This window comes from Corylus avellana, chromosome 9 (genome assembly GCF_965113065.1).
Source record: "Corylus avellana chromosome 9, dhCorAvel1.hap1.2, whole genome shotgun sequence".
Lineage (NCBI taxonomy): Eukaryota > Viridiplantae > Streptophyta > Magnoliopsida > Fagales > Betulaceae > Corylus > Corylus avellana.
Genome location: NC_142498.1, coordinates 12,836,509 through 12,980,687, shown reverse-complemented (window position 1 = coordinate 12,980,687; position 144,179 = coordinate 12,836,509). Strand labels below are relative to the sequence as shown.

Genomic DNA, 144,179 nt, shown 5'->3' with positions numbered 1-144,179 from the left:
TCAATGCTCGCCCAATAGTACACGAGCGCTTGCTGACATTTTTGAAAAGCATTTTTAACCCAATCTTCACTTTTTCATACCAAAGTACACCCCAAACCCCTACATAAGCTATGCCCTTCGACTTCAACCCCTTCTTACACCAATAAACCTTAACCCTAGAGTGAGGAGTGACCTTTGAGAGAGAAGGGGGAAGCCTTGGTGGAGTCTTGCCATCCTCAAGGTAATTTCTAATTTATTTCTTATTCTTCATGTTTGCTATTATTGCTTATACATTTTTCAAGTATACCTTGGCCAACTCTTGCACCCATTTTCTTACGAAACTAAGAATGATTTTGAAAAGCTTTCAACCCGCCTTTGTTTTCTTTAAAGTTGTATGATAGTATGTTTTGTACTTGGATGTGTCTATTTAGAGCCTGGGAAGAGATGTACCAACCCATGGTTCTAGATAGAAGCCCAAAATATATCTTTGGAGTTTTTGGCCGAGTCTTAACTCTTTGGCCGAACGCTCACCCTCGGGAGCGCACACTCGCCCAGAGAGCAAGGCAAACACCCCTTAGCTCAAATATGTGATACTAGGGCTTTAGCATCCCTTTTTTTTCATTAGATGAAGACCCCTAGAGTTCTCTAGAATTTCTTATAAGGATGAGTTGTATTTTGTTATAGTAGGGATTCATGATGTTGGAGGACTCAACAGAGCGCATGAGGTAAGCAAACACTTATAAACACTTTCCTAAAAAACGTGTAATATATCAGCTGACTGAGCGCACGTATGTTATGAGCATGTCTACATTTTTGTACAATTTGGTAACTGCTTGAATAACTCATTGATAAGACGCATTCTATGAAATGGTACACCGGTATGTGCGGTATAATGGCTATGGGCTTACTTTATAGACTTAATTCTATCGTCAATTGTGTATGGGTTTGTTATATAGGCCTTGGATGCAATGGTTATTTTGTGGCCAGCGCAGCCTTAACAGGCGGGTTACTATAGGGCATACATCATTAGTAGTGTAGGCCACCTAAGGTCGGACTCGGTCGGGCTAAGAGTGTTACGGACAGTAACGTACAATGGTCGGGGCACTAGCATTGTATTACAAGTCCTTCGGGATAGCTCCACCCCTACTGAGAAGGGGTAATATATCAGGTAGACCATATATGATAGTTATGACCTATAAAGCATTAGTTTTCTGCATTAAACGCCTAGGCGATTGTCGCCGAGAGTACACCACCTTTTACTAACCAAACAATACTTTTACAGTGTATTAACGGAGACAACACTATTTTCAAATTTATTTCAGCTTATTAGGTTTGCTTAAGTTATTGTTAGTTCCTTCGTGTCTTTGTATTAACGATTATACTTTTCCTTGTAACTATTAATAGGCTTCTCATATTTATTTTACCTTCCTATGCGTTAACTTTGATAATGCTTAGAGGGGTGGTTTCCCATTTAGCCATAAGTTGGTAAACTGGGGTAATTGCCAGTAACCCTACCAGATTGGTCAAGGCCAATTTTGGGGGAGTTACATATAGTATCAGAGCATACGGTCTTAACGACCGTAGTGAACAATCTGAGACTAGGCCGCAATACCCTAGGTATAAATCTTAAAAGACAGAAGTATAGGATAGACCTAGGTTCTTTGATTTGTTGTTTGACGAAGGTGCAGGCTAGAGTGACAACCTTTTTGATTGCTTAGTATTAGGTTGAACAAGGTCACTTGCTCTGCGTTGTAGGCACTTGATCTTGCTTCACACTCAGATGTGCGACAGATGAGTGACAAATGCCGACATCGGGCAACTATTTGAGAATGGCTAGTAGAGTATGAAACTTACGCACTTGGATACAAGCCTCACTCCATCAGACGCTAGATTTCAACCGCGCCCTTTTAGAGTCTGAAGTCCCTACCACATGATCAAATCAAAGGAGGGAAAGTACAATCAGACTCCAAGAGTGGCCAGACAGTGGCAAAATGGAAGCGTTGCAGCGTATTAGTGGTACTGAATTTTCCACCCATCCACAGAAGATACAATCCTACCTTAGCTCGGAAAGGAAGCGGGAGATGCACATAAACCTCACTCAGATCGCGGACGAATACGCCAAGATGGAGCAGGAAGATATCCAACTATTGAAGGCAAGAGCCCTACCAGTTGGGTCGGAGCGACAGAAGAAGAAGAGGAAGAAGACCTGTGGCGTTGGTCAAGGACTATGTGGCGTTGGTCAAAGAGGAAGAAGACCTGTCAGAGGAGTCGACTGAGGAGTGTTAGACTTAGAGGTTGGGTAGCTTTTGGATAGGTGGTTACGAGGTAACTAGACTACTCACTGTACTTAGCAGTACATTTTGTATTAGATGCTCATGTGTTTCAAAATGAATTTGGAAAAGAAAATGAATTTCACTCGAATTTCACAAAGTCGATTTTTGTGTCAATTCCAACTAACCTTGTTTTGATACTCCCACTTGCTTTAAGAAAATTACCTTGCTTTTGAATGGCCATTTCAATGAAAAATGAGAGAAGCTTCAGCCTCTGGTCGAGCGCTCGTATGCTGAGGAAGAATGCTCGTAGTTCTGTGAGCGAGCGCTCGCGCCAATGGTAGAGCGCGCGCCCAGAGTCCTAAGCATCATTTCCAACCCTATTCACTTTTATTTTCTCTCGAACCAAACACTTCCACGGTGATTTTCGGCCATGTCTCCCCAAGAATCAAAGTTCATTTCATCATTTTAACAAATGTATGTGATGTGGTCTTTTGTGTGCAAAAATATCAATAATAAAGATAACAACTCACAATAGAATGAATCCTTATGGATAGGGCTCTATTGAGGGTGTCGAACCTCAATGCTTGCATAGGTGTTGTTATCAAGCTTTTGTAAAGATCAAATATAACTCAATTCAAAAGAAGATTGATTTGTTTTGTTTTTAAAATAAATGCATCAAAGTAAAAGTAAAGATAAATAGTATGAGAGATAGAATAGCGGGTTGATTTCACCACTAACTGCATAACAATGGTCAATCATAAATTAATAAGGAAAATTCATATTATGCATGATATAGGACTCATCTCACTCGAGTAGTCAAGAAATTACCATCATTAAGAAATAAGTATAATCCATCTTCGGTTGGCACAGACCGTCCACCTAACTACTAAGATGTGGTAAGATCCGTCTTCCCTAAGTATGGATTATCTAATTCCTTAATAGACTGCAGACAATCATTGAATAAGCATAACCCATCTTTGGTTGACACGAACTGTCTACTTAAATTACAAAAAACTAGTGTGTAGTACAATCCGTCTTCCCTAGGCATGGCCTATCAAATCCTATTGATCATGTGTTAGTGAAAACCGTTGTATAACAATCATCAATATAATCACAAAAAATATGAAGGATTGAGTTCAATCAAGATAGAAGATGTTCTAAGACAAGAGAAGAAATTCATAATGATTGAATATAAACATTAAGATCAATTCTCACAGTTATACAACCATCATGCATATCGAAAAACTCAAATTAAAATACAATGAAACCACTGTTACTTAGAAAGGGTGATGTTGGTAGCGGGAGGTAACCACAAATTGTGACTGATTGCAAAGAAAGAACAAAAAGAACCTAGCGTCTCACTAGGGAATTGGTGTCACACCAGAAATTTAGAGAATCTCACTCAAAGAAACAATCTCAGAAAATATATCTTTATTCAAGTCTACCTGAATTGTAGAGTACAAGACCCTTTTATATAATACCTACTTATTCGATGGAAATAGAACTACTAGAGCTGATTGTAAAGGAAATAAAACTCCTAGTGCTAATTGTAAAGGAAAACAAACTAAAAGGAAATAGAACTCCTAGTGCTAAAAGACTAAGACACTAAACCCTAATTCTAATGTGACTGACTTTTGGGCCAAACCCATTATTAAATACGGACTCTAAAAACATAAATTAAATATTAAAAACTATTACAAAATAATACTAACTCTAAACTAATATTCTTTCTTCATTCTGCATCATTCTCCCCTTCTTCAAAAAATCTCGTCCTCGAGTTTAGAAAGTAAAACACGAGCAGAAGACTTTCAAACCGAAGAAGACTCACAAACATAGTAAATAAATTGAATCCCAAAATCTTTCTATAGTGACCACAACAAAATCTCTCCATTGCAGGCTATCATGCTTTGGATCTACTTCTCTTTATACTCTGGGTTGATGATGAGTAGCTGCTAAACTAAGATGGCGACAGACTTTCAAACCAAAGAAAAGCACAATAGACAAATTGAATCTCTCAATTTTCCTACTGTGACTACAACAAAGTCTCTCCATTGCAGGCTATCATGCTTTGGATCTACTTCTCTTTATGCTCTGGGTTGATGATGAGTAGCTGCTGGCCTGAGATGGTGACAGACTTTCAAACCAAATAAAACTCACGAACACAATAGACAAATTGAATCTCCCAATTTTTCACTGTGACCACAACAGATTCTCACCATTGCGGGTGGGTTGTTCGGTGGCCTGCTCCTTATACTCGGCCACTATGCTTATTCATCGGGGCCAATTTGAAGACACAAAATTAAAAATTAGCAAAACACAGACTTTTTTTTTTCTCCTTCTCTTTTCCTTTAACCATACGACGAAAGGGCTCTTATCTAAAACTACCCTTGAAAACTTAATCACATGCCTAGAAAAAAAAACAAAAAAACCTCTTCATATGGTGCGGTTGGGAAGACGTGGGTTTTTCTTCTTTTTTTTTTTTCTTCTTCTTCTTTTGTCTTGAATGCGTGGGTTGGTCTTGGTGCTGGTCAGTTGAAGCCATTGTTTTTCTATTGGCTGCAGTGTTGCGGTGAGTGGGTGGAGCAGATCCGTTGATTGGATTGTGAGTTTGGGTGTCAATGGAGGCTGCTTGACTGGCTGTTGGGTTGTCATTAATTTTGCTGTTGTTGGGGTATGATGTGTACTGTCTACTGGAGCCGGTGGATCGTCGATTGTTTGAGAAAACAATCGAAACCTGTCTCTGATACCAAAATTGATGTAGGCAGCGGGAGGTAACCACAAATTGTGACTGATTACAAAGAAATAACGAAAAGAACCTAGCATCTCACTAGGGATTTGGCATCACACCAGAAATTTAGAGAATCTCACTCAAAGAAACAATCGCAAAAAATATATCTTTATTCAAGTCTGCCTGAATTGTAGAGTACAAGGCCCTTTATATAATACCTACTTATTCGATGGAAATAGAACTACTAGTGCTAATTGTAAAGGAAATAAAACTCCTAGTGCTAATTGTAAAGGAAAACAAACTAAAAGGAAATAGAACTCCTAGTGCTAAAAGACTAAAACACTAAACCCTAATTCTAATGTGATTGACTTTTAGGCCAAACCCATTATTAAATACGGACTCTAAAAACATAAATTAAATATTAAAAACTATAACAAAATAATACTAACTCTAAACTAATATTCCTTTTTCATTTTGCATCAAAGGGTTACATCAACACCCTATTACAAGTTTCGCTACTCGTGGTGGTGCTAGAATAGACTCTTGCCATGTTCATCTTCTCTTCAAGTCTTCAAGCCTCCAAAAAGATATTTTCTGTCTAAAACTAAGCACAACTCTCTTCAAGGCTTAGAGGCATATTTATAGGGTTTAAAACAAACCCTATAAGTCTTAGGAATCCCAGAAAAATCATACTTCAATCTCCTAGTCAAATTAGGAAGCAATCATCGTACAAATCGGAATAGGATTCATCTAGATTTGTGTTCTTATATTGCGAGACGATTTTGGCATAGCAAACGTCCGAATAAAGAAAATATTATTTCACAATGATTTGTATTATTTTGAGTTAGCTTTACAATTCTGGTCTAGATTTGTGTTCTTATATTGCTAGATGATTTTGGCATAGCAAACATCCGAATAAAGAAAATATTATTTCATAATGATTTGTACTATTTTTAATTAGCTTTACAATTCCGCTAGTTTTACCTTAATCCGATACTTGAGCTGAAAGTTATGGGCAAAATACTGAGACATGTGAAGAATCTGAAATTTAATCCAATTCGATTTTAATGTGGTATTTTTGTGATCAAAAATATCAATTAAAAATAACCACTCGCAATAGGACGAATGTTTATAGGATACAGCTATATTGAGGGTGTGGAACCTCAAGGACTGCAGGGGTTTAATTATCAAAATTTAAAAGATTAAAATATACTTAATTTAAAAGAGAATGATTTGTTGTGTAATTTCAAAGCGCATGAAAATAAAAAGAGTAAATATATGAGAGAGAATGATTTGTTGTGTAATTTCAAAGCGCATGAAAATAAAAAGAGTAAATATATGAGAGAGAGAGAGAGAGAGAGAGAGAAAGTAGGGTATTGATTTCACCACGATCCGTACATCAATGGTTAACCATATTTAATTCTAGCAATTCATTCTATGCATGTTATAATTTAAACAAGAAAACATATGAAAATAATTTCACACAAACAACGGAATAGCATAACCCATCTTCGGTTGGCACAGATCGTCTACCTAAATTACATTAAACTAGGGTGTAGTACGATCCGTCTTTCCTCGGTATGGTCTATCTATCCCTATTGATTGCATGCCAATTAAGAACCATTGTATAACTATCATTCTTATAATCACCAAAAATAAGAATGATTTGAGTTCAATAATAGTAAAATAATTTCTAAGACAAGATAAAGATTTTACTAATATTGAATTGGAATTAAAGAACAATTGCATTTAATATGAAGAACAGAAATCAATTATAGCAATCCTCAGAGTTATACAATCAACATGCATAAATTGAAAACTAGAAATTAAATACAATCAAACCATTGTGCTTGGAAAGGGTTACATCAATACCCCACAATTGGGTTTAGCCGCTCATGATCTTCACAGACAATTTACTGAAATTTAAACTCTAGAAGGCGGTGTTTCTGTTTACAATGTTTAGAGCCCTATTTATAGGGATTAGGAAAACTCTAAAAACCCTCAAAAAACCGGAGGTCAGTCTCCCAGTCCAATTGGGAGACTGAAAACCAAATCCACACTTGAAAAGCATTGCTGCCGTGCAATACACGCCCGAGTGCGCTCGATCCGAAGTTTTGTGCGCTCGAGCGAAGTGCGCTAGAGCCTAGTTGTTATGCGCACGAGCGCAAGCATGCGCTCGATCCCTGGCTGCATACACTCGAGCGCAGGTGCGCTCGAGCTTAGGAGTAACTGGGCTCGATCCTAGATCCAGAATGCCCTTCTTTTTGCCCTTTTCAACCCAGTTTTTCAATGGTTTGTCAAATAAGACCTGAAACACAAAAACAAAACAAAATCAAACAAATAACAATGCTAAGGAATTAACATATGTAAATTAAGGGGCTTGAATGTGCAACATTCAGCGCTTATTAGATTTTAACTCCAATTAGAGAAATTCTAATTTAATGATTAAACTTAACCAATAACCACATCATATAGGTCCTCTATTATGATTGGTTAAGCTTAACCACATCTTCGAGGTCTTCTCAAAGTGTGCTTTAAACCCAAAATCAATAGAATTTCTTGCATCTTTATTAAAAACCAGAAAACAATAAAACAACACAAAGTCAAACAAATAACAATTCTAATGAATTAAAATATGTGAGTTAAGGGGCTTGAATGTGCAACATTCGGCGCTTATTAGTATGATTTCAACTGTTTTTTGTTTGAAATTTCCATTTGTAGGGTTTGAGAGTTTGATTTGGGATTTCATCTTTCCTTTGATTTTGGGTTAGGATTGAGCATCTAGATGCTTTCTTATTGCATTAGGATAGATGCGGTTGTGTTAGAAATCATTTCCCTACCCTAATCACTACATATTCGAATTTGGGGATTTTTCCCTTAAATCCCAAATCCTTGTGTTTCCTTGACCCCCAACATGCAATTGATGCATGGGTTGTGACCCAAATGCCTCTATGATGGCTGGGAACTAAACCCGCTAGCCCCTTTGGTCAATTTCGAGATACCCAAAACCTTAACTTTTGAATTTAGGCGTTTTACCCTAAAATTTGAAATTCTTGGTTTTGGTTGTCTCACTTGGGCCCCATAACCAATTGAGGCCCAAACACCTTAATTTAAGGCCCGATCTACCCTTTTGACTAATCGGATTTTGAAATTTTTGTCCAAATCCAAAAATGACCAAAATACCCCTAAGCCTTAAATTGGGATTTTTGCCCTAATTTGAGGATTACCTAAATTTCTGTTGATGGGTCGGTTGATTACCAAACCGGACCTTAAAACCCATAACTGGAAGCCTCACCTATGTATCAAGCCATTCGGGTTTTGGTGTTTTTTTCCAAGCCTGGAAACAACCAAAATGCCCCTAGCCCTACAAACCCTAGTTTGGATACTTTGGTAACCTCGCACCTTGGGGTCACCACTTTAGAATTGCCTTGGGGCAACACCAATCATCTTGAGCTATCAACCTCAATACAAACGGATTCCGGTATTTTGTCCAAATTCGAAAATCACCAAAATACCTCTAAGACCTAAACCTAATTTCTCTAACTACCCACTCACCCAAGTATCCTCAGATCATGAGGTCACCACTGTGTTAGACTACCAATGAGGTGGCACCATTCATTTCGCTCTATCTCTTTAAATGTAAAATTACCAAAATACCCTTGAAACTCAAAGACCCGAATTCTTATGACTTTTGATTTCCTTGGTGCCCTCATATATTGGGGTCGCCACTAAATTGAATCGCTTTATGACAGCACCAAATGCCTAAAACCTTCAACCTTACCCAACTGGATTTGGCATCTATATATATATATATATTTACCCTTGATAGCCCGATATTGTCTACCTTTCCTCTTCAAGGGTGTTCTCGTTGACCCCTTTGAATAACCTTTTGATTGAAGCCAACCCCGACATCTGGAGCCCCCCAATTCTTACCCAGTCGGACTTAGGTATTTTGCCTAAAGTCCAAAATGACTTAATTATCCTTGTAACCCGAAACCCACCTGCTATGTTATTGAGCATTTGATCGAATTTCTAAACTACGGACCAACCTTCTTACAACTCCACTCAAATCAAGCTTTCAGGCATCCCCATGTTTCCCAATAACTCCTTGCATTTTTCCTGACACTTGAGGGGGGGAATTTTAGTCTCTAGGACTAGGCCACCACTTTGGTAGTTCGATGAGTTATTGCTAAGATTGCACATGGAATTAGTAGTTATGGTGTTTTGATCCAATGCAGGATGATGGCATGGACGAAGTCAAGCCAACAACTTCATCATCCGCCTACCCGGCTAGGTTCCAAAGGGCCCGTGCCCTGATCCATGAGGCCCAGGATCCCGACTCCGACTTTGAGATGGAGGATTCGGAGGAGGAGGTACCCTTCTGATGTATAACGACCCTAATGGAAAAATCAATTAACTGATAATTGACCCCATGGTTCGTCTTTCAGCCCTATCCCTCACGGGACAAGACTCAAGGATCATAACCTCTCCTAAATGAGAGAATTCAGTGGAAGACTTCTAAATAATAGGAAAGGAGAATAATGATAAAATAACACACATTCATACACCAGAGTAAACATAATCCCTCATATCATAAAGATAAGTCATCAAATGTATCGGTCATCAGACCATCATCAGAACAAAATATTACATTCCCAAATGATAATTGTCTTACAAAAGATTAACAGGTCAAATTCTAAGCTTAAGTAAGGCTAGAGAAATAATAATGTCCACCCTATCTAGCTGGGTAGTTCCTCCATCATTCCACATGGACTTCAACCAGGCTGCGTCTATGTCCTCAAAAATGACTGGGATTGGGTCCTGTGCAATCGCCCATGTCAGATCCAAAGGCATCCTCGTCTAGGTTAGCTAAACCGCGCAATTATTCATAATGATGGGGGAAAACATAAAAACGAAGGGGGTAAGTCTAAAGACTTAGTGAACGCCCTTGCTAGTTTAGTGATAAACCCTTTTTGACAAAGTATGCAGTAGTTTAATCATGACGGTTTTCCTTAGGTACGATATAGATATATGATACATGCTTATAATCATGAGTAATAGTGATAGTTCAATAGTATGGTCTACTCAAGATATTACCCCTCTTAGTAGGGTTGACATTGTCCCGAGAGACCTGTAATACAACACCGGTGCCTCGGATATTGTACACTACAATCCATAACACTAGTGACACGACCAAGTCCGACCTCAGGTGGCCCACAACACTAATGATGTACGTCCTGTAGTGACTGCCCACTAAGGCTGCGTACGAAACAACCATTTGATCCAAGGCCCATATAACAACACACACATTTGACCATAAAGTTAACATTATAACAAGCCCATGGCCGTTATCCCTTACGTATCAGTGTACCATGCCATCCGATGCAGTCTATCTTGCCTGTATTTTATATGCATGTTTTTACAAGTCTCATTTTTATTATCATATTAATTACAACGTTTTTCAAAAATACTAGAGCTCAAGTGCAGCAGAACATATATAATTCGTGAGAGTTGCAAATATGCATGTTTTAGTACACAAAATAGACGTACGTATGTGGGAAAATGAATGGCGGGCATTGTGTGAGTTAAAACTCACCTAGGTCGATTAAAGTCTCTAAGTGATACTCCAACAAGTTCGAGTTCTCCAAATCTTTGAAAAATCTTTCCATTAGTCCTAAGTTTGCTAAAAACAAACCCTAGCTTGAAAACAGGGGGCGCTGGGTGCTTTGGCCAAAAAGGCCATCTCTGAACGTCCTTAGGCAAGAGCTCAACCTAGGGACAAGCATTCATCCAGTGATGTTCAAGTGAAAACCTCATTTGACTCATTTATTTCCCGAGCTTTCTAACAGTCTCTTATGCTATCAAAAGGCCTTCTAACACTATTCTAAGCATAACAATGTTTCTTAAATAGTAAGGTTAAATCTTAGCAAGAGGAAACACTAACCAACAATAAAGCTTACAACAACTAAGCTATTAGAACGAAACTTAAAGAAAATGGTAAGGATCACCTCAATCGAGCATGTCGTCCAAGTAACTCCCCCAAACACTCATAAAATCTCGCTCCTCTAACAAAACCAAAATGACAGAGTATCTCTAGGCTTCTGGGGTTGGAAAATTGAATGGGGTTGAGTGGTATTTAAAGGGGATGAGTATGAGGGCAAAATGGTAAATAAAAGGATAGGGGTGAGCGCTCGTGGTACTACAGGGAGTGAGCGCTCATGTACTGTTACTCAAAGGGGTTAGGTGGCAGGTGACACACATGGATAAAAATTAGTGGTCAACAAAAGGTCAACGATCACTCGACTTGGTCCCCACACAAGCGTTCGTGTACGGTTGCCAGGTGAGCACTTGTCTGTGGTCCCCCACACGAGCGTTTGTCTATTGTAGCTCTGAGATCCAAAATTCCAAAAATGCCCCTTCCAGGTGATCGTAATGACCCAAAGTTTAATTAACCTTCTAATTAAGCCATCCTAAGCTTAATTGATTATTTTGGTCACTACATTCTCCTCTCCTTATAAAAATCTCGTCCTTGAAATTTCTAGATAAAATACCAAAAGAACAACAATCAAATGGGTAGAATGCTACCTTCGTCCATAGTGTTATCTCTACCATGCTTAGTAAGGTCTTGGGCTATCTCTTCCCATCCATTAACTAACACTACTTCGTCCTCTAATAACTGTGGAAAGTCACCTCGTAAGTCGCCTAAGGCATCAAACTCAATGTTACCTATGCTATACCAATCATCATCGATCTCAACCCCTAAATCCATCAGCTCGTAAAAAGAGTAGTTCCACATGCAATTCGGGTTGACTGGTATAGGTGCCACGATCCTGTGGAGAAAAACAAACTCTTTCTTAGTCAACTATTCCATTACACAAAACGAAAATAGGTATACTGTCCAAACTTTTTAAAGAAAAGAGTCGTACACAATCCATTCTCAAAAAAATGTGGATAATGACTCTGCATGTCCTGCTCCACCTCCCATGATGCTTCTTCAACATCATGGTTACGCCCCAATACCTTAACGATAGGAATCGTTTTGGTACGTAGCACTTGCTCCTTCCAATCCATGATTCTTATTGGCTCCTCAACGTATGTCAGTCCCTCCTGGATTCCGAACGGCTCATACTCCACAACTACATCGGGGTTAGTGATGTACTTCCTCAACATTGAGACATGGAAAACATCATGCATCCTGACCAAGTTTGGGGGTAAGACGATTCTGTATGCCAATCTCCCCACTCTCTAGGTGATTTCGAACGGTCCAATAAATTGGGGGCTAAGCCTCCCCTTTTTCCCAAACCGCATCACTCCCCTCATGGGTGATATCTTGAGGAATACATGATCCCTACTTCAAACTCTAACGGCTGCCTCCGATTATCAGCATAACTCTTCTACCGACTCTAGGTTGCACTCATCCTATGTATAATGATAAGCACCTTGTCTCGCGTATCCTATATTAGTGCCGGCCCCAACGTCTGCCTTCCACCAACGACATCCCAATACAAGGGTGACTGACACTTACGTCCATAAAGCGCTTCATAAGGTGGCATTCCAATAGTCGCTTAATAACTATTGTTGTAGGCAAACTCTATCAAAGGCAAATACTAAATCCAACTATGCTCAAAGTCCAATATGCATGCCCGTAACATATCCTTCAGGATTTGGTTAGTCCTCTCTGACTGACCATCCGTCTACGGGTGAAAAGCGGTGCTAAACTTCAACTCCGTCCCCATCTCCTTCTACAAGCTCCACCAAAATCTTGAAGTAAATCGAGAGTCTTTGTGTGAAACGATTGCCGATGGTATTCCATGTAATCTGACTATATTCTGAACATATAGTCTGGCCAACTTGTCCATCGGATGCTTGACCTTTACGGGAATGAAGTGAGCACTCTTCGTGAGACGATCGACTACTACCCAAATGGAGTCTTCTCTAGTGGGCGCCTTGGGTAACCCCAAAATAAAATCCATGGCGATCTCGTCCCACTTCCACTTTGGTATAAGCAAAGGCTTGAGCCTTCCTGCTGGTCTCTGATGCTCCGCCTTCACGTGTTGGCAGGTTGGGCACTGCTCCATAAACCTTGCGATGTCCTGCTTTATATTGTTCCACCAATATGACTCTTTCACATCCTTGTACATCTTTGTACTACCAGGATGTACTGTATACAGAGAACGATGAGCCTCGCTCATTATCTCCTTCCTTAACCCTCCTCCTTCCGATACACACACTTGTTTAAAATGGGTGAGCAACCTATCCTCCTTAAGGCAAAATTCTTGTGCCCTTCTTCCAGCAATTGCTTGATCTTAGCACACTCAGGGTCCTCCAACTGAGCGGTCTGAATCCTTGCAAGCAAATCAGACTAAATCACCAGGTTAGACAAGTGTGCAGGGGCACCCTCATCTACTAGTTCCAGTCCTATTCTGGGAAATTCCCTAATCAACTGAGGTTGGGAAATTCAAAGAGCGGCATGTTCCACTATTGATTTTCTACTCAACACGTCTGCTACAATGTTAGCCTTGTCAGGATGATAATTGATCTCGCAATCATAATCCCTAATTAGCTCCAACCACCTCCTCTGCCTTATGTTAAGCTCCTTTTGAGTAAAGAAGTACTTCAAACTCTTGTGGTCTATATAGATCTTGCACATCTCACCATACATGTAGTGTCTCCAGATCTTCAAGGCAAATACGACTGCTACCAGCTCTAAATCATGCATAGGATAGTTTTGCTCATACACCTTCAGTTCGCATGAAGCGTAGGCAACAACATTTCCATTATGCATAAACACTCATCCTAATCCATTCTTAGAGGCATCGTTATACACTATAAAATTGCTAGATCCTGTAGGTGATGGCAACACAGGAGCTGTTATCAAGACTTCTTTAGCTCTTGAAAACTCTTCTCGCACTCGTCCGTCCAAAGATAGTGGGCGTTCTTCCTAGTCAATACAGTCAGTGGTCCCGATAGCTTAAAAAAACCCTCGATGAAGCATCGGTAATAACCAGCGAGTCCTGAGAAACTCCAAATCTCAAACATGCTGGTTGGCTTAGTCCATTCCACCACTGCCTTGACCTTTTCTAGGTCAACCACTACACCTTTTCCAAAAATCACTCGTTTGAGGAAAGACATGTTGTCCAGCCAAAAACTCACACTTCTCGAGTTTGGCATAGAGCTGCTATCTTCAAAGCCTCCCTGTGCTTTCCGTAAATGTTCATTGTGCTCCTTTGTCGTCTTTGAGTAGATTAGGATGTCGTCAATCAAAACTATGGTGAACTAATCCAGATAGTCATGAAAGACTTTGTTCATCATGTCCATCAAGACAGCTGGCGCGTTAGTTAGTCTAGAGGACAAAACTAAAAACTCGTAATGTCCATAACAAGTTCTGAAGGCTGTCTTAGGAATATCCTATTCCTCCACCCGCACCTAGTGATAGCCTGAGCGCAAGTCAATCTTAAAGAACACGTGCACTTCTTGCAGCTGATCCAATAAGTCGTCAATCCTTGGTAAAGGATACTTCTTCTTGATCGTAACCTTTATCAGCTCGTAGTAATTGATGCACATCCTCATTAACCCATCATTCTTCTTCACAAACAGCACTAGTGCTCCCACGGTGATGATCTAGGGGTGGATAAACCCCTTATCCAATAGCTTTGGGAGCTATTCCTTTAGCTCCTTCAACTTCGACGGTGCCATCCTATATGGTGCCTTCGATATAGGATTAGTACATGGCACCCACTTCATTCCAAACTCCACCTCGCCTTTTGGTGGTAATCCAGTGTAGTCTGTTCAAAAGACATCTAGATAATCCCGCACCGAAGGGATATCTTACAGGTCCTTCTTCACCTCCTTCACTAGGGCGATGACAAACTCCATGGGACCACACGAGCACACGTTGGCCAGTCTTCAAAACTATTGGGCAAAACCCAAATGTATGCCTGAACCTTTTTACCTACTATATAATAGTACGCGAACGCTCGCCTAACATTTTCCCCTGATATGTATATGGGAAAAATATAAAAAAGCCTCCCAAACTATTAGCCATTTTCGATTTATCCCCCTGATGTTCAAAAAGTGATAAAGTAGCCCTCCAAACTACCAAAATTTTGCATTTTTACCACTCCGTTAGTCAAAACCGTTAGTCTGGACGGAAACCACAAAACGACGCCGTTTTATTAGGATTAAGTTACGAAAATGCCCTTGTATGAATTTTTTTTTTTTAAAAAAAAAAAAAAGCAGGAGCAAAACGGCGCCATTTTTGCTTAGGGTAATAGTTGTATATATTCTGCCCAGCAGGAGCAAAATGGCGCCGTCGAAGTTGCCCAGCGGGAATAGCCTCGACTCCCACTCCCAATCCGTCACTCCACGCCGCACAGTGGTGTCTTCATGTGCCACCACGTTGCGGTGGAGTAGATCAGCGCACCAGCGTAGATCCCGAGACAAGACCTCGTCGACCGTCGCAATGGTCGGGATGCTCTGGATCACGTTGCCAAAGTAGTAAGGGTCCATCCGCGGCTCCAGCCGGTGGCGGCAGTTCACCGCCATCCGAAACGTCGTCGCTTTGCTCGCCTCCAACCTCCTCGCACGTGTCACCGCGCGCCACAGCTGAGCGTTGAGCGACTGGAACGACGAAATTTTTGCCATCCCTTTGGTCACGTTTTTCTTCAGTATATGAATATCCTCCAAGACGGACGTTATCTTACCGTTGGAAACTCTGTTACCGTTGTTAACGGTTTTCCAACTGTCATTACACTGTTTTCCAAGTATCTCCACTGCTGACTGGTCAGCTAGAACATTGTTCATTACTTTCCGCAGCTGATTACAGTTATTGGCTCTGAGTTTCAGCTTCAAAATCGCTTCCTTAGAGAAGTGAAAGATTCGCTTGCCCAGCGGCTTGTTGCCGGTAAAAGTCACCTTGGGACCGCCGGGGGGAATCGGAGCACTGCCGTTTTGCTCCCGCTGGGTAGAATATATACAACTATTACCCTAAGCAAAAACGGCGCCGTTTTGCTCCTGCTTTTAAAAAAACAAAAAAACAAAAAAATCATATAGGGGCATTTTCGTAACTTAACCCTAATAAAACGGCGTCGTTTTGTGGTTTCCGTCTAGACTAACGGTTTTGACTAACGGAGTGGCCATAATGCAAAAGTTTGGTAGTTTGGGGGGCTACTTTATCACTTTTAGAACATCAGGGGGCTAAATCGAAAACGGCTGGTAGTTTGGGGGGATTTTTTATATTTTTTCCTATGTATATTTGTGCTGTTATAGATAGTTTAGCTGAAGATAGGTATTGTGAAGCATCCTATTATTGTGGAGGATTCAATCAGGAGATGCTTAAGGACTTATTGCGAGCTTAGAAGGGTGTTCATGGTCACTAGTACTTTTGGATTATGCTATAGACTTAAGAGTTTTCATGCATGCTTCTATATTAAGGAATATCATTGATCCCCTATAACAATGATATATATAGTATAGTATTTTCAGCTACTGTGATGATGTAGTGACCAAAATAATTAATTAAGCTTAGGTAGCTTAGTTAGGGGGTTAATTTGGACTTTGGGTCACTAAGGACACTAGAAGGGTAATTTAGACTTTTGGACCGGACGTATGCTAGGGTTAGTGGACGTACGCTTCTGTTTGTAGTGCGGACGTACGCGGGGGGGACCACCATATGTATGCTCTGCAAATAGTACACAGATGTACGCAGGACCACACGGACGTACGCTACTTTTTGGAATACCCTTTGAATAATACTTGGAAGTACGAGGTAGCCTTTGGACTGCTGTGTAAATAGAAACGAACGTACGCTTGGGTTGACGGACGTCCACTGCTTTTTTGGAGAGTTGGTAGAGCCCCTCAGCTATAAATACCCCCTACCCCCTTCAGTTTTTCACACCTCTCTCTCGCCCCCAAGCTGCCAGAAACCTTTATGAGTGTGTTTTGTGAGATTGTGAGTATTTGATGCTAACAGAAGGGAAGTTCTTGAAGTTTCGCTTCAAGGAGGTAACGCTCTTAAGCCTAGCTCGTTTTTAAGTCGTTATGCTGCTTAAATGTTGTCTTAGTTGTTGTTTGAGTTGTTAGTTTAGCTTTAGCTTTAGTTAAGCTTTAAATCTTGTTTAGAATAGCGTTGTTTTGACTTAGCATGATCGCGTTTGCATGGAGGTTTCATTTTGAGTTAGGAGACCTTAAAAAGCCCTTTGATAGCCTTAGAATTTGGTTTGGGAGAATAGGAGGACGAGCGGACAAAATGAGGTTCTACCTGAAACCCTCGAAGTAGACGTACAGTCTTGCGACCGGATGTACAGTCCCCAGCCCGGACGTACGATTGGGAGTGTGACAGGGGACTTTATTTTAACTAGCCATCCAATAGCTCTTATTTTCTTGTTTTAGAGTTGTTTTGATAGAAATAGGACTACTAGAAGGTTTTCCCCAAATTTGGGGAACTCGGATCATTTGGAATACTTGGAGACGTTATACGACCCAAGTGAGTTTTAACTCACATAATGCTCGCTGTTATTTTCCATGCACTGCATGACTATTTTGTGTACCAAAAATATGCATATTTGCAACTCTCATGATTTATACTTGCTGCACATGAACTCTAGCATTTTTTAGAAAAACATTGTGCTGTATATGTTAAGAAAGTGAGACTCGTAAAAGCATGCATGTAAAATACGGACAAGATAATTTGCATCGTATGACATGTTACACCGGTACATGCGGTATAATGACCATGGGCTTACTATACATGTGAGCTTTATAGTCAAATGTGTGAGTGTTATGCGGGCTTTGGGTCCAATGGTTTTGTGACCTAGTGCAGCCATTCCCAAATGGCTAGGTTACTATAGGACGGACATCATTAGCGGTGTGGGCCACCCAAGATCGGACTAGGTCGTGCCGCTAGTGTTATGTACGGTAGCGTTCAATAGCTGGGGTACTGGCATTGTATTACAGGTCCTTCGGGACAGCACCAACCCTGCTAGGAAGGGGTAATATCTCGGGTAGACTATACTGTTGGACTATGACTGTCACTCTATATCATATGCATGTATTATATATCTATATCACACGCATGTAAAACTGTCATGATGGAACTATTGCTTTACTAAAAATTAGAGTTCATCACTAAACTGGTATGGGCATTATTTGCGTTAATATTCACTAAGTCTTAGACTTACCCCCTTTTTTATTTATATTTTCCCCTATCATTACGAATATCTGCACAGTTTAGCTATCCAAGAAGAGGATGACATCGGAGCAGACTTGGGTGATTACGCAGGATTTGATTCGGGTCATTTTTTAGGACATGGACCGATTTGGTTGAAGTCTATGTGGAAGGATGGAGGAACTGCCTGTGATAATATGATCGAGATTTTAATCTCATTAGCCCTACTTAAGCTTAGATCTAGGATTTGATCTGTTTATCTTTTGTTGGGACAATGATGTTATGTTGGGTTGTAATTCCTATTTTTATGACAATTTGATAACCGGTACATTTGATGATTATCTATATATTATGAGGTTTAAATTTACTCTGGTGCATGTTGTGTGGATGTTAAATTTACTGCTCTCTATTTCCTATAGTTTTTAAAAGTCTTCTGCTGAGATTTTCTCGTTTCGACAAGAAATGTTGAAATCTCTGAGTCTTGTCCCGCGAGGGATAGGGTTGGGAGACGAACCATGAGGTCAATTACTAGTAAATTGATTTGCACATCGGGGTCGTTACAATTGGTATTAGAGCCTTGTGCTTTGAAAAAACTATAGGATAAGGGAAAAGAGAACTTAGGCCATAACCACACCACAGTTTATGTGAGATAGGTTGTTAGGACTTAGCCTCTAGATTTGGTCGCTCAGTTCTAGACCAGTTCGTTCTAACTTTGCCTTTCGTTGCAGAGAATGCCATCCTAAAGCAACCCTGCAACTGGACCTAATGCACTAGAACTTGGAAGCCCTTAAAGGAATATTCACCCCAAGCCTGTGGACATCCTAGTCTACGAAGTAGCACCCCCGGGTAATCAAGTGATGGACGCGATTGGCCAGCTAATGTCAACCTTAGATCGCGACAGGGTTGCAAGGCAGCCAGTTGAAGGGACTAGATGCTCTTTGAAGGACTTGTGTAGTCATCACTTGGAGAGTTTCGATGGAAGAGGCGATCACATCAGCACTAAGAATTGGCTGAATGGTGTGGAGGAGTTGTTAGCTACGACTGGGTGTACTAAGGAGCAGAAGGTGGCTTATACTACTTATAAGCTAACGCGGGAGGCCAAGTGCTGGTGGCAAGACAAGAAGGCAATGCTTGCCGCCGATTTGGGATCAGATATTGCCATCCACACAACATGCACCATAGTAAATAAGAACGAGTTCAATCGGCACTTCTTTCCCCGAGTCGTGCAGGCGGTGAAGGCACAAGAGTTTCTAACATTGATGATATTTTTACCAATATTTTGACTAAAACTACAATATATTGATTCATATATTGTTGAATGATATTTTAGCACATCAATATTTGTTAATAATAATGTAATGAGATATTGTTCGATGAAATTTTAATTATAATCTCATGAGGTCTATTATTTTAAGATATGTAATTTTCCTATGCAAGGAACTTTTCCTAATTTTCCTAGGAATAGAAGAAGGTAGAATGAAATAGCTATTTTTATTCTTTAGTTTGATGAAAAAAAATTAAGGCTCCATTTTTTTAAGAAGGTAAAACTCCAGCAATCGGTGGTGGATTCCAGGGAACTCCGCGTGACTGGATGTTGATTTTAGATAATTCTGCAGAGAGCATGGTTGATACAAGCAAATTCTGAGGGCGACCGACAATCGATTTCAATTAACTTCGGCGGATTCAAAAAAAAAAAAAAAAATTGTGTTTTTTTTTTTTTTTTTTTTTTTTTGAAGATATAGTCTATTTCTAAAGGAGTAGCTATTCCTCTCATTTTTTAGAAAAATGATTATACCTTAATTTAAGGAATAACCATTCCCATAGAAATAGTTATTCCAAGGTTAAAAATCTTACCACATTATGGAATAGCTATTCCATTCCATTACTTTAGTCCTTGTGCTAAACATATCGTTAAGAGATTAAGGTAAAAATAAAGACTAATGTGAAGTCACACTATAAACGAAGTGATAGACTAAGGCTCTGTTTCTTTCGATGTAAAATTTTTTCCGCAAAAACATTTTACGGCGTTTACCGCGCACCCGGAAAATCAAATTTTTTTAAATATTTTTTCATTAAATCATATTAAACTCTAAATTATGAAAATGTCCCAACCAAGTCTTACAGGTGTTCGAATCGAGTCCTGCAAGCACCCCACTGGGACTCACTCGGGACCCACTCAAACCCAACCTAGACCATATCAGGACCCCGTTGAGATCAGCCCGAGACCCTGGCAAGACCCAACAGCGACATTTTCGAAATTTAGTGATTAATATGATTTTGCGTACACACCAAATACTAGTTCTAGGAAAATGTTTTTTAGGAAAAAGTTGTATGCTGAAAACATTTTTCCACTTCAGCAATCCGAGTGGGACCCACCTAATTTTCAGTACATGCCAAATACTAGAAAATATTTTCTAAGAAATCATTTGCAAGACACCAAAAATATTTTTCGACGAGTCATGGGCGGGTCCTGAGCGAGTCCCAGTCAAGTCTCAGCGGGATCCCGGGCGGGTCCTAATCAAGTCTTGGGGCAAGTCCGGGTAGGTCCTGAGCAGGTCCAGTCAGGTCCCGAGCAAGTCCAGTTGGGTCATAGTGAAGTCTCGGCTGGTTCATAAGTGAGTCCCGGTCAAGTCTTGGGGTGTCTCGGGTAGGTCCCGCACGAGGTCCCGGGCGGGTCTCGGTCAAGTCTCGGGCAAGTCCCGGGTGGGTCCTGGTCAAGTCTTGGGCGGGTCCTAGGCTAGTCCAGGTGCGTCCCAGTCAAGTTCTGGCGGGGTCTCGGGCGGGTCCTGGTCAAGTCCCGATAGGGTCTTGGATGGGTACAAGTCCAAGGTGAGTCTCAGTCAGGTCCTGATCAGGCCCAGTTGGGTCTCAATCAAATCTCGGGCGGGTCCCAGGCAATTCCCGATCAAGACCCAGGTGGGTCTCGGGAGGGTTTCAGACAAGTCTTGGGCGGGTCTTGGTCAAGTCCTGGGCAAGTCTTGTTCAAATCCGGTCGGGTCCTTGACAATTTTCGGCGGGGTCCCGAGCAGGTCTTGGGCGAGTCTCGGGCGGGTCTCGGGCAAGTTCGGTGGGGTCCCGGTCAAGTCTCGGGAGGGTGCCAGCAATGTCCATGGTAAGTCCCGGCCAGGTCCAGGTAGGTCCCATTTACGTCCGGTTGGGTCCTGGGCAGGTTCTGGCGAGGTCCCGAGTGGGTCTTGGGCGAGTCCCGGGCAAGTCCCATCGTGGTCCCAAGCGGATCTTGGTCAAGTCCCGGGCAAGTCCTAAGTAGGTTCGGACGTGTCTCGTTCAGGTCCGGTCGAGTCCCAAGTAGGTCCTGGCAGGGTCCTGAGCGGATCCTAGGCGAGTCCCAAGAGAGTCCTGGGCATGTCCTAGGCGGGTCCCGTTCAAGTCTCGCTGGGTCCTGAGTAGGTCTAGGCGGGTCTTGTTCAGGTTTGGTGGGATCCTAGGTAGGTCCCGGGTAGGTCTCGGGCAGGTCCTGATCAAGTCCTGGGCGGGTCTTGGCAAGGTCTGTTTATTTGAGAATGAGATGTTCAAAGTCAGAAAATACCATTTTCTGAAAATTAAAGAAGAATTTTCGGTCAAAAAGAAAATATTTTCCGTTGACCATTATTTTACGTGGCAATAAATGCCATAAAATGCGGAAATCATTTTTTGGAAACCATTGTACGTCGAAAAAAACGGAGCTAATTCTAAATGTTTAAATTGAGCCTTGTTATTTCCATATGAACATGACCATACTTTTCAATAATTTTAACATGTGTCAAAAGAAAATGATATTTGTAAAAGGTTGAGTTTTGGAAGAAAATTAACCCAAGTTTGAGAAATAGCATTTTATTGCATATTATTATTCAAGGAAAATGATATTATTATCAGAGTTAAAAAAGAAAGAAGAGTTAATGAGTAACATATGTTACGTCGAATAGGATCCTCTACATTTCAAATGATATGGAGAATATTCATATAGTGTAAAATTATGGGTAATATTGTAAATTTTAGGGGTAACTTTAGTGAAGCCCCTGAACTTCTACCCGATTTGACAAATTTCCACAAACTTCAAAATCTCTCAATTTAGTCCCTTGAACTTTTAATTGCAATCAATTTGAACCCTTCCGTCAGATTTTAAACATTAAATGACGCTTATACCCCTAATTTTTTTATAAAATTCCAACTTTAACCTTAATTCCAAAATGTTTTTTTATTTAATAAAAAAATGAAAATCAGGGATATTTTTGTCTTTTTAAGTATTTCTAATGGCTAAATTTGACAAAATGGTTCAAATTGAGAGCAATTAAAAGTTGAGAGGGCTAAATTGAAAGATTTTGAAGTTTATGAGGGTTTGTCAAATCAAGTGGAAGTTTAGAAGTCTTCAATGAATTTACCCCTAAATTTTATCCTTGAACTTTGATATTAAGACTATCATCCTTCATTTTACACTAAATGAAAACTCTCTATTTAAAACGAAATGAAGAAGATCCTATTCCATGTTACGTGGGTAAAGAACCGTACAACCTGCATCATGGGGGAAAGAACCTTAAATATCATGGGTTAAAGTTCAAAGAATAATAAAAATAGACAGACAAATAAAACAATAGAGTTAATGCATTGCATATTTAACGATAGCATGAGATTTGTTATGTTGTTTTATGTATCTTATCAATTGTTTTATTGCTCCATATTGTGGGGTGTGGAATTATACATTATAAAGAAAATGCCAAAACAGATATAAGAGTATTTTCTATATCTTATAAACCTACTGTGCTTATTCTATCAGTTATGATTTTGAGTGGTAAAACTCTCTTTTGGGAAACTTTATATCAGCTGTTATTATAATCACCTGTTAGGGATATTTTCTAGAAAATGAGGCTCATATTACCAAGGCTAGTTTTTGTTGTACTTATTAGGACTGTAGACTCATATATCCCCTATAAAATTAGAGTAATGTTATTTAGTAGACTCTTATACAACTGTGATACAACTATCATGATATAATAATGAAAATTAACCCGTAGATCAACAAGGGTTTGTAAAAATAAAAATCAATAGTTGATATTCACTGTCACATCATTATATAATTATATGACAGTCATGTAAGAGTCTATTAAATATTATTTATTATAAAATTATGATAATTCTACTTTTTCACAGTTAATGATGCAGATGATGAGGTAGGAGACGATGATCCATATGTCTTCCTTGATTACTATAGATGAGGCTAGTAGTCGCCTTAATTTTTGTCATAGACTAGCCTAACTATACTCCATCTTAGATGTATCATTTATTTAAATTAGAGGTTTGTGCAACATCTCTGATTTGTTGTTTTGATGAGACGATGATATGGTCAAAGAAAAATAAAAATTATTCTGCCGAAAGATTTTTGATGTAATGAAAATGAGATGTGGCGATGGACCAAACACAGAATATTCCATCTAAAAGAAGGGCATCAGAAGAGGGTGTGCTGGAAAATGGTCAAGTTTCTCAAATTCTTTTGGTGTATGTAAGATAGAGAAGAAGAAAAAGCGAAGATGGTGGGGGTCCTCAAACTCTCAACTCTATACTTTTTGGGCTTTATGGCAAATGCATGAATGATGGGGGCGGTGACCGACCTTTCCTCACAGCATACCTCTCTGTCTCTATCTCTCTCTCTCTCTCCTTCTCCCAAATCCAAACCTCACAAACCGGAAGTCAGCCCTCACCCTTACCAACCATATACTCTTTCTCGGGCCATCCCTTTCTTCTCTCTCTTTCACTAATTTTTACAGTGGTGTTGTTTTTTTTTTTTTAAATAAATAAATAAAAATCTCACACAAAATACAACAAAGAATTTCTACCTGTAAAGGCACGCCCAAGCTTTTAATTGCATTTTTTTTCCACCCTTTTACCGTTTTTCTCATTTTTCAAATTTGGAACAAGAAGAAGAAGGACCAACACATTTCACCTGAGAGAGAGGCAGCTGCTTGCTTGGGATTTTTCCATGGAAATAATTTGTAAACTGCAAACAAAAAGCAGAGGCCAAAAATGGTGCAAAAATGAACAAGAAAAACCCATAAATAATATGGATTAAAGAGGGCCAAAAAAAGAAAAGAACAGTTAATGAGTTTGAGGTGGTGAGCTGGGAACTTTAGCTGTTGTTATTGCCGTTAGTGATAAGCACGCCTGGCACTCCCATCATCATCATCATTCCCTCCAACCCCTTTCATTTCTCTCTCCCCTTTTTTCTTTCTCTCTCTCTCCAATTCTTCATCTTCTCCCAGCCCCACTTTCCTTTCTTTTCTTTTTCTCTGTCTCACTTTCTTTTTCCCTTCTCCTCCCACAGCCTTTTTTCTCTGCTCCAACCCTCCAAAATTTTCTTTTTCATTCTTTCTTTTGTTCTCCTTCGTTAGACTGGATCTGGGTGCTGCTTCTTTCCCATTTTCCTCTTCATTTCCAGGTACTCTCATCTCAACATTCAGAGTTTTCATTTTTTTTTGAAAAAAGATTATTGGGTTTGTGAATGTTATCTTTTTGTTTTCCTAAATCCAATGAATAAAACCCGTTCGTATGCTACAACGTGTGAATTTATTTACTTTTTCTTGCGAATTATTATCGAAACTAGCGAAAATTGATGTCTTTTGCATTGTTTCATTTGTTATTAGTGATGGGTTTGATCTGATTCTTGGATTTGTCTGCTATGGTTGAACTTCACTGATCTGGATCGGTTTAGCGGGTTCTGTTGCCTGATTTGCGCAAAGCACACCGCAGTTGGGTACATGATTAAGCTGTAGGTGTTTGAATTTCTGTGAAACTTAGTGCTTTGTAAACCACACGGTGTCCAAGTTCAGATTTTTGGTATTCGAAACATGTTATGAGAATTTTGGGATTTCAAGATCAGTTTAGTTTTGGAAACCGTGACATGTTATTATAATTTGGTGTTTTCTGGAAACCTTAATATCTGTGACATGTTGTTAGAATGTTATTGGATGCCGTGATACGTGTTTGCTTGGTAAGAATGTGGTCTTCGCTGCCTTATATTTGATTTTGTTTCCAATGGGATATCTGTTAGTAATGTGGATGTTGTGTAGTGGGTGCGCGCGCGCTGTGAATTTCCTTATGTGGATTTGGTTTCTGTTCGTGTCTCTTATTATGTGAACTTTTCTCTTAAATAACTCTGCGTCCACCTCCTCTGCTGCAATTCCTTGTTTCTGTTGTTATAAATAGATGAACTTTCTATGTTACTTCATTTTTATATCTTTTCGTTGTCACAGTTATCCTTGATTTTTTTGGATGGTCATATATCTTTAAAGAACTACGGCACTATATGCATTTATTCCCAATGTGTATAAGTACCCTGGCTTACATATTTCACCTTTTGATTTGGATGGCCAGCTGAGTAAATATTTGTGTCAACGGTTGATGGGTGGTGGTTGGTATTGCTTTTGAATCTATGTTGGGATAGTGCTTTTCCATGTTATGCCTAATTACCAAAGGTGCAGTTCTAATAGTTGAACTGTAGCCTTTTAAGTTGGTTGCTTAATGTGTTCAGCTGACCGGAACGCTTTCTCATAGCTTTTGAAACTAAGCACTTTAGAAGAAACCAAAGGCTGAAATGAAAAATAAGGCATTTGATGTCACTTGAAAACATGTTGGGTTACGATTTTCCAATCTCTTGGTAGCTGCAAGGTTTGAATGGTAATTTGTCGATTAGTTTTCTAGAGGCACCTTACCAAATTTCTTTTAGCTAGCCTTTTATGCCATCTTTGCAAACACACGATAATAAGTTGGTTAAGTATCAAAGGGTATGAACTGAATTAAAATTCCAACCAAAACATAGTTCTTAGTTTTTGAAGCAGGTATTGGAGAGATCTGGGGAAATATAAGTTCAAACTGCAGCAAACAAACAGTTACATGAGATGAGAAATTGGTCTTGAGACAACTTTGTAGCTTCTGGTGAATTGAATCATGATGTGAAACTTTTATTGGTGATTATGATGGACACTGTCAAAAAAATTGTGAATTAATGAGAAAGTATATAAAAGCCTAGATGCAATGGCTTTCTACTTAAATCTGATGAAAACATTAGAGTAAATCTGATGAAAACACTTCCCATGTAGCATATGACATTATTGGAGCTATCCGATGTAAGACCACAGTCTATCTTAATACTTCAGTTGCAGTGTTTCATTCGGTGTGGGTTGAAGATTTACTGTGAGCATCTGCATTGGTTCTTTGTAATTATGCTTATATGTTGGAAAATTATATGGCGGTAAGCTTGTGTATTCGTGTGCACTGTTAGAAACTGTCTACTTGAAAAAAAGTCAAGTGCTATTCAATTTTGTCTGCCATAAATAAGTTCATGACACATGCACCATGACCAAACCCATGGTGGGATTTTTGTGTTCCCCATTTAGTTTATTTTGGAAGTTCATTTTTTCCTTGTTTAAAGTATTGATAAATTTCAACAAGTTTGTTCACCTCTTCATGTTGATAGTATTAGCAAGAAATTTCTGCTGCCATGCTATATCTCCTGTGCAAGAGTAGTTACACGAAATATTTGGTTGTTTCTGTTTATTTTAGAAAGTTGTCAATTTTGTTTGCCCTTCCCTACTCATTGCAAGTTGTGAAACTGGTTTCAGGTTATTTCTGTTTCTATCTTCAAGTCAAAAGAGTGAAACCAAATATTTAAAGCTGCAAAAACAGTATGTCTGTTTCCATGAGAGATCTGGATCCAGCTTTTCAGGGAGCTGGACAAAAGGCGTATCCTTTATCGTATGAATATTACATCTTTACAGTTTTAAGATTTATAACCTGCAATTTCCAATTCTATATTAAACTTAGGTTGCAAGTTAGGATAAACATATGAAAATTTAAAAAAGACAACAACTATTATGGCTGGTGCTGTGGCTTCTGCTTCTGCTGTTCTTTTTATCTTGGATATGGGTGTTGAATTTGATCTCTTCCTCGAAGGTTTGCATGCTATTCTCCTTGACAGTATAAGTGGACTTGAAATATGGCGCATTGAAAACTTTCGTCCTGTTCCCGTGGCAAAGTCTGCTCATGGTAAATTTTTTACTGGGGATTCCTATGTGATCTTTAAGGTAAGTGATTGGATTCTGATCCAAATTCAGAACTCATGCATTATATTATTTACCTAGCACAATATGACCTATAATACGTATTAGTCAGTTATGTTTGTTTTTCTGATGGGTGGAATCTTTCTTCTGTTATCATTGTGGTACACCTAATCCTTTTACTGAACAACCTTACTTGTGACCAGCTGAAACAAATTATGCAATGTGGGCACATTATGGGATATGTGCTCAATCTCAATGATCTTTACTATTTTGGGTGACGGTAGATTTTGTATGTAGTCAGATCCTCATGCCCAATATCAATGGGGTTTTCTCAAATGGTTAGAATTGATATTTCCTTGCATATCTTTATAGTGCTAGTTAAATTACTTAATGCTGTTATTGCTTTAGATAACAGTTGCATCATGTTGTTGGTTATCATTTGTGGAATGCATATCTAGATGGCTTCAACTTGTGAGCCTAAGTTATTAAATCCAAATTTGACCTTGACGTGGTGAAGGTTTTGGGTTGTCAGGTTGGTAGTTCAACTAGTGGATGACAGATTGAACTAGAATGTCATTTAAATATTAATTAAAAATAATCATATTTATAAAAATTGAAAAAGAAAATGAAAAATAAACTTAACAATTATAAAACAATTTTATATAACATATATGAAATAAAAATATATATACACATAATACTTCGTACAGTATTAATTATTAAGCCAGCTATATGCAAGATACACATAAAAAGGAGCTCAATTAAATACTCAATCATCAAATCTTTAAATCATTGTTGAGTATGTGGGAGTGTAAAATTATTAAGTCACACTTTGAAACAATGCCACAAGTATGAATGATTAATATAGCCTAGTTGGGTCTAAACTTGTAGGCTTAAGCTTTTGGTTTTAGTGGTATCATAGCATGCTCTATTATGGTCTCACTAGATGACTTCCCAATAAGTGGTATCAAAGTCGATGGTAGTATATGATATGTCAATATGACACGGACCCTCATCTCTGGAGTAGGGGAAAAGGTGCATGACGCAGGGAAGCCCGCATAGCATACAAGTGATCGTCCAGACAACCTATAAGATTGATAAAGGTTCTGTTTAAGCTAGAGTGTAGTGATGTGGCAATAGATTTAGACGTGAGGTGAAGATTGTTGAGTATACACGTATGAGTGTAAAATGGTTAAGTCATGCATAGGAAAGATGTCACAAGTGTGAATATAGTATAGTTTGAGGCTTTTCGGTTCAATGGTGTGCTAACACACGATATTATAGTCTTACTGGAAGACTTCCCAATGTATCAATCTCCCTAACAATTATAACATAAAAAAAGTTTGAAGTCTGTGTCCAAATATACATATAAGTGGGGAGTCAAAAAGGAAATTGGGTTTAGCTTATTATAGAAATATATCAAAAGGTACAATCATGAAATGAAATATGAAGCATATATCAAGAAAGTCAAAGCAATAAAAAAAGTAGAGAGATTCATTTTAAAAAGTGAAAATTTTGAAATGGTAGTCATTCAAAATTTCAAACTATTTTCCAATTTTTATGATTTTTCTTTGTAATTATTTTAAATAAACCTAGAACTACGATAATTGGAAGAATTACTAATAAATCATGAAAGATGATGTGTTTCTTGATTTTTTTCTTTATTATAGCCTTTTACTTTTATTATCAAATGACCAAAATGGCAAACTTATTATAAAAACATATTTAAAGAATTAAATAGCTCAAGACAGTTCTACAATACTGGCCAGGTTGCAAGGGTCACGAAAATCCCAGTGGGTTTGGTCAAGTTATACGCTTAATTAAATGATCTAATTAAAGACCCAAATCAGTCTAGTCACTTGTTCCCAACTATACAGAGGATTATTCCTGATTGTTTGTACTTTGAATGGCTGCATAATAATTCAATCGTTGACTGCAGTTTTCATTTTTCGTTTTCATGGAGTATATCGTATGTAATTGAAACATTTTTGTTAATGGCTGCTTGAAAGTTCATTTTTCTATGCTGTAACTTACTAGCTGTCTAAGAATCAAGCTAAGTTAACTAGCTGTCTAAAAATCAAGCTATTTAGTGTTATCTTTTTCTTTCATACTTGCCTGCAGACAAACACCTTAAAAAGTGGTGTCTCGCATCATGATGTCAATAAATCCATATGCTAATTTATTAACTTTTGAAACCAATACACTTTTCTCTGCAGACAACTGCCTTAAAAAGTGGAGCCTTGCGTCATGATATCCATTATTGGCTTGGTAAAGATACCTCTCAGGTAAGGTATTGATTGTCACATAGTTCTGTTTCATGCCCATCCTCTATTCCCAGGATAAAATTTTTTATTTGGTGTCCACAACATTGTTAAAAAAGGACGAAGCTGGTACGGCAGCCATCAAGACAGTTGAACTTGATGCAGCTCTTGGAGGACGTGCTGTTCAGTATCGTGAAGTACAGGGCCATGAAACTGAAAGGTTCCTATCCTATTTTAAGCCATGTATTATACCTCAAGAAGGTGGAGTTTCATCAGGATTCAAACATGCTGAGCCTGAAGAGCACAAGACACGGTTGTATGTCTGCAAAGGAAAACATGTTGTCCATGTAAAAGAGGTAAGTCTAAGGAAAAATTCTCTGTTGATGAGGGATTAATCTTAGCATCTGATTGGTGTATCTATACACATGCATGTTTGTGTGTATTTATACAATTTAATGTAATATGATGCATCTTTTCTCCATGTTGATTTGTTTTTGTCGGTAATAGATTCCCTTTGCTCGAGCTTCACTCAACCATGATGACATTTTTATTCTGGATACAAAGTCTAAGATCTTCCAATTTAATGGTTCCAACTCATCCATTCAAGAGAGGGCTAAGGCATTAGAAGTTGTTCAGTACATTAAAGATTCTTATCATGATGGGAAATGTGAGGTAGCTGCCATTGGTAAGTGGAGTATTACATTCAGAAGTTCAAGGATGATGGTTGACTATTATCACTTGTTTGAGTCAATGTACTTATCTTTCCATGCAGAGGATGGAAAATTGATGGCTGATGCTGAAACTGGAGAATTTTGGGGTTTCTTTGGTGGCTTTGCTCCACTTCCTAGGAAACCAGCTAGCGACGAGGATAAGACTGTTGGTTCTCATCCTACTAAGCTACTCTGGTAATATAATTTTCTGGTTTGACCTCTTTTTTTTTGTGACAGTATTACTAGGATCTCTACCAATTATTTCTATATCGACCAACATGTTACTCTTTTTTCTGTGATAGTATTTCTAGGATCTCTACCACAAATGCATCCCATTATTTCTATATTGACCAACATGTTTTATTTTAGAAACTCCTACAAGTACAGTGTGCATGTATTGCTTTAATTTTTTACTTTTTTCGATAGGTAAGTATACAACTCATGCCCCCACAGAAAATTGAGCCCTTTAATTCACTAGAGCCTCTTACTTTTGGTGGAGTAGATGCCATTTGGTCTAAGAACCTGGCATATGTGTGTGAATTCTTTTTTTTTCTTCCTTTACATTTTTTTTAAAACAACGTTTCATACTTTTTTGAAATTTTCCAAATTAAAATGATGATAACAGAACTAGTTCAATTTTTTTTAAGTGAAAATTAATCTCTGATCATAATAATTTCATACAATAAGATGAAGTTCCATTTTTTTGAAAAAAAAGTATCGGATCCAATTGTATTGTAGTTCTGACAGATGCATATTTATCTTTTAAGCATTGAGAAGGGCAAGGCAGAACCTGTTGAGGCTGATGCTTTGACGAGGGACTTGCTAGACACAAATAAATGCTATCTACTAGATTGTGGGATAGAAGTGTTTGTATGGATGGGGAGAAACACCTCTCTTGATGAAAGAAAGAGTGCAAGCGGAGCTGCAGAAGTAATGCTTAATACTTTTTTTTATCCAATATAAGGTCTGCACTTTAATGTAGGATTTCAATGACACTCATACGTTTATTGACCTCACCAAACAGGAGCTAGTCCATGGCTCTGATCGACCAAAGTCTCACATTATTCGTGTAATTGAGGGATTTGAGACGGTGATGTTCCGGTCCAAGTTTGATTCATGGCCTCAGACAACTGATGTAGCTGTGTCAGAGGATGGTAGAGGCAAAGTTGCAGGTCAGTTATTAAAATGTTTTCTCGATAAATTTGCTCTTTCCATACTTTTTCCTTCCCTAAGATCATCATATTATCATGATTACAGCAGCAGCTTCAGCATTATAATCATCACCTTGTAAAACTCTTATTTTTGCTCTTTCTTGATGATTTTGTAGCACTCCTAAAACGCCAAGGGGTTAACGTGAAGGGTTTGTTGAAAGCTGATCCAGTCAAAGAAGAACCCCAACCATACATCGACTGCACTGGGAATCTACAGGTTCTGTATCAATATCTACACCTATATCTATAATAGTCAATCAGAATGGTTGTTTGAGTCAGTATCTTGAAATTGAAAGTGGTTTTTTTTTTTTTTTCTCCTTTTCATTGCCAAGTAAACATACTGTTTCTTTTGCAAAACTGTTTCCGGACAAGAGTTTTGCTAGCCATACGACTTATCTTGAAACTCCAAAAAGCTGCCTGCGGAATCTTCGTATTGACCTGGAGGGAAGCAGATGCCCAAAAAAAGGCAATGGAAATGGATGCTGCAAATATGGTTCAAAACATATATGGATAGCTGAAACAGGAACTTGAAATTTTAGGAAATACAAGCAAAATGACTGGAAGAATTTGTAAAATGTATTGGCTACTAAGCAGGAATTTACTTACCAAAAAAAAAACTTAAGGGTTGAAAGGTTCTGCAAGAAATATTCTCTTACTTACCATAGAAAGGGCTCTGGAACATCTAAGAACCCGAGATAACTATTGATTCTTTTAGTTTCTTGAATGACTGCAGTTGTTATTTTAGCCAATCTTTCTGCAATGTTCCCTAGGAATTTGTGGAATGCATCATATGATAGGTTAACTACCTACTCCATGGGGAAATACTTGTAAAAAAACAATACTGTGACATATGTTTGCAAGCCATTAGTCAATATGTACCTGCTTTATGCTTTTGTTGCTAATGGTAGCTCAATCCTGGTTGCAGGTTTGGCGTGTGAGTGGCGAGGAAAAGATTCTCCTTCCAGCTTCTGATCAGTCAAAATTTTACAGTGGAGACTGCTATATCTTTCAGTATTCATATCCAGGAGAAGACAGAGAGGAATACCTTATAGGAACATGGTTTGGAAAGCAGAGTGTTGAGGTGAAATTTTATTAAGCATTGATTCCTTTTTCTAATTTTATTTTATCACCATGTTGAGAAGATTATTGAGCATTAAAAGCTTACAAACATTTCTGTAAGAATGGCAAGGGGACCTTGAAGAGTATAAGATTAACAGTGGGAACCTTCAATGTTAATCTTATGCAAGAGTACATAGCAGCTAACATATGTTATTTAACTGCCAACTGTTTTGGTTCTACTCTCTTTTTTTTCTTGCATATGTTTTATCATTGTGCAGGTTGTGCAATTCTGATCTGATTGATGAGTTTAACTTTAGTTTCTTTACTAATTTTTAATTATAATATTACTGAAATGTAGCAGCAATCTCAATACCAAAATGTTGTTAGCTTCATATACCATAGTTGTTTTGTTCTTTTTATATATAAAATATTTATTTTATAATGATTCCATATAATAGGTTCATGTTCACACTTGGGATATTGAACGGAATAATTGGCTTCATGTATCTTTTGATGTTGTTCATCTTTGCCTTGTTATATAAATGCATTTAGAGGCCTTCTAAGGCTTCTATGGCTTGCATATATTATTTATTTATCTTTTAGGCTCTATATGGTTCATTGTAAAATAAATATAGGAGAGCTTTTAAAATTTTGTACAGAATGGTATATACAACTCAACTCAATCCTACAATAATACTATGATCCAACTATCTGGGTTTGGCTATATTTCCTGTTTTGCTTTCTGCTGTATGTAGAGCCAATATATCCATCAAAATTTGTGCCAATTATATTTTTCTTCACCTTTACCATAAATGTCCTTTTGGCCCTCCTTTTATACCATTATGCTCTATGTTGATCCAAGTTATCTATCAAATTTTTGGCAATTTTCTCTCTACCATCGCTATACATTCCCTTTCGGGCCGCCTTCTTGTTAACAGAGGGAAATGGGAGCTTATGGAAACATTGAGTGCCACCTTTTTCAGGCTAAAATCGTCTTCTGTTTTGTACCTATAACCATTGGTCAGGGCAATAGCTAGTGTTGATCCTTTTAACACCTTGTTAACATTATTAACTTAAATTACTGTGCAAATATGCTTCAAAGAGTAATAATGGATCTACTTGTAGTTCCAATATGGAATTATTTACTCATTGTAGAGAGACAATTGTTTAGTAATGCATATATGCCTCATTACAACTATCCTCTCTAGATGGAAGAAGGCTTACTGAATTTATTTTTAGGGTTAATAACTTTTTTGGTACTTGGGTTTTAATGTTTTTATTTTTTCCCCCCCTAGTTTTTAAAATATGACAAATCTAATACCTCACATATGGGAAAAGACGGAATCACTACCTCCATTAGTTTCTGTCCATCCCAATTAACGGCAGTCCACGTCATCTACTCTTATATTGCGACACGTGTCCTAAAAATAAATAATAATAATAAAATAATAAACCTAAAAAAAAAAAAAATTGAAAATTCTATGGGGGTGGCCGAACCACCCCCAAGGGCCAAAAAGGGGGTGGCCGAAACCACCCCCAGAGGCCATGGGGGTGACTTTGGCCACCCCCTGCGGCCCTCTTGGGGTGGCCACCCCCTTGGGTGGTTCGGCCATTCCCAAGGGCCTTGGGGTGGCTCTTCCACCCCTAGAGGCCATAGGAGCCACCCCCATTTTGGCCCTTGGGGATGGCCGAGCCACCCCCAAGGCCAAAGGGGGTGGTAGAGGTGCCGTAGGGGGTAGCCAAAACCACCCCCATGGCAAGGGGTGGCCGAGCGGGTGGTTCAACCACCTTCAGACCGTCCTTGGGGATGGCTGAGGGCCAAACTGGGGGTGGCTTTTAATTTATTTATTTATTTTCTATTTTAGATTTATTTTTTATTATTTATTTTTAGGACATGTGTCGCGATATGAGCAGATGACGTGGACTGCCTTTAATTGGGATGGATGAAAACTAACAGAGGTAGTGATTCCGTCTTTTCCCATATGTACGGTACTAGATTTGTCATGTTTTAAAACCTAGGAGGGAAAAAATAAAACATTAAAACCCAGGTACCAAAAAAAATTATTAACCCTTATTTTTATGATGTCAATCTTGTAATTGATCTATCTAAGTTTCTTTAATCCTCTATCATGTGTCTGATTATTTTTATTCATCTATTGTGTTTGAGATGATAAAAGGTTTGATTTGATTTTGGCTTAGATGCATTGGGATGATTAAATTTTACCTTAAAATTGATAAATTTTTTTTCTCGAGTTAATTAATTACGTGAGTTGATAGGAAATGATTAAATTCACTATTTCCTATCAATTTAAGCTTTTGGGACAATTTGTAATTTAACGTGACATCGAAGCAATGGCCTTGAGTTTGAAATCTAACTCCATAATTTACCTACTACTTTCCGTTAAATATTTCAAATGTTTGGTCTCACTTGTTGAGGGAAAATGTGAACCCACACGTGAAGAGTAGTTTTAAAGTATTAATTAAATAATGAAATTCACCACTGTGTTATATCAACTTAAATTTTGAGATAATTGGTGATTAACGTGATATCAAAGCAGAGGTCGTGAGTTTGAACCTTGACTCTCCTAGTATACTCCCATTCCAATTAAAATATTTCATGTGTTTTTTAGTCTCACACTTGAGGGAGAGTGTAAAAATATTCATTAAATAATTAAATTCACTATTTATTATCAATTTAAGCTTTTGAAACAAATGATGATTTAACATAGTCCGACTTATTCCTACGGACAGCATAAGCTTTTTTGCTTGTTCTCTGGACTTTAGAGACCAGAAGTTATTGCTTTCTATTTTGCTCTATACCTAATTTGTGTTTTAGCAGCTATCTTTTTGGATAATCACACATACTTGAAGTTATGATTATGTAGAGCCTGCTATAAATATAACATAATGTTGCTATTATCTGTCCATTAGTTGGTTACTTATAATGCATTTACTACTGAAAATAGGGTGAAAGGGCTTCAGCTATTTCACTGGCAAGCAAGATGGTAGAGTCATTGAAGTTTCTGCCTGCTCAGGTAGTTTTCTTCGTTTGTGAGTTGTGACTACTGTTGTATTGTTGATGAGATTATTTTTCTCTATTCCTTTCATTTGCCTCACCTGATGATGTTTGTTACTTATTGCTAGGCCCGCATCTATGAGGGAAATGAACCAATTCAGTTTTATTCAATCTTCCAGAGCTTCATAGTTTTTAAGGTTTGTAGAATCCTGAGAAACCATGGAAGGAACTTGAATTAACTGATGTTTCTTTATTAATATTACTAAGTAGTTTCTTATTTTTATTGTTAAATTTTTATTTCAAATGACTGCAATAACAAATTATAAAATTATCAGGGCGGTCTTAGTGACGGATACAAAAATTACATTGCGGAGAGGGGAATTCCAGATGAGACATATAAAGAGGACGGCATTGCATTATTTCGAGTCCAGGGCACTGGGCCTGATAATATGCAAGCAATACAAGTTGAAGCAGTATGTCTTTTTTCTGATTTGTTTTTTTCTCTCTTTTGCTTAATCCAATTGTAACTGCTAGATATTTGTGGGTATCCCCCTACTTTTTGGTGGTCATACACCAGCTCTGTATATTAAAATAATTTCACATCTTTTTCATTTATTTTTCTCTCTATTTTTGAATCAGGTTGCATCATCTTTGAATTCTTCCTACTGTTATATTTTACATAGCGACTCCACCATCTTTACATGGTGTGGAAGCCTCACAAGCTCGGATAACCAGGAGCTGCTTGAGAGGCAACTTGATCTGATAAAGGTCTGACGTGTGTATGTTTTATGTTTCTCCTAAATAAAAGAAGAATGATTCATCATATATAGATTCTTTGCATGTTACATATTCAGCAACATATCCATAGCAGGTATTACATATGGTGTTATATATATATATATTGGTATATTAATGCATATATTTTAATCTAGTCAACCAAGTCGCTGGTGTAGTACTTTAGAGCCGATGTGGCTGATCAATTCATCTGAATATCAGTTTTATTTGAAGGAGTATCTTTACATTTGCTTTTACTACTTTTTGTTATGTGCATCGGGATTTCCTTGCTGAATACGATGGTAATTTCTATTTGTCTATCTACCTCTCATATGTGTATTAATTGTCTGCAGCCAAACTTACAGTCCAAAACACAAAAGGAAGGTGCTGAATCTGACCAGTTTTGGGCTTTGTTAGGAGAAAAATCTGAATACCCCAGCCAAAAGATTGTCAGGGATGCTGAAAGTGATTCTCATCTATTTTCTTGCAATTTCTCAAAAGGTATGGATAATTAAACACTTTGGATGGTACAACTTATTCCTTTTCTCTACTTTTGTTTCTTTCACATGGTTTAAATTTTAATGGACTTTTTTTTTTCCATGGTTTTAATTGCATCCAAATTGCAAACCGATCTGCAGGAAATTTGAAGGTGTGTATATCTTTTGGTCTATCATTTCTTATCTTATGATTGACTGCGTATGTTATCCTGAAATTTATTTTCAGTTATCCTTGCTAACAAAAATGCAGGCATTTTTTACTTATCAAAAAAAAAAACAAAAGAAATGCAGGCATTTTTATGAATTCCTTTTCTTTTTGCTTATGTTCCATGTGTTTCTATAGTTTGTCTTAGTGTAACTTAATGATGAGGAATGATATTATTATTCACCTTGCTTGATGTATTAAATCCTACTTCTATGAAAATAATATCATAAAGGCCATTACCCAGTGCTAGTCCCACTTAAGTGGGGTCATGGGTCATGAGAGAGGCGGCTATGTTGTGGTTCTACCCTTAAGAATTTTTGTATGAAAGTCATGCTATTTGGTTTTAATTTATTTTGCACCATGAGTTTAATTGGATTTGTTCTTTCAGGTGACAGAGATATATAACTTCACCCAGGATGATTTGATGACTGAAGATATATTCATCCTTGATTGTCACTCAGAGATCTTTGTCTGGGTTGGCCAAAATGTTGATTCCAAGAGCAGAGTGCATGCTTTAACTATAGGGGAGGTAAGACTAATTTGGCTGTTGTTCGAAGAAATTCTTCTTTCTTAACCAGTTGGGTATTAAAAATACTTATATTACCTGCCTTTGGCCTGATAGGCACCTTTTGTAAGCTGGATGCCAGTAAACTTAAGTCTGCTCATTTAAATCTCTCTTTTTTAGTGACGGAGATAGTCCACTCCCTTTTCTTAAACCCACACTCTGCTGGTTTATATGGGATTCAATCCTAGGTTCCTCTTACAACAATAAGAGACTTAACCACCTGAGCTAGCTGCAACCCACCTGCTCATTTAAGCTGTCAGTTAAATGCAGCACGACTTTTTTCCTGCACCATAGGTAGATTTGACTTGCATGTTCAGAATATTGTACAGCATATATCAGTATTCTCTTAAGGTTTCTAATTCCCAGAAACTTTGATTGCATGTTCCTAACTTTTGCTTCTCACTTTGAACAGAATTTTCTTGAGCATGATTTTCTTCTAGAAAAGTTATCTCGTGAAGCTCCTATATATATTGTCATGGAAGGGAGTGAGCCACCTTTCTTCACGCGCTTCTTCAATTGGGACTCTGCAAAATCTTCTGTAAGTGGTTTTGTAACTATAGTGAAATCATCAACATGACTTAAAATATTTGGATAAAAATATTTTCATTTGGGTGCAGATGCTTGGGAACTCATTCCAAAGGAAACTTACCTTGGTGAAAACTGGGGGTACTCCAACTGTTGATGTAAGACCTGCTTAATCCTTTCCAATTGCTTAAACGTTTCTTTGATCTTGATCTTGAGTTACTGCTATCTGAGGACTTCATTTATATTGTTGTGCAACTGGGATTCTCTATCTGCCTGTGTTGATTTCAGCTGTGAATTGATTCACATCTTTCTGTCTGTCTATCTTCGATAAGTGTTGCCTAATAATGTGTGATATAAGGAATTCTCATTTACAGTAGAATGATGAATTCACAATATTACCACATAAAAATGTATTTACCATACTTTTCTTTCAGTAATATCATTATTCATATATATATACTAGATTGAAAATGGGTTGCAATTCTTAAAAAATCAGAAAAACTATTGGTTCCCTTTCTGTAATAAATCTGTGATCATTCCAGAATTAGTGATTGAGTAGGAAGGTCTAAACGTCAGCATACAAGGTCATCAAACCTTAAACGTATCTTGTTTCTTGTTAAAAGTAAACACACTAAACAGTTGCCTCATAGCAGATAAATATGTCAGGTTAACATACTACTTATCAGGTAACTAAGACATTCAGCTCAATCTTCATATTATGTTGGAACACCTTGATATTACTCGTAGGGCAACATAGCAACTGCTACATTTCACACGTCTCATGCATTTTCTGGGTTCTTGTTTCCACTATTCTGTTTAGCATTTTCTGATGAGATATCTGATGCATGATTAGAAACCCAAACGGAGAACACCTGTATCTTATGGAGGAAGGTCTAGTGTCCCCGAAAAATCACAACGTTCCAGAAGCATGTCTTTCAGTCCTGACCGAGTTCGTGTGAGGGGCAGGTCTCCAGCTTTCAATGCACTAGCAGCTACTTTTGAGAACCCTAATGCCAGAAACCTTTCAACTCCACCCCCAGTTGTGAGAAAGCTCTACCCAAGATCTGTGACCCCGGATTCAGCTTCCAAATCTGCAGCTATAGCAGCACTAACTGCCACTTTTGAACAGCCGCCACCAGCACGAGAAGCTATTATACCTCGATCTGTCAAGGGTATGTATTGTCGAGTTTCTTTAATGCAAAATTTATTAATATTGCACTTTAGTCTATAAATTTCTTAAATTTGATGTACTTTCTTTTGTCATCGGTGAAGTGAGCCCGCCTGCCCAGAAACAAAAACCAGACACAAATGATAAGGAGAATTCAATGAGCAGCAGAATAGGATCCCTTACTATTCAGGAAGATGTGAAAGAGGGTGAAGCTGAAGATGAGGAAGGTCTCCCTATATTCCCATATGAACGCCTGAAAATAATATCAACAGATCCTGTTTCAGAAATTGACGTGACCAAGCGAGAGGTAAAAGATTGATATGGCATTATGTCATCATATTTGCATTCTCTGTCATTCTCATCTCAGTTCTGAATTCTTTTAATTCAATGCATGCAGACTTATCTGTCATCAGAGGAATTCAGGGAGAAATTTGGTATGAAGAAGGAAGCCTTTTACAAGTTGCCCAAATGGAAACAGAACAAGCTCAAAATGGCCCTTCAATTATTCTGAGTCTCCTTTGTTCACTGCCTTTTCTTCAGCTCCCTGCAGTTTTGGTTGCAGGTGGATGAAAGCTTGCGTGCGAATCTGCATATACTCTTTCGTTGTTACAATTTCTCTTTTACTATCCTTATTACAACTCAGTAAGCATTCTAACTGCAGTGCTTTTTTCTGCAGTGGGGGAACTCAATTCTCAGGAGTGAAAGGGACAGCATCAGTGCATTTTTAGCTGCTTCTGCTCCCAAGAGGCTTGTTTCAATGATTGATGGACACTATCAGAGATTCACCACCCGCCCCCCCCACCCCCCTCCCCTCGCCTCCCCTTTTCTGGTGGTTTGAACATCTAGCTTTGTTTCTTTCTTGAGTTAGATGCTTGGTATCCTTTTTGGTCACAGGTTTGTTGTGAGCTTGCATTTTTGTTTTTCATCTTCGTTTTCATTTTTTCAATTTCAAAATTTATTCTGGTAGAGCAATTAGGGGCTTGCAAATTGAGTCTACTTAGGTTGTATTGGTAAATGAGGATGGAAGTGTGTACAGCAGAGTATAAGAACCAGTCCACTTGTTCATTTGTTTTGACAATAAAAGGTGTGATTTTTTTTTTTTTTTTCTCCCCCCTAACCCAAAAAAAAAAAAAAAAAACACAAAAACACAAAAACACAAAAATATATATGTTCCTTTCACTTGAATCTTATTTTGGCAGCTCGGAGCTTTTGTGTCACTGTATAACAAAACGTACCAGTTCCCTCCATCAGAAGATAGGGATTTACTCGTGAAATGATACATCTCGGCATTTGATTTTTGTACAAATTCTTGTGCGTTTAATTTAATTTGATTTGTTGTTATTATTATTACATTTATTAGTGTGGTTCTTTAAGTAGCCATCATAACTCTATATGATCTGACACATAAAGAATCCAAGTTAAAGCTTTGATGATATTTGTTCAAGTTAATGAATCTGGATTTTGTTTTTAATTATATGATTAGCCATTTTTGGCTGACAGATTTTTCCGGGATGGGTTGTTATAGTTTGGCCCAATCAAGATAAGAGATATTCATGTTCTCTCTAATAATCCCATGAAACACTCGTTTTGAGATCTCCTCCAATTACCCAAAATTGGAGATTTTCATGTTACGAAATCGTGGCTCTTTATTTTAAATTTAATGATCTATAAAATCATTTAAACCTCGGTAAAACAAAAATTAGCTTAAAATCAAAATTTAATGCATCGGTTATACAAAAGTAACTGACATTTTATACACTATTGGATTTAAAATGAATGGCCACAATTTTCTTAACCTGAGATTCTACAATTTTGAGTAATTGGAGGGAATCTTAATCCGAAACACTCTAGTAGAGCATCTCATGTGTCTAGCGTTTTAATGGGATAATTGTGGCGGAAGTTGTCATAAATGGGATTATTATTATTATTTAAAAGATGAGTTGAAGCAAGAACTACAACATCAAGCAGAAACTAGATTAAAAAAAAAAAAAAAAAAAAAAAAAAAAAAATTACAGAAACAAAAACAACATACTAAAAAAGAACTCCATCCTTCGCAACTCCAAAGCAGGTCCTTTATGAAATACCTGAAATAACGAGGGTTGTAAAAGTAGTCTATAACGGAAAAACCAACAATAACTAATGGTAGTCTATAACATAAGAAAATTCATAGTTTTTAGGTTGGCTAATTCGATATCTAAAAGTGTAATTTATTCTTGGTTGAAGCTTCCTTTGCAAGAGCGTTCGCTGGTGTCCGAACAACAGCATTATATAGTGAAACCCGAGAGCTTTGTTTGTTGTATGTTTGCAAGTCTGTTCGAACGGGTGAAGCCACATTCGAACGGATGTCAATTCCGTTCAAATGGAAGTATGTTGTTGCCGCATTAGGGTTTTTCAACTTCAGCTTGGACTTCTATAAAATCCTAGCTTCGTTCGAACACTGGCTGTCGGCCGTCTGAATGCTGCAATGGATTTTCCATAATAATGTTTTCTATTTCTGCAAGGAAACCTAATTCTCAGTTGTCTATATATAAGACTCTATAAAGCACAATTTTTCTAAGCAACTGAGATGTTAAATTCTATATTGTGCTAAGAGATGATTATCAATATTCAGAGCTTCAAAACTATTTTATCTTAGAGTGTTGCTATGTTTAAGAAGCCATGTTGTTCATCAACTATAAGAAGTCTATCAAAGGATCCGATAAATGAGAATCACTTCAAGAAGATTGTCGAGCAAGGAGACAAGTGGGAAGCTTGTTGATTTTACAGAGCCTAGGAGTTGCAAAGGGTTGTAAGTGTAATTGTGCCGGTAATTTGAATTTTCTTATAGGGATTTATTGGGTTTGGCTACCCCAGAGAGGTTTTACTTTTAAAGAGTTTTCTAAAAAATTTCCTCTTCGTCACCAAAATATGTGTCTCTGTTCCTAGGTTGGGGCACAGAAAACTCATAAGTCTGAACAGAGCCAACTCGTTCTTCTATTCTCATAGTTTCAAGGTCTTTACTCTCTTTCAATATCAGTAGCTTTGATTATAAATCTTTCAAGGAGAGATCTCATGATTTGCTTAATCAATGTAGTGTCAGAAACTTTCTTTCAGGTTGATCATGGAATTACAAATGACACTAAGTTTGTTATAAAAATCATTAAATGTCTCATCCTCTAGCATCTTGATTCCTTCAAATTGTGAAACTAACATTTGAAATTTTAAAGATTTAACAAGTTGTGTTCCGTCATATGTAATTGCTAGGACATCCCATGCTGCTTTGGCACAATCACATTGTGATATTCTGGAGAATTGCTCTTGTGAAATTGCCAGGCATATGGCACTCATAGCTTTGTCATTTCTAGAATGAGTTTGTTTTTCAAGAGTAGACCATTCAGCTATCGGCTTATCTGGTGCTTTCCATCCAGATTCTACAACAGACCAAACGTCAATGGATTTTAGGAAAAATCTCATATTGGATTTCCAATAGCCATAATTAGATCCATCAAAAGTAGGAACATAATTAAGAGTTTGACAAATCTTATGAGGAGTCTAAGATCACACTCAAGAAATTAATCATTCACACAGTGAACTTCCTCTGATACGAATTGAAAATATAAACTAGACTCCAAAATATACCTAGAGAGGGTGAATAGTTGTTTAACAAAAAAAATGTGGAATTAAAATTAATAAGCATGAAACAATCTATCACCAAAATATGTAAAACAGTAAAAGACCCTTGCCCTTGGAACTGAGAAAAAATTATGATGAGGAATTAGCAGATGATGAGGAACTTGCCTTGGTTGCCAAAAACTACCTCAAATATAAAAATAGATATGCCAAGCTGACTGGGAAAAAGAAAGGGGGCTTCAGAGGTGGTAAGGATGATCCTGAGTGGGAAAAAAAAGAGATCCTTAGGGTCAAAAGTGTTATGAGTGCTCTCGCTATGGTCATGTTCACAAGAACTATGGTAATCTTAAGGGCAACAACGGAAAAGCCTTCAATGTTACTCTGAGTGATTCTAACTAGGATGACCTTGAAGAAAATGCCAATTATCTGGCTCTTCGTATTTCTTATGATAGTGCTAATGATTCTAATGATTCTAAATTTTCTGATAAGTAGTATCCTTTTCATAATGAATATAAAATGGAGATTGATCTTCAAAACTCTTTTAATAATCTAATGAATAAATTTTTTGAGTTGAGAAATCGAAACTTAGAGATTCTAAAGGATGTTAAGAAGCTTGAGCTTGGAAAGAACAAATTGCGTGAAACTTTGAGTGATTCACATGCTGTTTGCAATACTCTGAAATCTAAAAATCATGTGTTAATTGCTAAAGTTAAATCCTTAGAGAATGATCTGAATGAATTTATAAATCACTTGACAAAGTTCTCTAGTGATAAGCTTCATAAACTATAGCATGATCAGAAACATTCTTGTGATTGATCTGGGTTATGATTTGATCAATTTGTTGATGTGTCTTCTAACCTTGCCTTTACTTCCAAGTTAGTTTTTGTTAAATTAGGAAAAAGGAAGAAACCTTGGCAGAAAGGAAGATAACTGCTGCTCCAACTTCAAGAGAAATAGGGAAATCATGGATGAAAGGAATAAAGCAGCTGCTTCGACTTCTCAAGGTAAGAAAGGTAAGAAAATTCTCATTAATCTTATTTACCTTATATTTTTTGTCGTAAAATATTTTCAGGTAAGTTATTTTACAGGAAAATGTTTTACAATGAAAACATTTTCCGGTGTTTGGCATGTGCACGGAAAATCACAAAAAAAAAAAAAAAAAAAGTTATATTTTCATTTAATCATATTAACCAATAAAATGTAATTTTTAATCATATTATAAAAATACTAATATACAATAATTTAACAAATAAAACTAAAAATTATGTTTAACTAAAATATACAAATTAACTAACAATAATCATATAATTTGAATTTAAGAGAGTCATAAATAACATTCAACAATACATTTAAACTACCAATGAAAGTTCAATCATAAATAATACCATTAATTCAAATTCAACCTCAAAATATTACAATATTTTTGATAGTGCATTACCATCCAGGTTAACTTAATTAGTGGGAGAAAATGCAGTTTACCCCCTTTAAGATTCAGGGTTTTTCAATTTTAACCCCAAAGTTCAAAAATTGGCCATCTACTCCCCTGGAGTTTAAAAAATTGGCAATTTAAACCTTCCGTTTAATTTTTCCGTTAAATTGAACAAAAATTTTTTAAAAAAGCCTCAGAGTAATGATGTAATTTCATAGATTTCCGTCCATTTTGACGAAAAAATTAAACGGAGGGTTTAAATTGCCAATTTTTGAAACTTCAAGGGGGTAGATTGCCATTTTTTGAACTTTGAGGTTAAAATTGAAAAACCCCTGAAACTTCAGGGGGGTAAACTACATTTTCTCCTAATTAGTATCTTACTATATAGATAACACACAAATTCTAACTTCCATGGCTTTTGAAAAAATTGTACAACCAAAACTTTCTAAGCTTAGCATTCCTTGCCAAAAATCCTCCAGCAACTTTCTCATCTCCCATCAAATGATCAAATGTAGATAGCATAAACTCATCATATCCTTCCACCTTCATCACTTCCTCACAAAGTTGATTTGCATCGACTCCCTTATTAAGAGCTTTAAGTGCTGATGCAGCATCTTTCAACTGTTTAGATATCGCACTATAACTATCTTCAACATAAAAATTATGTGACCTTTTGGTTTTTTCCAAGTGAGAGAAACAACAAGCAAAAATGCAATCAATAAACACAAATGAAAGCAACAAGCAATAAGCACTGCATATAAAGCCAAATTCAACAACAAAATATTACAATATTTTCACTAGTGCATTACCGTCCAAGTTAAGTTAACTAGTATCTTACTACACAAATAATACACAAATTCTAACTTCTATTGCTTTCGAAAAAGTTGTACAACCCAAACTTTCTAAGCTTAGCATTCTTTGCCAAAAATCTTCTAGCAACTTTCTCATCTCCCATCAAATGATCAAATGCAGATAGCATAAACTCGTCATATCCTTCCACCTTCATCACTTGCTCAAAAAGTTGATTTGCATCGGCTCCCTTATTAAGAGCTTTAAGTATTGATGCAACATCTTTCAACTGTTCAGATATCGCACTATAACTATTTTCAACATAAAAATTATGTGACCTTTTGGCTTTTTCCAAGTGAGAGAAGCAACAAGCAAAAATGCAATCAATAAGCAAAAATGAAAGCAATAAGCATTGCATATAAAGCCAAATTCAACCACAAAATATTTCAATATTTTCGCTAGAGCATTACCATCCAAGTTAAGTTAAATAGTATCTTACTACATAGATAATATACAAATTCAAACTTCCATTGCTTTCGAAAAAGTTGTATAACCAAAACTTTCGAAGCTTAGCATTTTTTGCCAAAAATCATCTAACAACTTTCTCATCTCCCATCAAATAATCAAATGCAAATATCATACTCGTCATATCTTCCACCTTCATCACTTCCTCATAAAGTTGATTTGCATCGACTCTCTTATTAAGAGCTTTAAATGCTGAAGCAACCTCTTTCAACTATTTAGATATCGCACTATAACTATCTGCAACATAAAAATTATGTGACCTTTTGGTTTTTTTCCAAATGAGAGAAGCAATAAGTAAAAATGCAATCAATAAGCAAAAATAAATACAGTAAGCAATAAGCACTGCATATAAAGCCAAATTCAACTACAAATATTACAATATTTTTGCTAGTGCATTACCGTCTAAGTTAAGTTAATTAGTATCTTACTATATAGATAATACATAAATTCTAACTTCCACGGCTTTTAAAAAAGTTGTACAATCAAAACTTTCTAAGCTTAGCATTCTTTGCCAAAAATCCTCTAGCAACTTTCTCATCTCCCATCAAATGATCAAATTTAGATAGCATAAACTCGTCATATCCTTCCACCTTCATCACTTCCTCATAAAGTTAATTTGCATCGACTCACTTATTAAGAGACTTAAGTGCTGACGCAACCTCTTTCAATTGTTCAGATACCACAATATAACTATCTTCAACATAAAAATTATGTGACTTTTGGTTTTTTCCAAGTGAAAAAAGCAATAAGCAAAAATGTAATCAAAAAGCAAAATTGAAAGCAATAAGCAATAAACACTACATATAAAGCCAAATTCTACCACAAAATATTACAACATTTTTGCTAGTGCATTACCATCTAAGTTAAGTGAATTAGTATCTTACTAAAAAGATAATAAACAAATTCTAACTTCCATGGCTTCTGAAAAAGTTGTACAACTAAAACTTTCTAAGCTTAGCTTTCTTTACCAAAAATCCTCTAGCAACTTTCTCATCTCCCATCAAATGATCAAATGTATATAGCATAAACTCCTCATATCCTTCCACTTTCATCATTTCCTCATAAAGTTGATTTGCATCGACTACCTTATTAAGAGCTTTAACTGTTGATGCAACCTCTTTCAACTGTTTAGATATCGTACTATAATTATTTTCAACATAAAAATTATGTGACCTTTTGGTTTTTTCCAAGTGAAAGAAGCAATAAGCAAAAATGCAATCAATAAGCAAAAATGAAAGCAATAAGTAATAAGCACTGCATATAAAGCCAAATTCAACTACAAAATATTACAATATTTTTGCTAGTTCATTACCATCCAAGTTAAGTTAATTAATATCTTACTACATAGATAATACACAAATTTTAAGTTCCATAGCTTTTGAAAAAGTTGTACAACCAAAACTTTATAAGATTAACATTTTTTGCCAAAAATCCTCTACCAACTTTCTCATCTCCCATCAACTAATCAAATGCAGATAGTATAAACTCGTCATATACTTAAACCTTCATCACTTCCTCATAAAGTTGATTTGCATCGACTCCCTTATTAAGAGCTTTAAGTGCTGATGCAACGTCTTTCAACTGTTTAGATATCGCACTATAACTATCTTCATCATAAAAATTATGTGACCTTTTGGTTTTTTTGAAGTGAGAGAAGCAATAAGCAAAAATGCAATCAATAGGCAAAAATGAAAGCAATAAGCAATTAGCATTGCATATAAAGCCAAATTCAACCGCAAAATATTACAATATTTTCGCCAGTGTATTACCATCAAAGTTAAGTTAATTAATATCTTACTATATAGATAATATACAAATTCTAACTTCAATGGCTTTTGAAAAAGTTGTACAACCAAAACTTTCTAAGCTTAGCATTCTTTACCAAAAATCCTCTAGCAACTTTGCCATCTCTCATCAAATGATCCATGCAAATAGCATAAACTCGTCATATTCTTCCACCTTCATCACTTCCTCATAAAGTTGATTTGTATCGACTCCCTTAATAAGAACTTTAAGTGCTGATGCAACCTCTTTCAACTGTTCAGATATCGCACTATAACTATCTTTAACATAAAAATTATATGACTTTTGGTTTTTTTCATGTGATAGAAGTAATAAGCAAAAATGCAATTAATAGAATGAAAGCAATAACCAATAAGCACTGCGTATAAAGCCAAATTCAACCACAAAATATTACAATATATTTGCTAGTGCATTACCATCCTAGTTAAGTTAATTAGTATCTTATTACATAGATAATACACAAATTTTAACTTTCATGGCTTTTGAAAAAATTGTACAACCAAAACTTTCTAAGCTTAGCATTCTTTGCCAAAAATCATTTAGCAACTTTCTCATCTCCCATCAAATGATAACATGCAGATAGCATAAACTCGTCATATCCTTCCACCTTCGTCACTTCCTCATAAAGTTTATTTGCATCGACTTCCTTATAAGAGCTTTAAGTGCTAATACAACCTCTTTCAACTGTTTAGATATCGCACTATAACTATCTTCAACATAAAAATTATGTGACCTTTTGGTTTTTTCCAAGTGAGAGACGCAATAAGCAAAAATGAAATCAATAAGCAAAAATGAAAGCAGTAAGTAATAACTAATAAGCACTGCATATAAAGCCAAACTTAACCACAAAATATTACAATATTTTGGCTAGTGCATTACCATCCAAGTTAACTTAATTAGTATTTTACTACATAGATAATACACAAATTCGAACTTCCATGGCTTTTGAAAACGTTGTACAATCAAAACTTTCTAAGCTTAGCGTTTTTTGCCAAAAATTCTCCAACAACTTTCTCATCTCCCATCAAATGATCAAATGCAAATAGAGTAAACTCGTCATATCTTTCCACCTTCATCACTTCCTCATAAAGTTGATTTGCATCGACTCCCTTATTAAGAGCTTTAAGTGCTAATGCAACTTCTTTCAACTGTTTAGATATTGCACTATAACTATTTTCAACATAAAAATTATGTGACCTTTTTGGTTTTTTCCAAGTGAGAGAAGCAATATTTTCCGTGACTTCTTACTATGCATCCCAATAGAAAATTAAGATCTCCTTTGCAATATGCAATACCTAAAATCTTGACTGTTCAATTAAAATAAACGGCGAAGAATCTACACTATCATTGAATTTTATGAAAATCTAAGAACAATGTTTAAAAAAACCAAAAGAAACCCTAATGTTGTCACCCCTCTCCATCGTTTTCTTTCTCCCTACCTGCCTATGGCATGCTACACTCTTATCTTCTATGGAATATTTGTTGAGGTTTTATATTTATATTATAATCCTGATGCCCGAGTTTTGTGCCCTCTTAATTTTCCTATGTTGAAGCAGTTTTTTGTATGATCTAATCAGCAATGAGTTACTTTCAGAGACCGGGAGACTTTGATGCTTCAGTTAGCACTCTTATGTGAAGTCAAAATATAGCATGACCTAATTAGCTAAGGGTTATTGAGAAGGATTTCCGTCCCCTTTTACCTGATGCGTTGTGTCCTTTTATAGGGTTTTCAGTAGTTGGTACCTTGTAGAACTCTGTGTCGTAAGGGAGATCGAATATTGATTGAATATTGGAGTCCCCAATCTCTTGAAATTTGTATCCCTCATTTAAGGAGATTATGTAGTTATGATCCCTATGGTCTTTGCAGCTGAGTGGGACCCGTGAGGGGATTTATTCCCAACACCTTAAATTGGGAGTGTGATAGAAGAAGGGAGAAGGTTCAAGCCTTGAGGTGCTCATAACTAGGGTCCAAAATGACTGTTGGGCCTATTAACTTGGAGGGCATCAGGTTAGAAGTCATCATGAACAAGAACAACCTTATTTCTAGCATGTCTGGTGATATCAAGGGTATTGGAGGCAATTAAGGCTGAAAATGGTGGAAGGAGTTGGCATTGATTTTTAAGAAAGGATGAAGGTCGGATGATCATATTCTTGATCAAGCCAACAATGCTCAAACCCTCAAGTTTCAGAGTGTCTAAAGGCTAGGAAGAGAGCCATTGATGTAGATTACGTAGCCATCAGTTTGTTTTATTTTCTAAACCGACTTTATGTTATTATTTTATTAGGGTTAGGGTTTTAAGAGTCTTTACTTTGTTATTTTATTAAGTTTAGGGTTTGGGGGGTATTTATGTCATATTTTATTAGGTTTAGGGTTTTTGGTTATAAATATATGCTTATAGCCTCAAGAGAAAGACAATTGTTGATTATTATTGATTTTGTTGAATAAGAATTACTCATAATTGAGTTTTCTTCATATTTTTCCTTGAAATCATAGATAGACTCTATATTTTAAGAAGAATTCTTAGATCATTGATAGCCTCAAGATCTAGAATTAGTTATCCTTTACTTTATTGTTGTTCTTCGTTGTAGCCCACTAAGTCACGCTGCATCAGTTGGTATCAGAGCTCAGTTACTTTTCATGAATGGGGAGGAGCAACTACTTTGCAGACATGAACGAGGTGTACGTGCGCACGGAGACAGCACGTAAGGAGGAACCGGCAATTCGTTTGAGGCACATGAGTGGTGGGCCGAACAATTGTTGTCGCCAACCAAGACCGCGATTCACAGAGGCGGAAAGCAAATCTATCGCTGAACATTGGAAACACACGGAGGATCAATTCAGGGCTATGAGGGATCAAATTGAAGACCTCACTACCCAATTATCCAACTCGTGTGGTCAACATGGGAACAGATCTAGAAACCCATTTGCGGAGCGCCGAACGCACGGACGTCAGCACCTTACTCAAAGGAAAGTCAATAAAAAGCTCTCCCTTCTTCAGTCTTGACTTTATTGTTGCTTTCTTTCATATTAATTTTGTCATTTTCTTTTCAAGCTGTTGGCCATGAAGAAGTATTATTCCATTTGGACATTTGAAACGTTTCTTCGATTTGTGTTTGTGGGCTTGTTTGTTTTGTGCAAGGGGCAGCAGGAGGAAGACACTTCAGTAGCTGCAATGAAGAAAGAACAGCAAGAAGCTCTGTATTATGCTAATCAGGGCTTTGTGGGGAGCTCCTGGAGTGGCTCTGATCTCTATCCAGACCCTTGTGGGTGGACCCCAATACAGGTGCTAATTAAACTCCTAATTAACAAATTAATTAAAAACAATTGTTTTTTTTTTTTTTTCCTTCCTTTTTAGTTGTTGATTTTGTTTTCACTTATTCATGAGGAATAAATTCAACTGCCTAAAATATATCCTTCTATACTGAGCTAGTAATTAGTATATATATGCTGCTACTACTGAAAAATTTTACTTTTATGGGATAATTGGTCCAACCACCTGTATTTTTACTCCATTTAGCAAAATTTCAATTTCATTTTAGTACTCGGTATACTTGAAATGATTACCACCGTTTATATATATATATATATATATATATATATATATATAAGCAACGCATTTGATTGTTCACATATATAATCTCTATATATAAACAGAGATGGAGGGAGAGGATGGCGGTATTGGCCATGAACCTTTTTTCTCTTTTGAAAATTTTATTTATTATAGTATATAAATAGTTAAATTTATATATTTAAGCCAAAATAAGAAAGCTTGCCATTGCCTAGAAAAAAATATACAAGGCTTGATCCTTAGCTCTATTATAACAAAACTAATTTTATATCCAAACTTTAAACATATTTTATATCATAAGCAACAACCCAAATCTGTCATTAAAAAAATTAGGTATGAGCAATAGCCTCCAAAAGCAATGTAAAAGAGTTTTTAACACAGTAAGGGCAACAACGTAGAAGTTGAAATGGTATGGCTACGATAGAACATTAGATTCTATTTTGATAAGTGTTTATGAGTAGAAAATCGAAATATATTAAGAAATAATTATTTTATTTATCTTTGTTAATATTGAATGGATACTAATTTTATTTTTATATATTAATTTAATTTTCAATCTTAATATATTCTTTATGGATTGCATGCGCATGTGTGCAACATGTTCTATTTTTGTGGTTCGAACAATTCTTTTTATGAAACTTTGTTTTTGACCACCTTGTATAGGGTGTCTTGTGATCTTTACGATGGATTTTAGTATGTCACTGCAATAAGCATCGGACCCGTTTACGACAACTCTCCGGTGTACCGGAAGAGCAGAATTCACACCTCACATATTCATGCAGTCATGCTTAGGCACCTGAGAACACTCTCATTCTTCAATTGCTTCTTCACCCCACCAAAACCCAGCAAGAATCCCTACCTCAAACTGGGAAAACTTCACAAATAGCTTAGAATCCTTGGAGTTTCGATCAAACCCAAGTCTCATTGGAACAATTCCAAACACTATTAGCTACCTTCAAAACCTACAATCTTTAGTGATGTTGAAAAATGGATTGACAGGTAATCTGCCACCAGAAATAGGCAATTTAGTAAAACTGAGCTGGCTAGTTCTTGCCGGAAACGGGTTGGATTCCAGAAACTTTGGGAGACTTGATCGAGCTTTTAATACTTGATTTAAGCAGGAATAAGCTGTCTGGGTCATTGCGTCTGTTTTTTGGGAAACTTGTCTTCACTTCTGAAGCTTGATTTGGGTTAAAATATGTTGAAAGGAGATCTCCCAATTGAGATAGGGAGCCTAAGGAATCTCACACTTTTGGATCTGGGGAGCAACAAATTTTCTGGTGGTTTGGCTCAGTCGATTGAAGAAATGATTTCCTTGAAAGAGATGGTGATTTCCAACAACCCAATAGGAGGTAATCTCAATGGAATCCAGTGGAAAAAACTGGAGTAGGTGAAATTTTTGGATCTTTCTAATATGGGCTTGACAGGGAGGATTCCGGAGTCCATGACAGAGTTGAAAAGGCTGAGATTTTTGGGGCTTAACAACAACAATCTCTTGAGAAAACTGTCTCCAAGGCTGGCATCTTTGCCTTGTATTACTTCTCTTTACGCTTACGGAAACAATTTGACAGGGAACTTGAATTCTCAGAATGGTTTTATAGGAAAATGGGAAATCGTTTTGGAGCTTGGGACAATCCGAATATGTGACACCAGGCTGCATTAATGTCGGGAAAAGGGAATTCTGTATTGGGTAAAACCATGTATGCAAGAAACTAGTATTTCTGATGGGGTTCCAAATGCCAAGATGAGTGAGGGAAATTGGAATCAGAACTCCCCTTTGGTGGCGTCTTTGGGAGGCTCAAGCTGTGGGTTTGATGGGTTCTGGTGGGGGCTTTTATTGTCCGTACGCGAGATTGTGTTTTAGGCTTCTATGATATAGGACTAATTGTCTACTGTCTTGAGTAAGAAAAAATGTTCTTTAAATGTCAATTCTAGTCCCAAAGATCTAAAAGATGTAACAATTCCATATGGATACCTTTAAATGTCAATAACTCACTAATACTAAAAAAGCATAAATATTATAGACCAGCTGAATCAGTCAGGCCACACATCAAAATATATTACCACCACAAAAACGGAATGAAATGAAAAGAATACACTAAAACCTAAAAGCCAAAACCTAGTTTACTCACTGAATCTTTTTTGCATCCTTATGTATAAATGGCGTCGAATTTCTGCTGGACGCATATGGAATGTTCAGTTCAACTGCTGCTGCTCCCGGAATTTATAGCCTATGGGTCGCTTCACTTGCTCCACATTTGAAGAGCCACAGTGTAAACCCTACTCTACTAATGCCTCACAAATTGTCCCCGCCTTCCATAAGGGCTGCTCTCACTGAAACCGTTTTGCCTTCCTTTAACTTTCTGCTTATTATTTCTGCTCTTTGAGGCACAACTATGTATGTTCACATTCACCTTTGGTGGGTTCAGAAAACAGAAAGAACCAGCAACAGCCTATCCAAATCCAAAATACAAGCATTATAATCGGAATTACATATTATACCACAACCTAATGAAATCCATCAATTTGGCAAATAATTTCAGGGTCATTTAACTTATGTCAAGTTTATTGAAATTCAGCTTCATAGGGTACACCTCCAGCCTGAACTATATATATATATAGGTACACATCACACGACAAAAAATAAATAAAAAAAAGATTTGATGAGATGTTATTGTAACCCTTGGATGAGGTATTGACCAGTGTTGTTGATATAGGGTCATTATTTATTTATTTGAACAATTAGATATTTTCTCATTCATCTGTTTTGATGCATTTTTCAAGAAAGGCCCTTAAAACTAGGACTTCCTTCCCATTACCGCTAAAATTGTTGTCGTTACTACTTTTGGAATCAAAACATTAAGGAAAAAAAAAAAAAAAAAACAACAACAACAGCATGACTGCAAGGGTATTTAAAAATATGGTAAATGACTTTCACCAAGGAAAAAAGGTTTGTACCTGCAAATCAAGGCGGTGAACGTCAAAGATTTCTTTCATAGAGTGAGAGTTATATGCTAATATGTAGGATCTGTATGCATCTTTAGCTGACCCATTCAAGAAATAGTTATTGGCTACCAACTTTTCCTGCAATTATCAAAATAGTCCAATTTAAATCCAGCAGTTTAATATAGAAAAGATATTGATCATATAAATGTAGAAGCAGAAAAGTACCAGATGAGACTGCACATTAGCCAGCTTCTTTTGATCAAATTCATACTCTTTAACAGGGACTTTTGCTGCCTGAAAGTGGATACGACATCTTAATTTCAATGTTGAACAAGCAACCACTATAGCAACAATTTACCATGGAGAAAAAGAAAACCTATAAGCCACCAATTTGACATAATGCTCTAGACTATACAGGGACAGGAAATTGGCTTATTAATGTCCTATTAAAGAAGTTGTTGTCCAATTTATCATTGGGATCAATGGCCTCTAGTTTGTTTTGCTGGATATTTGTCATTTTCTTATACAGTGAATAAACTAGACCTTCAGATAGCGAATAAATTGCAACTCTTCAGGAATCACGAAAAGCAGAGCATTTCCTTTTGCACCTTCCCCACGAGCTGTTCGACCAACCCTATGAATGTATTCCTGAAAGCGGTAACCCCAACCAATAAACATTACACTCGACATAGAATGCAAAACGACAATTATCTTAAATATGTCAGATTGAGGGGGGAGTTAATCACCTTGGGATTATCCGGAGGATCATACTGCACAATCCAGTCCTGCAGAAGAACAATAACAGTAGGAAAAAACAACAAATAACGCCAAATAATTGAAAAAAACAAAACAGAAGCACTGCCATCAATAATTTCAACATCACTTGGTAGACAAAAGAAATATACCACGTCAGGAATATCAAGCCCACGAGCAGCAACATCAGTACATAGCAAGATTCCCTTCTCTGCTTTGCAGAAGTTAAAAAACGTAGTTGTCCTTTGCAGCTGCTTTTTATCTCCATGGATATCAAGGCAATCCACCCGAATATATCTCAGCAGTTCAGAATGGAATTTGACTGATTTACATGAAGAGAAGAAGACCATCACTTTCTTTGACAGGTTCCTCTTCAAGAAGGAATACAGAAGAATAAATCTCTTGGCACTGGGGACAACACAATAGCCTTGCAGCAGCCCTTCATTGGTGACCTATAACACCCAGAACCTTGTCAGATTTTAACAGAGAGGTTGAAAAGCAAGCAAACTAAAGTAATTTAGAGCATATATATAAGGACTCTATTGTACAGCAGAACATGGTGGACTTTGGGTGCACTAAGTGCATCTCCATCTCCATATTAAGAGGGTCTCACTCTATAAAAAAAGATATTGCCGTTAAAAAGTTTTTAAAAGATGTGGCAACAGTAATGTCGTCAATAACAATTATTCTTTCGTTATACACCTCTTTCCTATTTGATAGAAGAGATCTCTCTGTCACAATAGCTATTTCTGTACATAATGCAGCTCAATACAGTTATATATATTAAACTTATACCACATTTCTACCTTATTTCTTCCATCATCCACATCAAGATAGATAGCATTTTTCAATGATAAGCGTGCAAGATCCTCAACCTACAAATTTAAGGGAAAAAACATTAGAATCCCAGTCAAAATCAAACTATTGGTACATAAACACAAACAGAAGAAGAGTGACTTATGTTAATACTGAATTTTCTACACACAAGGAAATTTGAAATGTAACAATGATAAACAACATAAAATTTTTGTAATATGTAAAAGTGGAAACGAAAAAAGATTAACTAGTATTAAGTTTCTATACGACGCACTAACCTTCTGAGTTTGGGTGGCTGAAAACAAGGCCGTTTGCCTATTCTGCACATTGAGTAGCCACTCATAATCAGTTAACAAACCTTAGATACTCCCACCCACAATACAATATGAAATTTAAATAACTATCAGAAAGAATTAATTTTAAGGAGTATATTTCCATATCTAATCAATACATTGCAAACCAAAGCCAGAGATTTTGCTGGTGAAAGTACCAGGAAAATAAATTCCACAATACATGTAGAGATTGACTATTAGACAATGCTATGTACTTAGTAGCAATATCGTTTTTTTTTTTTTTTTTTTTGACTTTTTATAAGTAATGTTGTATATATCAAAAAGCGCAAAGCGTCACAAGTACACAAAAAGTATACATGGGGCAACCCGTGGAAAACCCACAAAAAGACCCAAAATAAAACCCTATGCTCACGAGGAGCTCCCACGAAAAGACCCCAAAGAAACAGGAGCAAACCCATTAAAAGAACACCCTCTCACACGAGCAAACAAAAGTGCCCCCAAAAAAAGAAGAGCGAACAATACCCCACCTGGAGCGCTCCTACACAATAGGCTTCCCCTTCCTTCCCCGAGAATGCCCGTTAGTTATACTGTAGTTAATGGAGCTTTCTAAATTTAAGAGCTCTCTCTTGCCCTTGGTCCTAGGCTGCCCAACCTTTAAATCCAGTAACACCTGCATCAATGCCAACTCCTCATCGCAATCCAGGGGGCGTGCAACCTTATTTGCCCTACGAGTATTCTCTTCCATGTCCTTCAAGAACATCATATGTTTCTCATTGTGCTTTGCACCTTCCCTCGACCACTCAATCAGCCACTTATGGGCTTTGGTCAGACCAATATCCACAGCAATGGCGTCAGAGTTGCAGACCCCAAAAGACAACCCAAAAGCCACTGCAGGACTCGCCGGAGAAAATCTCTGACCAGGGTCCGCAGTCACCATACTCAGGGTTGAGACCAGAACAGCATCGATATTCAGCTCCAGAACCAGATCCAGAACCGGATCTAGAACCAGAACCGTATCCAGGTCCAGAACCGGATCCAGATCCAGATCCATAACCAGATTGCATCTGACCAACCATACACAGCCAACCATTCAGTTGAAGTGATGGAATCTATAATGGGCAGGATACGTTTGAAGCCACTAGTTGAGACAGTTCTTTCAATCATATGCAGCTATGATGAAGAAGCTAAGTTCTCATCTTATATTGTCATATATATTCATACCAAAAAAAAAAAAAAGTTCTCATCTTATATAACCAAGACACAGGTTCAACGACCTTGTTAATGCAACAACGCTGGTAATAATTAGGACATTTGATCAACATACTTTGGCACAACAGCTAACATTGCTCTAAAGACCATGTCTGCTCATCCAATTAATGCAACCTTCTTTCAGAACACATTTATATATAATGTTACTTTTCCTCCACTAGGATCTTGGAAAGAAGCCAACAGAGGAAAAGAAAAATAATCTAAATTGGATTCAATGTACTCGCAGAAAAGGTAATTTTTTCTTCATTAACATTTCCTTTCTATTTTCTATCTGAGAACCAAGTACAGCCAGGCCCTAGTGTTAGATCTAGGTAAACTTGATGCAACACTAAACTTTCATTCCCTCTTTACTTCCATATAATAACTGCCTTAAGTCTCTCTATGACCAAAAACAAATATGATAACCATATAGTTTACCTCTGGTAGAAGCTTAAGAATCTGCTTCATTTCTTCCTCAAAGTTTGCTTCCAGTATCCTGTCAGCTTCATCGATTATTAGGCACTGCAAGTTTGAGTTTAACAAGAAAAGAACATGCATAAGAAAAACATATATAGCTTAGTATGCATTGAATAACTAGCTTTAATGAGGCCCCTTAATGAAGACTACAATCAGCATCGCGTAAATGACATGAATACCTAAAAAAAAGATATAGTGTTAAGAATTGTTTGTGTAAATTACCTTCAAGTTTTTATAAATGAACCCCTTGGTATTTTGCAGATGGTCAAGAAGTCGGCCAGGGGTTGCTACTAATAAATTCACTCCTTTCACAATACGCTCTGCTTCTCCTCTTCTAGCCGAACCACCAATAACCAAACCAAGAGTCTGAGAGTGGTACTTGAGAAGGTCTTTTGCCACAGCATGGGTCTAAATTATTTGAATGGTGAATTTGTTAGCATCACCCAGCAAAGATTAATGAAAATGAAATGTAGAAGCCTAGAAGGCAACAACATAGATAAGTGTGAATTCCATGGCAGTTTCCTAATCTTTATTTGCATTTTGCACATCAAAAATATAATGTCAAACATAATGGTCAGTAAGAGATGCAAACAAAATGTGACTCCATATTTTCATTAGTATCATATGCAAACTGTATAAGAACCGAGTTTTTTTTTAGATCCAAATTTCCATTTTCTTCCACACACGTATATGTAGAATATAATTAAATGATTAAATTCATATGTTTCGATAAATATAAGCTTTTAAGACAATTGATAATTTAACATAGTTTGGGTAGTGATCAGAGTTGATCAAACCTTGCTTCAATAATTTAACTTCCATTTCAGTTAAATATTCCACATGTTCGACCTCACTTACCGAGGAGTGTTTGAACCCACAACTATGAGAGAGTAATAGAAAATAATTAAATTCACCATTTTCTATCAACGTAACCTTTTAGGAAAACTGTTGATTTAACAACATCAATATGACTTTTTCACATCTTTACAATCTTTTAATACATTGATTATTCAAATCATATATATTACCATGTCCAAATCGAATTAGGCCCACAACTTCCATGACCAATACTACGAAAGCAAAATATCAACATGCAATAATGATTCCAGTCAAATAAACCAATTAAGCCATTTCTTTCTGCAAAGTAATTAAATTTCAGTACATAAATTGGTGCCGTCTGTGGCTCATAGGTATTACAAGAGAGTTAGTTGACTATATCAATAGCAAATTACATGAGTGAATCCTATGTTTCTGTGACAAAACCATCAAACTCTTAGTATATTCACTTTGATAATAAAAAAGATATGATTGGTACAACCAAAATGAGAATTGTCAAGCAACTACAATAAATAAGCCCTCCCTTTCCCTTTTTTTCAGAATGTGGATTGAGATTGTGGCTTATTGTTCAAAACAGTGTTGGCTAAAAAGGAAGCACTTTTTAGAATTTGAAAGGAACGAAACCACCTTCACTTAGAAAATGCAGTAGGGCGTCTTAGCTGAGAAAGTAAGATTGCCTATTAATCAAGAGAAAATTCTTCTAACTATCAGTAGTGACCTAGTACTTTTACCTGTATTGCAAGCTCCCTAGTTGGGCAAATTACGACCACTCCCACTCCATTACGAGGAGTAAAACGGGTGTGATATAACAATTCCACAGCTGGTATTAGAAAAGCAAGAGTTTTCCCAGAACCTGTCCTTGCAGCTCCAAGAACATCTTTGCCAAGCAAAAGTGGTGGAATTGCCCTGGCTTGAATCTGCATTTTTAAATAGAGATGAAATTCATCAAGCATCTTCAACTAATTTTGGAACCCAATTACCCAAACCTCTATACTCATGAAATCAAATTGAAATTACCAAACAAGTAAAAATAAAAAAAAATAAAAAGAAGTCAAAATAAACCTAAAAAGGAACAAAAGTTTAAAAACATATCCTTAGAGAAAACAAGAGCTATACCTGAGTCATATGCTGAAATCGCATATCCTTAATAGCATTGAAAGTGGGTTCAGATAATCCCAAAGATTCAAAGGACTCCGTGGTCATAATTCCAGACCCTCCAACACCACTCTTCACTTTCTTCAATTCGTCACTGCGACCACCACCACCATCCTCTCGCACTCCCTCCTCCTTCTTCTTCTTCTTCTTCTTCTTCTCCTCCTTACCTTCTTCAACTGCTGCTTCTTCTTCTTCTTCTTGCTTCTGAGGATCCGCTTGCTCTGCGGCAATTGTTTTCTTGTTATGCTCATTTCTCTTGCGCTTCCTCTTCTTTTCGTCCTCTAGCAAAGTGTAGTTTTGCACTGCCTGTTTGATCATGGCGGCTGATTCTGGGTCCAGCCTGTGGTTCGAAAGAAGAAGATTTCTAGGGTTTTTTCAGCAGCTATTAAACACTAACCACTTATAATTTTGCCCATTTATATATTGGGTTAAATGCCTTTTATATTTTGCACCCACAGTTTTGTATCACAACTGGTACCTTGACCAAAAAAAAAAAAAAAATGCAAGACTAGAAGCCCTAAACCCTAAAATCTAATAATTCGACCACAAATCTCCAAAATCTTAATTATCAACTCTCAACTACCATGCCGTCTTTAATTAGTGATAATCATTATTTACCATCATTTATCTTCCCTTCTCCAACTTTTTTAACAAAATTATCGACATAGTAATTCACTATTTTTCTTCCCTTGTAGCCAAGGTCAATAATATAAGATATCGTTATTACCACTAAAACGAACTGAAATGAAATGAAAAGAATATAGTAAAACCTACAATTAATGTTGAAGAATTAGAACTAGTAAACGAGCCGAGCTTGGGCAAGCTTTGGTTATCCGGGCTCGGCTCGTTTATTTTGGCTCAGGCTCGAACTCGACTCGAGCCTAAACATGTTGCTTGAGCTCGACTCGATAGGGTTCGAGTTCGAGCCTAAACATGTTGCTTGAGCTCAACTCGATAGGGTTGGAACCCTGTTCAAGCTCGAGCTCAACTACCGAGCTCGACAACAACAACAACAACAACAACAAGTCACAAATCCAAAATCCTATCATGGCATGTAAAATCCAAACATTAATTTCTGGATTGCTGTAAAATTAAACTAAAAAAATCCAACCGGCAAGGAGAGACGGAGACCGGCCACAGAGACAGAGAGACAAATACCGGCGATGATCCAGACAGTGACAATCCAAACGGCGACAAAGACGGTGACAATCCAGAGATGACGAGCGCGAGCACAGTGACATAGACATTAAACAAAGACAAAGACATTGAGCGCGAGGAAAGACAGTGAAGGAGACCGGCGACCGGTGAGGAAGGTGGCAGAGACAGACGGGTGACTTGTGAGGAATCGAAGGCAGCAGAGACAGTGAGACACAAGCGTTTGTGTTAGGTTTAGGGTTATATGAAAATGAAAATGAAATGAAAGTGATGAATTTATACCTTTAAGGCCTTAACAAAACTATGTCGTTTTTGTTGTTTGTGTAAATAAAAATTGGTAAAAACAAATAGTTTTAAAAATGACTAAGAAATTAGAGAAAAAGTTTTTTTTAAAAAAAAAAGAATTAAAAAATTGTATTATATATGTATAATTATAATTTATATGAAGTTATAATTTTATAACATAAATTTGTATTATTAATCCAATGTCAATTATTTAATTTGATATTACATGAATCCCATTATCATTATACATGAATAATATTATTAAGTATTTGAATTGCCATTGAATCACATGATTAAGTATTGCTCTCATACATTTATATTATTTAATCTGCATATATGTATAATTATAATTTATAACATATATAGACTTATAAGTTATAAGTGTTTAACATACATTGGAACTAACTCTCTATGTACTTAATTATTGTATCAGCATGAACTTGTATACTTATGACTTATATCATATTATACACATATAATTTGTTATTATATAATCATGTTAAATTCTTCTTCTTCTTTTTTCTTTTCAAAACAAAAATATTAGCAAATAAAAATTTTTTTTTTAACGGGCAAATAATTTAAACACAAAGCAATCTCAAACAGTTTTCACTTTGATGTTATATCAAAATGTTTTTTTAAATTTAAAAATGTTTAAAAAATAAAAAATACAATAATACCCATCAAAACATTTTTTTCTTAATATCTAGTTCTAATTCTTCAACATTAATTGTAGGTTTTACGGTATTCTTTTCATTTCAGTTCAGTTCGTTTTAGTTGTAATAACAATATCTTATATTATTGACGCTGGCTACAAGGAGCTCAAAGTACCTGAAAACATATTGAAATATATTCAATTTTGATGTGTGGCCGCATGTCTAATATTTATGTCTTAGTATTAGTGAGCTATTGACATTTATAGGCATCCATATGGATTCCGATATAATTCAAACTATATTATTTACAAAGAGTTGTTGCATCTATTGACATTTAAAGGCATCCATATGGATTCCGATATAATTCAAACTATATTATTTACAAAGAGTTGTTGCATCTAGGGGTGTAAACGAGCCGAGCTTGGGCTGTCCAAGCTCGGCTTGTTTATTTTTGAGTCAGGCTCGAGCTCGAGCTCGAGCTCGAGTTGAGCCTGACTTCGCTGCTAGAGCTCGGCTCAATAGGGTCTGAACCCTGCTCCTGCTCGTCTATTTCAAAGCATAGAAATCAACGAAACAAGAAAAAGATTGAAAAGGAAAATGAAAAGCTCACCTTAACCCATCTCTTATAACATCTTTTTTTTGTTTAATCAATCTCTTATAACATCATCAGCATCCATTAATGTTGTTTGCTTGTTTGATAAGATTTGAACATTAAATATTACACCTTTCTTAATCCATCGTTTTCACTTCAACGGTTACGGCTATGGACAAAGTTATTTAAAATTAAATATTTCTTCATTTCAAAAATATTTACACATTTTCCTGGGCAACCAAACAAACACATCAAACGGCAAAACCCCAAATCACCCACCACCCAAGAAGAAACGGAGAAAAAAATAACCCAAAAAGAAAAGAAAAACTCACAAATCTTATCACCTCCTCCGCCTTCGATCCGCGGCGTACTGCGAGAGTGAAACGACCTCCAAGAGCGGCGTGGACAGCGGGGTTGGCAGCGGCAAGTTCCTGGAAACCGGGCACGAGCCGTTCAGCTTCAGCCAGGCGTCGAGGTGTGTGGTTGCTGCGGTGGTGGTGGTGGTTGCTGTTGGGGGCACTGGGGGAGTGGTAGGAGCCGAGGAGAGTCGTGAGAATGGAGGCGAGGAGGATGGTGGTGGAGACCGTGAGAGGCGAGTCGTGAGAATGGAGAGATCAGAGATTGATAGATTTAGGTTAAATTTGGGTTCTCTAATTTGCGTTGGATTTGGAAAAATAATTAAATTTTAAATTTTTTTTTTTTTTTTTTTTTGTAAGAATTAAATTTTAAATATTAACAGTTTAATTCGCTTTACCAAAAGCTTATTCCATGTGGCTGTCTCTACTTAGATCTAGTATGCTTGTTTAATATGATCTATTGACTATATATACGTTTTTAACATTGAATATTACTCGTCAGATTAGATCAAACAAGGCAAGCTTACGGTGTCTCTGTTACACCATATACATACTTCTTAGTAAATGCTTTATAGCTATCGTCCATTAATATCATTCAATAGCTATTAGATCATCAAAACATTTTGGACAGTTACGATTACACTTATATACCATAGATCAAATTCAAATTCAATTAAATTATTAAATTCAATAAAAAATTCAAAATTTAGGAATTATGAATAAAAATTGTCTTATGTAGTATTATTTAGGGTCAGTTTGTTATTTTAATTTCAATAATTACGACTTTAAAATTTGTGTTTTTTCAATCGCGTATTTTTTTTTTCTTCTTATTTTAGATTAAGTATTTTTTAAATCACAACGTAAAACGTTTTATGTCACATACTCACACACACTAATCACTATAATCATATTACATATAGTATTATTTAGTTAATATGTTAAAATGTTAATGCTTAACACGGGTCAAGTATATAATGTCAATATTAATATATATTGTATCTTATATGTAAACATTTATATACTTATATGGTTATATAATTATATCATTATCTAATTTATATGGGTAATGGGTCAATGTTAATTGTTATAACTTATATACTTATATTATATGTTCTCATTATCACGATTCATGATATATGATTTAAATTCAAATTGTTAAGTTTTTACTTAAAGTAAATTGTGATTATAATGTATAAATTATAAGAAACACATTAGTTACTTAATTATTAATCATTTAATCTAATAGTAATACTCAAACTCTAAGTAATAAATTCATATGATCTAATGGTTGTAATCTTATACTTAAATTTTATGATCATATTATCTCACAATTAATATTAATATTATCTTAGATCTAAGATCATGTGATACATCATATATGTTTTATAAGAATAAAGTATATAATTATAATGTACTGATTAAATAACACAATAACTTATGCAGATATACCATGTGATTATATAATAATTAATGATTATGTGATATACTGTATACGATTCCAATTTCCAAAGTATAAACTATCTAATCATAATATTTGTATTAAATGACACAATAACTTGTACGGTTGTACTGTATGATCATATCATATGATAAAATGATTAATGATAATATCATATATTTCTTATTTTATATATATATTCCTTATATGTTTTTATATTAATATATACATATATATAATATATATATACACACATATGCATAAATAACAAAAAACAAAAAAAAACAAAGACATATAATATATTTGTTATTATTGAGTAAATGAGTAATGTTGATTATATATTGTTATTTGTTACTTAATAAAAAATATACGAGTTGAGCCTAATAAGCGAGACGAGCCTTATACGAGCTTAGCCGAGTCGAGCCGAGCTTGCTTCATTTAATATTTGAGCTAGGATTTGTGTTCATGAAGCGCTTCATTTAATATTCGAGTCGAGCACAAGCCAAACTTATGCGAGCCGAGCCCAAGCTTGCTCGTGAGACGTTTCGCTCACTTAACAGTCCGTCTTGCATCTTTGATTTTTGGGACGAGAATTGACATTTAAAGAACCTTTTTTCTTACTCAAGATAGTAGATAATTAATCTTATATCTAAGAAGCATAAGAAACATCCCGTGTAAAATAAAAGCCCACCATAACCCATCAAACCCACGTCTTGAGCCTCTCAAAGACGCCACTTGATAGGTCCCAGTCAGAGTCAATATAAATAAATTGATAATCTCCACTTAGGATTGAGTAACCACAATACAAATCTCTACTTAGGGCTAGAAGAATACCATAATACAAACACTTTCTTCCCCCCTTTTCTATTCTAATGACACAAATATATATAAAGGAAAAATCCACTTTACCCCCTGAAGTTTCAAAAGTTTTTCAATTTGAACCTCAAAGTTTAAAAAGTGGCAATGTACCTCCCAATATTTCAAAAATTTTCAATTTAAACCTTCCGTTAATAATTTCCGTTAAATTGGATGAAAATCTCTAAAATTACATAATTACCCTCAGACTTTTTTTAAAAAAATTTCCGTCCAATTTAACGGAAATTGTAACGGAAGGTTTAAATTGAAAATTTTTGAAACATTGGAGGGGTACATTGCCACTTTTTAAACTTTGGGGTTCAAATTGAAAAACTCCTGAAATTTCATGGGGTAAAGTGGATTTTCCCCTATATATAAACTTAATACAATAGCGGTTACTACTTTTACTAAAGAAAACTATCTACATAATTAAAGATAACTACCAACAACCTAAGTAAACTACCCACTTAATTAACTAAAAATAACTACACACAATCTAAGTAAACTACCCACGACCCATGTTAACAAATATTGATATTAAAAGATAAAGTTAACAATTAAAGCTAAGAGCTATCACCCATGTCTTAACCCGTGATGATGAGGTGGATGTTGAGTCCTACTCAAAATATAAGAGTTTTCATTTTACTACTCAAAATACAACTTTTTTTTCATTTTAGCTACTAGTTTTTCACTATATACTCCAACAAGAACATCTATTTAACTATCTACTCTAATTAAATATTATTTTTCAGTATTATTTTATTAGTTTTTTATCATTTCTTTGTCTTTCCCATAAAAAGAGATAAAGAGGGAACGAGAGAGAAAATATTAAAAAAATATATAGAAAGATAAAATATAGTAAAATATTACTTACAAGTTGCTACAGTAACTTGTAATATATGAAAGTTCACTATAGCAGTAGTAGGAAAACCTTATATTTTATAGTATCTGTTGGAGCAAGAAAAGTTAACAAAATAGCTAAATTTAACTAAAAAGCTAGTTTAAAAATACTACTGAAGATGCTATGCCTATCATCACCAAAGGGGAATTCTGATTCCAATTCCCCTCACTCATCTTGGCATTTGGAACCTCATCATAAATACAAGTTTCTTGGCTTACATGGTTTTATGCTATACATAAAATTCCTTTTTCCCCCCGACATTAATGCAGCCTGGCGATACATATTCGGATTGTCCAAAGCTCCAAAACGTTTTCCCATTTTCCTATAAAACCATTATGAGAATTCAAGTTCCCCTATCAAATTGTTTCCATAAACGTAAAGAGAAGCAATACAAGACAAGCATGCCAACCTTGGAGACAGCTTTCCCGAGAGATTGTTGTTATTAAGCCCCAAAAATCTCAGCCCTTTCAACTCTGTCAAACAATAAATATATTAAGACTAAGATTAAATTTGTTGGTACAATTTTCAGTCGTATGCGAAAAAGGACCCGAATCAATTTCCGTATGGTGGGTCATTGCACGCTTTCTTGTGGATTTGGGCTTTTGTAATGGGCCTTATTTGACCTTTCAATTAATGGCGTTATGGAGTGCAAATGATGATAGGAACAATAAATAAGAAAACATCATAATTAGAGTGGTTCGGCCCCAAATGAGCCTACGTCCACTATGAGAAATGTTATGTTCTTATTCAAATATTGGTAGGATTACAACATAAACTCTCCCAATTTCTCTCCTTTATCTTCTCTATTTATTGACTTCCCTTTTTCTGGTCGTCCCTCCTCAATTCTTCTTTCTCCTCTTTATAGCTTTCTTTCATGTGCCTGAATGTGGCCTTTCCAGCTCCTTACTCATTAACCTCATTTATTTAATAGGCAACACAACTAAGTATAGGGTTAATAAAATAAGCCTAGGGGGTAAATGCAATAAAGGTGGTGCCGCGGGGGGGGGGGGGGGGGGGGGGGGGGGGCTCAATAACGCGTGCTGCCTAGGCTGGTGTGATTTATAATTCCCTAATGATGACTTTTATTCCTTTGTCAGATTCATATCCAGCTGTCGGTTTTGTCTCAGGTACCCATAATCTAGTTGAATACTCTCGAGTGTTAATGATCTCGATTTTCAGGCGAATTGATTCCTGGGCATTCGTATCCTGGATGAACTGACCATCCTGACATCCGATCCTTGGATCCATGACCCATATAGCCTATCATAGTTATTTGGGATAATCTACGGCCCAAGTTTGTCTATTCTTCTGTCTGCCCAAGGACGAGAAATATCCCTAACAAAATTAACATATAAAAAACTAAAATTAGTACCCATTTAATATTAACAATTAACAAAAAATAAACAAAATGATTATGAAATTTTACTAAATGGAGTAAAAATCCCGGTGGTTGTACCAATCCCATAAAAAAAATTTTCAATAGTAGCAGCATATGTACTTACTTATTATAGTAGGATATATTTTAGGTAGTTGCATTAAATCTTGAATAAGTGAAAACAAAATCACCAACTAAAAAGGAAGAAAAAATAAAAACAAAGAATCGAACTTATTTGTTTTTAATTAATTTGTTAATTAGGAGTTTAATTAGCACATGTATTGGGTCCACCCACAAGGGTCTAAACAGAGATAATAGAGAGCTTCTTGCTCTTTTTTCTTCATTGCAGCTACTAAAGCTGCTGCCCTTTACACAAAACAAAGAAGCCCGCAAACACAAATCGCATAAAAGTTTCAAAGTTAAATAAAAAAAAAAACATTTTCAAAGTTAAATTTAGATAAATTTTAAGAACTTAATGAGAATGTTTTTATTTATTTTTTATTTTTTTGACATCTTCACGCAAGGGAATAGGAATGGGAGATTCGAACTAGTGACATCCGCTTCATGAAGCGTATTCCAACGCCGATTGAGCTACCCTTAGAGGACGATGAAAATGCTCCTATTCCCGCGTCAATCTCCAACATATTTAGTATTTGGCTTCCTAAAACGACGTGGTCTATCAGCGTAATATTTTGAATTTGCCAAGCTTAACGGTTCACACATTAGCTCTTTAGAATAGACTCAGCACCGTTTAAACAGAATCCGTTAGTACCTTTTAAAATTTCTTAGATTTAATCTGAACCGTCCATTTTTTTTAAAGTCGCTGTAGAAACTCTTTCTGTCTTCTGTCCCCACCATCCAAACTCACCGTAATAGGCCTCCCCTTCTTCAATCTCGTTCTGTAGCCCTAAAACCCGAAAAACCCTAACACTGAATCTCCCATGGCGGACCAAGAGCTCGATCCCTCCCCGCTCCTCCATGTCTTTGCCTGCTCTCAACTTTTCTTGCCATGGAACCCACCGACTCCTTGGTCACCTTGGCCAGTACTCCTCGACTCACTTTAGCACACTCATATAGGGTGCATGTTAGCACACAACCGCGATAATATTCCCCTTCCTTGTCCTCAAGTAAATTGAAATAACCGCTTAGGCCCAAATTGCACGCACCAACACATTTTAGCGTGACATGGTGCATTTTAGCAAATTTTGGCACACGCAGCTAAAGTGCATTGGATTCATGTTCATTTTCTTAGTTTTAATGGCTTAGAGTTGTATGAATGTGTTGGTTTGTTGAATTGTAGGGTATGCGGTGGAGGGTCGGTTACTGAGGGAGTGCAGAGGTTCATTTGGGACCATTTCCTAAGCAGAGGTGTAAGAATTATCTACTCTCTATTTCATGCATTTAAATAAGAAAGTGTAGTTTGTCTATGGGTTGTGGGATTTGTTGGCGTACTTGTTAGTATGGGAATGATACTTTAAGTGTTAAGCTTTGTTTGGTTGGTGAGAAAGTGGGGGAAAAGAAAAGAAAATAATTAGGCAAAAGAATTATATGTTTTTTTTCCTTTCTCTTTTGAATTTGTACTTAAGTTTCAAAGCACTGGAGTTTCCTGAAGTCCTCATATTGGTTTCTTACTGATTTTTCGTAATTGATATTTTGGCCTGACTAGGACTAGCTAACAGGGGAGATAGTTTTTGAAGTTTGAAGAAAATGGTTTTTTCTTTTCTTTCTATCTTATTCTAACCCTTATTTCAAATATTAAGGTATCCTTAAGGTCATTTTGGTTTCTGTATATCAGGAACCTAAAATGATGAGTCTTGATATGCAGAAAGAACAACTGGAGATCCAAATATGGTGAGTCCTGGTCATGGTGAAAGGAATGGCTTATTATATTGATCATATTCATCACATGATAAAGGATTATTTAGCTGTTGAAGCTAAAACAAATTGTAAATATCAGGTAAAATGCATTCATCGGCCATGGAATCCGCATCAGAAAATGAGCTCCAAGACTTGAGGCCTGATGTTGTGTGAGTATTCAACTCAATTATCTGAGTGTCTTGTGACTATGCAGACAATCTGTTTTGTGCTTGTGGTACCAATTTTCAAGGTTTGCCATGTCTAGTAGAAGAGAATTTAACTTGATGGTTTAAGTCAACTATCTAGATATTATGGAACTTTCCAGTTCTTTCTATCAACTGTGTAGATATTGAAATTAATACAATTCCCTGCTTGTTCTCCAATTTGGGTGCAGACATAATATATGATCCAGTATGTCTCCCTCATCTTGTTCGAGTACTTGCCATTCTTTTGAACCAGAATAAATCAATGGATGGTAAAGTCAATGGTATTAATCAATGGAATGCTGATGACAACAGTGATGGATTTGATAGTAAAGTCAATGGAGCTAATCAAGGGAATCCTAATGCTGATTGTGATGGATTTGACAAAAATCCCACTTCAAACTCTGGCTCAAGGGAGGGCCATATGGCTTATATTGCTTTTATTATTCGTAATACTAATACATTTAATCAATTTCTCTCTCTTGTAGGCCAAGCTAACTTTACCATCACAGACCTAACTGAAACACACAAGCTAATGGTAATACTAGTAATATTGGGGGTGCCGTGTCTTAGGTCATTGTAGGTAAAAAGAATTATTATTATTATTATTTTAATTTTAAGTAGCATACAATAGTTTGTCCATTTCTACTTTCTCTGCGTTTTTTGAGTTTTGTTCATTTTTTTCTATGCACTTGGGGTTCTCTTGCATACTCTCTATATATTTGGGTTACGTTCTACTGTACTTTTAATGAATTTGAATTAATTATAAAAAAAAAAAAAAAAAAAAATTGATACTTCAGCATAGGGTTCATGATTCTTGAATAAAACTCTCTTTGGTCCTCAAAAGAATTGAAAGAAAACCCCTCTTCGTGCCACATCATTTTCCTGTGCATCATATGGTAGTTTGCTGTGGATAAATGGGGGCCATCAGATGTGATGTAATTCTTATAGTGCATGTGACCTCATTCCTTATTTTCAACCAAAAAGAACATAATTCCTTATTTACTAAAAAGTTTATTTCTCCTTTCTTTTCCCACTCATGCATGACAAGTTTACAATCCAACCATTTTCAGATGGGAAGCTGGTCCAAAACCAATAGATGGCCTTTGGGCTCCATGGTGGTATAAGAGTGTATATAAATCAACAGGTTTTTGCAAGCAAGAAAGTATCCTTTGGCATGTAGCATGGCCTATATTTTTGCTAATATATAATACAAATTAATTTGAGTTTATGTGGATTTGTATCATAGATTGTGATAGATAAATGCAACTAAAGCCTTGGATATTAGTATTCAGGCTGATAGACATTTTTTTTTAATATATATGAGCTTATTCTCTAACTATAAATATTTTTCAGCCATTTCCTTTTCCTCTGTATGACTTGCTGGAGCAAAGTCTACCTTTATACAACATGCTTAGGTGCCATGTGAAGCAGACATCATGCCTTCTAAAGTCCCCTTTACCTCCTCCTGATCTTCCAGTTCCTGCAAATGAGAAGCTACTTGCATGGGTTGGTGATAAGATTTTACCCTGTGACAGTGGAAAGGTACTTGTTTACAGGGGGACATGTTAAGATTTGTTACTCCATATATTTGACTTTTAGTTATGTGTTTAAGTGCACAGTTTTCTAGGTTTTCTTATTCTTATCCTGTGACCTGTATAAGGTTTCTGTATAATATGGTTCAGATTGTTGTAGTTTATATGTTAATAATGCTTTTCTTTCGGCCAATTTGGCAAATAAACTGAAGCTCAAAAATCCTGTCGCATGATATTAATTTGAGAAGTCTGAATCAATTATGGACAAAGTAATTAGTGTCTCAATGTCTAGTAAAGTATATTAATGCTGCCTTTGTTTTAGCCAATTTGGCAAATAAGTTGAAGTTCGTAAATCCTGTAAGTAGGATATTAGTTTGAATCCATACTACTTTATTAGTGTCTTGATTATTGCTTGTCCTAATTATCTGACATTTATGTTTCTGTTGCAAAAAGATTTGGGAGCATGAACAGCTTGTGGAATTGATAAGAATCATGCATCTTTGGCAAACATTCTATTTTTTTTTTCCCTTTTGCCTCTCTCTCTCTTCCCCTGTATTCTTCTTGGACATACTCGACGCATTTTTTACTCTACTGGTTGCATTAATTGGAGAACACCTTCCTTTTACTCATGTAATGATGTAATGGAGTTATGGGTTCTATAAATTCCTTTCCAAAAGCTGTAATCAGTTATTCCTTATTTTTATCATCACCATCCTTTTCTTAGAGCTCTTAAGAAATTATGCATACACATGGAACATTTAATTTCTTCTTTTTGTGGTTGTCTTATGAATAGGGGGGATAGAGGCAAAATTTTCCATCATGAAAACATCTTGGGTTCTTTTCACCAGCAATGTCTAGTGAAATATTTTATGTGCTTTTCTTTTAATTAGGATGTTTGACTCAATACACCTAATTTTCTTCGATGCATAAATTTGTAGATTTATGCTCTTTTTATCTTTGAAGGGGTGTCTTTGTATACTTTCTGTGTACTTAGGTTGTACCCCTCTGCGCTTTTCAATGATATTCTTGCTTATTTATCAAAAAAAAAAAAAAAAAAAAAAGGATGTTTGACTCAGCAAAAGCTTTGGCTTTCAACAATGTTCCAACTCACGAAGAGGTGAGAGTCAAGATGATTATTATTCTGTCATGTCTACTAATCTGTTTAATCCCTTAACTGCATTCTTCTGTTTTGTATGGTTAATTATACTGGGTCTTGGGCAAAAGAAATTTTACTCTCCTGGCTTTTGTATGTAGTTGCTACAAAGTTGCTTGGCTCATCTTGCTAACTGTTGCATCAATGCAGATAAAAAAAGCCATCTTCTCAACTCTCATTAGGTGTGGAATGTTTGATAATGCACACATCCGACTGTCTCTAACTTGTGGCAAGAAGGTCCTATACTCTCTCTCCTCTGTGTACTGAAAGTTATTAAATATCTGTATTCATTTTTATCGTGGCTCTGGCCAACATTTAAAGTTAAGGCTGGAAGATAGCCATAGAAGAGGGAATGTATGACGTAAATCCTCAAAAAACATTTACTATGTAGTTGTTTCTTTTCTTTGTTAAACAACTAATTTTTATTTGGTTTTTAACCTTCACATGGATGACAACTCTTAGAGGGCCCATTCAATATGCTGCTTTGGAGATTTGTCACTATCAAATCAATAAGCTATTTGTTGAATAATTCTCTCTTGCTAGTTATCATCTGACCATACGTGGTGATAGGTTTATAATAACTTTTGAGTCAAGAACTTTAAGTTGCTTCTTTATTTATTTTTTAATATGGCTTATAAGCACATACTTTCCATGGGGACATTGCCATAATTTCTTCACTTCATGGTTCTATAACCACGACATAGTTTGTAAAAAATGAGTTTCAATATATTTTTTTACTTATTTGCAATATTCTTGCCTTCCTCAGGTTACTTCTGGCATGAATCCAGCATTCAATCTTTATGGATGCACTTTAATTGGTAAGAATGAATTTCTAGTTCACTGCAATTATAGCAAAGGTACTGCTATATCAATCTTTGTTGTCCAGTAGAAATTTGCATGTTTGGTCCATATCTATCAAACCATATATGGAGCATTTTGAAGTGCATGAGGTTGCTTTTTTGAGAAACCAAAACCTGTTTAACAGTTTTCCATGACTAAATAGGTTCTCCAAGAGACCAGGGAAGCCAACCACCCCAAATGGTTTTTTGGGTAGGCAACAGCCTTGAATTTTGAGAACCTGCTTCAGAAAACATGGAGCGTCCAACCGAGGTTATCTTCTAGGATTCTTGCTGAATTTTGATTAAACTATTTGTTCCGTTTGACACAAGTTTTTTATGGAATGTATATGGTTCTGTATGGTTGGTATGATTTTGAACTTCTAGTGTACTGTTTTCCCAACAATGTCGGGACCACACTGTAATTTTGACGTGTTTTGTCACGCCCCCGACTCAGGTAAATAGGGGAACGCGAACTTAAAGGAAAAACACAATAATTAAGGAATATAATTATCAGATATCAATTCATTAACACTAAACCAAGGGAAGATAAGAAGTCAAAAGCTGTATAGAACTAGTGTTTTACTATGAATATTTGCAAAAATCTCGTTTACATATGAGCTGGGAATCCAAAAACAAACATTTCAAACCCTGTTAAGAGGCATAATCAAAAGCGACCACTATAGGGGGGTTCATAGCCTCCCCATGCGTCAAGTGTTCTCCTATATATATACATAACAAAAATTGTGCAGTTTACAAAAAAAATAAAAGTCTGCACAACAATTGCTTGATCCTTGCAATCCATTGGAATCCCAAGTTCTAAAACTCCTACGGCTCCGCAAAGCAGTAGGTCCATGTGTCCCATTCATAAGGCTATATAATCGGGTCCTCAAAAATGAGAACACCTACGAGCAGCCCCATTCTCAACACTATTATGTATAACGACATCTGAAAAATTTTAAAGGAAGAAGGGATGAGTTCGACAACTCAGTAAGTAGCCACAACACCAAGATGCTATAAAACATGCTATGCAGATGTTATGCTATAATCTCAGTTATGCATAAATAATAAAATAATTGACAATTAATACAAGAATAGCAAGTAAAATGCACAAGCACTTCCTTTTACTTTTCTTTCAAAACTACTGTTTTACCCTTTTGACCTGACGCCACAAATTTACCGTGAGCAACGCACGTTGGCTTGTCCCGAAGGTCCAATATGCTCATCTTGTCATCACAGGGGAGAGCTACTAGGTTGGAAACTTCCCTAGGTGAAGGCCACCTGGCCGGTAGCACACATCTTCTCGTAACTGTCCTTTGGTGTGCTTGCCATGCTACCCTATGCGGTACCGATCGTAACTATAATCGTGTCTCAAGTTAAACATTTATAACCATGAATGTACATATAATATTTTATATGATCTGTAAACTGATCTGTAACTGTATACTGTGCCATGAATGCACATATAATATTTCATATGATCTGTAAACTCATCTGTGCTATGAATTTTGAGAGCTCTTTTCATTCATAATTGCAGTTATGTATAAATTATGAAATAAAGTAACTGTAACATGTAAAATTCTTAAACAATGACATATGATTGAATAAAATTTGGCATTAAAATATGAAAGGAAGTGCAATTGAAAATCATGTGAGTGAATTCTTTATAAAATCCCCAACATTTTTCCAAAGATTTATAATAAAATCTGTTGGAGGTTTTTGGTGTTGTGTCCCCTTACTTGGATTTGACGCTGGGTTGGGTCGAGTCGTCCTTTCACCTAAATAAATTGTAAAGGTAAGCTTAGAGGAGTATTTTGAAATTAAATTGATTCAATAATTCCAAGGTAAAAAAAATGTACATATTCATATCTATTTAGAATCACTGCACATGATAGGAGCCTTATTCAAAAATTACTATATATATCTATTTAGTCTCTCGTGATGCATGAAATCTAGTCTACAAATATTCGTATATATCTATAAATATCAAACAGAATATATATACAAAAAAAAATGCTATATATATATATACACACACAAAACAACATGACTATATATATTTATATACATACACATGTGAGGTGCTAATCATTTATCCAACAAGTCTTACACATAAAAATTTTACTATTGCTGTTATCATTATCATGGATGTATAATATTTAATCACAAAGATCTGTCTAAATAAAAAATATATATAATCTCTATAAAATGTACAAACTAGCATTTTAATAATAAGAGTCAAACTCCTTAAATAACCACCCATATAAAAATCCTAAAATACCCATAAGAAGCAAATACTAACGTATCATAAATCTCTTTCAATAAATAAATAAAATAAAATGATAATAAAAAAAAAGTCCTTATTGCTACTGTGCTAGAATGGGGTTGCAAGAAAAGAAATTGGAAAAACCTCGTATTATCGCTACTGAGGTAGTGAGGGGAGGAGTAGACCTTATGGGTATATATAGTGTAGCAAGGAGATCTAAGAGAGATATATAATAGGGGAAAATTCACTTTACCCCCTGAAGTTTCAGGAGTTTTTCAATTCGAACCCCAATGTTTAAAAATTGGCAATGTACCCCCCTAATGTTTCAAAAAATTTCAATTCAGACCCTCCATTACTAATTTTTGTCTAATTGGACGAAAATCATCTCACGTGCGTCTCACGTGGGATTTTGATGCCCTCTATTCCAATTTTATCCTCATTAAAACTTATGAAATTACGTAATTACTCTCATTAAAACCTATGAAATTGAGGGTAATTACGTAATTTCATAGGTTTTAATGAGAGTAAAATTAGAATAGACGGCATCAAAATCTCACGTGAGACGCACGTGGGATGATTTCCGTCCAATTAGACAAAAATTAGTAACGAAGGGTCTGAATTGAAAATTTTTGAAACATTAGGGGGGTACATTGCCAATTTTTAAACATTGGGGTTCGAATTGAAAAACCCCTGAAACTTCAAGGGGGTAAAGTGAATTTAACCCTATATAATAATAAAGAAATTAAGCTAATTGACATGTGTAAAAAGGCTATGGGAAAGAATCATGCAAGAGGACACATGCCCCTTACGTGGAGGCTTCTCCTTATGCATGAAAACACATGGCACATGCAAAAAAAAAGGTAGGACACGTTGATGGCTTGGAGGCTATGCCTATTTTTTTTTTTTTTTTTAAATTATTATTATTAAACAATAAATCATCCAAAAATCCACAAGACTCCCAAGTATTTAATAAGCTAATAATTCCACTAATACTCTCCTAACTAAAAGAGTCTTCTTATATATATATATATATATATATATATAAACAAAAATGCTTTATAATTTTATTTTAATCTATAAAATTTATAGGATGTCACATTTTCCCCCCTTATAAAAATTCCATCATCGGAATTTGTTTAATCTATATAAATGCACTATATTGCAATAGTAATCAAATACATAAATAAATCTATCCGCTAGCGCATACCTTATATTCTACTAGATCTCGGCAAACAAAAAAGGGTATTTCTTGCGTATCTCATCTTCTAATTCCCACGACGCTTCTTCGATTTCATGATTCCTCCACAAAACTTTCACTAGTGGAATGCTTTTCGTATGTAGCTCTTGGACCTTGTGATCCAATACTTTTACCGGAACCTCCTCATATGCCAAATCTCCTTGTAACTGCAAAGGTTTATATTGAATTACGTGGGAAGGGTCAAGGATTTTCTCATCATAGAGACATGGAAGACATTATGTATATTTGCAAGTCTCGGAGGTAAGGCTATACGGTAGGCCACAGGACCTACTTTCTCTAGAATTTCAAATGGTCCGATGAAGCGGGGGTTCAACTTCCCTTTCTTACCAAATCTAGTGACTCCCTTCATTGGTGCCACTTTAAGAAACACTTTGTCGCCTTATGCAAATTCCAAGCTTCTTCGACGTATATCTGCATAGCTTTTCTGTCAGTCTTGAGCTACTAACAGCCTTTGCCGAATTAAAGCAACTTTATCTATGGTATCCTACACAATATATGGTCCTAAAATTCTCCGTTCTCTAAGCTTGTCCCAATAAAGTGGGGATCGACATTTTCGTCCATACAATGCTTCATATGGAGCCATTCTAATACTTGCTTGATGGCTGTTATTGTAATCGAATTCCACCAAAGGAAGATAGCGTGCCCAGCTGCCACTGAAATCTAGTACACAGGCTCGTAACATGTCCTCCAATGTTTGGATGGTCCTCTCTGACTGTCCATCCGTTTGAGGATGGTATGCAGTGCTAAATCTCAACTTAGTCCCCATTGCTTCTTGTAGACTCTTCCAAAATCTTGACGTGAAACGAGGATCTCTATTTGACAGTATTGATAGAGGTACCCCATGTAATCGAACAATCTCCTGTAAATACAGTTCTGTCAACTTCTCTAGTGAGTATCTCACCTTTATTGGAATAAAGTGAGCGGCTTTAGTCAACCTATCCACAATCACCCATATTGCATCGTACCCTACCTGAGTTCGTGGTAGCCCCACTAAAAAGTCCATGCCTATTTCTTCCAATTTCCACACCAGTATTTTTAAAGGTTGCAGTGGTCCTGCAGGTCTTTGATGTTCTGCTTTGATTTGTTGACATGTTGAGCATCGCCCTACAAATTCAGCATCCCGCTTCATTTCGTTCCACAAAAAACGTTCCTTAAGATCCCGATACATCTTAGTGCCTCATGGGTGTACTGTATATGGTGAGACGTGTGCTTCTTCCAATATCAGCTTCTTTATCTCCTCATTATTAGGCACACAAACTCTATTCTAGTATTTGAACAAACCATCTGATGTGGTACCAAAACCCAAGACTCGACCTTTGTTGGCTTTCTCCTTAATTTGAATGATCTCTTCATGTTTTTCTTGAGCCACACGGATATCCTCCAGTAGTATGGATTTAATCTCGAGTTTTGCCGTTAATGCTTCCACCTCTCCTATCATGATCTCCATATCGAGTTTCTCAATGTCCGTCTTTAGATTATGGGGCAAGAATTTTAAACATGCTATCTCACTTATTGATTTTCTGCTTAGGGCATCTGCAACCACGCTGGCTGTCACGCCCCCAATTAAGGTGAATAGGGGAAACGTGAACTTAAAAAAAAATCACAACAAATAAGGAATAATTATCAGAAATCATTGCATTAATACTAAGTAGCAAGTAAAGATAGGCAGTCAAAAGTTATGTAGGATTAGTGTTTTACTATGAACATTACAAAATATCGTTTACATGAGCTGGGAATCCTAAAACAACATTTCAAGCCATGTCAGGAGGTATAATCAAAAGTGACTACTATAGGGGATTATAGCCTCCCCATGTGTCAAGTGTTCTCCTATATATAAACATAACAAAAAATTTTGTGCAGTCTACAAAAACAAAAGTCTGCACAACAATGGCTTGATCTAGCAACCCATTGGACTCTCCAGCTCTAACACCCCTACGGCTCCGCAAAGCAGTAGGTCCAGGTATCCCAAGCATAGGGCCATACAATAGGGTTCTCAATAGCAAGGACGCCTACAGGAATACCCATCCTTAGAATTATAATGTACAGCGGCATCTGAAAATTTTAAAGGGAAAAGAGGTGAGTTCGACAACTCAGTAAGTAGCCACAACACCAAAATGCTATAAAATATGCAATGCAGATGTTATGCACAATAAATAAATTAAATGACAATTAATACAAGAATATTAAGTGACTTATGAGATATACAAGCACTTCCTTTTTCTTTCTTTCAAAACTGCTGTTTTACCCTTTTGACCCGACGCCACAATTTTTACCGTGAGTAGCGCACGTTGGCTTTGTCCCGAAAGACCTATATGCTTAGCCTGTCGTCACAGGGGAGAGCTACCAGGTTGGGAACTTCCCTAGGTGAAGGACACCTGGCCGGTAGCACACACCTTTTCATATCCATCCCTTGGTGTGCTTGCCATGCTACCCTATGCGGTACCGATCGTCACTATAATCGTGTCTCGGGTTAAACATTTAAAACCATGAATGCACATATAACATTTCATATGATCTGTAAGCTCATCTGTAACTGTATGCTATGCCTTGAATGCACATATAACATTTTATATAATCTGTAAATTCATCTGTGCCATGAATTGAGAGCTCTTTCCATTCATAATTGCAGTTATGCATAGATCATGAAATATGGTAACTGTAACATGAAAATTCTTAAACAATGACATATGAATAAGTAAAACTTGTCATTAAAATATGGAAGGAAGTGTAATTAAAAATCATGTGAATGATTTATAAAATCCCAACATTTTTCTAAAAGGTTTATAATAAAATATGTTGGGGTTTTTGGTGTTGTGTCCCCTTACTTGGATTTGATGCTGGGTTGGGTCAAGCCGCCTTTTCACCTAAATAAATTGTAAAAATGAATTTAGAAGAGTATTTAAAGCTTTAGTCAAGTTTTAATTATATATATATATATATATATATATATATATATATATATATATATTTGTGTGTGGGTGTGGGTGTACGGTCCCCATGTGTGATAGCACGTACAGGTATGTATATATATATACATATAATTTTCATGATATATCAATTTCTCTCCCAATCTGCTGTGCACGTCTATATATATATATATATATATATATATATATATATATATGTATGTACACGTATACAGCATATTGAGAGGAAATATTGGATATCATATATATATATATATATATATATATATATGTATATAAAATGCTACACACACATATATATATATATACAAAACATCATGACTATATATGTATATATACACATGTGTGAGGTGCTAGACATTTATTCATGAGATAAAAGAAATTTTATTATTGCTATTATCATTATCATGGATGTATAATATTTAATCACAAAAATCTGTCTAAACAAAATATATATATATATAATCTATATAAAATCTACAAACTAACATTTCAATATTAACAAGAATCCTAAAATACTCAAAAAAAATAAATACTAATTTTTCCTAATTTCTTTCAAGAAAATAAAATAGCAAAATAATAAGAAGGGGACTTACTGAGGGGGTTTGCAAGAGAAGGAAGAGAAGAAAAATCTGGAATAAGCTTCTGTTCTCTTCTAGTGGTTGTGGGAGAAAAAAAGCTTTGAGCATATATATAGGGGAGCTGAGAGAAATAAGAAATAACTGGCTTATTACAAGTGTAAAACAACTATGGGGGGAGGCATGCAGGAGGGCACATGTTTCCTTACGTGGAGACTTTTTACTAGTATGAACCCACATGGCAAAATCCAAAGTGAGAGACTCTTTGATGAAAACACATTGACTACTAGGTGTCAAATGGAAATTGCATGCAACAAGGTGAAGGACACGTTTTTTTTTTTTTTTTAATAAAATTATTAAGGAATAAATCTTAAAGCTCCCAAGTAATTAATAGGCTAACAACCCCTCTAATATTCTCCTAATTAAAAGGGTCCTCAAATATATATATAAGAACAAAATGCTTTATAATTTTATTTTAATCTATAAAATTAATAGGATGTCACATTGGCTTTCCCGGGATGGTAATTAATTACACAGTCGTAGTCCTTTATTAGCTCAAACCATCGCCTCTGCCTTAAATTCAGTTCCTTCTGCGTGAATAAGTATTTAAGGCTCTTATGATCTGTATAAATTTCGCACTTCACCCCGTAAAGATAATGTCTCTAGATTTTTAATGCAAAAACTACTACAGCAAGTTCTAAATCATGGGTGGGATAATTCAGCTCATAACTTTTAAGTTGTCGAGAGGCATATGCTACTACTCTGTCATTTTGCATGAGGATGCAGCCAAGCCCCTTTCTAGAAGCGTCCTTATAAATAACAAATCCACAAGATCTTGATGGAAGCGTTAAAATTGGATTAGTTACCAACCACCATTTTAGTTCTTGAAAACTTTGCTCACATTCATCAGTCCACAAGAAATGAGCATTCTTTCTTGTCAAAGCAGTCAGTGGTCCAGACAATTTTGAAAAACCTTCTACAAAACGCCGATAATAGCCAGCCAGACCCAAGAAACTTCTGATTTCATATACATTGGTGGGTCTCTCCCAATTTACTACAGCTTCAACTTTCTTGGGGTCTACTGAGATGCCGTCTTTTGATACTACATGCCCGAGAAAAGTGACTCTATCCAACCAAAACTCGCACTTTGAGAACTTTGCGTACAACTGTTTTTCTCTAAGCCTTTGCAAAACACACCTCAAATGGTCTTCATGTTCTTCCAAGCTTTTGGAGTAGATTAAGATATCGTCAATGAACACCACCACGAATTGATCTAAGAAATCATGGAATACTCGATTCATCATGTCCATGAATGCTGCTGGCGCGTTAGCTAATCCAAATGGCATTACCAAATGCTCATAATGGCCATATCGGGTGCGAAAAGCCGTCTTGGAAATATCTTCCCTCCTTATCCTCAACTGGTGATACCCCGAACGAAGGTCGATCTTTGAGAAAATCGGAGCACCCTTCAACTGGTCGAACAAATCGTCTATACAAGGTAGTGGATATCTATTTTTTATGGTGATTTTGTTAAGTTCCTGGTAGTCAATACACATCCGAAAAGTACCATCATTCTTTTTCACAAAGAGCACAGGCGCTCCCTATGGCGATACGTTGTGGCGAATAAATCCTTTGTCTAACAATTCTTGTAGCTGGGTCTTCAATTCTTTTAATTCTGCTGGTGCCATCCTGTAGGGTGCCTTGGATATTGGAGCTGCTCCCGGAATTAAATCAATACAAAATTCTATCTCCCTGTCAGGAGGAAGTCCAGGAAAGTCTTCTAGGAAGACATCAAGAAATTCGTGCACCACGGTTATCTCCTCTATTTTTCTCTCCTCTTGAGGCGACTCCTTTAAGCATGCCAAGTAGACTTGACATCCTTCTAGTAATAATTGCTTGGCTTGTGTTGCTGAGATTAGTTGTGGAGTAGCGCCCACCTTGGTTTCCACAAATTTGAATTCGGAGTCAGTTGAAAATTTGAAAATTATCTCTTTGTTGTGGCAATCAATGATGGCATGATTGTTTGATAACCAATCCATTCCAAAGATAATATCGAACACTATCAAATTAGCCGTGAGGATTCTTCACTCAATAAGAATTGGGCAACCCAAGACTATTTTCCTGCATAACACTGATTTGCCTACTGGAGTAGATACTAGCACTCCTATTTCCATAGGTTCTATATTAATACAAAATCTCCTAGTTTTTAGCTAATATAAAAGAATGAGTAGCTCCAGAATCAAATAAAACCATAGCCTTGCCAAATAAGAGAGATAGAATACCTGTGACTAGTCCATTCTCCGTTTTTGCTTCACCTAGTGTGAGGGCATAAACCTTGGCTTGAGTGGGTGGTATGCGATTATTCCTTGCTTGTAGTGATGCAGCACCTCCTTTTGCCCTTGGGCAATCCCGTGCAAAGTGACCGGCCTGACTGCATCGGTAGCACATATTAGTCCCCATACGACACAATCCGTAGTGGGGGGTGTTGGCATTTTGGACAAGGCGCGCCGATGGCTGAACTCGGTCTATTCCCCATGGGTTTGACTCCATGATTATTTTCGCTCGGTCTTCGTTTCCATCCAGCTTGGTTTTGATTTGGTGGGGGTGCAGCCCTCTTTCGTGTTTCCATCATTGCCAAAGCACTCCTCTTCACGCTCTCCTCAGCTAGAGAGGCCTTGTTGACTAATTCCACAAAATCTTGAATTTCAAAGCATACAACACGTTCATGGATTCGTGGGTTTAGACCCTGTTCAAACTTCCTTACTCGATTTTGTTCATCCGCCACCAAGTAGGGAGCAAAGCGAGCCAATTCATTGAAGCGGCCAGCATACTGGGCGACTGTCATATTTCCCTGGGTGAGGTCCATGAATTCTCGAGCCTTCGCGTCCCTGAGAATCTTAGGAAAATATTACTGGAGAAATTCTTTCTGAAATCATGGCCAAGAGATTGCTTCCTCCCTGCCTAGTTCTTGAATCAGTAATACCTTCTTGGCAGTCCACCAATGCCTGGCTTCACCTGACAATCGAAAAGCGGTGTATTGTACTTTTTGTTCTTCTATGAAACCTGCGAGTTGCAAAATTTCTTCCACGTCAGTTAACCAATTTTCGCACTCCACAGGATCTCGTTTCCCATCAAACGAAGGAATGGGGAGTCGCTCGAAGCGTTTAAATGGGCAGCCGCACTCCTCCTCACTGGGTGCTTCTCTTCTAAGATCAGTTATGGCTATGACGAATTGCCTAGCCATAGCTTGAAACATCTAAGCCATATCCAGGGTAGCCTCAACTTCCAAACCATGGGAAGATCCTTCTCCTCCTTCTGCCATTATTCTGAAACGTGCCAAAAATTAGAGTTTCCTATTTAACTACTTACAAAAATTTAAATCATAAGCGTAGTGATGCAATCTGACCTAAGCCTGGTTTCCACGTTATTTCCCAAGTTAAGAAAATACAAGTCAAAGTCATAGTTGACTTGGCTCTGATACCATACTTGTCACACCCCCTACTAAGGTAAATAGGGGAATACGAACTTAAAGGAAAAACACAATAATTAAGGAATATAATTATCAGATATCAATTCATTAATACTAAACCAAGGGAAGATAAGAAGTCAAAAGCTATATAGAACTAGTGTTTTACTATGAACATTTACAAAAATCTCGTTTACATATGAGCTGGGAATCCAAAAACAAACATTTCAAGCCCTGTTAGGAGGCATAATCAAAAGCGACCACTATAGGGGGGTTTATAGCCTCCCCATGCGTCAAGTGTTCTCCTATATATATACATAACAAAAATTGTGCGGGCTACAAAAAAAAAAAACAAAAGTCTGCACAACAATGGCTTGATCCTTGCAATCCATTGGAATCCCAAGCTCTAAAACTCCTACGGCTCCGCAAAGCAATAGGTCCATGTGTCCCATTCATAAGGCCATATAATCGGGTCCTCAAGAATGAGAACACCTACGGACAGCCCCATTCTCAACACTATTATGTATAACAGCATTTGAAAAATTTTAAAGGGAGAAGGGGTGAGTTCAACAACTCAGTAAGTAGCCACAACACCAAGATGCTATAAAACATGCTATGCAGATGTTATGCTATAATCTCAGTTATGCATAAATAATAAAATAGTTGATAATTAATACAAGAATAGCAAGTAAAATGTACAGGCACTTCCTTTTACTTTTCTTTCAAAACTACTATTTTACCCTTTGACCCGATGCCACAAATTTACCTTGAGCAGCGCACGTTGGTTTGTCCCGAGGGACCTATATGCTCATCTTGTCGTCACAGGGGAGAGCTACCAGGTTGGAAACTTCCCTAGGTGAAGGCCACCTGGCCGATAGCACACACGTTCTCGTAATTGTCCTTCGGTGTGTTTGCCATGCTACCTTATGCGGTACCGATCGTCACTATAATCATGTCTCGGGTTAAACATTTATAACAATGAATGTACATATAATATTTCATATGATCTGTAAACTCATCTGTAACTGTATACTGTGCCATGAATGCACATATAATATTTCATATATGTGCGGACATGTCAAAAAAAAAAATATATATTTCATATGATCTGTAAACTCATCTGTGCCATGAATTTTGAGAGCTCTTTTCATTCATAATTGCAGTTATGCATAAATTATGAAATAAGGTAACTGTAACACGTAAAATTCTTAAATAATGGCATATGATTGAATAAAACTTGGCATTAAAATATGAAAGGAAGTGCAATTGAAAATCATGTGAGTGAATTCTTTATAAAATCCCCAACATTTTTCCAAAGATTTATAATAAAATCTGTTGGGGGTTCTTGGTGTTTCGTCCCCTTACTTGGATTTGACGCTGGGTTGGGTCGAGTCGTCCTTTCACCTAAATAAATTGTAAAGGTAAGCTTAAAGGAGTATTTTGAAATTAAATTGATTCTATAATTCCAAGGTAAAAAAATATACATATTCATATCTACTTAGAATCACTGCACATGATAGGAGCCTTATTCAAAAATTACTATATATATATTTAGTCTCTCGTGATGCATGAAATCTAGTCTACAAATATTCATATATATATCTATAAATATCAAACAGAATCTTATCCAAACTATAGCATAGATATCTATAGATTCCAATTACCAACCCAATAATGCCGCACATGTATATATGTATATAAATAGTCTTTATAATATCCAATTTCCCCCCCACCCCCCCAATAACACTGTGTACGTGTATACAAAAAAAAAAAATGCTACCTATATATATATATATACACACACACACACAAAACAACATGACTATATATATTTATATATATACACGTGTGAGGTGCTAATCATTTATCCAACAAGTCTTACACATATAAAAAATGTTACTATTGCTATTATCATTATTATGGATGTATAATAGTTAATCACAAAGATATGTCTAAACAAAATATATATATAATCGCTATAAAATCTGCAAACTAGCATTTCAATAATAGGAGTCAAACTCCTTAAATAACCACCCATACAAGAATCCTAAAATACCCATAAGAAGCAAATACTAACTTATCCTAAATCTCTTTCAATAAATAAATAAAAAAAATAAAATGATAATAGAGAAAGAGTCCTTACCGCTACTGTGCTAGAATGGGGTTGCAAGAAAAGAAACTGGAAATACCTCATATTATCGCTACTGAGGTCGTGAGGGGAGGGGTAGACCTTATGGGTATATATAGTGTAGCAAGGAGATCTGAGAGAGATATTTAATAATAAAGAAACTAATCTAATTGACATGTGTAAAAAGGCTATGGGAAAGAATCATGCAAGAGGACACATGCCCCTTACATGGAGGCTTCTCCTTATGCATGAAAACACATGGCACATCCAAAAAAAAAGGTAGAACACGTTGATGGCTTGGAGGCTACGCCTCTTTTTTTTTTTTTTTTTTAATTATTATTATTATTATTATTAAGCAATAAATCATCGAAAAATCCATAAGACTCCCAAGTATGTAATAGGCTAATAATTCCACTAATACTCTCTTAACTAAAAGAGTCTTCTTATATATATATATATATATATATATATATATATATATATATATAAAAACAAAAATGCTTTATAATTTTGTTTTAATCTATAAAATTTATAGGATGTCACATGTTTGGTTAACCCTTCTACCCTAACCTATCTATTTTTTTTTTTTTTTTCTTGTGCAAATGTATAAACTTTAAGCAGGATTCCTAAATCACCTCTACTCAATAGCCTTCGAAACATAGTAAATTGTTTTTTTATAAGTAATATTGTACATAACAAAAAAAGCGCAATGCGCCAGTAAGAATACGTAGGAAAACCCGCTTTAACCCACAAAAAAACCCCATATAAGGACCTTAAAACCCAAAAGAAGCTTAAAGAGACCCTCATGCCCAAAACTCAAAACAACCCTAAGCTCATAAGGCAAGCTTAAACCCCCTGCCTATGACCCTACTAGTGCCTTGACTCTACTAGAGCCACAACCTCTAGCCTCAAATTTAATGGAGCATTACAAAATTTTGAACTTCCTCTTCTCCTTAGTATTTGAAACAGAAACCCCCTCTTCACGGTACCGATCCTCTTCAATGATTGCAAAAAGATTTAAAAGGATTTTCTTGTCACCCCAAAAAGTCAATCCCAAAGTGGGAGCGAATTCCATCATGTCGAGCACCACCTCGGAATGGCCCTCCACCCCCACCACCATAGTGTCCGCTACAACCTCGACCAACAACTTCTTGTTCTTATTCAGTTGTTAAACAAATGAAACCATTAAAAAGTTGAAAATTGGCTTCACTTTTTTTTTTTTTTTTGTACTTGGGAGTGATTGCCTTCTTTGCTTTAACTACTGTTTTGAGCACAACTTTGTGCATGGGCTATACAGATTTTTCTTAATCAAGTTTTGGAAAACCTTTTTTTATAATGAAATTTATTATAATGTTGGAATTATGGAGTTTCTCTATTAGAATGTGTTAGTATGTTTTGTTGAATTCATCTATATATCATACTCAACTTGCTAATAGAGTTGGTGTTAGGTTTTGGCCTTGTTCTGATTTGCAAGCATGGCATTGTCATACATCACAGTTTTCATTAGACTACATTTTTCCCCCATTTTATTTGTGAATTATGTTACAATAATCATTTTATAACAATATAAGTTGCTGCTATAATGCATGGGCTTTCCAAGGCTATACTTATTGGTTGTTTTGAAAAATGCAGTGCTACCTGAATGGAAACCCCCTGTCTATGATAACACACATGGTATAACTCTAGTGACTGCTGCCACACATCGTAATTCACCAAATGTAAGATTCTTTTTGTTCTTTGTTTTCTCCCTTGCCCTATGGATATTAGGTGGAGAAGGTGAAAAACCTCTTTCCTGTGTCTTACCAAGATGGTTCCTCTTGAAACTCTTTTGTGTTAGTTCATTCTTGACAGTTCACCATTTTGATATTTGACTTTCTTAAAGATATTCCTCTTTTTGGAACCATTACTGTGAGAGCTTTACAACCTTACTGTGGACATGTATACAAGAAGACAATAACTAATAACTTATGAGTAAATGGCTAAATGTTTGAACCGGATTTATTTTGGAATTAGTTTCAACACTTGACTTGGGTTGAATGGACACTCTTTGGCTTGACGGGAAAGGAAGCATGATTGTTAATGCTGCGTTCTATTATGTAGAAACTATTGGCATGAGGGGAACAAAACATACTTCAGAAATGTTGAGCTTAGTTGGAGCTCGCTTAAATCTGTGCTTTTAAGATCATGTATGATTAGTTGCATGCTCTAGGCGGCATCCATTGTCATTCAATTTTTGATTGCATTGCTCTCTTGAACTTTATACTATACCTCTGTGGATTGGATATACTAGTATGTGGTGGTCGGCCTTTGAATTGTTAAGACAGTGATCCTAGTAAAAAATAAATGACAAGCTTGTAAAAAAGGTATAGATTTGGTCAGAGAACAGGTTCCACCTAAAGCCTCTCAATATTTGGATCCAAAGTTTTGTCCTCATGTACACCTGAGGAAATTGTAACCTTTTGTTCACTTAATGTTCACATTGAATTGTGGATTTGTGTTTGTCAACTTAGCATTCTTCTGTTATTATTCATCATTCCCCAGTGGTTGTTCCTGAAGGTGGGAAGTGAACAAACATAATTGAAAACTACGGAAGGTCTTATTTGATTGATGTAGTTTTGTATTCATATGACCCACATTGAATTTTTGCTATATCCTCAATAGAATTTGAATTCAAAGATTCACCACAATAACCTCCTCAACAACATACTTGCAAAGGTATTCTCCTTTTCTCAACATTAAAAAATGTTATGAAATGTTATGCTCTTCAATAGTTGTAATAAATGGTGATCATTGCATAACACACATGCAGGTGAGGGAAAAAAATCAATTTAATGTGTATGACACATGGACTTATCCTGGTTTGCACTTCTAATTTAATCAACGCTTTGACTTGTATTTAGCTGTAGTTTTATGAATTTCCCTGGCAGAAAACCTGCACTCAGCTTTTAATTATCCATTCCAAAAAAAAAACAGTGCAAATACACATGCAGAGACACAAGAAAGAAAGAAGATGATTATGGTGTATATATATACAGGATGCTTTGGTCATCCACTTTCCTAGGAAACTGTCACCTTCATAGATGCCTCTCTCTTGAATTTTGGTATATGGTGATTTGAGTCATATGGTATGGTGCAGATCGAAGGTAATAATGCAAAGGCTGAGGATGCCATCATGCTTGACAAGGATGGTTATGTATCAGAAATAAATGCTACAAACATTGTAAGCCTATGCATTTTCAACAGCTTCTGAGTTAGACAATGTACACGTGGAGGTCTTATGTTATTGTGAACCATATAGATGCACTATTATAAGTGCAAGCAGGTGGTGCCCACCAAACGCCTTGACCTGGACTCTTTTTGTAACACTTTTTTCTAAAACGTCCACAGTGTGGATTGCTATGAACTATTATGCATTGCATTTTTTTAATCGATGCATAAAGGTAGGTCCCACCTCCCTATCTTATATACAACATACAGTCACTATCCTGTCATTTAATTATTTGCTGGCAGCCTTTGTAGGCAGCATTTCCTCTCGAATCTCATCATTGAAGGAACTAAGTGTCTTATAATGCACGTATCTTGAAAGCTCACTTCCAAACTGAAAAAAGGTTCATCTGTTTAATCATGCAGTTTTTAGTGAAGAAGGGCCGTGTTCTGACACCTCATGCTGATTATTGCATTCCTGGCATAACTCGAGCAACTGTAAGTTGTGTATATTTCCTTCCTATCTAACAATTTTTATTGTGCTCCTTGAAATTTGAACTTTCATAATATCTCAAATAGGAAACAAATAGTTGCACCAGGTCAATTAATGTATGAAACCTTTACTTTGGGCAACTGTGAATCTAGTTAAGCTAATTTCAAGTTTGTACAAAAGGAAATAGTTTAATTATGGGGTGACTAGTGATTGCGACCCATTACAATATTGTCGTGGATGGAGGAAGTAAAATGATGTGGATATACTTCACCATAGGTTCAACATGAACTGGGGTATATTCATAGAACAAGCAGTACAAAAGTTTTTAATGCTATTGGACTCCAAATTCAACAATTTAATTATATTCTATTCAACATATTATTCTTCTTCTATGGTAAGGAACTTTGTAAGCATATGTTTGACAATAAAAGATAAGCCTTTTGGAGATGTTATTTTGTAGAATGACATGAACCGGTTTCTAAACCCATTCCAGTTTGAACTGTACCCCTTGTCTTATCCTTGCTTGCATGTCTAGGTGTTAACTCATTCCTTTTATCTCTTTTTCCAAATAGATGAGATACTAATCTTTTAACGTCAGTACTGCATACATGTTTAATTGATGAGGCATATCTTATATTTTGAAAATCTTTTAATCTTTTGGTAATATCTTTGATTTGAAAAACTTGAATATTACTTATATAAAAAAAAAAAAACAAAAAACTCTTTGATTTGAAAAATCAATGTATTAAAAGATTTTAAAGATGTGAAAAAATCATATCGATGTTGTTAAATCACCAGTTGTCCTAATAGGTTACGCTAATAAGAAATGATGAATTTAATTATTTTCTATTAGTCCCTCACACATATAGGTTCAAACTCTCCCTCGACAAGGAATATTTAATTGAGATAGAAGGTAAATTATTGACGTAGGGTTTGATCAACTTTGATCACTACTTATCAATTGTCTTAAAAACTTGTATTTATAGAAAAATGTGAATTTAGTCATTTAATTATATTCTACTTATATGTGTGGGGAAGAAAATGGAAATTTGTATCTAAAAAAAACTCGGTTCTTAAACAATTTGCATGTGATACTAATGAAAATTTGCAGTTATTTTTGTTTTTTTTTTTATCTCTTACTGACCACTATGTTTAACATTATATTTGATGTGCAAAAATGCAAATAAAGATTAGAAAACAGCCATGGAATTCACGCTTATCTTTGATGTTGCCTTCTACTAGGCTTCTACACTTCATTGTCATTTTTTGCTGGGTGATGCTGACTAATTCACCATTCAAATATTTTAGACCCATGCTGTGGCAAAAGACCTTTTCAAGTACCACTCTTAGACTCTTGGTTTGGTTATTGGTGGTTCAGCTTGAAGAGGAGAAGCAGAGTGTATTGTGAAATGAGTGAATTTATTAGTAGCAACCCCTGGTCGACTTCTTGACCATCTGCAAAATACCAAGGGGTTCATTTATAAAAACTTGAAGGTAATTTACACAAACAATTCTTAACACTATATTTGTTTTTCAGTATTGGTAGAACTAATTATGTTGTATATTGTTGGTTCTAGATGTTCAACTTTTCCTTGCAACTTTTTTTTTTTAGATATTCCTGCCATTTATATGATGCTGATTGTAGTCTTCATTAAGGGGCCTCAATTTTTGACATTATTTTTTCTGAAGCTAAAGCTAGTTATTCAATGCACACTAATAAGCTATATATGTTTTTCTTATGCATGTTCTTTTCTTGTTAAACTCAAACTTGCAGTGCCTAATAATTGATGAAGCTGACAGGATACTCGAAGCAAAATTTGAGGAAGAAATGAAGCAAATTCTTAAGCTTCTACCAAAGGTAAACTATAGGGTAATCATATATTTTTTTTTGTCATAGAGAGACTTAAGGTAGTTATTATATGGAAGTCTGGATATGTAGAATTGGTTGGAGTTGCTACTGAGAAAATGGTGCTTATTGTACTGTACAGGGAGGCACATATGGTTGACTCTTATTGTATATACTTATTCCAAGGTGAATGCAATTTAATGTAGTTATGAATTTAGGCCTGCAAACGAGCCGAGCCAAGCTGAGCTGAGTTTTGGCAAACTCGGACCGGCTCGTTTTAAAGGATATGTAAATGAGCCAAGTTCGAGCTCGAGCCGAAAACCCCTTGTTCGAACTCGGCTCGCTGGGTATATATTGTAGCTCAAGCTCGAGCTTGCTAGAAACACACTTTCGAGTTGAGCTGGGTACTCAAGTGGCTCTAGCTCGAGGTAGGGTATTTCAGGCTCTACAACAAAGAAGAAAATATATATATATATATATATATATATATATATATATATATATATATATATAAGAATAAGAAAGTGTAAAAAAATAAAAAATAAAAATAACATATTTAGAAAAATTTGAGAAAATGGTTGAAGGAGATGAAAAATTGGTAGGGAATGGTGATCTCTATTCCCCCACAAAATGTGAGAAATAGCTCAAGAAAATACGAGAAAATGTGAGAAATGTTTAAATTTTGCAACAAAAAGTGAGTGCTAGATGGTCAACCTGTTTGTCTATGTTTTGTGAAAAATGATTTTGGTAATCAATTTTTGCAAATAGAGAAATACGTTATGTGGCTTACCAATCTTTGACCCAAAGTTTTCCTAGCTGATATTACCTAATATCTGAGTAGTCAATGTAATTGCCACACGACTAGCCAACCAAACGACAATCCAAACAAAAATCCAAATTCTTATTAACTAGAAATTTGCAACCTTCTTTTCTTCAGTTCATGTTTTGAAGATTAACAATGAAAATGATGGCCATTCAAAATGAAACTATCTTCACTGCTTATGGACTTCAACAAGAATAATATTGAACTAAAATCTTGGGCACATACGTGAGCAAAGGGCTTCCACAAGTAATATGACTTGAATAATTTGTTTAGAGAATATGACTTCAATAATTTTTCTGCTTCTCTAGACATTAATCACAATTACAAAAGTTGCTACCAACTATTCAAACTTACCAAAACCATATACCATTCCAATTGTTCCAACTTACAAAAACATTCCAACTATTTAGACTTGCAAAAATTATACATCATTTCAACTTGTTCAACACTTACAAAAACTATACACCACAATTAGCCAACTATAAACTCAAAATCTTTTAACATTTACTAAAAGCACTAGCTAAAAATAAGAGAGCCTCCATACAAACAAACCAAGAGGCTCAATCACTTAGTCAAAGAGGCTGAAATGCGTATTCTGCAACAAAAGAAATTCGTAAGTTAGCAAAATAAACAAACCTGTCTATTGTTTTTTTTTTTTAGGAAAAAAAAAAGGGTATCTTACAAGGGTGTCCTACACTGGCTCAAGGTTTAGACTTCTAGCAGGGTTTTTTTTTTTTTAATTTTAATTTTAATTTTAATTTTTTTTAACCTATCAACAAGGGAAGTGGGGCGTGTCTAAAAAAAACAGTGGGGTGGGGGTGTGGCAGCACACCACCATTCGTCTTTTTTTTTTTTTTTCCCAAATTACCTAAATACCACTTAACTATTATGAATATTACACGCGCTATCTAGACTTTCACATGAAAGCATTTGTTTTATAATTCTACTCATCTTTAGCAACTCATCCATCTCACAATCATTGTTCTATATGTATGTTCATTGCAGTGACATATTACTCAATAACTGCTCAGTATTTTCTACCATAAACATGAGTTCTCTTAAAGCTACATCAATTCAATCTCATTTAGAAATAATAGTTGAATGGGATCACTACAATATAAATAGAACATTTGACTAAATCAGTGAATAAAAGGAAACATGAATTAAACAAGAAGCGGTGAAATGTAAGCATGTCAATCTATCCAAAACTAATAATAGTAAGATCACAAAAAAGGCAAAACAACTGACTAAAATATGGTGTTAAGAATGCTAATCAAATCTTAACCAACCCTTACTGCCAAATAAAAACAAATTTGTATGTGAATCCACAACATTGATTCTCGCCAAACTAGAAACGAAAAGCATATTAAGTGACAGCAGATGAAATGGAGATACATCCATGGTCTCTTTTGAAAATATAAATTCTTGCCATACCATTTAAGAACAAGGTAATTAGAGAAATAAGCAAAACAACACTTAAAACCTAATTGCCAACATACAGATAGTCACCTCAGGGTACATCTAAGTTTTTAAGACATGAATACTCCATAAATTAGCACAAAGTATGAAATATATTTCTCATACCAATCAAGTATCTACTTTTACATTAAAAATAATCCAAAGGAAAATAAATAGATGGATGAAATACAGAAGCATGTGGTTGTTGTATCTTTCCCAGATAATTTTTCATGTAGACCCTCACCTTTATTTCTCATAAGCTAATATTTTGCAACCTAACAAATGCTATAGTGCAACAAGCTAACATTGTATTTTTCATCTTGTAGTCTAGCAAGAATGATAACGATGCAGGTAGATAAAAGTTTAATAAGACTAGAGAAGACGCAACATTTTTTACGTTAGTTCATTCTCTTTTGAACACAACATATGCACTTTTTACAATATACTGCACGTGGAAAAACTTATTTCACCTAAAACAAAAGTCCCAGATAACTTCAATCCTATAGTCTATTTTATTTACTTTTTCCTTAGCAACTTCAATCCTACAGTCACTGTAGGGAGCATGCTCTCTTCAAAATGACAAATCATGTAATCTAAATACAACAAACCGGGCTTTTAGCAATTCTAGGCAATATGTTTTCTGATAGGTAATACGAAAGTTTTATTAATCCAAGGAAAACCCCAAGTATACAGGAAATATACAAAGAAATCCCTTAAAGAAGGGGAAAAGAAGAAGTGATAGTGATGTAATGGAAAAGCTGGTTGCAACACATGATTATCTAAATATGAACATAAACCCTGAAATGGAAAAAACAGCATTGACGATGCTAAAAAAAAAGGGACTACACTGCAAAATAGAAGGAATTAATACCACACTAAAAATATGGAGAAATGCAATTAATTGTCAGTCCAAGAGCTCACCTTTACATGCCACATTTCACTAGTAGTACTCAAGAATTGCAACAACCAACACCCATTCGGCCAATGTTAGAGAAAGAATCCAAATTCTTCCTCCCTCCCATTCGGTGCTTACCTAGAGCATCCCAAACAAAATCAACCAAAAGAATTTTCAAAAACATATTCACTCCATTTGGTCCTCTATAACCAAAATTAAACAACAAAAGCTACTCAAACTTCATCAAACAAAAACCCATTGGGCTCCTCCAAAAGATCACAACAAAACTTCTCAAACCAAACACACAGTCGGCCACTCACACCCAAAATCCACAAAGAACAACAAAAATCAACTCCAAATCTCATTCCCATTCGGCTGTTTACCCAGAAAAATACATGAAAATAAAGAAATAAAACATATTTCTTTGTCTTTCCACTTGTGGATTTGTGTGTCTGAGTGAAAGAGAGAGAGAGAGAGAAAGAAAGAGTTAAAGCTTTGCTTTTCTGTGCATAAACCCTAAGCAAGAGAGAAAGAAAGAGCAGAAACCTTTCAGAGGAGGAAGCAAAGCGAGAGGGATTCTAGAGAGAAGAGGGCAGAGTACAAAGAGAAACGCTTCCTCTCCACTTTCGGTGTCGGATGAGGGTTCTTTTAGCCTCCAAGAGTTGGCTTCAATGAACGGCGGCGTGGGCGGCAACAAGCGGCTGTGTTGAGATGGGTCTTGGGCAGCAACGAGCAGTGAACTTCCAGCGGTTGTGGAGCAGGTTCTCGGTCCCAGGGTAGGGAGAATTTTGGGGGAAGAATTTTTAGGGGGAAAATGAGGGCCTTGGAAGAAAGATTGACAGATTTGTTGGCGGCGGTGAAGGTGGGGAGGCGCATGGTGGAGAGAGGAGATCACGACGCCAGTGGGAGAGAAAATGGGTTTGGGAGGAAGAAACTGGAGGGAAATGAAAATGATGATGGGTTTTGAGTTTTGAACGCAGGTTTCTTTTAAAGTTGTCTTCTTTTTTTTTTTAAAAAAAAAAAATTTGGGAAGACGTGGCATGTCCCACTTCACCATTCCTTGTCTGTGCTTACTGTTTAAGCATGCCAGTGTCCCCTGTATTACCACTCCTTGTCTTCTCTGGTGGAGAGACTCAAAGCCCTAGTCCCGTGTTACAGGATCGCCGGCTTATTGCCGGATTTCTTTTCCTTTCTCTCTTTTATTTTATTTTATTTTATTTTTTAATTTTTTTAATTAATTTTTTATTTTAAAGAAAATAATATAATTTGAATGCCCAAAACGGTGTCGTTTTGGGTTGGGGGTGTGTGCTGTAGTTTTGGGCGTTTTCGGAATTTCAAGTGGACTGGGTGAGGGTATAATGGACATAAAAATACAAACCGTTTGAGTTTAACATTGAAAACTAACAGAGGGGTCCAAAGTGAGAGATTTGAAAGTTCAAGGATCCTTTGTCAAAACGGCTGAAAGTTGACGGGGCCAAATTGAAGTTTCCCCTAATAATTATATTTTGTTATTATAAGCTATTTTACTCATTTAGCTGATACTTTAAAATACAGTATTTTCATCCATTTTTTATTTTATTTTTTTTATCCCTTCTCTCCCTTCTCTCCCTCTCTCCCTCTCCCTCTCCCTCTCCCTCAACCTTTACAACGTATTTATAATATTTAGAGAAAATAGAGAATGCAATAGATAGTCTGTTGTAATTTGGTTTTAAAAAACTAGTAATTAAAATAATAAAAAATGTGTATTTTAAATAAGAGAAAATTACACTTTACCTTCAAAAGTTTGTGGCGTTTTTCAATTCGACCTCAACCTTTACAACGTATTTATAATATTTAGAGAAAATAGAGAATGCAATAGATAGTCTGTTGTAATTTGGTTTTAAAAAACTAGTAATTAAAATAATAAAAAATGTGTATTTTAAATAAGAGAAAATTACACTTTACCTTCAAAAGTTTGTGGCGTTTTTCAATTCGACCTCAAAAGTTTCAATTTTGGCAATGTACTCCCCCAAACTTCCAAATTTTTGCAATTCGAATTATTTTATCCCAAAATTTCCATATTGTCCATAATTTTTATTTAATATATATATAAAAAAAAAAATTTGGGGTGCAAAAATGGCCCGAATTTTTTTTTTTTAAAAAAAATTATGGGCAATATAGGAAGTTTGAGATATAATTGGTCAAATTGCAAAAATTTGGAAGTTTGGAAGGGGGTGCATTGCCAAAATTGAAATATTTGAAGTCGAATTGAAAATCGGCCCAAATTGGAGGGTAAAATGTATTTTTCCCTTTAAATAGCTAAAATAGCCCACTACTCTTCAAAATAATAAAAATAATAATAGCCCACTACTACTAAGAGTTTATTTGGGTTTGTGATTTCAAAAAGTGCAGTTAAAAATAACGATTTTAAAATGTGCAATTTGAAAACATAATTTTTAAAAAGGCAATTAAACGTTTGGAGTCCCCAAGAGGTACCTCAATCGGTTGGGACTATGCCTAATGAAGTGAAGATCACTAGTTCGAATCTCTCTCCTCCCTCTTATGCGGACATGTCAAAAAAAAAAAAAAAAACATTTGGTAAAATCGTAATTTGACATTTAAAATCACAATTTAGTATTTAAAATTATATGTTTTTTTTTTTTTTTTTTTTTTTTAAAAAAACAAATCATTCTCTCGGATTTGAAAATACAGATTTTTTGCATTTTTGAATCACAATTTTTTTAAAATGCAATCCCAAACAATTAATTTTCTTCAATTTAGTTTACAATCACATTTTTTTTTATTTATGAAATTGCAATACCAAACTAATCCTAAAAATACTCGAAGGCAGGCGGCCTTCCTTAGAGTGTTCCTTTGTGCATGACACGCACTATCTGAATTGTAATTGGTTTTTGCCGTGCTTATTATTTGTATTCCTTGATATTTAATAAATAATTTGTTCTTAAGGTATAATTCAATTGGCTAGAAATTACATCCCACACACCCTCCTACGTGAACATGCCAAAAAAAAAAAAATAATAATAATAATAATAAAACACTCCAATATTTTTCCGCAGGCAGCGAGTAAAACCACCGTCACGGTCCTCAAGGACGTCTCTCATGGACACACATTCGCAACAGAAAAAATAACAATAAAAAAAAAAAAAAGAAAAAATCCTGGTGGTGGGTCAGGTTTCGAGTGTCCGAGTTGAACGGCCGGGTCAGTCCGAGTCGTGGGATCCGGTAGCGGTAGGCACTGGGAAGTGGCAACAAATAATCCAACGACAACATGGATGCGAAATTTCCCGAGAAAAAGCACTTCACAGGCGGACACAGAGAGAAGGAGAGGAAAGGAAAAAAACAAAAAGAAAATTAAGGGAAAAGGGATAATGTTATAGTTACAGTTATAGTTATAGTTATAGTAGTGTGGGATTTGGGAACGAGTAGAGGAAGACGAGGTAGTAATCTATGAGTACTGAAAAGGCTCCCGCCGCTCCTTCCGCTCCCTCGGCGGTCGAGCTTTGCAAGGGCGTCAATGGCCTCGACAAGCTCGTCCTCCGCGAGCCGCGTGGCAGCTCCGCCGAGGTCCCTCATCCATTCTCCTTTTTCTCTTTATTTATTCATTTATTCATTCAGTTTACTTGTCCATCCGCGATCTGATCTGATGCTTGATTTCATTTTTGGCCTGAATCTAGGGCTTCTGAGCCTCATACACTTTGATCTGCGGTTCTATATACCTATATCCATGTTTGTACATGCATCTATTCTCTTAAACTCAGAACAAGTGCTTGATTTGTTCATATTTCTTCTCAATCAACCAATGTATCCGTGCATTTGATTATAAGAAGCTGTGGAACTGTTTTGTTGGGGGAGTATTACCTTTTCCTTGTCATCTTTCAAAATTTGAGACAAAAAAAATGGTCAGGATGTTTTGGAAGATTCTGTTTAAAATTTAAGAAAATATGATTCCTCCGCTGAGCTGCAACTCAAATGGAGGGCAGTTGTGTGGGTTTAAGATTCACTGGATGCGTGTATATCTTTCCAAACGAAGGAGGAGAAACAAAATGTGATTTTTGTTTTACGGGCGGGCGCCGGGGGGGGGGGGGGGGGGGTTGACTTTGTTGATAAGGGCTGTTCATAGGATCAAATGGCACTTTCTGAAAGCTTACATTCTGGCCTCGTAGAGTGTAGAGTGAAGTAGACGGATAGAGAGGCGGAGGGGGAAGTATGAGGATGAGGTAGAAATTGCAAAATGGCAGCTAGGCGAGAATAAAGAGAGGAGGGGAAAATATGATCGAAGGAAATGAGGAGCAATTGAATACAGGGGATGAAAGTCAATGTTGACTTTAAAATTTGAGGAAGAGAAAAAAGAAATAGTGTGAGAGAGGAATTGAGAAACTGGGAGGTGGCATCATCAAGTAAATGTGAAGAGATTTGTATGACATAGCAGTTTCCTTTCCGATTTCAAATCTCTATATGTTAGTTTCTTTTTTTAGCTTGAGGTTCTTGCTGGTTTTTATCTAATTCTCAATACTTAGTTCTTCACCAACTATACAATCACTTCATTCTTCTCCGTTTCTTTTCCGTGATTTCCTTTTTCCATATCTGTCCCCTGGCTTCTCCCATTGGTGGGTTCCTCCTTAATCTCCTCTACCCCTTGCTCTCTATCCGTGTCAAAATATGAAACCAGTCTCCACTAATTGCTCTTCACTGTCTTGTAGAAAGTGATTTTTTCAGAAAACAATCCCATGACACTCAGAGTTTGTTCATTTAGTCTCAGAATGCCCTTTCCGTGGATATTCTGCGTTTTATACTCTTTGGTATGTCAGCATGGAGTGAAGAAATAAAGTTTGTGCACATGCAAGCATCCCAACATGTGGTTCTGTTACCCATTTCTCCTGTTCTTGCTTCAAGTTTATGCACATTGCTCAAATATTTATTCAAAAAATATTGTCTCTTTTTGCCTGAATCTCTTTTCATTTTATGATTAGCTTGTTATGGTATCATGTGAATCTTGTGCACTGGATTTGGATTTGATCCTCCTTTTAGATTGATAGTGAAATGTACAAATTGATATGGAGTCTATCTGGCTGATCTAAAAGAATAAGATTTACACATTTTATGTACTTTAATACTCGGCAGCATATTACTATAATACCTAAACATTCAAGAAACCCTCATTCCTGTTAATGATGTGAGATAATTATGTTAACATGTATGAAATTTGTGCCCAGTGTCAGGTCCTACTTTGCCCTTTTGGTCAAATTTTTATTTGATGAGGCATACACCCTGTTCCGTAGCAACAAATTTGACTATTGGGGTTTTCAAAATTGCTCTCTTGTAAACATGTTAATGTTGCTGCAGTTGTTTTGTTCTGGTTGGATGTGGAGGGCATGTCATTCTGTTTGCAAGAGTAAGGCTAGTAGAAATACATGCTAGGTTGAGTTCATCTCAGAACTTGAGGGCTTAAAAGAGCAGGCATGCATGGGTACACCAAAAATGATTTATTTTGGAAATAATACTTGAGTTGATCACATTCCTATCCTTGCCATGAAATTTACTCAATAGCTTGTAACAAAGAGGCCTGGGTGTTAGACAAATTGGATTCCTTTCGTTCTTCTATCCATTGGAATCCGAATTTCCTTAGGGCAGTCTGGGATTGAGAGCTGGAATCTGTAGAATCCTTTCTTAATCTGTTATACTCCTCAAAAACCTATTTGAGGGAGGTGGATAGAATGTTGTGGACCCCAACCAGCAATCACATTCACGGTTTCGAAATGACGAGATATTATAAAATGTTACAGACTAGAGATCATTGTTTGCTCTCCTGGAAAAGTATTTGGAAGGTTAAGGCTGCACCTCACATTGCTTTCTTTTTATGGTCGACATCCAAGGTAGAATCCTCACAGTTGATAATCTTGGAAGGTGGTGTTTCACTCTTGTAAACTAGTGTTGCCTATGCAAAAAGAACGAGGAGATTGCAAATCACCTTCTCATTCGTTGCGAGTGCACTAGTGATCTATGGCACTTGGTTTTCAACTTATTCAGGGATTCATGAGCTATGCCTAGCAATATCCTAGAGTGCTTCATTGTTGGGGACATAGACTGTCTGGAAAGTTATTCTTGCTTTCTTAACATGGAGCATATGAGGATAAAGGAATTGGTGTCTTTTTTGAAGACTTTTTGAGGCCAATGTGCATTTGTTAAAATCCTCTTTTTTGAGATCTCTTTTGGATTGGGTTGTAGTATATGTTCCTAACTTCTCTTTATCGGATCTTGTTAATCTATTTAATTTTTTTTTAGATTGTAGAAGCCTATAGGGTGATTCTCTCTCTTGTATACTTTTTGTGTTTGAGGGGGCTTTGCCCTTTTCTTTCAATAAAATTTATTATTCATAATCAAAAAAGAGTTGACAGAACAAATTAGGTGTTATTCAACTTATGATGCCTGCCTGTGGTAGTGGTGATGGTGCCATCTCTGACTTGCTTGTCAAAGTTATTGAGTACTTTCATACTCTATTAATTACAAAAAGCATTCCCTTGTCCTCTATTTAAGTATCAAGATTATAGTATTATTCTGCTGTGTTTTTCTTATGGAGAACACAATGCACTCTGTCATGATGTTGTCAATTATGTTTATGTGCATGCCGTTCAGTTGTTTAGATGAAAGAAACGGCTCTAAACTCTGTTAGGTATGAGTTCCTGTTAACCAATTTTGTCTAGTCTCATGCCATTTGATCTTAATTTTATCATATTGAGTTGCTATGCACGTGGCTATTGTTATTCAATTTAGCATTGTATTATTAATTTGCTGAATTTTTTTTTTTTGCCCCTACTACCTAGGTAGGCTCTCTTGTATACTTCTTATGACATGGGGGTGCCTTAACGCTTTTAATGATATCTCAGTTAATTATCAAATAATAATAATAATAATAATAATAATTTGCTGAAAACGCAATATATCTTGTAGTAGTTACAAGTAACATGAGATTTTGGCTGTTATCGAATTATATGTTTTGATTGCAACCAACTTTGCACATAAAGTATATTTGGTTTTGTCATGATGCTGATTACAAATTACGATTTTCATTTTCATTTGTTATATATTGATTTATTTATGGTTTTCTAGGTGTATTTATATGGAGGTCATGTGACATCTTGGAAGAATGACCATGGGGAGGAGTTGCTTTTTGTCAGTAGTAAGGTGCTACTTTTTATTTTTGTTTCTGTTTATTTTCTTTCGTTTACTAGTGGATGCCATGGACAGGAGCTGCTTTTATCAGTAGGAAGTTGTTATTAGTATTTAATAGTAACTATTTTAAATATCCTGGGTGTGCCAACCTTTCTACTGGTTGCCTTTCTATTGCCAATCCTTGTAAATATTCCATCATGATATTTTATGCCTTTTTTTTTTTTTTTTTTTGATAAGTAATAAACCAATCTTAGTAAAAGCTTCTAAGCATGAACATAGATTATTGCAAGATCAAAATACCAAGCTATTTGAAGCTGGAATTTTACCTGATCCTTGTAGAGGGAGCGCTTTACACGGGTCCGAAGTTTACTTAACAGGAGTGGGTACACAAAGTAGCCTTGCTTTGGAGGGTTCTTTACCTAAAATCATTAACAACTCAGACACAAAATACTCTTATGGGTATACCTCTCCAAAGTGGAAGCTTCACTTGGTCTAACATCCTGGATTCCCCGTCATGGTCTAGAATTCACAGGTTTTTCATTTCTCCCGAGTGGGAGGCTCACTTTCCAGATGTTGCTTAGAGTAGGTTACCTAGATTTCTTTCAGATTGTTTCCTATCTTTCTTGATTGTATTGAATCTCAGAGGGGTAGAAACTACTTTAAATTTGAAAAGATGTGAAAAATAGAAGGTTTTGTTAAGAAGGTGAGGCCCTAGTGATACTTTTACTACTTTCAAGGGTGCCCTAGTTTAGTTTTAGCTTAGAAGTTAAAATCTTTGAAAGCTGACTTAAAAAAGTTAAATGAATTGGAGTTTGCTAACGTTAAAAAGAATGGAAGGAAAGGACTCTTCTTGAAGAACTAAAAAGTCTAGATGTGGTTGATGAGTAGAGGCCTCTGTCTGGGGAAGAAAAATTGATGAAGGATGTCGCTCTAGCGAAGTTGGAAAAGACTACTGTTTTGGAGGTGGTGTGTTGGAGACAAAAGTTGTAGGCGTTACCGTTAAGAGAGGGGGATTAAAATACCAAGTTCTTCCACCGGATTACTAATTCTAATAGAAGATGCAACACAATAAGGAAGTTGGTTACCAATGGCATTATTTCTGTTACTCAATCAATGTTACTCGGTCACCCTTAGACAATTATCAACTAGGTGTTACGGTTAGGGTCTCTTCTTCTACAAGGTTCTTTTTTCTAACGTTGACTATTCTTTCCCTTGGAAGAGTGACGCCGGACAGAACTAAGATTGTTCTGACAGCGTATGATAGTAGTAGAAACTAAGAATTGAAGATTGAAAAGAGAATTCAGGAAGAAAGAAAGTAACAAATAGGGAAGAGAAAGACCCTAATTGCCCCAAATAAGCAAACAGAGAAATAACTCTAAAAGACTTAAATTTAATTGATAGTTCAATTAAATTTAAAAATGACAAAGACTAGATGCCTTTATATAGGCTAGACACATCCTAATTTAACAAGAAAAAAGATAACCAAACCTAATTCGAAAAGGAAGACCTAATCCTAGTAGAAAAACAAAATCCTAATGGAAAAGGGAAAACCCAATCCTTCTTAAAAAGGAAATTTAAAATACACATGCATAATTAAAATTAAAATTCTGTCGATTTTCTCCTGCATCAAAGAGTATTTAGAGGGGTAAGGCTCCTCTAAGGTTGGCTTTTTTCACTTGGACAGCTTCCCTAGGGAAAATTTCTGCTTTGGATAATCTTTGCAAGCATCACATCATAGTGATAGAGTGGTGTTGCATGTATAAAAAGTGTGGGAAAACCCCTGATCATCTTCTTCATTGTGATGTCGCAAGAGATTTGTGGATTATGGTATTTCAAATGTTTGGGGTAGAGTAGGTTATGCCTAAATGGTTGGTGGGTCTTTTGGCGTGTTGGAAAAGAAGGGTCTATTTGAAAGATATCAATATTGTTTGGAATGTAATTCCTTACTTTTTAATGTGGTACATTCGAAGAGAAAAGAACGCTTGAAGCTTCGATATCGCCAGAGAACGAGTGAATCAACTAACTTGTTTTCTTAAATCCTTCTTTCAATGGATCTTTATTTTCCCCATACCTCTAGTTTTGTAGATTTTTGTAATCTTTTTTCTCGTTCTTGGTTTATTGGTGGTTTCTCTAGTATACTCCCTGTGTACTTGGGTTGCGTCTCTTGTGCCATTAATGAACTTCCTCTAGTTATTAAAAAAAAAAACAAAAGTGGCTCCTCATATTACTTAAGTCTATTAGAAACCTGTGTGCTAGAGCTTGGAATCAACTAGATCTTCATTGTTCTTACATAAATTGCAAATATACAAGATAATTTAGACAAATACCTTTTTATCCTAAATACTTTATGTTGCTCATTTCTTCCTTTTCTTTCTTTTTTAATATTTTGTCCAAATAGTTGGAAATGATCCCAAGACCCGACCTCATCAAAGATGACGCCTTTGATCACCATGCTATAAGCCAATCTGCACTTTAACTAAAATGGGAAAATAATTTTTTATTTTATCTATTTTTTTAAGCATTGAACAGGTCCTAGCAAACATATCATTTACTTGAATCAAGTGTTTTCTTCTCCAATTTGGCCGCATTTCAGACTAAAGATACAAATCACAGTCTATACCTTGTTTCTCAGTGTCTACATTCTAGAATCCTGCAGCATGCATACGCACCATATGCGTGAATTAATCACCTTTCTACACAAAAAGCAAACATTTATTTGTAGTTATCTTGATTTGGCCATTCGTTAGAGGAGCTAGCTTTGGGAGATAGAATACGCTCAATTTCTGGGTTATCGGAAAATGGGACTCCCATAGTTCTTAACAAGCAGATGTTAAGCTACTATCGGAGAGCTAAGAAAGAACGAGGAAGCCGGGTGAATGATTCTCTTCTTCTTGAGACGGTGGAATCCCTTAGTACTCCGCTGGTACAATATCATTCCGACCCAGTCGCTGGGTTTGCTACTTACATTGCTCAAGTGAAGCCTGTTCCTAAGAACACTAATCCGATGAGGGGGCATAAGTCCGATGGAGAAAGGGACCAAAGGCACTTCTGACACCATAATTGTTGAAAATGGTTTGACCAAACCCCAAAAGTGGCTGATTGAGTGGATGAGGGCAGGTGTTAAGGACAATGATCCGCATATGGCGAGCTTGAAGGTCATGGAGGAGGATTTTCGTCGGGCAAATAAGGTAGCATGCAATGGGAAGCTATCCCCCGATCCTCCTAATCAGGGGCTAGATGGTGATGAAGAGGATGATCGGAAGTTGGTGTTGCTGAATGAGGTGAAAGAGAATTTCCTTCAGGAAATAAAGGTCGCGCAGCCTAAGGCTAAGGTCAAGAGAGAACTGTTAAATTTGGAAAGCTCTATTAATTACGGCATTGCTAGCGCGTCTCCTCGGAGAAGGAAGGGCAAGACTATTGTGATGTAACGATTCGTGTGGGTTTTGAGGGCTTTGGGCTTCTTTGCGTATTTGTTTTTGAGGGTTTTTGGGTGGGTTTGTTGGGGTTCTTTTGTGGGTGAGCTTCGGCTTTCTCTTTTCTTTTTCTAGTTAGGCGTTTCCGCTTGTATACTTCCAATGTACGTAGGGGTGCCTTACGCTTTTAATAAAACTTCTTATTACTTATCCAAAAAAAAAAAACTTATCTTGATCTGTGTATGCTGATTTATGTATATAAATATGAAAGTGCAAAGTTCTTAAAGCCAGTCACACTCCCAAATTTTTGTACTAGTGGTGGACTTATTGTTATGGACACAAATTTTGTACAAACTGATTTGTAAGAAATTTCTATAAACCAGTCTCTAAAAGCGACATGTGTCCTTTAAGCTATTAGAAAAGCATATGAGAAGCACATGCTATTAAAAAAATACGTGCTTCTACATGCTAGTTTTTAGGACTCATGTCAGTTTTAGAATTTCCTATGAACTGGAAATTTCTCTCCTATTGTTATGGATAAGTCTCGACTTGTATTTACTTATCAAAAAAAGTTTATATCTGTCTTGATTCTTAAGAACTCTCTCTGGTCTCGCTGGTAGTTATACATTTATTGTCCTCAAATGAAGGAGTGTCCTGTCACCTAGGTAGCAAAGACTTGTATGATAAAGGAATTTGAATGTAGAAGTAAACTTTGGTTACTAACAAGATTTCCTCTCTAATATCCCTTCTGTTTTGGTTGACTATAGAGCTGATTAAGATTATCCATCTAGCTACTCCTAGTTGACTTCTATATAGACCGTGCAAGACCAATGAAGCTTACAGCCAATTTCGAATTAGCTGGCATACTTGTTTTTTCATCGTTATATGCTTTGTACCATCTTTGAGACTTCCATGCTTGGTTTTCGTTTATAAAGATTTCCTCATCTGCCTTTTGTTATGCTATTTTTGTTGTGAGAAGTTGAAGCTAAAGAGAAAAACAAAAATTGGAGTTAATAACGAAGAAGGAAAAAAGAATAACTAATCATTTCAGTTTAATCTTTGTACAACTAGCCGGCTGTGCTAACTTAATATTTTTATAGTACATGTCTCGCATCTTTAGTAATATGATTGCACATAACCCTTAGTTATTAAAATACTCTTTTGCTATTTGTTCATGGAATAATGGGAAGAGAGCTGAAGGAACCTCTTGATATAGTTTCCTTCCAACTCAGATCTATGTGCTTAATTTTTTTCACCCTATTACCCAAAATGAATGTATGTTATGTCTTGTGCAGGCTGTATTTAAGCCTCCAAAAGCAATTCGTGGAGGAATTCCAATATGCTTTCCTCAAGTATGTTCTTCTACGGTTTCCTTTCTTGCCTGATTTGCAACCATTCTTCATGGTCAGTGAAATATGCTCTGTATATGCAGTTTAGCAATCTTGGTTCTCTTGAGCAGCATGGGTTTGCAAGAAACAGGTTTTGGACAATTGAAACCGACCCACCTCCTTTTCCAACAACTACTTCCAGCAAGACTTTTGTTGATTTAATCCTTAAGCCTTCTGAAGAAGATATGAAGATCTGGCCTCATGGGTAAGTACCTGAAAACATTTTTCACTTTCTTATTCCCCCTTTTTTTATATTGTTTTTTGACCTGTGTTTCTGAATATTAAAGTGAGATTCTGATTAGAATCTTCATAACCTTTTTTGTTTTGTAGGATAGGTTTTTTTGAAATATTTTATTTATTTTTCTTTATGTCAATTTTAGTTTTGAGTTCCGTTTGAGGGTAGCATTGGGACCTGGAGGAGACCTGATGTTGACATCTCGCATCAGGAATACCAACACTGATGGAAAGCCATTCACATTCACATTTGCATATCACACCTATTTCTCTGTTTCAGATATCAGGTGATTGACAAACTTGGTTTATGCTTGTCTACTTTAGATGCGGCTGCTAGGTGATAATTGTTCTATCAGATTGTTTATCATGCATAAATTTAGCCACTTTTCTCACTTATGGAAGCTGTATTTTCTTAGTCCCATTGCCACAATTTGTGTTATCTATTATAAATTAGAATATAGAGATATGGTCAGTCGAGGTTATAAGTATGATTCCCTCACGAATTGACAAGCGTTGCAAAAGGTCAGTGTGTATTGAAGTTAGGTTCCTGTGCTTTCTGGTTAATCCCAGTATCTAAAAATCACTATGATTGTAAGCTTGGTCTTGAGGTGCTTTACGGGCCATTGAAGGTCCACTGCCTATGGTACTATTTATGAAGAGAGTCTTAACTAAAGGAAACTTCACTTGCAAGATACTCGAGTATAACTTATTAACTGGGTGTAGATCACTAGGGCCTCGTTTGGCTCGCGGAATGTTTAGTCCATTGGAAAAGGAATAGCTACTATTAGGAATAGAAGAGTGTGGAATAGAATAGCTGTTCCTATTTCTTAGTTTGGTAACAATACATGCAAAAATTGGAATTGAATCAGACTTTCTAAAAACCCAATATATTTTTTTTCAAACTCATTAAAAAAAAAAAAAAAAAAAACCTGAAATAAAATGGGGCCACCCTGATAAGCAACGGGGGTGGCCCCGACGACCTACGGGGTGGTTGTGACCACCCAGAGGAGCTCCGCCACCCCTGAAGCAAATTTAGGGCGGCTACGAACACCCTAAAATGCGACGGTGGTGCGACCACCCCCAACCTCATCTGTGGGTGGCCGCCTACCCCAATTGGTGGTCAAGCCACCCATTTTATTTTTCATATTTTTTATTTTGTTTCAAGTTAAAAAAAAGAAAAAATTATGTGTATTTTTAAAAAATGTATTTCATTTCTTAAGGATTAGCTAAATGAGTGGCTTAGTTAATCCTGTGTGTATGAGATTAGTAATCCCATGGGAATAAACTATTCCTAGGAATAGTGTGTAACGAAACAAAGGAATACCTATACCGTAGAATTAGTTATTCCTTTCCGGAGGTCTATTTCGCGAACCAAACGAGGCTTAAAGCTAATTCACTGGGTGTAGACAGCTAGCTTTGTCCTCATTTATACCATAGCTTGGTTTTTCAGTTCACGTTTTTTCTTAATCCTGTTTTTGTTAGCTTTTTTTGCTTAACTAAAACCCGGACGTGTGAAAATGTTGCAAAACTTGGGATGGAACTTCTTATAAACTAGAGTTGACCAGAATATCTGAATATACCAAGTTTTGCTCAAATAGGTGAAATTTGATACTAGTTTCTGTCTGAACTTGGGCAAAGAATGTGAGATTTTTAATTTGTATTTTTATGTTTTAGAATTAAATTTGGGTTAGAAACTTTTGTGTCTAGTACTATGGTATGTTTCTGGTAGTTTTTATTTGATTGGAGTGTAAACTATGGACAATATGTCATGCTATATGGAGGTCAACAAAGAGAGGAATAAGTTTTAAATTGAGGATCTGTAATTACAATGAAGAGAGGGTTTCAAGACTCGGTGTGTACTAATCAAATATCATTATGATGAACGTTCCCCCTCTCCCAATCCAAAAGAAAAAAAAAAGAAAAAATGAAGACAAATTAATAGGTGAGGGAAGAAGAGAGAAAAAAGAACCGTCATGAGGACATTTTGGGTGGGTCAATTTCAAAGTAATCAATTTCTCTTCTGCCCAACTAACAATCTCACCCATTGTCATTTTATTTTATTTTATTTTTATTATCTTTATATCAACATGTATATCAGTTTCGTGGTTCTTTTTTCCTGGCCAACTTACAACTATTTCTGGATAACATACAGTTGAATCTATAATATGCTGTTTTAGGTTGTATATAATAGCTTAGTTGTATGTGTCCAGTGAAGTTCGGGTAGAAGGACTGGAGACACTGGATTATCTTGACAACTTGCAGAATAGGGAGCGTTTTACTGAACAAGGGGATGCAATAACTTTTGAGTCAGAAGTGAGTTAAATATGCACTTTTTGTTTTGCTTAAGACAGTTTGATTTTAATGCTTCCTAAAGTCTTCTTGGTTAAATAGGTGGACAAGATATATCTGAGCACTCCTACAAAGATTGCAATTCTTGATCATGAAAAAAAGAGGACCTTTGTAATACGCAAGGATGGACTTCCAGATGCTGGTAAATTTTACCATGTTCTGTTGCTATCCCAATAATGTTTTCTTGAAGTTTTATTCTGTATCGAATTCCCAATTTTTTTTTCTCTCATAAAGTGCTCTTGCGCTCCATACTTCTATTCTGCTTAGCCCTGGGTGTCTTTCCAACCTTATTCAAAGGTCTTTTCGTTTATACAGTAAATAAGTAAAGAGTTGTCTAGGATCAACTACTGGAAAAAACATCTTTATCTTTCTCCCTTTGGTATGTATGCTTTTACTTAAATCTTGAGCCACCTTGGGCATGACTAATTTTCCATCTAAAGAAGATATTATGAATATAGTTTATTTTAAGATGAACTATATACAAAAAAGCAATCTCTTGGTAAAGATCAACTAGAAACCTTTGGAGAAAATAATTTACCAAATGAGTTTTGTTTATAAACTAAGTATTAAATTACCACTTGTTCCAAAAGTTTAAGCTGATGGGAAGATGTAAATTTAGTCATTTAATCAATACTTTAATATTCTCTCTTACGTGTCGGCTCAAACTCCTTTTTAGTAGGTGAGGCTCAACACGTGGAATATTTAATTTAAATAGGGGTAGATGAAAGAGTTAAGATTCAAACTCAAGACCTTTGACTATGATACCATTGCTAAATCATTACTTGTCCCAAAAACTTAAGCTGATAGAAAGATAAATTTAATCATTTGATCAATACTAATACAAAGTAACAAAGGTATCAATTTTTGTCTAGATATCCTAGTTTTGGGGACTTCCCCATTTTTGAGCATCCTGATTTGTTATTTGATGCAACCTTCTCAATGTGGTCAAATACCTCGTATATTTTATATTTTGTCATTTTCTTTTTCTTGTGCAGTGGTATGGAATCCCTGGGATAAGAAGGCAAAGGCTATGACTGATTTTGGAGACGATGAGTACAAGCATATGCTATGTGTGGAGGCTGCTGCTGTTGAAAAACCTATCACACTGAAACCTGGCGAGGAGTGGAGAGGAAGGCAGGAGCTTTCTGCCGTTCCTTCCAGTTACTGTAGTGGGCAACTTGATCCTCAGAAAGTTCTACAGGGCAGCTGAAAGATCCGTCATACTGGACCATATCCTGTACAGGTACTTGTGTCTAGACTGAAAACTAATTTATACAATATAATACTGACCTTCAATATCACTATAATCAAGTAGGCCTCTCTCTCTCTCTCTCTCTCTCTCTCTCTCTCTCTCTCTCTCTCTCTCTCTCTCGTGTTGGTGCGTCTCAATGTTTCTCTGTTGCCTGCTGTTATCACTGGCATCGGCGTCATTCTAGTCTTTCGTCTGCACTATTCTGCGATGAGGTTTTTGAGTTGTTTTTTTGTTGAAGCGAAGTTTTTGAGCTTTCGGAGAGGAGGGGCGATCAATGCTTCAGATTGTGAATAAAAGTAGGGGTGTTTCGCAAGCAGTTTACATGGGTAAGGTTGGCATGGTATAGTTGTTGGCCACCATGGAGGTGGTGATTCAGAGTGGGGTTGAAGGAGTTTGTGAGAACCTCAAGGGTAGTTAGCAATGCTTTTGTTGCACATGCTCCAACAATTATGGCTGCTTTGGCTGTGGCGAAATATGGAGGGGGTGGCCAGAGAGGCTTTATTGTCGTTCTGTAAGGATGAGAGGGGAAGGGGTGGAGAAGTTGTGCTCTAGATGTCCCTTATTAACAATTCGTCATCTGGTACGCATACCCGGTTTTCATATCTCAAGATCTTGTCCCTCGTTTCCTAGTAGAGGGGTGTCTTGCCTCTAAAGGCCATGACCTTGAGCTCGGCGCATTTCGGATCGCTCCTGCGCTTCCTTGATCCTCTATACTGTCATAGACTGAATCACTAGGGTTGCGACAAACCCTGGCTCCTTTCTTGGCATTACATCTAGGTTGAGCTTTTCCATTCTAGGACTGGTTGCGATTGGGTAGGTACTACTGCTGATCCTTTCCTTCTCGATTTCTAACTCAGTGTATCTGCTACTGCAGGTATTGAATGGTGCAGTCATAGTCTTTGATGAGCTCTAGCCACCTACACTATCTCATGTTTAGCTTTTTCTGGGTGAAGAAGCATCTAAGACTCTTGTGGTCGGTGTAAATCTCATACTTGCGTTAGGGAAGATTGCTCCTTCTAGTTAGGTGCTTCCTTGTGTATACTTCCAGTGTACTTAGGGGTGCCTAATAATTATTGTAGGGAAGATTTTGACCGTGGATTACATGAAATAAAGCAGCATTATGGTGATGGATTGGTGTTGCATGTGCAAGATTAATTGGGGATCCATTGATCATCTTTTGCTCGCCTGTGAAGTTGTTAGAGGTTTCTGGGTTTTGGTTTTCCGTCTTGTTGGGATAGTGTGTGGTAGCGAATAGCGTGAGAGATACAAATAGAGTGTGACGTAGCGAATAGTGTGTGAGATATAGAATAGAAGGAGCGAAGTCTTCTACTAGAAAGAATGAGCCAAAGCTTGAGAGAAAACGATAAAAACTCAATTTCAATTGTATTACAAAAGGAGACACCCTAAAAGGCAATAAATCAGCAAAGAAGGAAATGATAACAAGAAAAGGCAAGCTAAAATATTAAATAGGAAAATAACAACACTAACATCAAACTAGAGTCAACACTAAGCGGGTTCCTATATGGATAGCAGAAAAAATTACCCCGCGTGGGATTCAAAAGTGGGTTTCCATATTCAGGCTGCTGACAAAATCCGACGAGTATTTCTAATGGATTTTCTGGATGGTGCTCTAATTTTTTTATTTATTTATTTTTTTTTAAAGACCTAATTAATTTTTTGCTTACACCGGAAAGGGCGTGGGGAAAGGGATGGGGGGTGGGCTGTATATTAGGGGGTTATGCTTCAACGGGTGGTGGAACTGTTGGCTAGTTGGAGAGGCCAGTTTGGTAGCCACCTTGATGTAGAAGTCTGGTGGACAGTTCCCCTATGCTTAATGTGGTGTATTTGGAGAGAACACAATAAAAAATTTGATAATTGTGAGAGAACAATGATAGAGTTGAGAGATATGATATTCAAGTCTCTTAATGTTTTGATGGCTTCCTACAATAGTTCTCTTTTCTAATTTCCTAGAATTTCTTGAGTTGTGTTCTTTTGTTACCTAGTTGGGTGTCTCTCTTGTAAACTCCTTATGTATTTGAGTTGCGCTCCTTTGCACTTCCAATAAGATTGAATTACCTATCAAATAAATAAATAGGAAGCACTTTTCCAAATAATTGCTGGCAATCTTGCTATCATGCTTGCTTGTACAGTTATTTGCCTGGCACTTTTCGTAAACCGTAACCCACATTAATGATGAGCTCCTCCAAAATTTTCTATAAACACTGCCTGTGGTGGGGAGGTCCCTTCATTCATTCTGCTTGCAAATAAATTACTCCTGAAATAAAATTGTGGTCCTTCCTAAAACTTTCTTATTGGCTTCATCTTGCATGCTAATGGTACGTTTAGGTAGATTTTCTATGCTTTATAGTCAAAGTTAGAAATGATTTTATGTGAAGATGCCTGTAAATCTAGCCCTGTTATGAATCCCGTTCAGATAGGCATATTAAAAGAATCTAAGCCCCAGCTCCTGAATCCACAATATGATTTGCCACTGTCAGAGAATGAATCAGGGCCATTTATCCTTATAGACTCTAAAATGTTTAGATCTCTCTCCCAGCCTTGCTTGCTCTTTCTAATAAACAGAAATCTAGTCTTGTCCGGCAAATGCCCCTCCTTGTCTTCTGCTCCAAATATTGCTGCTCAAAGATTTTAAGCTTATTTATATTGTTACGTGAACTTTGCTAATATCTTCACTTTGTCAGTTCCATATAATTTATTCATCACTGTTCCTTTGCCTCTTACGAATGGTGGTCATGATCTACTACTGTAAACATTAAACTCAAAAAAATAATGATATTATACAACCAAACACACTGTTATGTTGGACGCTTATAGGTTGTTGGAATCTATAGCCGGCCTTCACAAGATTAAGACAATTATGTTAGGCATGATCATATTATCTTATGTTTGATAATTGTGCTAAGGGGCACAGTCCCATCAATATCTTTTATGTTGATGTAACCTCAATTTGAAACTTGTATACTTTTATGATCATTTTAGATTCCAACTATGAGTGCGTTTGTCACTGCAATTTTATAGGCCAAAAGTGTGATTTTAAACCAAATCGCAGAAATTGCTTCGTTTGAATTTTTAAAAAATTGCAATATGAAAATGTAGAAAAATTTGTGTTTCAAATCGCAAGTAAGGAGGTATGTTTTTAAAAATGTATGATTTTAAATGGTAAACTAGGATTTTAAAGGCCAAATTGCGTTACTATTTTTAAATCGCAAATCCAAATGGACCCTATATCTGGTTAGTTTTATGTTTGATTTGCTTCTAGGAACTTCAGTTTCTTGTACGAAGTTAGATTTGTTCAAGTTATCTGGAGAATCATACTCTTACACGTGTACAAATTGGTTCTTCTTTTCTGTGTCCTTAGTTTTGATTCATGAAGGTTTTGATGACACAGACCTTGTTCTGCAGGTATTTTGTTTCAACATGTAGATGGATTGTGACAGCAACTTCTGTAGAGCATTCTGTTTTTCTTCTTCTAAATTTTACTTAGTATTTTGGTGAAAAAAGATGGATTTTATCAGTAGATATTGCTTGCCAAATAAGTTGTTCCTTTAGTGGGAGACTTTTTTCGGGTGGATGGGGGAAGTACATATGGATGGATGGGAAACAAAAACTACGTTTCTTCTTGGGTTGGAAATAGGTTCCCTTTTAATTGGAGCCTTTGGGTTCTGTTACAGCCTGTGATGTTCTGGTGACAGAAATATTGCTCAGAGCCTTTGAATTTATATTTTGTGCGTAATATAAGATGCCAACATGAGGCCTGCCTAGTTTTGGCAATTTGATATTTATGCTGTTAGAGCCTTTTCAATGCTTCTTTTGGTTTCAGATTTGGGATAAAAATTAGAAATTAAAAAATAAAAAATAAAAAATTTATGTATAGATATATTTCAGATTTTCATCAAAAGTCTAGATTAACACAAGCGTTAGATTTGTTAGATTATGCCTTGTTGAATCGAATAATTTAAATTTTTTTAATCGTATTATTTATAATTATACGATTGGGCATGACAGAGAGCTATAAAGTCAGCAAAATGTCGAACTGGTGCACTTTTATTAAAAAAAATAAAAATATGTGCATTATACTTTTAAATGTAAAAAGCAAGATTCTTTTGAAAACATTGGAATTTTGTTCAGTAAACGGGGTTTTGTTTTCACGAAAATGCGTACATGTGTATTATTTGGTATAAAACGTGTGTTCTACCATGGTTGGGGTTGGGGATTTGGTTAGTGCATACGTAATACGGTTTTATAACAAATGAAAAGAAAAGATTCAAATCCGGATTCCTTCTATATGAATATGGATGAAAATTTGGGTTGGCATGAACACGATTCTTTTTTTTGGATAAATGAACACGATTCTTTAATTAGTCGTTTTAAATCTCTCGAATCTAAGTACTTTTTTTTTTTTTTGTGTAAGAAAGTACTTTATCAACAGTTAATAATACGAAAGAAAAAAAAAAAAAAGAATTAAGCAGGTTTTATTAAGGATAGGTCGGAGGAACTTTAAACACTACAAAATTGTAACGTGTTCATTGAGCACGTGAGAAGTACATGTTCTTCTGGTAACGTTAACATTAACAAAGTTGATAAAATTCTATTAAAAAAAAAGAAAAAAAAAGTGTTTTTCATATACTAAAAAGGACATATGACAATTTTTTTTTGGGAGTCACCAAAGTAAGAGGAGTTGGTGAGAAGTAAGTGGAGATGAGTTACCATGCGTAAGAAAAAGGCTAAGGGCTAAATACTAAATTAGTTCATGAGGTTTCATTACTTTATTTTTTCTCTCTTAGAGTTTCATTTTTATCACAGGAGATCCCTGTGGTTTTGATAATAGACCAAGTTAGTCCTCCGTCAGTTGACCGTTAGTTGACTTAACGGAATTTCACGTGGACCAATAAAATGTTGACACGTGGCACCTACTTAATTTTTTTTTTTTAAAAATTAAAAAAAATGTATTTTCGAAAAAAAAAAACAAAAAAGAAAAAAAAAAAAATTGGGGGTGGTTTTGGGCCGAGCCACCCCCAGTACCCACTGGGGGTGGTTTCAAGGGGGTGGCCGAAACCACCCCCAACCACCATTGGGGGTGGTTTCGGCCACCCCCTAGGCTCCATGGGGGTGGTCGAGCCACCCCCTTGGAGCTAAGGGGGTGGCTCGGCGACCCCCATTCGGCCAGATGGCCACCCCCAATTTTTTTTCTTTTGTTTTGTTTTGTTTGTTTGTTTGTTTTTTTTTTTTTGTTTTTTTTTGTTTTTTTTGTTTTTTTTTTCGAAAATACATTTTTTTTTTAATTTTTTAAAAAAAATTAAGTAGGTGCCACGTGTCAACATTTGATTGGTCCATGTGGAATTCTGTTAAGTTAACTAACGGTCAACTGACAGAGGACTAACTTGGTCTATTATCAAAACCATAGGGATCTCCTGTGATAAAAATGAAACCCTTGGGGGAAAAAATAAAGTAATGAAATCCTAGGGAGAAAAAAATAAAGTAATGAAACCCAATGACTAATTTAGTATTTAACCCAAAAGGCTAATCCTCTTAGGAATTGGATCCAAATCTTAGATGAGGTGGCATGATTTGGTGAAAGAAGTGTCGGTTGCGTGTGTTACACACATCCATACTTCTTGGTTTAACTTTTAAAATCATCATTAGATTTGAGATGAATCGCTATTTAAGGGTTGTTTATTAAACAACATGCCATCCCCAAACTATGTTTATGTTTGGTGAGAGAAAAAAAAAAAAGAGTGTAATAATTAGTATAGAAAAGTGAAAAAGTGGTATTAAAAAGTTCAAATATTTTGTTTTATAGTGATTTTTTATTTATTTGAAAAGTAGTGAAAATTAAGTAAATGATGTGATATAAAAAGTGAATGATATGATATAAAAAAATAAAAATGTTTTGATGTTGATTTATTTGAAAAAAGAGATGTTAACAAGCACCCTCTTAATCTTGAACCGGTGGCAATTTTAAAAGCTATGTCAAGTATTAGCATTTCTCTTTATTTTATTTAACGAATTAAATTTTTTTTTAAATGATATTCGATTTCACTACATGCGTCATATATATATATATATATATATAGAAATTTGAGTTTTCAGAAAATATGGCTAGTTCCAACATCAGAATTCTTGAACAAAACTTTTGTAAGATTGAAACGGAATTAAAACTCCAAAAGATCTGGAACGGATCTATCAATCCTACGAAAGATTTTGAGTTTGCTCTTCTTAATAGAATCAACTACAATTGTATTAGTACCTGTTCTGTTCTGACCAATCAAGAGGAACAAAGCAATACTAAAACATCTCCTGAAAAAACTTTGGAAGAATCTTCAAAACAAAAATCCAAAGCAGTTACAATCTCAGACTTGAAATACGAGATTCGTAATATCAGGAATGAAATGGTTGATTTAAAAAAGAATAAGCAACTCCCCATCTCTGTTTCTGAAAAAACCCATTTTGTCAATTTGATCAACAAAGTGGTCCCTCCCAAATGGCATTCTAACGTGCATATCATTGTTTCTCCTGATTTTACTCTTGATGTTGTTGCTTTGATTGATTCTGGTGCTGATTTAAATTGCATCCAAGAAGGTTTAATCCCAAGCAAATATTTTGAAAAATCCACAGAACGGTTGCATTCAGCCAGTGGAGAAAAGTTGAATATCAAGTATGAATTAAACAATGTTCATGTTTGTCAAAACAATGTTTGCTTTCATATCCCTGCTGTTTTGGTTAAAAATATGACTGACAAAGTCATTCTTGGTTTGCCTTTCATTGCCATGCTTTACCCCATAACAATTGATGACACAGGTGTCTCAACTGTTAAAATGGGTTTTGAAGTTAAATTTCCTTTTGCTACTGAATCTGAAATTGATAACGGTTGTTTAAATTTAGTTTCTGCTAAGCATAAACAACTCAATTTCCTCAAACAAGAATTAAGGTATAAAAAGATTGCTGAACAGCTCTCGGACGAGCTTTTGCAATCAAAAATTTCTGTTTTCAATACCTTGATTGTTGATTCTGTTTGTTCTGATTTTCCTAATGCTTTTTGGCACAGGAAAAAGCATATTGTCTCTTTGCCTTATGTTAAAGATTTCTCTGAAAACAAAATTCCAACTAAAGCTAGGCCTATTCAAATGAATGCCGAAACTTTAGAATTTTGTCAAAAAGAAATTGCTGATTTGCTTACTAAGGGTATTATTCGAAAGAGTAAGTCTCCTTGGTCTTGTGCTGCTTTTTATGTCATGAAAAATGCTGAGTTAGAACGAGGTGCTCCTAGGTTAGTCATTAACTACAAGCCCCTCAATGATGTTTTAGAGTGGATTAGGTATCCTATCCCCAATAGGAAGGATCTGGTCAGCCGTCTGAACGACGCTGTTGTCTTCTCTAAGTTTGATTTAAAGTCAGGATTTTGGCAAGTTCAGATTGAGGATAGTGATAGGTACAAGACGGCCTTTACTACCCCTTTTGGTCATTATGAGTGGAATGTCATGCCTTTTGGTTTGAAAAATGCCCCGAGTGAGTTCCAGAATATCATGAACGATATTTTCAACCCATTCAGCCATTTCACCATTGTTTATATTGATGATGTCCTTATTTTCTCAAAGTCCATCGATGAACACTGGAAACATTTGAAATCGTTTCTAGAAACCATTCGATACAACGGGCTTGTTGTTTCTGCCAAAAAGATCAAACTCTTCCAAGATAAAATCAGATTTCTTGGGTTTGATATTTCTAAAGGCCAGATTCGTCCTATTGACAGGGCAATTCAGTTTGCTGATAAATTTCCTGATATCATCACTGAGAAATCCCAGCTTCAAAGATTTCTTGGTTCCCTGAATTATATTGCGGATTTCTACAAGGATTTGCGAAAACATTGTAAACCTTTATTTGAAAGGTTGCAAGGCAATCCTCCCCCTTGGACTGATATCCATACCTCTCTTGTCAAAGAAATCAAACTCCATGTCAAGACTCTTCCATGTCTAGGCATCCCTTCTGATAATTCTTTCAAGATTGTTGACACTGACGCCTCCGATATTGGCTTTGGAGGTATCCTAAAACAAGTTGTTCCATCAGAATCTAACCCAGAACCTTCTGAACAAATTGTTCGATTCCATTCTGGTTCTTGGAATTCTGCGCAGATTAATTATAGTACTATTAAGAAAGAAATACTTTCTGTTGTTTTGTGCATTACCAAATTTCAGTCTGATTTGCTCAATCAAAAATTTCTTTTGCGAATCGATTGTAAATCTGCTAAGTATATTTTGAAAAAGGATGTTGAAAATATTGCATCAAAACAGATTTTTGCCAGATGGCAAGCTATTTTGAGTGTTTTTGATTTTGATATTGAATACATCAAAGGCTCCAACAATTCAATACCTGATTTTCTTACCCGTGAATTCTTGCAGTGCCACAATGGCCAGCAACAAGGAAAAGGAAAAGGTTAACCCTGTTTTGAAGCCTTGCCCCTCCATCCCACTTGACATGATTCCCCTTGATTTTCTTGGAGAACCTGTAACCCATACTTCGACAGTTTTTGGGAAATCCCCACTTATTGTCCAATCAGATTCTTCTGCTTTTCATGGTTATATTCCCCTTGCTTCAGATTCCCGGACGGAATCCAGCTCCCAACCTGGTTCTCAGACAGAACCAAATTCTAACCCAATTGTCTTATCATTCCCTTGGGTTACCCTACCATTTTCTCAATATTTGTTCTCTTCGCAAGATCTCACCAGGACTCCTGGACAATTAGCCTTCAATTATTTCCCTGCTCATTTCCATTGGATCCCTGAGCATCCTTTGAAGGATCTATCATTTTTCACTGATATTCTTATCAAAACCAAATCCATCAAATTCAGGAATATTCCCAAAAAAGATAACCCTGGAACGGCTATCGGGACTGTTGCCTACATTGTTAAATTCATCTCTGTAGAAGAATGGGGTTCTCACCCTTCTCAACTTCTTCAGTCTTCTAATTCCCCAGTTTGTTTCTCATATTATGACTATGTCAATGCCTGGTTTCGCTTTATGCTTTACCAGAATTCTGAGTCCAAACACTTTTGGTTTATAACCTTCGTTGAAGACTTCAATTGCCTGCTTCCCTCTTGGTTCAAACATTGGTGGGATTATTTTGGCTTAACAATTGATGTTCTTCCTGGTCCTCTTGTTTATGCTTTTCATCTTTTCTCCTCACATGTTGGCTGTAAAGGCTTTATTGCCCATTACAACCCTATTTTTTCTCCCATGCTTTATTTTGCCAGAGAATTCAGAATCCCTTGGTTTCTCAAATGGAAATATACCAGAAATCAAGAGAAAATTGAAAGGCGTTGGTTTATGTGCAAAACGTGGACAATGTCTCCAAAAATTGGTCCCATTGTTAAAAAAGTTGAGCTCATGACAAGCAGATATGATGCAATTGTGCCATATTCTGCTCCTACTCCTCCTGTCCCCAAATATTGTTCTAAAAAGAAGCAATGGATTCAAAGCTACCTTGATTCTATTGGCCCTCTTGACAATGAAGAATAATTCGGGGTTGAAGATATGGGCCCCTAACGGTCCTCAATGTTCAGCTTGGTCTAGCCCTTCAAAAGGCTAGTTTTCTCAGGTTTTCCCCAGAGACTGGCTCCATAACGGCCAGTACAGTTCAGTTCGACAGAACTAGCCCGGACGGCTGGTTTCGGATTTTTTGGTTCTCCCTGATCCTGGACGGATCACTGTTCATTCATACTTGGAGTTACTGTGCAAAATCACTGTTCACTTTTACTGTTCATGTCCGGACGACACGCGCAGGATTACTGTTCAGATGCACTGTTCACTCACTGTTCAAGATTTGTCCGCCGACACTACAGTGCCGACAATCTACTGTTCCAGATTGATGCTTTCACTGTTCAGACTGGCGCCAGACGTGCCATGACTGTTTACTTTTTACTGTATTGCTTTTTGACCGCTGGACGCGGCTCATGATTGTAATTTACTGTTTTTTCTCTTCTGAAGCCTATATAACGGGCTCCCCTTCTCCTTTGTAAGGCAGAGGTTTTTTGAGAGGTTCCTTGAGACACTCTATCCTCCAGCTATTCTTCTTCTTCTTCTCCTTACACTTGTCCTTACTTCAGTAAGTCTGACGCTTACTCAAGCTTAGGTTTTTATCTGTATAATCTGAACGAGTGATTATGAGTTTAGTTTGTATGTCATAATGTTCAGATCTAATTCTTCTGTTAGCTCTAATTCCAGTTTGCCACAGGACGTGGTTAACTATGAAAACATTTTGGTTGATGATAATGCTGATTTTAGTAAGTGGAACATCCCAAAGCTGGACGCTAGGGATATCTACAATACTACTTGGTTTCAATCTTCTTTTAAGATTCAATATTCTGTCAAAACTGTTGAACAGACCTTTCCGGTCTCGGGTAATAATCAGACTATTACCTTGTTCAGCAAGCGTTTTGTTAACAATGCTCTTGCAAAGAAATACAGATTTTTGCATGTTGGTTCTGTCCAAGTTGCAGTCAAGGCTTTGACTCGACTCGGTATTAATGCATCTGTTTTGCTTTGTTTGCGTGATGCTCGTTTTCTTGATTTTAAAACAAGCATTATTAGTCTGATACCAAGACGGGGGGGGGGGGGGGGGGGTGGAAGCGCAATATGCATATAGATGCAGGGGATGAGGGGTAGGTGATAATAGATGCAGAACATAAGCAGTTTGAAAATCAAAGCAGTAGAACCGACCAAGATGGCGGTATGACAATTGATAATCAAAAATAAACAACTGAAATTAAAACAGTTGATAAGAAAATAGATAACAGATAATCGTTCAGATTATACAGATAAAAACCTAAGCTTGAGTAAGCGTCAGACTTACTGAAGTAAGGACAAGTGTAAGGAGAAGAAGAAGAAGAATAGCTGGAGGATAGAGTGTCTCAAGGAACCTCTCAAAAAAACCTCTGCCTTACAAAGGAGAAGGGGAGCCCGTTATATAGGCTTCAGAAGAGAAAAAACAGTAAATTACAATCATGAGCCGCGTCCAGCGGTCAAAAAGCAATACAGTAAAAAGTAAACAGTCATGGCACGTCTGGCGCCAGTCTGAACAGTGAAAGCATCAATCTGGAACAGTAGATTGTCGGCACTGTAGTGTCGGCGGACAAATCTTGAACAGTGAGTGAACAGTGCATCTGAACAGTAATCCTGCGCGTGTCGTCCGGACATGAACAGTAAAAGTGAACAGTGATTTTGCACAGTAACTCCAAGTATGAATGAACAGTGATCCGTCCAGGATCAGGGAGAACCAAAAAATCCGAAACCAGCCGTCCGGGCTAGTTCTGTCGAACTGAACTGTACTGGCCGTTATGGAGCCAGTCTCTGGGGAAAACCTGAGAAAACTAGCCTTTTGAAGGGCTAGACCAAGCTGAACATTGAGGACCGTTAGGGGTCCAATTCTTCACATGTCTTCTGCCCCTGGGTAAGGGTAGTAGTCTTGTGAATCTTCAAAATATGGCGGAACCTGGATGGGCTTCTCAGCAGATGGTTTGGACGTCTCGTCTTCATCATCTTCTAAAGTATCCAGGGCAGCAAGCAAGGCTTCAATCATTTCTTTCTTCTTGGAAGAATTCTTTTTTGAAGAGCTTGAAGAAGCCGAATGGGGGGAAGCAGGGGAACTTTCTTTTTCTCGTTTTGGAGATGAGAAAGCACTGGGAGGAATCAACAAATTGGACAGGGCAGACGCCTTTGGGGCAGGAAGGGCCTTGGGAGCGCGAGCCATGCTTTTAACCTCAAGGACAATGGAATCAACCAGTGAGTATTTATCCCACCATTTGATATACCAATGTCTTTGGATTTTGTCTTCCGAGAGTTGGTATTGCCATCTCAGAATCCAAGGAATCTTGAATTTTTTAACAAAATGAAGCACAGTTGAAAACTTTGCTCCATAGGAATCAACCTTGTAATGGCCTTTGAAGATTTGAAAGGCATCAACAAGTTGGAGGGGGAGAATATCAGGGAGACAACCAAATTGGTTCCACCAACGGGAGAACCAGAGAGGGAGAATACCAGAAAATTCTTTATCAAAACAGACAAACCAAGAATGTTCAAATTTCGAGGTTTGATGAAGCAGGAATTTAAAAAAGGCATCCACGTAATCATAATAATTACAGGGGATGTTAAACCCGTTCAGGGACCTGGAATCAGAAGGGTGATTACCCCATTCTTTTTCCGAAATAATTCTCTTGAAATAAACACTGTGGTAAATTGTTTTCTGGAGGTTAATCTTATCAGGGATGACCTTGAAGAAAACAGAACCTGTTTGTTTCAGGATAGCAGAATAATAGGCCAAATTTTTCGAAGGATGTTCAGGAATCCAATGAAAGTTTGGAGGAAAATAGGAGACGGCAATATCTCCGGGGGTAAGGGAAGGGGAGACCCGATTTAACTCAACAAAAAAATAAATTTTGGGAGTAGGGGAGGGTCATGTATTTTGACGACGTCCGGTCGTACTTGACGGAGGGTTTTTGGGAAGGATCCGCAAAGGGATCAAAGGGGGCAGCAAGAGTGCTGGAATATGAAACCTGGGAACCAGGACAAAAGGGGGTGAATCTGTTGGTTAGGGCAACAGATGAAAACGGTAATGGGGAAGCAGTTGGAACAATGGAAGACTCTGACTTGATGGTCAGAGCCTTGGAAGTAACTTTCTCTTTTTCTTTTTTGCCTGCCATGGTGGCACTGCAAAATTTCAAAAGGAAAGAAATCAGAAATAAAGATGTAAAAATATTTAAAATATCACAAAATAATTTTAAAATTATTTTGATGCAAAGTAAAACAGTTATAATAATATGCGCCATGTGATGGGTGCAGGTATGAACAGTAGGTAAAACACGACCGTCAGGGGGAGTGTTTAAACAAGACAAAGTCCTAATGGGAGTAGGGTACTCATCAGACTCTAGTCCTGCAAACCTATTAATCAACCTATTAATGTCAATCTCAAATTTGGAAACGAACTCAAACTGAATTTTAGTACCAAATTTGACAGCAGAAACACCAATCTCTTCAACAGAAAATGGATAAAGCAAAGAAAGAAAAGGCATGCCAAGAATAACTTTTTCTTTCATATTTTTGACAAGAACAGCAGAAGTATGAAAGCGAACATTCTTTTGACAAATATGAATGTTACCGAGTTCATACTCAATATGCAACTTGTTTCCACTGGCAGAATTTAATCTTTGAGTGGAAGGTTCAAAATATTTTTTGGGAACAAAATCTTCTTGAATGCAATTCAAGTCAGAACCAGAATCAATTAAAGCAATAGCATCAAAAGCATATTCATCAGAAATACGGATATGAATTTTTGAATACCATTTGGGGGGAACAACTTTGGAGATCATACTGACAACCTTAACCTCATCAGAAAGAGGTTTATGGGTGGATTCAGCCTCATCATCATGCTCAGAAATTTTAGTGTCTTCGTTACTGGAAGCACTTTCTGGAAAACATTTGTTAAGATTTAACAGCAGAAGCTGTTGTTGTAAATCTTTGTTTTCAGTTCTCACAGCTTGCAGGTCAGCCTGCAATTTCACAATATCTTTCTTGATGGTACTAATCTCATGCTGCAATTCTGAGACAGTAAGCACTTTGTTTTTCGGGTTTGAAAAACGTTTCAAAGTGTCTTCAAGAGAGATCTTGGAAGTAGCTGGTTTTTCAAAATCTTTTAACATGAGTTTCTTAAGTTTTTTAAGATACTCTTCTTTTAACTCAGGATTATCAATTTTTGAAATCAAAGTTAAAAGCAAATCTTCTTGTTCTTCCGATTTTGACATCATTGAACAAGTTTTTGTGTTGCAGCAAGAACCAGCACAGTTCTCAAATTTGTAACAATTTTCATAAACAGAAGAATCAGAATGATAATCAGAATCCGAAGAGGAAGGAAGATCATCATTAGAAGAATAATCAGAAAACCCATTGTTTTGGAAAATTCTGAAAATCTTTTGCTTTTCATCGTCCTTGATGTTTAAAGCATTGATCTCTTGTTTAATCTTTTTGGGAGGTTTAGGGCACTTGTCAGCATAGTGTCCAGTTTCTCCACAATTAAAACATTTATCCTTTGAAAAATATTTTTCAAACTTAGAGCCTTTACTCCGTTTGGGAGGTTTAGAAAATTTAGGTTTATTAAATTTTCTTGTCTTAGCTCTGTTGTAATATGGAGGGGAAGATTTCGCTAAATCTTTTCTGGTTTTCTTCTTATGCTTCTTTGAAGGAGCAATAGGAGGCAAACCGAATTGTTCGCAGAAATTTCCCATTTCATACTTAGCTTTCTTGGCATTCTTAAGCTGCTGTCGGATCATTTTTTGATCGATGCACATCTTAATGCCAAGTTTTTTCACTGTGGAGAATAAATCTCCATAGGTTAATCTTTCAAAATCGATGAGACCAGTGTCCGTACTGATCAACTCATCTTTAACCTTGTGAGCAAATAATGAGGGCAAACCATCAATAAACTTTTCTTTCCAATAAGGTTTTTGGCTATCGGACCTCATCATAACACGGGAAAGAAAAACATCTTGATACCATCTATAATCAGACATAGTAGGGCATCGAAGATTGTTCAAATAATCAGAAATACGAGAAGTAATGTTGGAGGGAGTTCCAACAAAATTCTTGATAATTGTATAAATCAAGGTGTTAACACCATCAGGTTCACCCATGCCAACGTCCTCATTGAAAATGGGTATACCTTCTTCATCACATTTTACTGCTTTCCTGATTTGGTTTCTTCTGTCCTCAGTGAGATAATTATCCCACCAATTTCGAAGGGTACCAGAAAAACCAGTAGCAAGTAAATCCACAATATCAGTTTGACTTTTATTGTGGTTTGAGATGTAGGCATTAGCAACCATGGCCATGTGATTCATCTTGTTGAGCAGTTCTTGCTCAGATAAACCATCAATGTTCCATTCATACAGCTTATCAGCAGAAACAGAAAACTGGGTATGCAAAAACCTTTCCTCAAATTGTAAATCAGGAGGGGTAGGTTTTGGATAAAAATTCTTTGTCTGATTGAAAGTTCTAGATCCGTCCAAGATCCTTTGGAGTTTTGGCTCCATTTCAATCTTTCCAAAGTTTTGTTCGAGAACTTTGATGTCAGAATCAGTGGAATCAGCAGAGGATTCAGAATCAGATGAAAAAGCTTTTTCCATGGCAAAATTCTGACCAGAGGTACTGGCACGAGTCGTTTTTAACTCGGTCAGTTCTGCAAGCAATTTGTTCACTTTCTCAGTGTTCTTCTGAGAAGTGGTTTTTAAACCAGGAGATTTCTTTAAATCAGGGAGAGAAATCAGTGGTTTTTCAATCTTTGGGGGAACAGAGGAAAACTTTAAATCAGAGGAAGAAGAAGGGAATTTATCTTCAATCCGATCTAACTGTTGACCTATGATATGAATGGATTGGGAAATAAAATTGTTTTGCTCAATGATTCTCCTATCGTTCGTGATAGGGTCCTTATCATGAGTTTTGAAAGGGGAACACTTAACAACCATGTTGTTGACATCCAGAAGAGTATTTGTAGTGGGAGGATGGGAAGATCTGACGACAGATTTATCCTCTTTAACAAACTTCTATTTGACAACGTTCAAATCATTTTCGTCCGGAAAATGTTTTTGGAGAAAATCAAAAAACAAAATGTGAGTCTGGGACTCGATCATAGCTTCGGCCCATTGGACCTTGATACGATCTCGTTCCTTTTGAGAATACTTAGCACGGTAAGCATGCCGCAACTCACGATTTTCTTTTGAAGAAAAATCTTTGTTCAAAGCTTTCCAATCAATAACAGAGAAAAAGTCTTTGATGTGGGCAGTGATAACATTACACTGATGGGGAAAATCAGATGTAACTGGAGCAACAAAATCAGAAGCAGAGGGAGAAAGAGATCCGCGATCGTCATCCGTCAGTGGATGATTTTTCGTGGAATAAAAAGCAGATGAAACTTGGGAATCAGTGGAAATTCCTTTGAGTTTCAAACCAGGACTAACAGTGGGATGAAGATGAGGAGAATCGTTAAGGGATTCGTCGACATCTTTATCTCTACGACGGAGTCCTTCTGAGGTCGTTGAACCAGCAAAAGAATTCCTTCGTTCGTTAATCAACAGGGGACGTTCAATTCTGTTTGAATATCCCAAATCAGCAAAATTGATTTTAACAGATCCATCCATGTATTGTTGGATGTAATCAAGATTAGAGGCATCGTTAACTACTCGAGAAGGTTTTGCAACATTCTCCAAAAGCCACTCGTTGGGGAGTTCAATCTCCGACCACCGAATCATTTTTGGGGTTTTAATATGAGCATTCTGAGTAGAGCTCTGAATCAACAGAGTCGATTCGCCAGTATTCTTAATCACAGCACGTGGATCAAGATTTGTTTTCATCAATTTGTAATAAACACGATAGATGATAGCAATAGGATGACTACCAACTTCCATGTTATAACCAGATGTGAGAATATTCAGCGTCAGTGCTTTCAGAATATGAACATCGGTTAAACTCAAAGTCATGTTTGGAAAAACATCAAAGTGGACAGGGCCACCAAACAAAGATGACTGAATCAAACTAATAATGCTTGTTTTAAAATCAAGAAAACGAGCATCACGCAAACAAAGCAAAACAGATGCATTAATACCGAGTCGAGTCAAAGCCTTGACTGCAACTTGGACAGAACCAACATGCAAAAATCTGTATTTCTTTGCAAGAGCATTGTTAACAAAACGCTTGCTGAACAAGGTAATAGTCTGATTATTACCCGAGACCGGAAAGGTCTGTTCAACAGTTTTGACAGAATATTGAATCTTAAAAGAAGATTGAAACCAAGTAGTATTGTAGATATCCCTAGCGTCCAGCTTTGGGATGTTCCACTTACTAAAATCAGCATTATCATCAACCAAAATGTTTTCATAGTTAACCACGTCCTGTGGCAAACTGGAATTAGAGCTAACAGAAGAATTAGATCTGAACATTATGATATATATATATCCAACAAAATAAGATTTTAATAGTAAAATAATACATTTCATTTCAACTAAAATAGAGAAAATCTCTTCAACTTTAATGAATTGGGTGCGTTTTGGTGTTGTGGCAACATCAGATAGTAAGCTTGAGACAGACTCATGGTGGGTCTTTTTTTTTTTTTTTTTTTTTTTTTTTTTTTCTGTTTTTGGGGTATTGTTTTGTAGTTAAGGCCATATATTATTTTAATTCATCATGACAGCCATTGCCATGGGAGAGCATGTGAAATCACTCTTTATCAAGACATTAGTTGAGCTTAAGGTATGTTCTTTAGTTGAGCTTAAAGTCATACCCTAGCTAGGTATGTTCTTTAGTTGAGCTTAAGGTCATGTAAAAAATGCATGACCTCACTATGGTATATATCATATGCAATTGGGTAGTGATCGCTCCAACTCATTTTTTTAATAATTTAAAAGAATAATGCTATATAATAGTGTGGTATGTTAGACAACTCCCTTACAACTTGATGATATGATAATGAATCAGTTATTAGAGCACTCCTTGCAGCCTTGCCAAAACCATTTTTTGGTTATTTTGGTGAGGCAATCTAACCAAAATGAACCAAATGTCCACTTTTCAGTCTCACTACTTTAACAAAAAAAAAAAGTAGTGAGATGAGCAGTACTCACCAAATTTAAAAATTACTATTCACTCACTTATTGATTAAACAACTTATTTCTCTCTCTTTCTTTTTGCTTTTCGTTTCTCTCTCTTCCTTTAATAGTTAAAAAAAATAATAAACAAATATTTGAAAAAGAATATTTAAATGGAATAGTGAAAGTGAATTGTTAAAATAGTGAGGCTGGTGGTGAGGCTGCTAAGAATGCTCTTAGATTAGCACTTGTAAAAAAAAAAATTTTAAGATCTGATTTTTATTATCACGTCATTCTATTTGTATAACAATCGTATAAAAGTTTATTAAGAGTCCGTTTGAGATTGTGTCAAGGAAATTACATTAGGGAGCTTAAGAAGTAGTTTTATTACCTAAAAAGTTATACCAAACAAAAAGCCGGTCTATTTGGTAAAAAAACTCTAAAAATATTTATTTGATTTTCTTACTATAGAAAGTGCCAGAATGCACTTAAAAGAAGCTTTAAAATTAGAAAAGGAAGAATGTCAAAGCATATAATCTGGTCCAATTTGAACTTATGGGAATCTATGAGCTGTTTGAAACATGCATGACATAAACCATGATAAACTCATTGACATCACATCAACACTAATTGTAGCATGAAAATAAAATGTTTACTTGCACGTTATGGTGATAGGCATGCTGTTTTATTATTATTAGTTGCACATGCCTACATGTTTTTGTGTCTCTCTGCTCATATATATATATATATATATATATATATATATATATATATATAACCAAATTGATCTTAAGAAAATCACTACTTGGATGGAAATTAGGGCAAAGTTGGCCCTCTATCTGAGATGCTATCGATAACTGCAAATATCTTTGAAATCTATAATTGCTTCGTCATTTTCTCAATTATCACCCTTCACCTGAAAACAGAAGTTGGCCTGCTTGCCTCTCCTTTTTTCCCTCTTATATATTGAATAGAAATTAAAAAAAAAGGAAAAAGTACACTTTACTCCCCCAAAGTTTGGGACAATTTTCAATTCGACTTCTATTGTTTCAATTTTTACAATGCACTCCCCTAAAGTTCTAAATTCTTGCAATTTGACCAATTTTATTCCAAAATTCCCATATTGGCCCTAATTTTTTTTTTTTTTAATTTTTTTTATAAAAGATTAAAAAAAAAAAAAATTCATGGTGGCCGTAGCCACCCCTTTGGCCATCTGGCTATTTTTGCACCTGCAAATTTGTTATTTTTTTTATTTTTTATTTTTTATTTTTTCATAAAAAATAAAAATTAGGGTCAATATGGGAATTTTGGGATAGTATTGGCCGAATTAAAAAAAATTAAAACTTTAGTGTTCGAATTGAAAAACACTGTCAACTTTGGGGGGTAAACTGTAATTTTTTCAAATAAAAAATTAGGAGCAATATGAGAATTTTGGGATAAAATTGGTCGAATTGCAAAAATTTGAAAGTTTGGGATTGCAAAAATTGAAACATTGGAGGTTGAATTGAAAATTGCCCATAACTTTGGTTGGGGGGGGGGGGGGGGTCAAGTGTAATTTTCTCTAAAAAAAAAAAAGAAAGAAAAAAAAGTTGGCCTTGCAATTATAATAACTAGTCTATAATTCCTGTCATGCGTGGTATTTATTTATTTTAATTGTATTAATTTAAAAAATCTTCTCGAGAAAAAGTCTTGGGAAAAATAATAATAAGAAATAAGAAAGAAAGTCAAGGAAACAAAGGTGTAAACTGAAAATCTCTTGATTCGCTGAGCTAGCTAGTAGCTAAAAATCATAATAAATGTATTTCATTTTGCTCATTCAATTCTTAGAAAAATGTGATCAGCCTTAAGGATGTTGATCAACATCCTTAAGGCTGATCACATTTTTTGCCACGTCAAAAACCCCTCATGAGGCCTTCAAATCCTCTCACCGGCCAATAAGTAAATATAACTCGGAGAGTAAGCTGTCAACTTGCTCCTCATAAAACTTGTACTTATTCTTGAACGTATTAAAGAATGTTTAGTTCTTAGTAAAGTATGAAGAACTAGGGTGAATTGGTGATTTGTGAAGCAACAAAGTTGTCTATTTATAAGCCTAGTACATTAAGAGAAAAGCCATTCCAACCGGGATTTGGAGTAGATGTTCCAGTCCATGTGAAACTAGAAGCAAAGTCCTAACACCAGTAGGACTTGGGGGTGTGTTGCTAGGGGATTAACTAGTTATACCCTAAACTCTTTCTTATGCATCTCTATGCATTAATTCTCGCTATTCCGAATAAAATCATGTACCTGATTAATTTACATTAACTTGGTGAGCGACCCAAAGAAAAATATAAAACTAACTTAATAGTCCCGTGACCCATTCCTCAAGTAGCAAAGGTGTTATGAAGAAACCATGGGCAACCTTTACTTGTAAAATGAAACCTTCCTAGAGGGGTTGAAAAGGAAGCTGGAAAAGTGTAGCAATAACAACAGCTTCCCTTTAATTTTTATTAAATTTAAGAAACAAAATTACTTTTTTCTTCCTTATTCAAATACACTTTACAATAGCTTCCCTTACATTTTCGTATATTATTAAAATATTATTTCTTTACAAAATACAAGTTCTACACTTACCCTCTCATTTTTTACAATATCCCAATACAATCCCCAATGAAAGGCAAAATGATGAAAAATGAGAGAGGAAAGATAAATATTTATATTAACATAATGTATATGAAAGCTCTTTTGGTTCCCTACACATTGGGTAACACTGTAACATTTTCAATGTTTAGGAAAGCAATAGAAAAGCTGCCGCACTTGACTTTTTTTGTGGTTTTTCTTTTTAGATATATTTTCTCTATATTATAAGGAAGAAAATAAGTTATAGAGTGTCTGATGTTAGTGCTCTTAAAAAGAATTGGCGGTAGAAATCATTCGGTGAGATAAAAATGAGTTGGCAAAGGTGCACATGTACAGTTGTAATGACTAATGAGATTGCCAAATTATTGAGAATCTTATTATCCAACGCTTAAAAAAAAGGAAATCAAAATTGTCCTTTCTCTCCCCCTGTCCTACCCTTTGTTTCCATGGATCGTGCCATTTTTCCAGCGCTCCAATCATTCCTAATTAAAAGTCTTCCCCCCATGTTACGTTATACGTAACTTATTTTGTGCGTGCATGATAAAATATATAATCAAAATAAATAAATAAATAAATATATTATTTGTCACCTCTATCTCTTCAACCACCACCACCATTATCCTTCCCATTTCTTTTTTCAATCCTTTATGCCTTCATCTTTCGTATATAAATATCTCCTCAACCCCACGTACTATACGTAGCATGCAAAATGATAATGGAAACTCGCAGCCTTTTTCTTGTATCTTTTTTGCTTCTCCCTCTCCTTCTACCTACTACTTCAGCTCAACTCCGCAGCGACTTCTACAAAAACACATGCCCTAATGTTGAATCTTTGGTGCGATCAGCTGTCGCAACGAAGTTCCAGCAGACATTTGTGACTGTTCCAGCCACTCTTCGGCTCTTTTTCCATGATTGCTTTGTCCGGGTTTGTAGCCTAATTAATTAACCTAGTACAATATTCTGTTTTTTGTTTTTCTTTTTTTCAATGATCAATTTTTTTTGGTTGGTATAGGGTTGTGATGCTTCAGTGCTGATTTCTTCACCAAGTAATAAAGCAGAGAAGGATCATCCTGATGACATTTCTCTTGCCGGTGATGGATTTGACACTGTAATCAAAGCTAAAGCAGCTGTTGATAGTAATCCTCAGTGCAGAAACAAAGTTTCCTGTGCTGATATTCTTGCTCTTGCCACTAGAGATGTTGTTGTATTGGTTAGTTTTTCTTTCCAATTTGTATTTTCTGGAGAAATGTTTTTGGAAAATGATATATAAAAATAATCATATATATATATATATATATATATATATATAATGCAGGCAGGGGGTCCATCATACACAGTTGAATTGGGGAGGCGTGATGGGAGGATATCTACCATTGCTAGTGTTCAAAACCAACTTCCTCATCCTACTTTCAATTTAGACCAGCTCAATTCCATGTTTAGCTTACATGGTCTTTCCCAGACAGATATGATTGCATTATCAGGTATACCTCTTGTCTTTGATCTCTTTACGAACCAACAGTTGAATTGAAATAGGGAATAAATGATTGATTGAGACGAGGCTCGATCTCAGGAGAAGCTTTGTTCTAATACCATGTCAAATTCTGACTTATTTTAAAAAAAACTTAATTAGCTAATATAAAATTGTGAATTTAAATAAAAGTTTATGCTAAATCATCATTAATTTATTCCAAAAATTTAAGTTCATATAAAATGATACATTTAATAATTTAGTTAAACACTTTTACAGTTTTTAATTATTTTATTTTAGGAGACATCTCTACCGGCCCACAATGTTAAATCATCACTCATTCTAAAGCTTAAGTTGATAAGAAATAATTAATTCAATTATTTAATTGATATTCTAATACTTTAACTCACGTGTGGCTCAAACTCCACTTTAATAATTGAATTGACGTAAAATATTTAATTGAAATGGGAGGTGGAGATCGACAATGTTCGAACTCAAAACCTTTGCTCTAAAACCATATTAAATCACTCATCACCCTAAAAGCTTAAGGGGACAAGTGATGATTAATTCAATCATTTAATTTAGGAGAAACTTAAAAAAACCCTCATGAATTTCTACTCGTTTTGAAAGTATTCGCTGAAAGTTCAAAAACTCTCAGTTAAGGGTATTGAACTTTCAATTTCTTTCAATTACGCTCTTTCGTTATAATTTTCTGTTAAATCTTGTTTTCGAAAATACCCAATTTTTTATTATAAAAAAGAGTCAAATGCTTATATATTTATTTTTATAAAAAAAAAAATCTTTGCAATTTTTATTTTTATTTTTTTAGAAAGGGGTATTTTGGACATTTTGAAAAAAATAAATGGAAAATCCTAACAGAATAGAGTAATTGAAATAAATTGAAAATTTGATATTCTTAATTTAGAGTTTTTGAATTTTGGAGAGTACTTTTAAAACACGTGGAAGTTCAGAGGGTTTTTTTTCTAAAATTTCCTCTTTAATTTATATTTTAACAAATAATAATATGCTCAGCCTCATTGAAAATAATATGTCATTGAAGATTAGGATACTCAAGATATTATATATCCAGCTCCTGAAGTTTTATATGTGTTTCTCTTAGGTGCACACACACTTGGGTTCTCTCATTGTGGCAAGTTCTCCAAACGGATTTACGGATTCAGCCCTCAAAACCGGATCGACCCGACACTAAATTTGGGTTATGCTCTCCAGCTTAGACAGATGTGTCCAATAAACGTTGATCCGAGAATAGCCATCAATATGGACCCGACCACACCCCGGACGTTTGATAATGCCTACTACAGAAACCTTCAGCAAGGAAAGGGCCTCTTCACCTCTGATCAGGTGCTGTTTACAGATACAAGATCCAGGCCAACGGTCAACTTATTTGCATCAAACAATGGAGCTTTTGGACAAGCCTTTGTGAGTGCTATTACCAAACTAGGCCGAGTCGGGGTCAAGACTGGAAATCAAGGCGAGATTCGGTTCGACTGCACGAGGGCGAACTAGATGTTAGGGATGGTGCCCTAAACTCCAATAACTTTGTATGACATTTTAGTCTTAATTGAATAAAGTTGTTTAATTATTCACTAATTTATTTAATGAGCATTGAGCATATAATTATTTCCATGTATGTTTTTAATAATTATTATTTATTATATACATGTAAGGTCTATAAGTTGAGTTGAATATGGTTTAAGGTGTAAGTAATGAGATTATCACATAAACTATAAACGACGAACTTATAAATTATTGTTCGTAGTTGGTAATGGAATTGTGCATTCTATTTGATAAGACTATAATGTATCAATCATGATGATCTATCTTGATTATGTGAAATAAAGACTTCATATTGATGTATTATAGTAGATAATGACTATATAGTATGAAATAGAAGCTCTAGTATATTCTATTAGGGATTTATGATGTCTAAAAGGAGAAAATTGATTACTATATTTTCCGTTGCATTGTAATGTCAAGTGGTAGATTAGATATTAATACAACTTCCACCTTGTTTTTAAAGGCGGGGTTACAAAAATATTAGGAAAAACTTCACTTTGGCCTCCTAAACTTTCATCCGATTTTACAAACCCCTCTCTGAACTTTCAAATATCTCACGTTGGTCCTGTAAACTTTGAATTGCTTTCAATTAGGACCCTTCCGTCAATTTTAGCCCTAAAAATTACAAAAAAATACCAAAATATCCCTGATTTTCATTTTTTTTAAAATTTTTTTAATAATAAAAAAAAACGTTTTGGAGGTTGTAATTTTATATAAAAGTCAGGGGTATAAATGTCATGTAATGTTTAAAATTTGACAGAGGAGTCCACATTGAGAGAAATTCAAAGTTCAGGGGTCCAAAGCGAGCGATTTGGAAGTTTAGGGGGGTTTGTAAAATCGGGTGGAAGTTTAGGGGGCTAAAGTGAAGCTTTCCCAAAATATTAATTCTAGCAAGATCCAAAGACTGGTTATGGATGACTTTTGGGCCCATTGGACTTTGACGATTTTCCAATCTATGAATCAATCTTGGAGGGTAAAATAGCCAAGAGGTCATTTATGCCAAAAAGGTATAGGGCCAATGATTTGCTAGCTCAGTTAAGATTTCATCGCTAACTTTGTGACATTTGACAGTTTTTTCATAGGTCACATCGCGATTGGGTTTGAACAGTCTTTGCACATGGTTGGACATAAACTTGTTGTGATTGTGAGTTACGTCTCCGTTATCATGACGGGCCTTGAATAGAAGAAGGTTGAGACTTCTCTTAGGCTTTGTGGTATGTTTCTGTGGTGAGGTGCTTTGAACGAATTGAAAAAGGCTGAGACTTCTTTGTTGCTCTGAGTCATGTCTCCGTAATAATGTGTTTTGAACGGGAGAAAGTCGAGACTTCTCTGAGACTATCCGTCACATATGGTTGAGACTTCTCTGAGACTATCTGTTACGTACCACTCAAGAGGGGCTTTAAACAGAACATATTAGAAACAACCTAAAGCCACCCAAACAATGATACATTCACACCGAAACCTAAGGTGATGAAAGACATAACATGTAGAATTTTGAATTCTGAATGAAGCCAATTTCTAAAACAATAAGAAACATTGTGAGAATGCTTTTCTTTTCTATCCTACCTTGAATCCTTTATTGACTCTTGGTTTTGAAAAGAGTTACTGATTCTTATTTTGTTTGTCTTTGCGACCCCACCACGCCGTGCTACATCATACATGCTTTCCCTTAACATATCCTCTAAAGTATGAATAGTCCTCTCAGACTGTTCATCCGTCTTTGGGGGGGAGGAAGCGTTGTACTAAAGTTCAACTAAGTTCCCATAACCTCTTGCGAGCTCTTCCAGAATTTCGACTTGAATTGGGGGTCGCAATTTGTTACTATGGAAATTGGCAAACCATGCAAATGAACTATGTAATTCACGTAAATCCGACTCAGTTTGTTGACACTAAGGTTGGTCGAATTGGTAGAAAATTTGTGGTCTTGGTTAATTGGTTTACTGCTACCCATATAGCACCAATAGGAGAAACATCCTAGTGAAATAATTTTCTTTCTAAATGTTGTACCTTAGCTGTTAGCACAAATATATAGTGTTTGGATCTTGCACAAAAAACATGCACAATCAACAAAATAATCTCAGAGATTTTTGCTTCTAGACTAAAAAGACTAGATTTAAAAAATAAATACACAAATTCGTAATACTTACAATCAAATTCGGCCTCTCCTAGGCATGTAGGGCTATATAACTTTGCTTGAAATTTTTCTTGCATGTTGAATGATGATGAGCACGTTCTTGATGTTCTAGAGGAATTGATTCAACCTTCAAATCTTCTTTTTGATTACTGAATATGATTATGAGCCTAGACTGACAAAACTATTCTCAATTCTAGAGAATAGCTAGAAGAATAAACTTGAGAAAAATAAATTTTCTCTCTTGAATATTAATATCCCTCACAACTTTTATGCACTCACAAGTATGCATTATGCTTCTCTAAGTTCCTCTACTTATAGATTTGAGTTTATTTGGAGATGTGGGAAAAGAGCTTCTAGAATCCTAGTAGAACTAGGAGTTATTGTCACAAATGTGCCTCCTTTTTTAGAAGCCCAAGGCTTGGGCTTGGGTTTTATTTCTTTGGCTCAATGCACTTTTAACTCTACTTAAGCTCTTAGGAAAATTTTGTGAGTCCAAAGCTCTTTTAACTACTTAAGCCTATATGAATTAAATGCTTGAGTCCAATACTATTTTAATTCACTAAGCCTTTAGGAATTAAATTCCTAAGCAGAATCAACTCCAAAAAACAAGCCACATAGGAATTAAATTCATTGGCTGAAAGCTCATGATCAGAAAAGTGTTCATTCACTTTGTTTTGCCGTTTAGCTTACCAAAAAAAAAAAAAAAATGCGGGGGAGGAGTAATGAGTGGCATCTCAAATGATTGACATATAATTTAAGCGAAGGTGAGTAATGAATGGTTTGAAATGTCAGCTTGACTGGAGACTCCAAACAACACGGAAACTCTAACGTTAAAGTAGAAAAGCTACAATACGGTCCCCCCGTTTTTCATAGGAAAGCTAATGTGAAATTGCAGGCTGGTCGAACTCTAAACCCAAAATAGGATATCCAACAGTTAACACCATATATACTTGCCTGTGCTGCATTGCATAGCTATAATTAATTAGCTGCCTCATTAATTATCATATAAATATGAGCCGTACAATTTCCCCTGTTATTGCTTCCTGCCGCTTTTATTCTGCCTTGGTTTGCACTTCACCAATCCAATCACTAAACACCTCGGAGTATATGGAATCTGTCACCGGAAGGTTCAGACTTAATTTCTTTCCTACAGAAAACTTGACAAAGCATTACATGATAATATGGCGCAACATGGCACTAAAACTCGATATGAGCAAAGCGTACGATCGGGTGAAGTGGTCGTTTTTGGAAAAGGTGATGAAAAAGATGGGTTTCTCTGACAAATGGGTGGGCATGGTAATGCAATGTGTTACAACAGTGAATTACTCCATCCTTATCAACGGCGAGCCAGTGGGAAAATTTACTTTATTAAGAGGAATTCATCAGGAGGATCCTCTCTCGCCATACCTATTTATTCTTTGTGCGGAAGTTCTCAGCGCCTAGTTAAAGCATGCAGAATGTACTAGATTACTTGGTGGGGTCCCAACGTCGCCGAGAGGTATGCGGATAAATCACCTATTTTTTGCGGATGATAGCCTACTTTTCTGTAAAGCTACACCGTAGGATTAGGGGCTTCTAGCGAGTTTGCTGGACTCCTACGAGCGTGCGTCGGGACAACGGTTGAATAAAGACATAACTGCTGTGTTTTTTTGCAGAAATACAGCTCAACCTGTACGCGATGGAATGTTGTCTCTTTTGGGGATCCCGGCGTCACAGCGTTATGACACTTAATTAGGACTATCCGTGCTTGTGGGAAAATCTCGAGTAAGGGAATTCCATTTTTTGACGGAGAAGGTGAAAAGGAGAGTTATCGATTGGAAGACAAATTTCCTCTCTCAAGCAGGGAAGGAGATCTTATTAAAGGTGGTGGTGCAGGCAATCCCTACGTATTGTATGAGCATATTTTTGCTCCCAAAAGAGCTGTGTAAGGAGTTGAACAAATTGATGAAACAATTCTGGTGGGGGCATTCAGAGAAGGACAAAAAAATTCATTGGATGAGTTGGGATAAAATGAGTTTAGCTAAATCTAAAGGTAGATTGGGTTTTAGAGACATTATATGTTTAAATAAAGCTATGCTGGCAAAACAAAGCTGGAGAATCATGCAAAATCCAGAGAGCTTGGCGACAAAGATTATTGCGGCAAAATATTTTCACCGGGGATCTTTTATGTCTGCCACGGTTGGAAATAAGCCTTCTTATGCTTGGCGTAGTATTATTGCCGATCGGGAGCTATGTTATTATTCTCCTTTGGGCAAAGTGAGAATTGGGTGTATTTGGGGCTTTGGGTTTGAGTGGTTTTCTCGCCCTGTTACTCTCTTGTACTTATCTTTTGATGGTGAATTTTTTTCGGGTCATCTCAGCCAATGGCTGTAGGCTTGTTAAGCCGAACCACTTAAATCTTTGTGTCGTGTGTGATTGTTTATCTTTGTTATTCCGTATTCTTCTTATTTTTCGCATCTCATGAGTCTTAGGAAATATGATTAATTTCCTAACAACTGGTATTAGAGCTTTTGGTTCGAGTGGGAGCGATGGCAGGTGAAGAAGGAAAGATGGGAATCGAGAAATTTGACGGCAAAGATTTTGGGTATTGGAAGGTACAAATTGAACAACCCGACGACATGTATGATAGCGAGTGGGACCTACTTGATCATAAAGCCTTAGTAGTTATCAGGTTATCACTGTCAAAATCAGTTGCACACAACTTTGTAAAGGAGAAGACCACAGTAGGTCGAATGGAGGTTTTGTCAAGTATGTATGAGAAGCCGTCGGCTAACAACAAGGTGCATCTGATGAAGAAATTGTTCAACCTAAAGATGGTAGAAGGGGCTTCGGTGGCATATCATCTCACTGAGTTCAACACCATCACAAATCAATTGTCGTCAGTGGAAATTAATTTTAATGATGAGGTTTGCGCGTTGATCGTCTTGACATCTTTGCCAAATAGCTTGGAAGTAGTGAGGATGGCTGTGAGTAACTCTGTAGGAAAGAGTAAACTGAGCTATGAAGACGTCATGGATTTGATTCTTAGTGAAGAGGTTCGCAGAAGAGATGTGGGTGAAGCCTCTTGTTCTGGTGCTGCTTTAAACCTCGAGACTCGAGGCAGAGGACAAGACAGAAACTTTGTGAGGGGCAGATCTAAGTCTAGGAAGGGTAGGAGCAAATCTAGGTATGGACGACAACCTGAGTGTTGGAACTATGGCAAGACAGGCCACTTCAAGAAGAACTGTAGAGAGCTGAAGAAGAAGACTGAAACTGATGCCGCAAATGTCTTGGTAACAGAAGAAGTGCACAATGCCCTACTTCTATCTGTTGACAGTCCTCTTGATTCTTGGGTCTTGACTCAGGGGCTTCTTTTCACACCACACCAATCCGTGAAGTTCTCAAAAATTATGTGGCTGGAGATTTCGGGAAGGTGTACTTGGCTGACAGAATGGCCCTAGATGTTGTGGGTATCGGCAATGTTCGCATTAGAGTCCACAGTGAGTCGGTATGGAAGCTGTAAAATGTCAGGCATATCCTAGAGCTAAAAAAGAACCTGATTTCAGTAGGACAATTTGATGATGAAGGGCATTCAATTCATTTCCACGGTGGAAAGTGGAAGGTCAGCAAGGGAGTCAGGATTTTGGCTCGTGCTCATAAGATGGGTACTCTCTATATGACGACGAACAACAGGGATACAATTGCTATTGCAGATACAGGTGCTGACTCAAAATTATAGCACTTAAGGCTTGGGCACATGAGTGAAAAAAGGATGAAGGTACTTCTGTTAAAGGGGAAACTACCGGAGTTGAAGTCAGTTGAGTCTGATTTGTGTGAAGGCTGCATCCTAGGAAAGTAGAAGAAGATGAGTTTCACGAAAGTTGGTAGAACACCGAAGCTGGGAAAGCTGGAGTTGGTACACACGGATTTGTGGGGTCCCACACCAGCGGCATCTCTTGGAGGCTCGCGGTATTACATCACATTTATTGATGACTCAAGCAGAAAGGTATGGGTTTACTTCTTAAAGCTTAAATATGATGAATTTGAAGTTTTTAAGAAGTGGAAGGTCATGGTAGAGACAAAAACTGGTCTGAAAGTGAAGTGTTTAAGATCAGACAGTGGGGCAGAATACAAAGACGGGGGTTGCAAACAGTTTTGTGCAGTGAATGGGATTAGAATGGAAAAGACTATCCCGGGGACACTACAGTAGAATGGCGTGGCTAAGCACATGAACAAGACCCTCAATGAGCGTGCAAGAAGTATGAGGTTGCAGGCTGGACTATCGAAAACTTTCTGGGCGAATGTAGTAAGCACTGCTGCTTACTTGATAAACAGAGACCATCAGTTCCTTTGGGCCATAGACTACCTGAAGAAGTCTGGAATGGAAAGGAGGTAAATCTTTCTCACTTGAAAGTTTTTGGTTGTGTTTCGTATGTCTATATTGAATCTGATGCTCATAGCAGACTAGATGCCAAGTCTAGAAAATGTTATTTCATTGGCTATGGGGATGAGACATTCGGGTATAGGTTTTGGGATGATCAAACCGGAAGATCATTAGAAGTAGAATTGTTACTTTTAATGAGATGGCTCTGTATAAGAATAATTCAAGTGTAGAACCAGTAAGTACAGAGTCAAAGGCTGAGAAGCCTGAATTTATCAACTTAGATGGAATTTCTAAACGTGTAGCTCCAGAGAAGGAATTCAAAAGTTGATAAGGATTCAAAAACTGAAGATGGTCTAGAAGTTGAAGAATAGTAGATCAAGAGACTGAACAAGGTACACCGACAGTGGCTGTCCGTAGATCTACTAGAACCATTAGATCTCCACAACGTTTTTCACCCTCCCTGTTTCATATTTTGTTGACGGATGGCGGTGAGCCAGAGACGTTTGTTGAAGCCTTGGAGGTTGAAGATTCAATCAAGTGGGAGTTAGCCATGAAAGATGAGATAGACTCATTATTGACTAACTAGGCCTGGGAGCTGATTGAGTTGCCAGCAGGTAAAAAGGCTTTGCACAACAAATGGGTGTTCAGAATAAAGGGTGAACATGATGGGTAGCAAACGCTACAAGGCAAGATTGGTAGTCAAGGGATTCCAGCAGAAAAAAGGAATTGACTACACAGACATATTCTCTCCGGTGGTGAAGATGACAACCAGCAGATTTGTGCTGAGCATTGTGGCGGCGGAGGACTTTCATCTAGAGTAGTTAGATGTGAAGACTGCATTCCTTCATGATGAGTTGGAGGAAGAAATTTATATGCAGCAACCATAGGGATTCGCAGTGCAGGGGCAGGAGAGTTTAGTGTGCAAACTGAGAAAAAGCTTGTATGGCCTGAATCAAGCTTCAAGACAATGGTACAAGAAGTTTGACAGTTTCATGTGTAGTACTGGGTTCACGAGATGCAATGCAGATCATTGCTACTATGTCAAGAGTCTTAAGAACTCTTACATTATTCTACTTATGTACGCAGATGATATGCTCATTGCAAGGGCCAATATGGAAGACATCAACAAGTTGAAGAACCAGCTGTCAAAGCAGTTTGCAATGAAGGATTTGAGTGTTGCTAAACAAATCCTTAGGATGAGAATCATCAGGGACAGGGCCAATAGTACATTGAAAATTTCACAGACAAAGTATATGAAGAAGATTCTCAACAGATTTAGCATGGATGAAGCTAAGTCAGTGAGCACACTCTTGGGGAGTCATTTCAAACTAACCAAGGATCAGTCACCAAAGACAGATCAGGAGAAAGCATACATGAGCAAGGTACCTTACGCCTTAACTATCGGAAGTCTAATGTATGTAATTGTAACATCCCCAGCTCGTTAAGGCTGAGTTTGCCACTTTTCTTCTTTTACAACAAAAGCTTTTACAAAGATCTATAAGGTCTATCAGAGTACTTGATTTTTTTTGAGGATACGATCAATGTATCCTCAAAGTCCATCGAAATACGTTCCCATTTCCATTCAGGAATATGGAGAGGTTGTAAAGGCCCTGCAGGTCTTTGATGTTCTGCCTTAACTTGTTGACACGTCAGGCATCGCTCCACGTATTGTGCGATATCCTTCTTCATTCCATTCCACCAATAGCTTTTGCGTAAGTCTCGATATATCTTCGTGCTTCCCGGATGGACTGTACATAAGGATTGATGGGCTTCTGACAAGATGACCTTCTTCAGTTCTGCATTATTGGGAACGCACACTCGGTCACGAAATCTTAACACTCCATCCTTGGAGATTTGGAAATCTGGTTGTAGCCCCTTCTCCATTCCTTCACGAATTATAGTTGACTCGCTGTTTGAAAGCTGTGCTGTCTTGATTTGTTCCAACAAGGTTGACTCCAGGGTTAGGCTACTCATGCAAGATTGAATTATCTCAATCCCTTCCTTGTCCAGGTCAAGGAGTAACTTCTGATGCATCGTGAACATGGCCGATAATGTTCTCTCCGTGGTTCTTCTGCTGAGAGCGTCAGCGACTACATTCGCCTTTCCAGGGTGGTAGTTGATCTTACAGTCGTAGTCGCTTAGTAGTTCCAACCAGCGCCTTTGTCGCATGTTGAGCTCCTTTTGGGTGAAGAAATACTTCAGGCTCTTGTGATCTGTGAAGATTTCGCAATGCTCTCCGTACAGGTAATGTCGCCATATCTTTAAAGCAAAGATTACTGCGGCTAGCTCGAGATCATGAGTTGGGTAATTGCGTTTGTAGGTCTTCAATTGTCTTGAGGCGTAAGCGATAACCTTCCCTTGTTGCATCAGCACGCAACCCAAGCCTTTAAGAGAGGTGTCGCTATAAATTACAAATCCACCAGTCCCTGATGGAAGAGTGAGAACTGGTGTGGTGACTAGCCGTTGCTTCAGCCCTTGGAAACTTCGCTCGCACTCCTCCGTCCACTGAAATTTTTCATTCTTCCTTGTTAATCTGGTTAATGGTGTTGCCAGCTGAGAAAATCCTTCTACAAACTTCCTGTAGTAGCTAGCAAGTCCTAAGAAACTTCGTACTTCATGGGCATTTGACGGCTGTACCCAATTGACTATCGCCTTTACTTTACTTGGATCCACTGCTATCCCATCCTTGGTGACAACGTGTCCCAAGAAAGTCACATTGTCTAACCAAAATTCACACTTTTTGAACTTCGCATAAAGTTGTTGCTTCCTAAAAATGTCCAACACCAATCGCAAGTGCTCTTCGTGTTCCTCCCGAGTCTTTGAATAAATTAAGATGTTGTCGATAAATACTACCACGCATTCGTCAACAAGTTCTCGAAATACTCGATTCATCATGTCCATAAATGCAGCTAGAGCGTTAGTTAACCCGAAAGACATTACTAAGAATTCGTAATGTCCGTACCTTGTCTGAAATGCTGACTTTTGTATGTCCTCCTCCCGAATTTTGAGTTGATGATAACCGAAACGAAGGTCAATCTTAGAGAATACTTGCGACCCTTGGAGTTGATCGAAAAGATCATCAATCCTTGGGAGCGGGTATTTATTCTTGATTGTAACCTTATTCAATTCCCCATAGGCAATACATAATCGCATAGATCCATCCTTCTTTTTCACAAATAGAACAGGTGCTCCCCACGGTGATACACTCGGACGAATAAAACCTTTGTCGAGTAGTTCCTGTAGTTGATCCTTGAGCTCTGCGAGTTCTCGTGGTGCCATCCGATAAGGAGCCTTGGATATGGGTGCAGTGCTTGGTAGTAGGTCTATAGTGAATTCGATTTCCCTATTGGGAGGTATTCCCGGCAATTCATCCAGAAAAACGTCTGTAAATTCTCGTACAACGGGTTTCTCTTCGATTTTTGCTTCTGCTTTCTCCTCTGACACGCATGCCAAAAATCCAAAACAGCCCTTCCTGATTAATCGAGTTGCATACAGTGCGGATATCAACTTAGGCGTGTTGATAGTTCGATCTCCATAAAATTTGAATTCTTCATTTCCCAGCGGTCTAAACATTACCTCCTTGTGGAAACAATCCACGCACGCATGGTACATGGATAGCCAATCCATTCCTAAAATCACATCAACCCGCACATCTTGAATATTACAAGATTTGTTGGCATGACATGACATTTAATTGATACAGGACAACGTCTAACTACCGAGGTACATACGACTGTCTTTCCTACGAGGGTAGTCACTGATAAGCTTACATCTAATGATTCTAGCTTTAGGTTACTTGCTTTAGCAAAGGAGTATGACACAAATGAGTGCGGTGCTCCAGGATCAAAAAGAACGGAAGCTATACCATTAGAAATAGGGAGGGTACCTGCCACCACTTCATTGGACGCTGATGCATCACCAGGCGTGACAGCATAAACCCGAATGGTTGCATGGTTCTTCTGTTCCTCAAGGCGTTTCTGACCGCTTAGGTTGTTGGGAGAGGCCTTGCAATCTCGTAGGATATGTCCAGGTTTCCCGCATCTGTAACATACCGGTTGCCCAAACAGACAATTCCCGGCATGAAGCTTTCCACATTTCTGACATGGTACACGGTGACTACCATTTCCTTGTTGACGGGGTTGTTGTGGTGCAATATTTCGTTGTGGGGTTTGGTGAAATCTCTTCTTACTGGGTTGCTCTCTTGAGTGGTTCCATTGTGGGACATTTCTCTTCCTCTGGTGGGAATACCCCGAATCTGCATTCTGGTTGGAATACCCCAAATTTGCATTCTGGGTCTGCTCGATTATCGCAGCTTTGTTGATGAGGTCTGATAAGTTTCCAATCTGGAATCCTACTACAAGGTTCATAATGCGTGGTTGCAGTCCTCTTTCAAACTTCCTCGCTTCTAGCTCTCCAATTGACACGAGATAAGGGGTAAATCGTGATAGTTCGATGAATTTGGCAGCATATTTCTCTACCGTCATTGACCCTTGAACTAGGTCCGTAAATTCCTGGGCCCTGGCTTGTCGAACTGTCTGAGGAAAGAATCGTTCATAAAATTCTTTCTTGAATTCTTCCCAGGGAATGGGATCCTCTTCCTTTAT

At 36.5% G+C, this 144,179-nt stretch overlaps 5 protein-coding genes and 2 pseudogenes across 12 annotated transcripts; 5 read left to right on the top strand and 2 right to left on the bottom strand.

The window, feature by feature from the left end:
• The first annotated feature begins 24,114 nt into the window (after positions 1-24,114).
• LOC132189242 (villin-4) lies at positions 24,115-39,994 on the top strand. 3 transcript variants are annotated; one of them, XM_059603880.2, is made up of 25 exons: positions 24,115-24,572; positions 24,778-24,902; positions 26,755-26,875; positions 27,117-27,216; positions 29,409-29,477; positions 29,573-29,809; positions 29,961-30,138; positions 30,226-30,358; positions 30,931-31,093; positions 31,188-31,335; positions 31,491-31,591; positions 32,300-32,455; positions 35,400-35,468; positions 35,578-35,646; positions 35,785-35,922; positions 36,089-36,217; positions 36,577-36,724; positions 36,862-36,872; positions 37,314-37,454; positions 37,903-38,028; positions 38,108-38,173; positions 38,869-39,187; positions 39,288-39,490; positions 39,581-39,771; positions 39,860-39,994. In XM_059603880.2, the coding sequence occupies exons 3-24, from the start codon at positions 26,820-26,822 to the stop codon at positions 39,692-39,694; spliced, it is 2,874 nt and encodes a 957-aa protein (XP_059459863.1). In that variant the 5' UTR covers positions 24,115-24,572; positions 24,778-24,902; positions 26,755-26,819; the 3' UTR covers positions 39,695-39,771; positions 39,860-39,994. The 3 variants fall into 3 exon arrangements, with proteins under 3 accessions (XP_059459863.1, XP_059459864.1, XP_059459862.1); XM_059603881.2 differs by lacking the exon at positions 24,778-24,902 and having other exon boundaries at positions 39,581-39,761; XM_059603879.2 differs by lacking the exon at positions 24,778-24,902.
• A 10,406-nt stretch (positions 39,995-50,400) lies between these two features.
• Positions 50,401-52,771, top strand: LOC132190924 (uncharacterized; annotated as a pseudogene).
• A 78-nt stretch (positions 52,772-52,849) lies between these two features.
• On the bottom strand, positions 52,850-62,757 carry LOC132189940 (DEAD-box ATP-dependent RNA helicase 51). Of its 3 annotated transcripts, none has more exons than XM_059604797.2 (13): positions 62,450-62,757; positions 59,394-59,796; positions 59,009-59,194; positions 57,663-57,848; positions 57,402-57,485; positions 55,701-55,742; positions 55,413-55,481; positions 54,759-55,058; positions 54,600-54,638; positions 54,397-54,501; positions 54,079-54,147; positions 53,866-53,991; positions 52,850-53,360 (listed from the first exon to the last, which is right to left on the bottom strand). In XM_059604797.2, exons 2-13 carry the CDS (start codon positions 59,748-59,750, stop codon positions 53,196-53,198), a joined length of 1,728 nt encoding a protein of 575 aa, XP_059460780.2. In that variant the 5' UTR covers positions 59,751-59,796; positions 62,450-62,757; the 3' UTR covers positions 52,850-53,195. The 3 variants fall into 3 exon arrangements, with proteins under 3 accessions (XP_059460780.2, XP_059460778.2, XP_059460779.2); XM_059604795.2 differs by having other exon boundaries at positions 59,394-59,772; XM_059604796.2 differs by having other exon boundaries at positions 59,394-59,772; positions 62,462-62,757.
• A 5,148-nt stretch (positions 62,758-67,905) lies between these two features.
• LOC132189887 (branched-chain-amino-acid aminotransferase-like protein 1) lies at positions 67,906-94,935 on the top strand. The gene is made up of 14 exons (XM_088510777.1): positions 67,906-68,410; positions 68,803-68,893; positions 69,000-69,069; positions 69,294-69,640; positions 70,459-70,647; positions 71,941-72,027; positions 72,557-72,608; positions 86,882-86,967; positions 87,911-87,964; positions 88,386-88,469; positions 88,880-88,951; positions 90,721-90,804; positions 93,400-93,424; positions 94,730-94,935. Exons 3-14 carry the CDS (start codon positions 69,063-69,065, stop codon positions 94,933-94,935), a joined length of 1,293 nt encoding a protein of 430 aa, XP_088366903.1. The 5' UTR covers positions 67,906-68,410; positions 68,803-68,893; positions 69,000-69,062.
• Positions 81,855-82,977, bottom strand: LOC148583713 (uncharacterized; annotated as a pseudogene).
• A 2,167-nt stretch (positions 94,936-97,102) lies between the features above and the next one.
• On the top strand, positions 97,103-113,573 carry LOC132189885 (putative glucose-6-phosphate 1-epimerase). Of its 3 annotated transcripts, none has more exons than XM_059604705.2 (9): positions 97,104-97,532; positions 101,076-101,150; positions 105,847-105,903; positions 105,984-106,144; positions 106,320-106,460; positions 108,384-108,486; positions 108,565-108,664; positions 109,518-109,765; positions 113,198-113,573. In XM_059604705.2, the coding sequence occupies exons 1-8, from the start codon at positions 97,416-97,418 to the stop codon at positions 109,730-109,732; spliced, it is 969 nt and encodes a 322-aa protein (XP_059460688.1). In that variant the 5' UTR covers positions 97,104-97,415; the 3' UTR covers positions 109,733-109,765; positions 113,198-113,573. The 3 variants fall into 3 exon arrangements, with proteins under 3 accessions (XP_059460690.1, XP_059460688.1, XP_059460689.1); XM_059604706.2 differs by lacking the exon at positions 113,198-113,573 and adding an exon at positions 110,649-111,388; XM_059604707.2 differs by lacking the exon at positions 106,320-106,460 and having other exon boundaries at positions 97,103-97,532.
• A 17,168-nt stretch (positions 113,574-130,741) lies between these two features.
• On the top strand, positions 130,742-133,027 carry LOC132190441 (peroxidase 45-like). Of its 2 annotated transcripts, none has more exons than XM_088510402.1 (4): positions 130,742-130,957; positions 131,045-131,233; positions 131,348-131,513; positions 132,621-133,027. In XM_088510402.1, the coding sequence occupies exons 1-4, from the start codon at positions 130,742-130,744 to the stop codon at positions 133,025-133,027; spliced, it is 978 nt and encodes a 325-aa protein (XP_088366528.1). The 2 variants fall into 2 exon arrangements, with proteins under 2 accessions (XP_088366528.1, XP_059461415.1); XM_059605432.2 differs by having other exon boundaries at positions 131,045-131,242.
• The last annotated feature ends 11,152 nt before the right edge of the window (positions 133,028-144,179 follow it).

What these genes read in the sequence shown, in the direction of transcription:
- LOC132189887 (XM_088510777.1), top strand. An exon ending in TACCCTGTGACAGTGGAAAG is followed by an intron (nt 70,648 to 71,940) that starts GTACTTGTTTAC and finishes GCATCAATGCAG; the next exon opens with ATAAAAAAAGCCATCTTCTC. An exon ending in CACATCGTAATTCACCAAAT is followed by an intron (nt 86,968 to 87,910) that starts GTAAGATTCTTT and finishes TATCCTCAATAG; the next exon opens with AATTTGAATTCAAAGATTCA.
- LOC132189940 (XM_059604797.2), bottom strand. Translation starts at nt 59,750, where the DNA reads ATGATCAAACAGGCAGTGCAAAACTACACTTTGCTAGAGGACGAAAAG. An exon ending in ATCCTCCGGATAATCCCAAG is followed by an intron (nt 54,502 to 54,599) that starts GTGATTAACTCC and finishes TACCGCTTTCAG; the next exon opens with GAATACATTCATAGGGTTGG. An exon ending in AATTTATTCGCTATCTGAAG is followed by an intron (nt 54,148 to 54,396) that starts GTCTAGTTTATT and finishes ATCCACTTTCAG; the next exon opens with GCAGCAAAAGTCCCTGTTAA.
- LOC132190441 (XM_059605432.2), top strand. Translation starts at nt 130,742, where the DNA reads ATGATAATGGAAACTCGCAGCCTTTTTCTTGTATCTTTTTTGCTTCTC. An exon ending in TCCATGATTGCTTTGTCCGG is followed by an intron (nt 130,958 to 131,044) that starts GTTTGTAGCCTA and finishes TGGTTGGTATAG; the next exon opens with GGTTGTGATGCTTCAGTGCT. An exon ending in AGATATGATTGCATTATCAG is followed by an intron (nt 131,514 to 132,620) that starts GTATACCTCTTG and finishes TGTTTCTCTTAG; the next exon opens with GTGCACACACACTTGGGTTC.
- LOC132189242 (XM_059603881.2), top strand. Translation starts at nt 26,820, where the DNA reads ATGTCTGTTTCCATGAGAGATCTGGATCCAGCTTTTCAGGGAGCTGGA. An exon ending in ATGTGAGGTAGCTGCCATTG is followed by an intron (nt 30,139 to 30,225) that starts GTAAGTGGAGTA and finishes CTTTCCATGCAG; the next exon opens with AGGATGGAAAATTGATGGCT. An exon ending in AGAGCTTCATAGTTTTTAAG is followed by an intron (nt 35,647 to 35,784) that starts GTTTGTAGAATC and finishes TAAAATTATCAG; the next exon opens with GGCGGTCTTAGTGACGGATA.
- LOC132189885 (XM_059604705.2), top strand. Translation starts at nt 97,416, where the DNA reads ATGAGTACTGAAAAGGCTCCCGCCGCTCCTTCCGCTCCCTCGGCGGTC. An exon ending in TGCTTTTTGTCAGTAGTAAG is followed by an intron (nt 101,151 to 105,846) that starts GTGCTACTTTTT and finishes TGTCTTGTGCAG; the next exon opens with GCTGTATTTAAGCCTCCAAA. An exon ending in TTCCAATATGCTTTCCTCAA is followed by an intron (nt 105,904 to 105,983) that starts GTATGTTCTTCT and finishes CTGTATATGCAG; the next exon opens with TTTAGCAATCTTGGTTCTCT.